This window comes from Phascolarctos cinereus, unplaced genomic scaffold, assembly GCF_003287225.1.
Source record: "Phascolarctos cinereus isolate Bilbo 61053 unplaced genomic scaffold, phaCin_HiC Scaffold_4;HRSCAF=312, whole genome shotgun sequence".
NCBI classification, from domain to species: domain Eukaryota; kingdom Metazoa; phylum Chordata; class Mammalia; order Diprotodontia; family Phascolarctidae; genus Phascolarctos; species Phascolarctos cinereus.
The window spans coordinates 160,732,678-160,876,161 of record NW_027555847.1 but is presented as its reverse complement, the minus strand read 5'-3'; the positions used below and the strand labels follow the sequence as shown (position 1 = coordinate 160,876,161).

Here is a 143,484-nt window from a genome sequence, read left to right as displayed (position 1 = left end):
ATGGAAAACCATTCCAGTATCTTTGCCAAGAAAACCCCAAACGGGATACTGAAGAGTCTGAAACAACTGAATGACAGACAAGCTAGAAAAGCCAGAGGGTCTCTACCCTTTTTTTGTCCCATTATTTGATATATAGAATGGTAGGGCTGGAAGGGCCTTAATCACTTAGTACAAATCCTTCATTTTACAGGTAAGGACGCTGCAGCGCAGAAAGTAAAAGTAAATTGCCCAGGATCATATAGCTAGTACACGATCATATAATAATTTGTGATAATGTTCCCCTGGCTACCTTACTGCACCTGGCCAATAAAGAATTTATTTTAGGTATTTGCTCATCCTAGTATCTCCTGGAAAAGAAATAATTGGCATCTGCATTTCCTCATAACCCCAGTAGACAGCCCACAAGGGAAAGCATAAGGCTGGGTTCTAGAAACCCACTGGTAAAAAAAGAAGCACAGTGAGAGGCTTTACAGGAACCCTAACAGGGACTGGGAAGATGTTCTGTAATTGCCCTCCAAATGAGCATGTAGATTGGGCTCCTAGGCACTTTTGTTTCTTTTCTTTTCTTTTTTTTTGTGAGGCAGTTGGGATTAAGTGACTTGCCCAGGGTCACACAGCTAGTAAGCGTTATGTGTCTGAGGCCAAATTTGAACTCAGGTCCTCCTGATTCCAAGACCGGTGCTCTATCCACTGTGCCACCTTGCTGCCCCTTCTAAGCACTTTTGGTCCTGCACTGTTCCACCTCCATGCAATCCCTGAAGGTGACACTTCATGATTGGAACCCCACCTCTCCTGACCTTTGTCTTCCTTCAAGGCAGAGTCCAACTGCCAGCTTCTCCACAAGTAACTGCACAAACTCCCCACCAGCTGAAAGTGATCTCTCACTCTGAATTTTCTTAAAATATTTTGTCTAGATCCCTTCTTTATTCTTATCACATTCTATGTTTTATCATATTTATGTCTATGTCTTTTTTTTCAGCCAAAAACAAGGTTTATTAAAGATCAGCCATACTGGCCAGACTCTTAAGGAATCTAAGCATTTGTGTCGCTAATGCAAGTGGGCCAGATCTTAAGAATCTGGGCACCTTAATGGAGACAAGATGAATTTTCATATATATATGTGTGTGTGTGTGTGTGTGTGTGTGTGTGTGTGTGTGTGTGTGTGTGTGTGTGTGTGTATTATATATAATGTGTGTGTATATATATATGTATATATGTCTTATCCTTCCTACTAGACTGTAAGTTCCTTGAGGACAGGACTATCTTTACATGACAGTCATTTCTCTAGGGAAAAAGCCTCACACTCACCCTCCAAATTGAACTCTCCCTTTTAACAACAACAACAAAAAAATACCCCACAAACATCCTATATGATGACCTCACTGAAAATGTGTACAACATTCTGCCTACTCTGTGTAGTGAGAAAAAAAGCATTTCTTCATTATGTGTTCTTCCCGGACCTACACTGATTTTTTTTTAATCACTCAGAGATGAGGAGTAGTTATGAATTTTTTAATGTGTAGTTATGGCTAAATCAAGCTAATTTTTTTTAATCAATTTCTTTTATTTTTGCTTGGCAATCAGGGTTAAGTGACTAGGGTCACACAGCTAGTAAGTGTTGTGTGTTATGTGTCTGAGACCAGATTTGAACTCAGATCCTCCTGACTCTAAGGCCAGAGTTCTATCCACTGCGCCACCTAGCTGCCCCAACATCAAGTTAATTTTAAGTTATGACAGTGCCTAACCATTTATCTCTGTAGTAAAAACTGGAGTTGACAATAGCTACTTCTTGTGGTCTGTTGTAGGAAACTCTTGTGACTCAGAGTTGGGCTTTAGGGAATGTATCTTTGTATCACCTGGCCTTTCAGATAGTAGGACTTGATAAATGTTTGTGGAATTGAATTAAATTTTGGAAATGGGCTCTAGCTGCAAATCTTTGGGCTCAGGAATAATTCAGAATTGAATGTTGAAATTCGGAGGGCAGAAGGGTTGTTATCAAGTTGTTTCACCATTACAGACTGTGAGCTCCTTGAGAGAAGGGACTACTTTTTGCCTTTCTTTGTATCCTCATCCTTTAGCAAAATGCCTGGCATACAGTAGGTAATTAATAAATATTTATTGACTGAATTAGAAAATCTTTAAGGTTTTTAATAATAATAATAATAAGGACTTGGGCAGCTAGGTGGCGCAGTGGATAGAGCACCGGCCTTGGATTCAGGAGGACCTGAGTTTAAATCCGGCCTGAGACACATAACACTTACTAGCTATGTGACCCTGGGAAAGTCACTTAACCCCATTGCCTTGCCAAAAATAATAATAATAATAATAATAATAATAATAAGGACTGAATGAATCTAGGAGATCATTTTTCCATCGTGAGATGGGGTCCAGTTCTTGATGAGCTTTGACCCCAGCAGAGGGCAATCTAAACCCACTCCAGATCTCCTCCCCACCTACCTCACCTCCCAGGGTAGAGAAATTCAGTAACAAATAACTCATCAGGAAGCTCTCCTGGTGTAATACCTACAACCCACTGATACAGGTCAGCTAACAAATAAGTCATGTAGGAAATGAGTTAGTAAACAAGGCAATGAACATCTTGCTAAAACCTTGGAAACACAATGGCTCCGAGGCAGGCAATTCTCACAATCATGGTGGCAGAGGAAAGGATGAATCCTAGAGATGAACAACAGTCCCCATGCCCTTTCAACCAAGAGACCCCTTGGTATCCATCTCTAGTAAACTCCGCTATAATGCCACAATAGGGCTTCTATTGCAAAGATATGGCACCTTGAGAATATGACCCCTACCCTTCTCTCTGACTCCCTACCCTTTGGTTATCATTCAGTTATTGTTGTTCAGTCATTTTTTTCAGTTGTGTCTGATTCTCTGTGTCCCCATATGGGTTTTCTTAGTAAAGATACTAGAGTGGTTTGCCATTTCCTTCTCCAGCTTGTTTGACAAATGAGGAAATGGAGGCAAACAGGGTTAAGTGACTTGCCCAGGGTCACTAGTAGGTGTCTGAGGCCAGATTTAACTTCATGATGAGCAGTCTTCCTGATTCCAAGCCTAGTGATCTATCCACTGTGCCACCTAGCTGTTCCTTTTGGGCATCAACTTTGGTTCAACACCTTATATCTCAAACCATCAGCTATTTTACTATAGTGTGAGAGACTCTGCAGGCACTAGCTACACAGAAAGAAAAGGGAGCTATACTATGGTCTTAGTTACTCAGTTCCTCTGGCCACAGATTTTTTGCTGTTGTAGCTGGTTAGTGTGGTGTTCGAAGTACAAGCCTTGAAGTTAAGAAGCCCTGAGTTTGAATTAGGCACTTGCTAGCTGTGGGACTCTGCAACATCATTTATCTCTCTCAGTCTCAGTTTCCTCATCTATTAACATAGAGTTAATACCTCACAGGACTATTGCGAGAATCAAATGAGGTGATGTGTAAAGGGCTTTGCAAATCTGAAAACACCATATAAATGCTAGTTATTATTTCTGTCACTACTAGGTTTTTATAGAGTAATAGAGTGGCCCATTAGTGGTTATTTCTGAGAAGACCAGCTGCCTGCCACTTGTTGACACCAGCCTGCCAACAGCTGACATCAGTGGCTCTGTGGGAGAGCAGCCAGCTGCAGTATAGGAGGAACAGAGGGGCTCTGGCCACACATGTTCTCCATGCATTTCTTACACATGTTCCTCGGACACTCATGCTTCTTACACATCTACCTTGGAGTGTGTGTGTGTGTGTGTGTGTGTGTGTGTGTGTGTGTGTGTGTGTGTGTTCCCTCTCCCACCAGTGATGTGAAATCTGTCCATAATCCCACCAAGCTATTATCTTATATCCCTCCTTTCTTTCATAGCCAAACTCTTGGAAAACATTCTGTCAAACCCTGGTGCTTCTGCTTCCTCTCTTCTCACTCCCCAAGCCCTTTCAGTCTGGCTTTTGACCTCCTCATCACTCAAATGAAACTTCTCTTTTTAAAGTAACCAGTGATCTCTTAATTGCCACACCCATGATCTTTTCTCAGTCCCCACCTTTCCTGACTCTCTGTAGCATCTGACACTGTTGACCACTCTCTCTCTCTTCCTTGATACTCCCCAAATCTCTGGATTTTCAGGTCACTGTTCTGTCTGGGTTCTCCTCCTGCCTTTTAGATTGTCCCTTCACAACCCCCTCAGCCAGATCATATCCACATCCTGCCCCTAAATGTGGGTGTAGCTCAAGGCTCTATCCTTAACCTTCTTCTTTCTCATTCTCTATACTGGTAGTGCAGTGGATAGAATGCTGGGCCTGGCGTCAGGAAGACCTTGGTTCAAATTTGGCCTTAGACACTTACTAGCTGCGTGACCCTGGCCAAGTCCCTTAACTTCAGTTTCCTCATCTGTAAAATGAGGCTAATAACAGTATCAGTCTCCCAGGGTTGTTGTGAGGATCAAATGAGATAATATTTGTAAAGTGCTTAGCACAATGCCTGGCACCTAGGAAGCACTATATAAATATTAGTTATCATTAATGTTATCATTGTTGATATTATAATATTAACATTACTATCTCTCTTGATGAGAGATCTGTTCACATGGGTTCAATTAGTATTCTAAGCAGATGATTCCCGGATTTATATGTCTAGTCCCAGTGTCTCTCCTGACCTCTAGTCCCTTGTCACCAACTGCCCAGTGAACATTTCAAACGTTGTCTTTTAGACATCTCAAACTCAACGTGTCCAAAACAGAACTCATCCCCCCATTTCCTCCTTTCCCTCTTTGTGTCAAGGGCACCACACTCTTCCATTTACCCAGGTTCCCAACCTCAGAATCATTCATACTCTCCCCCTACAAATCCATTCAGCTGCCCAGTCTTACTGATTCTGGGGCGGCTAGGTGGTACTGGAGCAGAAGACTCACCTTCCTGAGTTCAAATCCAGCCTCAGACACTTACTAGCACTTACTACCCTGTTTGCCTCAGTTTCCTCATATGTAAAATGATCTGGAGAAGGAAATGGCAAATCACTCCAGTATCTTTGCCAAGAAAACCCCCAAAACCCTTTGTGGGTCACAAAGAATTGGAAACAACTGAAAAACAGCAACTGATTCTACCTTTACAACAGCATCTTTCCATGTGTCCTCTCTATGCACCATTATCACCCTACGTCTGTCCCTTATCACCTATCACCCAGACAATTATAATAACCTAATTGGTCTTCCTCCTTCAAATCTTTTTCCTCTCCAATCCATCTTCCACATAGCTGCCAGTGATATTCCTAAACATGATCTTTATGCTGCTCTCCTCAAGAAGCTCCAGACATTCTCTACTGCCTCTAGGATCAAACACAAACACCTCCTTTCATTATTCAAAGACCTTCACAGCATGACTACAAGCTGTTTTCCAGGAGTGTTGTACATTACTCCTCTTCACACACTCCATGGTCTAGCTAGACTGGCCTCTTCGCTGTTCCTCACCTATGACATTCCATCTACCATCTCTGGACCTTTGTATAGGTCGCTCCTCAGGCCTGTAATGCACTCCCTTTTCACTCTGACATCCTAGAATCTTTAGCTTCCTTTGAAGGTCAGGCCAGGTGCCACTTCTTACAGGGAATCTTTACGGATCTCCCATGCTGCTACTGCCCCACCACAGAAGTTCCACTGTATTGACTTTAAATATACTTAATATACATGTACATACAAAAATATTTATAGCAGCTCTTTTTGTGGTGGCTAAGAATTGTAAATCGAAGGGATGTCCATCAATTGGGGAATGGCTAAACAAGCTGTGATATATGATTGTGATGAAATATTATTGTGCTAGAAGAAATGGCAAACAGGATGATTTCAGAAAAACCTGGAAACACTTACATGAACTGATACAAAGTGCAGTGAACAGAACCAGGAGAACGTTATACATAGTAACAGCAATATTGTATGACGAAGTACTGTGAATGGCTTAGCTATTCTCAGCAATAGGTTGATCCAAGACAATCCCAAAGGACTCATGATGAAGCATACTATCTACCTCCAGTGAAAGAACTGATATTGTTTGAATACAGATTGAAAGCATGTTATTTTCACTTTCTTTCTCTCATTCTTTTCGTTTTATTAGAGTCTTCCTATACAAAATGACTGATATAGAAATGTTTTATATGATTGCACATGCATAACTTATATCTGATTACTTACCATCTCAGGGAGATGGGGAGGAGAGAAAGAGAGGGAGGGAGGGATTGAATTTAGAATTCAAAACTTTAAACAAAAACAAATGTTAAAAATTGTTTTAACATGTAATAGGGGAAAACTGCTAAAATATATATTGTATACATGTGTGTACAATTTTCAACAACAGAATGTAAAATTCTTTCTTTTTGTCTTTGGACTTCCTCAGTAAAGAAACACCATTCAGGGGCTGCTAGAGAGGCAACCCCCTTTCCCATAGGACCTACACTATCTTAACAACTAACAGGGGAGAGCGGAAGAAATGAAGGAGATACTCACAGCAAGTGACTTATTACTGAATTTCCCCCCAGCCCCAATCAAGGAGATAAAAAAGAGAGAAGAAAAGGCAGAGGAGGGAAAGGAAAAAGAGTATTCTATATAGGCTGAGGGTTTTGAGGATGCTCCATGGGATGGGAATCTGTCTTCTACTTTAGGCCAACACACCATACTGACCCTTATTTTACTATTGCTGTCTTCACTTTTCTCAGAGCTTTGGCCCTCAAACAGGAGCTGTAGGGCCAGCCCTGGCCCTGCCCCGGGGGACCAAGAGCCAGGCCCTTAAAGAAGCTGCCAAAAAGGCAGGATGCCCCAAGGAGGGCCTATGACTGTACCTGTGCATTGGAAAGAGGGAAAAGGGAAATAAAGACGGAAAGGGGAGAAGAGTTAGGCAAAGGGCCATGGGAGAGTCTGTATTTGTACATCTGGACCCACAGGTACCTCTGTCTATGTATGTTGCATGTATAAGTTTACAAGTATGTTTGAGCATGTATGTGCATATATGTGAATTTATACATGGAAGTCATATACGTATGAATGAGGTGTGATGACAAAGTAATTTCACAAGCCACAAGCATCATATTCACACAGCATATGGCGATAGGAAGAAATGTTTATCGTGATCAGTAAAATAGAATATATACCTATATATCCAAAAGGGATCTGTATTTCCCTATCTGTCCTTGTTCCTTCACTCCCCAGGTGACCTACATAGAAGGTTATCAGCTCATTTACATGTTTGTTAATTCAAACCCCTAGGACATAAAATGAATCTGTGCTGGACTACTCTGTATAAGGTTCATTTCAAATCAGATGCTTTTCTGTGAGGTGGGAAGAGGTTCCATGATTCCATCTTTCCTTGTTTCTCATCACTCTCTCTCCCTAAAGCCTGTTTATAAGCAGAGGAGGAGTATAAAGAATGTTGAGGATGGGGGGCGGAGTTTTAGAGAGGTGTTCCAGTAAGGGGTATTTGTATAAGGGGAAGTCAGGTGTGTTGCAGGAAAGAAACTGGAGCTCTTGATCCAGATACTTTTTTGTGTGTAAATTAAATCCTTTAGCTCCACTCTACCCTTCCCCCCACCTTCACTAAAAGTAAACAAAAATCTAGGAAAGGTAGGAGAGGGCAACACCCAGTGGAAAAAACAACCAAGCCTTTGCCCAAGCAGATGCAGCAGTGGGGAATTAGAGAAGGCAACACTTTTATGGTTAGTAAATTCCTAAAATACACTTGAATGCAAATGAATGGCCTTCAAGCATAAGAAAGCTCAGAATCAGCTTGGAACACTGAAGATAACTTCCAACAATCAGACTTACTGTCTATCATGTCTCCTAAGCATCATCCTCTTCGAGTCTTTGGCCAAAAACCTGACTTGGGCCTAGGGGAATAAAACTCACTTGGCCATTTCACTAGAAAAACTTTGTGCTATCCAACCCTAGCTGGACCTTATGTCATTCATTTGCAAACTGAAATGACAAGACCCCCAACACAAAGGCCCAGGTCATGGACCTTACTTGGCCACAGAATTCAGACACCCCACAGATTTTGCACCTCTGTTCCTTCCACTCTTCCCCAACTGGGGAGTGCCCAAACCCGGGTCTTGCACCCTTTAGACACTTCAGCTTGTTCAAGGAGCTAGAGTCCATGACTATGCAGGGACATGTGACAGATGGTATGGTGGTACAGTGGATAGAGTACTGGTCCTGGGGTCAGACTGGAAGGCTAGAGTTCAAATCCAGCTTCAGATACTTACTATCAGTATGACCCTCAGCAACTCATTTAACCTCTGTTTGCCTCATTTCTCATCTATAAAATGGGGATAATAATAGGACTTCCCCCTCCAGAGTTGTGACGTTCAAATGAGTAATAAATTGTAAAGTGCTTAGCACAGTGTCTGACACATAGTAACAGCTCTATAAGTGTTAGTTATTATTACACCTGTGAGATAGGTGCTTGTGTCAAGGATTAGGCAAGGAAACCTACAGGCCCATTCTTTTTTTTTGACATTTAATTTTTATTTTTACATGTAAACAAACATTTTCAACATTCATTTAAAAATTTTTGATTTCTAAATTCTCTTTTTCTCCCCTCCCTCCTCCCTGAGAAGGCAAACAATTTTTTATGGATCATACATATACAGTCATGCAAAACATTTCCATATTAGCCATGTTGCAAAAGAAGATGTAAACCAAAAAAAACCAAACCAACCAACCAAGATTAATGAAGAAAAAAATGCTTCAATCTGCATTTGGTCTCCATCAATGCTTTCTCTGGAGGTAGATAGCATTTTTCATCATAAGTCCTTCAGAATTGTTTAGATCATTGTATTGCTGAGAATAAATAAGCTCTTCACAACTGATCATCATACAATATTGCATTATTACATACAATGTAATCCAGGTTCTGCTCACTTCACTTCACAATAGTTCATGTAAGTCTTCCTAGGTTTTTATGAAAACATCCTACTTGTCATTTCTTATAGTATAATAGTATTCCATCACAATCATATACCAGAACTTGTTTAGCTATTTCCCAATTAGTGGGCATCCCCTCAATTTCCAATTCTTTGCCACCACAAAAAGAGCTGCTATAAATATTTTTGTACATATAATTTATTTTCCTTTTTCTTTAATCTCTTTGGGATACAGACTTAGTAGTGGTATTGCTGGATCAAGGGGTATGCAGTTTTACAGCCTTCTGGGGATAGCACCAAATTGCTCTCCAGAATGATTGGATCAGTTCACACCTCCACCAACAGTACATTAGTGTCCCTATTTTTCCATGTCCTCTCCAATATTTGTCATTTTTCTTTTCTGTCATATTAGCCATCTGATAGGTATGAGGTGGTACCTCAGAGTTGTTTTAATTTGCATTTATCTAATCAGTGATTTAGAGCATTTCCCCCTCAAAAGCCCATTCTATTCCTTATTTAATGCTTAGCAACTGTAGGCACTGATCACTGTGGATTTTATAACTGAGCTCCCCACATCTCAACAATAATCATCTTTGTGGCTGGACATGCTTCCCAAAAATTATCCACATGGGCTAAGAATGGGAAATCAAAGGGATGCCCATCAACTGGGGAATGGCTAAACAGGCTGTGCTATATGATTGTGATGGAATATTATTGTACTATAAGAACTACAAGCAGGATGATTTCAGAAAAACCTGGAAAGACTTACGCGAACTGATGCAAAATGAAGTGAGCAGACCCAGGAGAACATTGTACATGGTAACAGCAATATTGTACAATGACCAACTGTGAATGACTCAGCAATTCTCAGCAATATAATGATCCAAGATAATCCCAAAGGACTAAAGATGAAGCATATGTACTATCTGCCTCCAGAGAAAGAATTGATATTGTCTGAATGCAAAGTGAAGTATGCTATTTTTCACTTTCATTCTTTTTTTTTATTCTGCCGGTAATGTATCATGTACTGCTACCATAATTGAACATCAGTCCTTTTCCACTGTCAGGTTGGTATATAACAGAGCTATCTATTTGCCTACAAGGCACACATTCCCCTTTCACAGGTCAAAGTCCAGAATCTTTAGTTTGATGCTTGAGGTTTCCCATAGTCTGGGCCCAACCTTTCTACCTTGTCTCTTAACCCACCCTGAGCCAGACTGATCTAATTGCTTCATATGTATATATGATGCTGCATTAGAAACAATATCTGCTAAGATCTGTGCCATGTAGGCAAGGCCATTTTTTCCCTAAAAAAAGCAATGAAACCATCCTTGAGATTTCAGCTAAAGTTTGAGCCACTGATGGAGCTTCCTGGTCATATATGAACAAAAGCCCAGTACATGAAGAGTCTTAGCATCCTTAAGCTTGATATAAGCTTCTGATCAGGCCTACCACTGTGGAAAGAAGGCAAAGAAACTGTGCCCAATGGGTCAATATGTATCTTTGCTGAGAATCCTTGCTAGAAGCTTAATAAACTTATTTATGTTAATATTAGCTGGTCTTTGAACATCTCATTTTGTTCGAATCCTGAGCCTAAAACACTAGACCTGCCCACGTCATTCCTGGTCCAGAATTCATGCTTATTCCATTGTCACATCTTTGCTCCTTCCCAATTCTCTTTCTCCCTCCCCCAATTCTCTTACTCTTCTCTCATCCAACTGTTAACCATTCTTCACCCCCTAATTCCAGTCCCACCTCCTCAATGAAAAAACCAGGAAATTAAGAGTCAGATGATCTGGATTCAAATTCTGGCTCTGTCACTTACCATCTGTGAGGTCTTAGTCAACTCACTTCTCCTTAGGCCTTATTTTCTTTATCTACAAAATGATGAAGTTGGATTAAATAACCTTTAATTCAGGCTATTCGTTGGAAGGGTCATATGCTGAAGCTTAAATACTTTGGCCCCATAATAAGAAGACAGAACTCACTGGAAAAGATCCTGATGTTGGAAAAGATTGAAGGCAAAAGGAAAAGGATAAGATGGATAGATAATGTCACAGAAACAACAACTCAACAACAAAACAAACATGAACTCGGACAGACTTGGAGAGATCATGGAGGACAGAAAGGCCTGGTGTGCTGCAGTCCGTGGGGTCACGAGCAACTGAACAGCAACAAGGTCTCTTCCAATTTTAGATCCATGATGCTATGATCTTACGCTTCCCATAATCCCTGACCTCCAAACCCTCCCTCTTCTAAATTCTTTCAGTCCATCTAATGTCAGTGTTAACTAATTTGGTACTTAGAAAATGTTGTTTGCCATTACTTTTTCATCTGTATATCCCTGTATCCCCTACTAGACTCATAAGTCCCTGGGAAGGAACCATGATTTTTACACAATCATACTCTATCCCTATTCCTATCCACTGACAAACAGCCTAAAACTATGTAAGTTTCTTTTTACTGATCGAGAGAACTGTTCTCCTAAGGAAAAGGGAGTGAGAACAAAGGAACCATAGAACTGAAAGAGGCGTCAAGTAGGATGAGGGGCATTTAGGAACCAAGCTGAGTTGTTGTTCCCCATGGGAAATCAACAAAATGTTCCCAGTCTATCCTCTGTTCCTGACTTTGTATACTCCCTAAGCAAATATTCACCCCACCTCCTCTGCAAACATCTACTGGCCCAGGCCCCTTGAGCCCCTGGAAGCCTGCCCAATAGGTTATGTTCACCAGATGTCAGTAGTCCAACATTTGATTATAGATTTCACTGGGTTGCCTGGTATGGAGGTGGGATGTGTTAGTCAATAATTTGTAAGGTCTTCTTTGGAACTCTTAGCATGAATCACCATCTCTTTAGGCAGATACCAGATCTGCTGACCATATGTAAGAAACTTTCAGCTTGTCCAATTTCACCCTTGAGTGCTTGCAGGCCTCTGGAGTGGGTGTCATCCAGCTTTGGGGATTTACCTATATCTGGTTTGCAGATTAGATATAGAGTTCTCTGTCCAGAGTCCCTTCTATTCTATTTGAATGACTACAACCAGAGCCCTATCTCCTAAGGAAGTCAAGAGAACTAAGTGTAGTTCAGGTTGGACTGGAGGAGAAAGACAAATGATAGTGTAGTACTCCTTTGTCCTTCCCCCAATCTTGGGAGACGCTTAGCTGGTATTCCAGCCAAGAGCATAGAAGGTTGGGCTAGGCCTGCTTCTGCCACCAGTGATGGATGAGCCCTTCCCCCACCATCACCTTCAGAGCATGCTCAGATATCTTCTTACTACTTCTTGTTGGCTATGTGACCCAAATTCTCACTGAATGGTGACAAAAAAAAGTTTCTTAATTGGCTACTGAGCCAGAATTCTGCTGATATATTAAAATGGAGATCCCTTCCCCTCAGGCCTTTCTCCTTCTTGGTGACTTTTGAGTGAGGAGGGCTGCTGTGAGCTGCCAGGTGAGGGAAGGGCAGCTGAGCTATCACTTTGTGTCCAAGAGCACTGATTTTTCTGTATTTATTCTTTCCTTATTTTATATGAATGAGTGTGCTGAGATGAGAGTACTCAGGCTAACAGAGGTTCATCAGTGTCATCAGAGCTTATATCATCAGTCAAAGCTGAACGATGGCTGAGGAGTCCACTGGAGAAGCAGTGACCATGACAGTGTTTTCAGCAGGAGAGGTGGCATCTAAGGACAAATGGCTAAGACCAAAAACCACAGGAAGAGATCCAATGGAGACACCTTGCCCTGAGAGGAGCATGCCCATTCAAGCAAGGGATGGACTTGTCCATCATCAGTGCCACACTCAGAAGCAAAATTGGTAGGAACTTTGCAAAATAGAGAAAAGAAACTCCAGAGCCAAGATCGGGAGGGACTCATTAGCCACATGCATTCTCTATACATGTGCTTCAGTTCTATCGTCTAATCCATCAGAATTAAACCTAGAACCCTCAGGGGAGATCTAATATTCTCCCCTCTGGAAACCCAACCTGCTAGGCCAGTGCAAATCAGGAGAGTGAGTTCAGAGGGGGTATTACAATAGTACAGTTGTTGTTCAGTTGTTTTTTCAGTCGTGTCCAACTCTTGATGACCCCATTTGGGGTTTTTTTTGGCAAAGATAACTGGTTTTCCATTTCCTTCTCCAGCTCATTTTACAGATGAGGAAACTGAGGCAGAGTTAAGTGACTTGCCCAGCACCTCACAGCTAGTATGTCTGAGGCCAGATTTGAACTCAGAAAGATGAGTCTTCCTGAGTCCAAGCCTGACACTCTATCCACTGTGCTACCTAGTAGCTCCTTATTACAACGGCATAATAAAATTTATGTTCATGATTGTTTTCAAAGTGCTTTCACATACATTTTCTGATTTGATCCTCACAAAATCCTGAGGTATTTATTATCATCCCCATTTTAAATGAGTCAGATGAAAAGGAGAGAGATATAACTTGCCCAAGGTAACAGAGTAGTGAGCTGGGATTAGAATCTCCATATTCTGACTCCAAAACCAGTCCTCTTTGTAGTACAATACCTATCCTTCCTCTAAGAAGAAAAACCAACCTTTACAGAGCCAAGAAGCGTAGAACCTGGGCTGGAAAACAGCTGCACTCAAGAGACTAGAAAGACCAGAGACTTTGGGAACCAAGGGGTCTTATATTGTAAGCTAGACATATTTGGACTCTCTGACTCCCTTTTCTTCTCTCATACTGCCCTGGACAGAGTCTTTGCACTTGCCTAAGGGCTTTATTTTTTGTGCTCTGAAAGTCTGGACTGAGAGATTATTGGACGTGTCAATGTTAAGGGAGCAGAACCACTGAAGGATCCCAAGTTCTTGAGCAGTGGCCAGTAGTTTTGCTAACGACCAAAATATCTGGTAATTTGGCCTGGGTTTCTTATGAAGACTGGAAAAAGTATTAGTTCTAATATCTTTGAATAGGAAGAAAGGAGCCACACCTTATTATGACGAAACCAGGAATTTGGGATTCCAGAAACTCAGATTTAAAAGAGAAGTAAACAGCAAATAATTCCAGGCTAAAAACTGCCTCCAGGTCTGTCCAGAGTAAACAGTACCAGGAAGGAGGTGAAGTTGCCTGGCATTTCCAACTCTCTCGTTCCAAGTTTCTTCCACCACCCTATCAAAAAAAGCTCTGAGAAAAAGTACTGCCATCACTCACTCACACCTTAATATGGATTTTAGTTAGTATGTTCCCTCTCAGGAGACCTTCATATTTTAAGGCTCTGTTTCTCTTTGTCTCCCTCAACACCTTCCCTTCAACCCAGGTCTTCCTTTGGGCTTCTCTATTTCTGTTAATGGTACCTTCTCAGGTTCAAAACAATTGTGACAGTTGCATGTACAGTGTATGACACTGTGTGTTGTGGTTTGTGTGTGAACTCTCCAGTCCAAATTGATTTCCATGATCCTTTCCTTAGGCTGATGAAAAAACAATGTGTCACTATATTAGTGGCTCTTACTGTTCACAGGAACATTCATATGTGGAATCCCAAGACTTGTATGTCCATGAACTAGTCACTTCTCTATCCTGTTTAGAAGCTTCCTGCCCACTGCAAGCAGGCACTCTTCCAGAAGAGAAAAGCTTAATTCCCCATTTTGGAGGGTAAAGGGAGAGGAAGGGTGATAAACTTCATTATCACTCACTATCTTTAGGTCATTATCATCACCAAAAGCCAGTGGGGGAAAATAATGTAGCCCCTATGCCAAAGCCCATTGGTAAGGGATTCTCTCCTAGCATGGTAGGGCATTTATTTCCACCAGTGAGGAGAGAGCCCCATAATAATGGGCTTTGGGACAGGGGCTATAAACATTTAAATTAAAAATATATGAGGGAATAAAGAACAAGCCCGGCCCCTGAGAAGAGATATAAGAAGACATCTTGTTTGCAGAGGTCAGTGACCATAGCTGTGGAAAATTGCATATAATGTCAGTTTTTTTAAATTATTGATCAGTTTTGCTGAATTTTTTTCTCTTCTTCCTTTTTAAAAAATTGTTGTTGTTAAAAGGAAATGGCTCTCTGGAAGGGAAAGGGATAAGAGGAAAATCTAGATGATGGCAAAACAAAAGATATCAATAAAATAGATAAGAAAAGATTCTTGGTTACAGGTTAGAGAATGATGGTATGAGTCATAGTTGACTCATACATTTCCTGTATCCAATCTGTCACCAAATTCTAGCAATTCCTCTTCTGAAATGATTTGCTGGATTCAGAGAAATAACAGAAGATTGATGGAATGAACTTATGAAAATCAAAGTAAATAGAACCAGGAAAACAAGCTACACACCAAAGATGCCAAGGTCATCCACTGCATCCCAGGTAACTGCCAATTGTCTTGACTTTTGTCCTGCCACTGGACTCCAATAACTCTGGAAGAGAGAGTGAGGCTGATGACTTTGTGCAGCTCTGCCTCACTTAAATCCAATTCACTCAAATGTCAGGACATCCCTGGTGATGTCACTGATTCTCCTTGAAAATGGACTGACAACAACAAAGTGTGGTGGGGACTACAGCTGTGGAATGTACGTCAGCCAAGGTCACTGAGTTTACTGATTTTACTTCAAGGTTCTGTGTTACAAGGAAGGGATGGGCTGGGATGAGAGGGTATGAGGGGAAGTAACTGGAATAGAAAAACAAAAACTTTTTTTTAATGAAATGCCTTTTGTAGTTTAAAGGGGGCCTTTGAACACTTCAAGTACTTCAGAAACAGAAATATCTGAGCATAGCACCTAGTTAAGGAAGACTAATGAGTTAGAACAGGAAACTGTCAGACACTGGCTTCTTCCTCCCCAAGGCAACATACCAGGACAGTCAGCCCATCTTCTACCCCACTATCTCAGGTGTCAAGCTCTTCAGCAGTTTCATCATAGTGTTCCAGTCTTTGTTGTCCTGCCCAACCTAAATGAGAGTGTGCTTTGTACCACTTGCCTAAAGGCAAAAAATTGCCAGTTACTCTTCTGCTTGGTACCCTACAAATCAGTCACTCTGTTTTGAATCTGTGTGCCTAGCTCTGTAACAGGCATATATGAGAAGATGATTTATTCCCTGCACTAGAAGAGATCGGTGTTTGTTTCACACAGACAAGTACATGGAAATATTGGAAAGCAATGCAAGATTAATAACAAAGAGAGAGTTTAAGTGCTATAGGAGTTCCTAGAAGGGAGAGATCAGTGAGGGCTGGGATGGTGGGAGGGAAGGAACAAGCATTTATTAAGCACTGACTGTATGTGCCTGGTGTGTGCTAAGTGCTTTACAAATATTATCTTATTTGATCAACAACTTTGTGAGACAGGTACTATTGTTATCCCCATTCTGCAGTTGGGGAAAATGAGGCAGAGGATAAATTATTTGCTCAAGGCTTCACGAGAGTCTCTGAAAATAGATGTAAACTCTGGTCTTCCTGAGTCCAGGTCCAGCAATTTATCCACTGCACCACCAGCTGTCTAGAGGTACTTGAAGAAGAGGCAGAATGGAAAAAGAAGAAAGTTATAACAACTAATGGACATGAACAGGTAAGAAGCAGCAGTAGCCAATTCAGAAATTCTGTTTAGGGGAGACACCCTGGGTAAATCACTTATCCTCTCAGTGTATCCCCAACCCCACTCCCCAACTCTCTAAAACTGTATGTGGAACAGTAGCTTATGATGAGACCAACTGGTTTTGAGTGAAAGGCTTCTATAGGGAGAGTGGTGGGACATAAATCATGAAAAGTAGATGGGGTCTAAGTTGTGTAGGCCTGCGGAGTCTGTACTCTGTCCTGTGAGTGATATCCAGGAAAGCTCCCTGAGCAAGTTAAACAGACCTGATCCCCCTGAAAAGCCACCAGCTGAAAGAGAATAACAGCTGTCGTGACCATGATCGAGGAAGTCAGAGGTTGAACTGAACAAAAAACAAAATTATGAGGTACTCAGAAAACCCCAGATGGTTAATGGCACCATAAAAAGGGGCAATGGGAAAGGAGCATCCTGTCAAAAACAGGAAAGCCTACCCAAAGGAGGAAAACAAGGAGGTCCACAAAGGATTTGGAAATAAGCAGAGAGACTGAATTGTGGTGAGACCTGACTCAGGTTTCAAAGCAGCATCTGCTAGAAGAAGCACCTGGAAAAGGTGCTCCCAACTGCCTGGCTTAGCGTGAGTGAAGCTCAGCTTGAGTGAGTAACTGATCCTACCCTGGAGGATTTCAAGAGTCTTCTCTTTCCTGATCAAACCTCTTTTAAATCCAGCAGGACTGGTTTCTCCCTTGTGTGACCACCTACAGTACCTATAGTCTGTGCCACATAATTTTTCCAATTTTTTATTGAGAGGCAATGTGGTAACAGTAGACAGCTGGCTTCAGAATCATAGAATCCAGGGTTCAAGTCCTGCCTCAGACACATCCTGGCTGGGTGATCCTAACCTCTCAAGTGCTCTAGAGACTCTAAGATTACAAACTGCAGAGAAGGGGCTGCCCTGCATTGGGTAAGAGAGTCTCCTCATCTGGAAGTTTCTTATGCTGATGAAATCACAGGCCCAGTTCCCTATCCATGGACATGTCTTCAAACAAACATTACACTTCTGAAGGGGAAGGCATCTGAGAGGTTTTGTGGTGCAATGGGAAAAAAGACTGGACTGGGAGTCAGAGGACCCTGGTTTAAATCCCACCTATGCTACTTACTATGTGTACCACCTGGAGCAAGAATAGGAACAGGCATGTATTATTAAGCACTTACTACATGTGCCAGGTACTGTGCTTTACAAATATTATCTTATCCCCACTTTACAGTTGGGGAAACTGAGGCAGAGGTTAAGTGATTTGCCAAGTGTCTGAGGGTGGATTTGAACTCTGGTCTTCCAGACTCCAGGCCCAGTGTTTTATCCATTGCATCACAAAAAAGGTACTTGAAAGATGGGTTAGGATCCGGATGAGGAGAGAAGAGTTATGGGTAATAGACAACAGGTGAACAAATCAGCTTCTCTGGCCTCAGTTTCCTCATATCTTAAAATGAAAGTCTCTGAGGTTCCTTCTAACTCAAACTCTATGACTATTCTCCATATGTATCATCCCCCAACAGCAAGTAGTACAGAGGTGGGCACATGTTGATTGTCTTCTTTGAGATCTGGTTCGGAGCAACCTCGGAGAGCCCCCTGGTGGTTATGGGCACACCAGAGGTGCGCAAGCCAGCTTGTCTATCTTGTTCCCAGAACGTTTTGTTCTAGAGCCAAGTAAGAAAGGAACACACCGACACCTGTGATTGCTGAGACCTGCCTGGTGCTTGGTGGTAGCTAAGAGCTGTTCAGAACATTCGAACCCCTTGGGCATATAGAGCAGGAGCTTCCAGCTTCAGACCAGTGTTACAGTGAGATTACAAAAAGAATGGTGGTGAGGGGATATAAGCAGTCTTGGAGACAATGTGTATCTGAAGGCAGAGCAGGAGAAGCAGCACACGAATGAACCAATCAATCGACAAGCATTTATTACGTGCCTACTCTGTACCAGGAGCTCCACTAAGCATTGGTGTTACAAAACTAACAATGAAACCGCTTCTGCCCTCAGAGAGTTTGGAGTATAACTATAGAACAAGAGCAGAGATAAAGATAAACAGGCACTCTCAGACGTCTTCACCAAAACTTCAGTCTCTTAAAAAACAAACAGGGCAAGCACTGTTAGTGTTTGGGGTTAGTTATTCCAGGAAAGACCTGGTAAGTTTGAGTTGGCCCAGTCAGCAAACCTTTTGCCCTGAGGGTGGAAGAGTTCTGATTCCAAGCCTAGGGGGTTGATTTGAACATGAGAACCTATGACAAATCCTAGACAACATCCAGACCAAGAAATGCTTCCAACATTAGTACAAGGGATCCAGCCCTCCAGTGAAGACATCTAAACTCTTCTTTCTGAAACCTGGAAAGACTTACATGAACTAATGCTGAGTGAAGCAAGCAGAACCAGGAGAACATTATACACAGTAACAACATCACTGTGCAATGATCAACAGCGATAGGCTTAGCTCTTCTCAGCAAACAATGATCTAAGATAATTCCAAAAGACTCATGATTGGAAAATTCTATCCACAACCAGAGAAAGAACTATGGAATCTGAATGCAGATTGAAGCACACTATTTTCTTTTTTTGCTTTTTCTTTCTTATTTTTCCCTCTGATTCCCTTTGATTCTTCTTTCACAACAGAAATGTTTCATATGATCATACACGTATAGCCTATAACAGAGTGCTTGCTGCCTTGGGGAGGGGGAATAGGAGGAAAGGAGAAAAAAATTGGAACTCAAAATCTTATAAAAGTGAATGTTGAAAACTAAAAAAATAAATTAAATAAATATTTTTTAAAACAAACTCTTCTTTCTGAAGCTCAGAAGACTCAGGCTCCCTACAGACTCAGGCATGTGCTAGGGCCAGCTCCTACTGGACAGCCATCATTAAATTTTCAGTGCAAGCATTTACACCTTGGAAATCAGCAAACACTACAAATTAGAGCTTGGTTTATTGTTCTGATGTCTAGACATAAGAAAGTGATGGAGAAAATGTAAATAATGTACATTAAACTTAAAAATATGTCCTGCATACATTTTTTTTTTCTGGAGAGCTGGTTGTAAACATTTACCAGTCCACCCCATCACAGACTAATACAGAAATAGTAACAGATGTCAGCCTAGCCTCTTGTGGATAAGGCAATGCAGATTTATCTTTCCACAATAACTAATTCAAACTTTTGACAGTCCAAATTAAGAATATTTGGAATATGACAAAGGCTGGGAATGCTGCTGAATCCTGAGAGGACTCTGGGAAGGTTTTCTTTAATGAAGACAGGCAGTGGACTAGTAACTAGATGTTTCCACAGTTATCCTCTCCATCCCCTGTCTTAGAGTGACATTATTAAAGGTAAATGTTGAAGTGAGGGAATTTAGTAAGTAAATACATATGGCATGGTACTGACTACTTCATGTCACTACCACTGTATTTGGTACATTGCATATATTTCTCTGGGGCATCTAGTCAGGGTTGTGATTTGTCCCATAGGCATAGTAAGTAGGGGCAGCTAGGTGGCGCAGTGGATAGAGTTCTGAGCCTGGAGTCAGGAAGACTCATCTTCCTGAATTCAAATCCAGCCTCAGACATTTATTAGTTGTGTGACCCTGGCAAGTCATTTAACCCTGTTGGTCTCAGTTTCCTCATCTGTACAATGAACTGAAGAAGGAAATAGCAAACCACTCCAGTATTTCTGCCAAGAAAACCCCAAAAGGTGTCACAAAGAGTTGGACATGACTGAAAACAATTAAACAACAAAAATATATTTGTTCTTTGGATTTCAGACTATTGTGAAATTTTTTTTTTAGGCAAATGGGGTTAAGTGACTTGCCCAAGGTCACACAGCTAGTGTCAAGTGTTTGGTCTGAGGCTGCATTTGAACTCGGGTCCTCCTGACTTCCAGGCCGGTGCTCCATCCACTGTGCCACCTAGCTGCCCCCATTGTGAAACATTTTTAACTCAAATTAGAACACGTAGAAAAGAAAATGAGTAAAAATAAAACTGAGTCTCATCAGTTGGAAGGAAAAATCAAAGTGCACCTATAGCTGAATATGCCATCTATTTTCACTGGCTGTCCCCCATGCTCTTCCTCCTTACCTCTGCCTCCTGACTTCCAAGTCTCAGATAAAATCTCATCTTTGTACAAGAAGGAAGCCTTTCCCAATACGCCTTAATGTTAATGCCTTCCTTCTCTTGATTATCTCTAATTAGTCCTCTATATATCTTGTTTGTCCATAGTTCTTTGCCTGTTGCCTTCCCCATTAGACTATGAGTTGTTTGAGGACAGGGAGTGGTTTTTGTTTGTTTCTTTGTAACCCAGCCCATAGTACAGTGCCTGGCACCTAGTTGGCAGTTAATAAATGTTTATTGCCTTGGCTGAATATTTGGAATTCCCAAGGAGCAGGAAGACTGACCAGGCCATGATCCTGAAGTACCATGAATTCAATTTGACCAAGAAATCCAGAGGGACGAAGAGAGGGAAGAAGAGAGGGAAAAGACTTGCAGTCATAGGGCATCATTGTATGTCATCAGTTCAAACAAGTCTTGAGGAGGAAGGCTCACGAGAGCCCTTGGCCTACCCTCAACTGTGGGTTTTTGGAGTATGGAGGAACCTTGTGGGAGTTTCTCTATTCCACAGCTGCCCTGGGAAAGGAATCTCTTTGAGTTGAACCTAGTCCTGAAAATCCAGAGAATCCTGGATCTGAGCACTTCAAAATTCTTAAATGACACCCAATTCAGTAAAGGCTGGCTGTATATCAAATGCAGATTTTGGGGAGGAAGAAAGAGCAAGAGAGATTTGATATTGCTTGGGTCATCACAGTGAACTATCTGGGGCAACTCTCCTTTCTAGCCATAAATTCCAACATTGATTTCTGAAAGGACATGCCTATATTTTCTGCAGCTCTTTTTCCCATCCCCAAATATATGTTACTATAATCTGATCTAATAACAGAAAGAAAAGAGGAGTAGAAGAAAGGAAATATGTATTTATTAAATGTCAACTAGGTACAAGATACCACTGCTAAACACTTTACAAATTTTATCACATTTAATTCTTTGAATGGGTGGATTCTGCATTGGACATCCTATTAATTATGCAATTCCTAAGGGACAAACTTTCTCTAGGAAATAAAATTATTTTTCTGTAAAAAAAGGAAAGCTAATAATACAATGCAGCAAAGTCTAAGTCCCAAGTGAGTATGAGGCAGCTTATGCTTGTGACAAACTGACCCGTTGCTATTTCCAATGCAAAACATTTCATCTCTTGTCTCAATGACTTTTCTTTCTTTTTCTTTTCTTTTTTTTTTTGGTAAATTTTTTTTATTTTAAACTTAATACAAAATAAGAAAAGGGAAAAAAATTGCCATGTTCACACCAGAACATGAGAGGATTCCAAATATAAAGCAAAAAACAAACAAACAGAACCAAAATGTAAAACAATAAGTTTCCATTTCAAGAAAGCCTATATAATAACTGCTATACATTGTGTTCAGAGCTATCTATCTTTACTTCCTTGTAGGTTTTATTTTGTTCTTTACTGTGCACTTTTTACTTTGTTCTTTTGTTCCCCCTTCCTTCCCCCACTGTCCACCCAAGAAAGTTACAATTAAGCATGGATGCACACAAACATGTATACATTCGTGTGTGTGTGTGTGTATATATATATATGTGTGTATATATATATATATATATACACACACACATACATACATACACATACATATACTTCGATATCTATAATCATACACATATATACTTGTTTATCCTCTGTTTCTCTGAAGGTGGATGACATCTTCCTTTATAAGTCCAAGTCTTTCCTTATTTTTCTAAATCCTCCAATTAACTCATCATTTCCTATACCACAGCAATATTCCAACCTTATGCAGTCTAGTTAAATAGTCTAAAACAATATTAATTAATATGGCTGACATATAGTATAGTTTCCCTATTTTTCTTTTGATTAAATCTATTTTAGCTTTGAGATCATGATTACTATCCCTGCTTTTTTTTTCCCTAATAAATTCTATGCCTGATCTTTATTTTATGTTTGTGTGTATCTCTTATTGCCTATCTCTCCTGACATCCTCTACTTCTACCTGATACCTTGCCCTCCTATTACTTAACTTACTGCCCCCTCCTCAGGATCCTCTCCTCCCTCCCACCCTTTTCCCTCGCCCTCTTGTTTCTATATAATTCAGAAGACTTTTATAACCTTCCAAATATATATGTTGTTCCCTTTTTATCCCATTCCTATTAATCTAGACACCCTTCTATGCCCCTCCCTTATCTTATTCCCTCACCCTCTTATTTCTTTATAAATTTAGAAGACTTGTTCCCTTCTAAATGTATATATTCTTCTCTCTTTAAACCAGATGTGATGTGAGTAGGGTTCCCTCCAAAAATTCCTCCTACCTCTCTATCCCCTTAGCTTTTTATTTCTTTCTGAATTTAGGAGACTGTTATACCCTTCTAGATCGATATGTATTGTTCTCTCTTTAACCCATTCCTGAGAAGAATAGGGTTCCAGAACTATCAGCCCTCCTCCCCCATCTAATTCCTCTGTGTCAGTTCTTCCTCTCACATCTCATTTGTGTAAGATAATTACTCTTTTTACCCTTTCCTAAATGGTTTTACTTTTTAGAATCACATCATACTCAGCTCTACCCCAATCTTTTTTTCAAACTACCCAAATACTAATAATAGACATACTACTTACATTTCCTCATATAAAAAGTCCTTAGTGAATCCCTTGTAATTAGCCTTTGATGTTTATCTTATATTTCTCTAGGGTCTTGTATTGTCAAATTTTCTACTAAGTTCAGGTCTTTTTACAATAAAATCCTGAAAGTCTGGCAATTCATTGAATATCCATTTTTTTTTCATTCAGAAGTATGCTTAACTTTGCTGGGTATGATATTTTTGGCTACAACCCCAGTTCTTTTGCTTTTCACTATACAGTGTTCCAGGACCTGCGGTCTTTTTTAGCCACAGGTAGGTCTTGTGTGATCTAACTGTGGCTCTGCCATACTTGAATTGTTTTTTTTTCTTGTTTCTCATAATATTTTCTCATTGGGACAGATAGGTGGCACAATGGATAGAGGTCCGGCCTTGGAGTCAGGAGGACCTGAGTTCAAATGTGACCTCAGATACTTGACACTTACTATCTGTGTGACCCTGGGCAAGTCACTAACCCCAAATGCCTCACCAAAAAGAAAAAAAAACAACAACCAAAAACCAACAAAATATTTTCTCCTTGACCTGGGGCTTTCAGAATTTAGCTATGATATTCTTGTAGGTTTTCTTTGTAGGATCTCTTTCAGGTGGTGATCAGTATATTTTTTCTATTTCTGCTTTCCCCTCTTGCTCTAACAATTCAGGACAATTTTCTTTAATTATTTCTTGTATTATGGTATTAAGATTCTTATTTTTTTTTATTGTAGCTTTCAGGGAGTCCAATTACTATGTTTTCTCTTCTTAATCTGTTCTCCAGATCAGTTGTTTTTCTTATGAGATATTTCACATTCTTTTCTATTTTTTCATTCTTTATATTTTGTTTTATTATTTCCATGACTTTTCACAAGTAGTCCCTCATGTTTGGAATGCATCCCCTCCTCACCTCTACCTCACAGAATCTCTAGCTTCTTCTAAAGTACAACCCAAGTACCACCTCCTATTAAAAAAATCCTGTATTTACTTCTCTGGGTATGTGTTGCATCTCACCGGTAAAATGTAAGTTCTTTGAGGGCAGGAGCTATTTTTTTTTTGGTATCCCCAGTGCCCAGCATAGTACCTAATACATAATAGACACTGAATAAATATTTGCTGAATTGATTTGAATTGAATGGTCAGACAATAAATGCTACAGGATTGAGAAAAATAAATAATTATGTACTGGGATGGTCAGAGGAAGGCTTTACGAGGCAAACAGGTTTTCAACAGGGCTTTAAAGGGAAATTAGGAACCTGACACTCAAAGCAGGAAGGAAGGGCATTCTATAGCCAGAGCTAATGTCAATCAATCAATAAACCTTTATTAGATGCTCATTATGTGTCAGGCACTGTGCTAAGTGCTGGGGATACTAAGGAAGCAAAAGACAGTTCTTGATGCTGAGTGAAGTGAGCAGAACCAGGAGAACGTTGTACAGAGTAACAGCCACATTGTTCAATGACTAATATTAATAGACTTAGCCCTTCTCAGCAATGCAAGGATCTAAGACATCTCCAAAAATCTCATGATGGAAAATGCTATCCACATCCAAAGAAAGAACTACGGAGTTTGAATGCAGATCGAAGCATACTATTTGCTCTTTTTTTTTTCTTCTGTTTTGCTTTGTCTCCTCTCTCCTGTGGTTCCTCCTATTGGTTCTAATCCTTCCTTACAACGTGAATAAAGTGAAAATATGTTTAATAGGAATGTATATGCATAGCCTATATCAGATTGCACACAGTCTTGGGGTGGGGAGGGAAGGGGAGAAAAATTTAAAACTCAAAAGCTTATGGAAGTGATTATTGATAAATCAAAATAAATTAATAAAAAAAATTAACATAAAAAAAGACAGTCCTTGCCCTTAAGGAGCTTATAATCTAATGGGGGAAATATCAGACAAGCAAATATATACAAAGTTAATCAGGAGGCTTTGAGTAAAATATAGGATTTTAGTTAGGACTTAAAGGAAGCCAGGGAGATCAACAGTTGAAGAGGAAGAGGGAACCCATTCCAGGCATAGGCTACAGCCAAAGAAAATGCAGACAGTGTCTTGTTGTGGAATAGCCTGGAGGCCAGTGCCACTGGATCAAAGAGAAGGGAGTAAGCTGTAAAAAGACAAGAAAGGTAGGAGGTAGCTAGGTTATGAAGGTCTTTGAAGGTCAAACAGAGTGTTTGTATTGGATTCTGCTGGTAACAGAGAGCTACTTGAGTTTATTGAGTAGGAGGCTGTTGTTATGGTTGTTTGTCCTTCATTTTTGAAGACCATTGTTGTCACCAGGTGATATCTTGGTTTATAGGTGAACTGGCTTTAAGTGAGGCACAGTAGCAAAAAGTCTCAGCCTCACTCTCTCTTCCAGAGTCATCAAAATCCAGTGACAAGACAAAAGACAAGAAGACTGGACTTGCAGTAGATGACCTTGGCACCTGCCATGTCTAACCAAACTCTAAGAGCTCCACAGTGCTTGCTTTGGCTGCCTTCAGACATCAGAACAAATTGTTCTCATCCTTGCATTCCACCTGGGGAAGTCTTCATTCCCCTAACTCACTGACAAACCTGCTGGTTACCCTCAACCTGTTTTAGCCAGTCTGCCAAGGTGGTTTTACCAGGGTATGGTCACTGTACATGCTAGAGCCACAAATGAGTCAGGACAGAACTGAACAGAAGAAAAAGCATGTAATAGATGCAGTTGGAATTACACAATTCTTTTAATGGCCCAAGGTTCTCTTAGAAACAAAGGTCCATTTTTAAACACTAATACTTTACTAGTTTTGTCATATGCCTGGGAATCATAGACTATTATAAACTTCAAAAAAAACTGTAAGTTGCCAGAAAAGCAATGGAGAGGCAATTGGTAGGGATGAGCACATCATAAGTAAGAAATTATACAAAAGAAATGTTGTAAAAGCACCATGCAAGAAATTAGCATCCCAAAAGATGTGTCAGTCATATGGCAAAACATAAGGAGAACTCCAGGGTTCCACTGGCATCTTTCTAATGTAGAGAGAGTAGAAGGAAGAGAGGCCCCCAGAATCACAGGCAGAGCCCCATGATGACTTAGAGAAGAATATAGACAAGAGTCACCCAGGACAGGCAGACATGGAAGATCCGCAATCCACATCATGAGCAAAGAATATCCACATGAATGAGCTCACTTTTGTACTGCTGTGTATTCCATTACGAAGATACCAGTAAAAAGAAAAAAAAATTACAAAATATTTACTCAGGATATTTCCTTAACGCTCACTTATACAAAAATTGGGTTCAATGTAAAAATGTGCCAAATGAAAAATGGAATTCAAGATGAAGTTATTGGTCTAATTATATTAGGTAGGTAGCCAACCTAAAATAGCACTTTTATGTCTTATGGACAGAAAGCTTTCTTGAAGTAAATATGGCGAAGTTTAAGAACAATGTAATCCTTCTGCATTCAATGTAGATATATCAAATACATTAAAGAAGAAAAAAATTCAAAATTCAAAATATGATTCAAAGATAACAGAAAACACCAAAGCAAGATCATCTGCTTTGGAGTTTTGACTGAATGTTTCTAGAGAAGAGCCATGAAATCAGTGGCCTAAATGCTTTGGGTAACATGGGCTACTATCTCGGAAAGCAGAAATGTTTATTAAATCGCTAGTATTTACTGAATGAGCATTAGCCAAACTTCTTATTTTTGAATCCCATTATGATGCTTAAATAGGTTTGGCCTTGCATTTAGATATAGTAGATACAGTGGAATCATATTTAAACCAAGGGTAGAGGCAGCTCTGTGGCACAGTGGATACAGCAACAGCCCTGGAGTCAGGAGGACCTGAGTTCAAATCTGGCCTCAGACACTTGCGACTTACCAGCTGTGTGACCCTGGGCAAGTCACAACTCCAACTGCCTTGCAAAAAAAACAACAACAAAAAACCCAAGGGTAGACTCAAAAAGCAGTGCAGAATATGTAACCAAAATTGCCCTTGGAAAATCCATAAATTGGCTAGAATAAAGCATAGGATGTATGGAAGGGAGTAATATGAAATAAGACTAGAAAGATAGGAAGTGACAAGATTAAGAAGAGCTTTAAATGACAACAGTTTGTATTCGATCCTAGAGGTAACAGGGAGCCATTGGAGTAGTTGTGTTACATGATCCAATCTAGTAATGTACTAAGAAAATCAACTGGGCAGCAGTATGGAAACTGGATTAGAGGAGGAACACACCTGAGTCAGGGAGTCCACATACAAGCTGACTCCAGACCTCTGGGTCATATAACCAACACAATGGAGGACTAGACATTTTCTCCAATCCTCACAACCCCTCTACCTTCTAAACCGAGATATTTAAAAGCGATAAAGCAATATTACCTGTCTCTGCCATCCAGGACACCAAGAACCGTAACAAGTTAACAATTCAACGAACTCACAAAAGAGAAGACAAATCCCTAACCCTCAATGATTATCACCTGCCCCTACCATGTTGCAGCAGCAGAACTTCCCAAACCTACCCACGGGCTTGCAATAGAATTAACTGCACCCTTCCACTTCTCCCAGTGTCATAGAAAACCATAAGACAGAAGCTCACTCTGTAACAGCCCCACAGTAGCATTCCATACTGTAACAGAGTTCCATCAGAGAACTGAGGAATAGAACTGGAATAGTACGTATCTGTGTATGGCTATATGGCACTCCACTAAACCTAAGGGAAAGAGACTAGCACATCCAGGTTGGGCCAGTTTTGTCCCTCCAGAAGTCACTTTCGGAAAAGACTAAGAACTAGGAGTAATCTGAGACAGCTTTGAAGGGAAATCACCATCAAAGAGTCAGAAAGTAAGCAATAAGGGAATATGAGAGAAAAAAAATGAAATTACCAAAGATCTCAGGAAGAAGGAAATTCTACTAAAGACCTTGAACATAAGCAGACAAACAAACAGGAAAGATATTAACAACAGAAGGGAACAGGGCCTCCAGATTCGCTAAACAAGCCCAGATATCTATGAACAAATAATACATGACAAAGGAAAATTGATCAACACCTGATGAGACAGGGGACCCTATGGATGCCAAAGAGATCACAGAACCACAACAGGATGTTCCTGAATGGTTTAAAAGAGAAATAAGAACTGTGAAAGAATTTATGGCCTGAAGAGAAAGCAAATCTCACCTAAGAAACAAAAGAGAGATTAACTGATGCAGAGCACAAATACAGAGAAATAAAGGTCAAGAAGATGAGAAGCAAAAAACCATAATGTTAAAAGAAAGCATGATTTCTATACAACTGAAACATCAATCTTTGAAGATAGGAGGCACAGAGAGAGATTATATATAGGTCTCCTAGAAAAGCACAAGTCAAAAAACCTGAATGACATAATATAAGAAATAATACCAGGAAAGGAGAATCAGAGCTCCCAGGGGCAAATGACACACAGAAGAGCTGGAGGCCATGGACCCAAGAAAGTGATTTCATGGAACATGGATGGAAAATGACCATGGAAAAAGTAAAAATTAATTATACACTACACAGGGGCATAGAAAAATTCACTCCATGGAGCAATATCCTTTCTCACCTCCAGGAACTTGTATTTCTAAGAGTAAGAAACAACAGAATAAAGTGGCCTGCAAGCAAGATCTACAAAGCAAAAACTGTTAAGAAGGAACCCAAAATATTAAGCTTTTATATTTAATTCCATGACAAATAAAGAGACTCAAGAATTACTTTTTCAGCTCTGTCTAATTGTGACCCCACTTGGGGTTTTCTTGGTAAAGATACTAGGAAATAGGCCATTTCCTTTTTCTTCATCCTTCATTTTACAGATGAGGAAACTGAGGTAAAAAAGGTTAAAGATTTTCCCTGGGTCACATAGCTAATAAGTGTCTGAGGTCAGATTTGAACACAGGAAGATGAGTTTTCCTGACTCCTGGCCTAGTACTCTATCTACTATACCACCTAAGTACCCCACCAAGAAGGTAGACTAAATTTAAAAAAAAAAAGGCCTAAGGGTAATCCACACATTAACAGTTATTAGCCTTTGAGTAATCAAGAATTTCCTTTACTTCTAATACTCAATCCTTAATGTCCATTGCATATCCTAGAATTTAAGCAAATGCATACTCCTTACTAAAATTAGTGATTAGTATGCAGAAAATGATTTTAACTTTCTTTCCTTCCTTCCTTTTTTTCCTTCCTTCCTCTTTCTCTCTTTCTCTTCTTAATCGTGACTTTACTCACTCCAAAAACTAGAATAATTTATTTATTTAGTGATTTATTAATACATTCTTCTTTGACTCAATGAACACTTCTCAAACACTACCCCTGCCACACACACTTTCCTGGAAAATGATTTTTTTATTGTTATTGTTTGTCCTTTGTTCTAGAAGAGGACCATGACATCATCAAGAAGGTGATGCCATGACTTGCAAGTGATTTGGATTTAAGCGAGGGAGGGCTGTGCAAAGTCACCAGCCTCACCTTCACCTCTGTAGCCATCTGGGACCAGTGGCCAGATATAGATCAGGATGACTGGAGATGGCCCCGGATGCAGTGGGAGACCTTGGACTTTTTAAAAACTAAAGTCTTTCCCAGGTCTCAGTTTGACTGAGGCAATGCCCATTGACTGATTAAGGCTAGGTAAGAAATGAGACAAAGAATGACTTCTTTTACCTATCAAAAAGCAAAAAACAAAAAAAATAAAATAAAATCAATCTGGGAGGGGAAGACCTCAGGATTTCTGGCCAAAACAGAAATAATTGCTATTTACACTCACTCTGAGCCATCAAAAATAACCTTCAGCTAAAGGTGATGAAGTGGAGTAAATGATCTGTGGCTATGTAAACTTAGATTCAAAGTACAATAAATTAAACTTTCTGTTCTCATCTTTCTTTTCCTTCTCCAGAGTGTCATTCTTTCCTCTTCACATTGGTGACTGTGTCTTTATTAAAAAGGACTGTGTGGTCACTGCAGCCCAAATCGGTTCCTATGTCCACACAGGCAAGAACTGTGTAATTGTAAGTGTTGTGATGTCAGCTTACCTAAGTAGTCTTCCTTCTCTAACCTCAACTTCCAACTTTCCAATCTCCCTTTTTTCCTTTGTTTCTTTCAAATCTCTGTGGCTCCAGTTACTTCACATTCAGGCTAGCTTTGGTACTGGGGATATAGCTGAAGGATCTATAGGAGCATATGTTCTCACTGGAATTCGATCACCCAAAGGTTTCACACATCAGGAGCTCCATTCAGACTGGGATTTGTAATCTTCCTAGAGGCAGATTAGAACTCCCTTAACACTTAGTGAGTAGGTTCTCCAGATTCTAAACTTGTCCCTTACTCTAAACCTAGGGTTTGTGAATGTTGAAGGGGTCCATGGGTATACTTCAATAAGCCATTAATTTGGATGGGGAAAAAATGACATCTTTATTTTTGCTGACCTCTAACTGAAATTTAGCATTTCCTTCCATTATTTAAAAATATAATTTTGAGAAAGGGTGTCTGAGAAAGGGTGGCAGTCACGAGACTGCCAAAGAAGTTTGTGGCAAAAAGAAGTTAAAGAACCCCTGCTCTGGAGTGATGAAAACTCAAGACCCTGAAAGTGCCCCCTCCAGGGCCACCCATGTAAATTCAAAACACAGTTCAGTCTGTTGGCTTTATTTGTATGGCTTTTTGTGCCACCATTTGAATAAATAAATCCATGAGGCATTAATTGCTAATCATTGCCAGTTATCACTTGCTAAGCACTTCAAAATTCTCAGGTGACCTCAGCAGTAAGATTTTCTTTCTCAAACACTACCCCTGCCCCCCCCCACACACACTCTCTCTCCTGGAAAATGAGTTTATCAGTTGTTAATAGAAAGGAAGGATATGCCCTTTAACTTTGACAATATAGTATTTACATAACATTGACCTTGGTAATATTCCTGTTTTTGTTGTCTGCCAGTGCTGCCTTGTTGTGATTGTGCATATTGTTCTTTCGTATCTGCTTTTAGAAGAGGATTTTTAAAATAATCTTTCTATAGATCATCTTTATCATTACTGCAAAAAAACCTCTTTTTACTCAGATTCTCAGCTGAATTTTTCAAGTAATTTAAGCTTTTTCCTGCAAGTGTCCAAACTTAAAAAAAAAACTAAGCATTTGGGACATAAATCTTAAAGTATACTACAGACATCATACTCACAATAGATTAACTATAATCACAATTGGATCCTGAGAAGAGCTGAGAAAATGCACCATTCTTCTTTCTTTGAAGAGGTGGGAGACTTAGATATAGGATATTGCCTGTATGATCAGAGAAAGTCAGGCGGGTTTTGAATTGCTCTTTTATTCTTTTTAAATCTTTGTTACCAGGCAGATGAAGGAAGAGATATATTCATAAATGAATACTACATAAAAACAAAAGGAATAAATTAAAACAAAGTAGAATATATTACAAACTCCACTGACTTTTTTTAAAACTCAGAAGTTCTTCATTGGTATAGGTGGAGACCCAGGATAAAACAAAACATGAAGAAAAAAGGAGACAGGTGGTCAATAGTATTAAATGCAATGGAGAGGTCAGAGAGGATGAGGACTGAGAAGAGGCCATTAGATTTAGAGATTTGTTGGGTTATTCTTCATCAATGATTTAAAGGGAGAAATTTTGGTAGAAGATGGTGGGGAAGCTGAGATAGTATTAGCTACTCTTTCTAAAAGTTTCTCAGCAAAAGGGAAGAGAGAGAATGATAACTTGAGGTGACAAGTGTAGGTATGTCTTCCAACATATTTGGTAATGAAAGAGACAGTCCTAAGCATGTTTGTAGGCAAAGGAGAAGGTAAAAAGTACAGTTATCCCTTCTACATTGAGGGGATTAGGGGCATGGCAGTGATCTGGAAAATCCACATAAAATTTTTTGGCTCTCCCTTTCTACTAAAGAAATCCAAATTTTTTTCTTTTTCTTTTGTGAGATATTTATATACTTCACTGTAAAATTGGGTTAAGTATTTGGTTTACAGGCTTTGTGTTATCTGCTGGCCTTTACATGTTGTCTGAGGCTTCCACAAAACCACCCAAAATTCCCATCTAATTTCTTATGAATATATTCAAACCGTGATGGGGAAAGTTTTGATGTAGAAGGGGTAACTGCAGAGAGGATGAGGAGCCTGGAATCTCAAGAAATAAAAAGTATGATCAATGGTATCATTTCTTACATTATGCTGTTCAGGTTTTTTGATTTGTGTTGTTCTTTTTTTAAAAATATTTTCTTTTTTCCCAATTACATGTAAAAACAATTTTAAATTCTTTCTTTTTTCTAATTTCGAGTTCCAAATTCTCTTCCTCCCTGCACTCCCCTCATTGAGAAAGCAAGCAATTTGACATAGACTATACGAAACACATTTCCACGTATTAACTTGTTTTCTTCTAGGAGACCTATATATAATCCTTATGTTCTCGCTATGCATCCTGTCATCAAAGATTAATGTGTTTAGATCATATGGAAATCATGTTTTCTTTTAACATTATTGTCCTAATGGGGATGAAAGAGAATAGGATTAAGGACTCATACAGCCTTAACAAGATGAAGTGCTACATCCTTTAAGGCAGGAAAAAAAAGAGAGTAAGATGGATGAGAAGACAGAGAGACAGAGAAAGAGACAGAGAGAGAGAGAGAGAGAGAGAGAGACAGAGAGAGAGAGAGAGAGAGAGACAGAGAGAGAGACAGAGAGAGAGAGGCCAAGCAGTTCCTGCCTTAGCTGATCCTATTAATAGTACATTTTTAAAAAGGCCTATAATAGTGATTCCTAAGTCTTTTGTGTATTAAGACATTCCTCTTTTAACCTCAAAAAATTTCACATAACACCTTCATAATAGGCATTTTACTACTATCATGTTGTTTGAGTTTTTGTGGATTGAGAAAGTACATGTTGTTTAGATTTTAGTGAATGTTCTGTCCCTTTTGCCATAACATAATGACTCACTTAATCCGGTTAAAATATATATCACTTCAGGAAGGATGCTGTGAAATCTGAAAGTAAATAATTCAGACAGAACACTTTGGGAGGGGCATCTTGGCAGAAGAAAAGGTTATATTTTATTTCAGAATGCCAAGTGGAAAAGATCCCCATTAGGCAAAAATGAAGTATGGGTAATATAAAACCCAGGGACACAAACCCTATTATTCACACAGCAAATCTTACAGGGCCTGAAGAAAGATCAAACTGACAATGCTTGATGGCATTTATAGACACCTTGTAATAACCTGAGTCTTCCACTCCCTCCCATCAGGGGCTCACAGCTGACAGGTTGGAAACTTCTAGCCCACAAACTGCTTTTAAGCCTTTGAACTTTACTCACCCAGGAGCCAGAAGTAAGGAATGGAAGAAGCACAGCTCAGCCCAGACCAAGAAGCTTTAACTGGCTGCTTATCACCTCTAGGGTAAAATATACAAACTCCTTTGTTTAGCATTTAAAGTTTTCACAATATGGCCTCAGCCCACTTTTCTGGGCTTATTACACATTAACGCCCTTCAGAAAAATAGGTTTGAATCCATCTGGCCTCCTTGTTATTCCTTCCTGAAAAACCTTCCCTCTCCACCTCTGTTTCTTATAATAATAATAGCAGCCAGAATTTTTATATCACTTTGAGGTTTGCAAAGTGCTTTACAAATATCTCATTTGATCCTCACAAAACCCTGGGAAGTGGGCTATTATCATCTTCATTTTACAGATAAGGAAACTGAGGCAGGAAAAGGTTAAGCGTTTTGCCCAGGGTCACCCAGCTAGTTAGTTTCTGAGGCAGGATTCAAACTCAAGCCTTCCTGACTCTAGGTCGAGTGTTCTATCCACTTTACCGCCTCCATATTTCCTCAAGTGCCACCTGGGCAGGTTACTTAACCTCTTTTCACCTTCAGTTTCTGAATCTGTAAAATGAGAATTATAATACCCCCTACCTCCCAAGGTTGTGATGAGGATCAAATGATTTAATATTTGTAAAGTGCTTTGCAAACCTTAAAGTGATATATAAATGCTAGCTACTACTATCAGTAGGGCATGTAGGATAAAGGCTGAGTTATTTGGAATAAAATCAACCATGATAAGCCGTATGAAAACGTGCTTAGTAGTAGAAAGGGCTTCCTGGGGAAAGAACCATCCTACCTTGCTTACATAGAAAGAGATTAATGTTTCTTATGCCTAGGACTGCCCTTAGGCAGGAAACCAAAAAAGGCAAGAAACTCTGTGGCCCTTCCCTCTCTACCTCCAACATCTGGTACCATTAACAGGATCCCAGGCCAAATAATTTTTTTGGTCCCAAGCAATAATTTTTATCATTGTGGGGAATTCTCATTGTGAAAAGTCTCTCCACTGGTGCAGATCAGCAGTTTAATCTCTAATTTATAATCTTGGAAACTTCTAGATCACATGAGCAACAATATGGCAAACTGAACATTTTCTCTGATGCCCCCAATCTCTCAAATTTCTCAAAAACAAATTAGGCGCCAAAGATAAAGCAACTTCAGCTGTCTCCATGGTCTAAGACATCTAAAATCCAAAAGAAGGTTAAAAAATCAACAACTACGAACGGATTCTTACTGATTCCGAGCTCTTTCAGCACTATTCCCCCATCTCATACACTGCCAGCATCTAGGCTTCACTGGCAGATACAAGGACATGACATAGGCTTACTTAGAAGTCCACCCCCTACATCCCAGTTTCCCCTCTCTCTTTCTAGTACTGTGGAGACTCTGGCTCCAGGCTTTGGAAGTTTGCTTGGGCCTTGACAAGACCTCCAGGGGCTGCAATCCAGAAGCACCAGCTCTGAAAAGCTCTGAACTACCAGTGCTCGCCAGAGAAGCAGAGGGAGTGAGACAGGTCACCAGGATGGGACACCATTCATGTTGGGGGCTATGCAGCGCTCTACCAAGGCTCAGGAAAAGAGCACAGGACCCTGCTGGAGCCAGTTCTGACCAGTTGGGGCAAAGACCTAGGCTGGTGGTAAACTAGGAATTCAGTATGAGAGGAGGCTGAGACACTTTGAGATCCAGCCAAGGAAACCACAATCAGAAGGAAGGGAGTCAAAAAGTAACAGGGAAAACAAGGAGTAGAGAAAACAAGGGGGAAGGGGACACTGAAAGTACCAAAGATCTCACAAAGAACCAAACTCAAAGACCTTAAACGTAATGAGCTAAATCAACAGGAAAAACCGAAGGAAATATGGCCTCTAGATCTAGTAAACAAGAACAGGCATCTATAAATACTGCAAAACAAAGGAACATGATGAGACTTCATGAGACAGAAGACTCCATGGAATCTGAGAATATGGAACCACAACACAGTTCTTGACTGGTTTAAAAGAGAAATGAGAATTATGTGAGCAAGAAGTTATGTCCTGCACGGCAAAAATAACGAGCAGGACAAAAAAACGTCAATCTGCAATGGTAAGCCTTACCAAGAGAGCACACTATATTGGGAATGCAAATATGCAGAAGTAAAGGACAACCTAGAAGAAGAGAAGCAAACAACAAGAACATCAAAAGAAAATACGCTCGCTAGGCAAGCAAAACATATAGACCCCAAAGACAGGATGCATAGAGACAACCTAAAGATTACAGGTTTCCCAGGAGAACATGACAGGACAAAAACCTGAATACTATAATGAAGAAAAAAATGAATAGAACTGCCCAGAACTTTCGAACATATAAAATTAAATTCCGATTGAAAGAAGTCACAGATTGCCTCTAGGGGAAAAAAAAACCAAGGCTGCAAACTCCAAGACACTTAGGGATTCAATTTAACAATTCAATTTAGAAACAAGTTCTACAAACCATCAGGAGAAACACCTTCATACAAGTCTATTCTGCACCCACCAGAAAAAGGAGGAAGGAATGGAATGTGTTACAAAGAGCAATGGAGCTCAGGATGCAGCCCAAGGTGTCTTATCCTGCAAATCTGCTTAATCATATTGGACAAAAGATGGATGTTCAATAATAGAGCAGAGTTTGAAACACTTTTAGAAAGAAAACCTGAACTAAAGAGATTTTTTTGCTTCTTGAACACCCCAAACAACAGAAATATCAGAGGAATGAATAAATGCAGACAGCAATAGCAACAGAATGACAACAGAAAAATTACTAATAGACTCCTTTTTAAATGTACAAGGAGACAGGGATGAAGGTGGAAATCTAATAGAGGTAACAGTGAAAGGTGGACAAGGGGCATTAAAGACAAAACCTGGCAACACTGTGCTTACAGGTGAATGCTTCTTTTGTGGGACTACATTATAATATCATAACTGCTACCTTGGGACAATGTCTTCTCTGACACCTGCAATAACTGGTGTTATTCTGGGCACAATGGAAAAGGGAAGTACATGGGATAAGTCCTACAAGGCAGTGGTAGAAAGTGCTTACAGGGCAGAGCCTAGAATGGATACCTTGGAATTGATTATATGAAGATTGATTATATGAAAAATACAAAGAAAAGAAACAGCTTACATTATGAATCAGAGAATGAGAGTCTAGAGTAAGCAGGAAAAGATGATGGATAGTGAAGAGCAGAAGAAATCCCTTTTGGAAAGGGATACAGAAGACAAAATTAAGAAACTAATAAACAGGACTAGCTGAAGGGGAGGAGAGGAAGGGAAAATCTACTTGACTGAGAGAAAAAAAGAGGGAGGGAATATATATATATGTGTATATATATGCATATACACATACATATATATATATATATGTATATGGAACAGGGCCACCTTACAAAAAACATTAAAGTAGCTGAAGGAACATAATACTATGTTTACAGCAAAAGGTAGAGGGGAAAGCATAACTTGGGGGAAAAAACCAATTCTAGAGACAGATAGAGGAAAATATATACCTAACTCATAACTTTAAATATGAATGGATTAAACAATCCAATAAAATGAAAAAGAGTGACAGATTGGATAAGAACATAAAACCCTACAACCTGTTGCTTATAAGAAATATATTTAAAAAAACAAAAACATATACAAAATAAAACTGAGGGGAGAGAAAAAAATTTACTATGTGTCAAATGAATCTAAAAAAGCAGGAGTTGCCTTCCTGCTATCAGACAAAGCAAAAACAAACATTCAAGAAATAAAAAAGGATAAAGAAGAAAACTATATTATGCTGAAAGGAACCATAGACAACAAACCAATATCAGTAATAAACTTAAATGCTCCAAATGCCTTAGTATTCAAATGCATAAAGGAAACATATGAGGGTCAAGAAGACACAGTAACACAATAGTGACAGGAGACTTCAACATCTCTCTATTAGGTTTGGATGAGTCTAACAGCATGATAAACAAAGGGAAAATGGGAACTGAACAAATTTCTGGAGAAACTAGGGTTAAAAGACCTATGGCATCTTCTAAATAGGACAGCAAAAGAAAACACGTATTTCTTTGTACCATATGGAACTTTTACAAAAACTGACCCGGTGTTAGGACACTGAAATATTGCAAACAAATGTAAAAAGGCAAAAATAGTTATTACATCCTTTACAGACCATAATGCCATAAAATTAGAAATTGGTTCAAGGACCGCAAACAAAAGATACAGATCCAAATGAAGACTTAAATGAAATCTTAAATAATGAGTGGGTCAAAGAACAAATTATATAAATAACAACTATGTAAAAGAAAATGATAATGATGAAACAACATACCAAAATTTCTGGGATGCAATTTATACTCTTTTATATTCTTTGTGGGGAATGTTATTAGAATAAGGAAAAATTGGAACCTTTAGAAATGTTCACTGTAGTTTCCAATATTCTTTGTTCCATAAACCCCTTTGAACAAAAACAAAAAAAGGTTTGTGAATCCCAAAAGTAATTTAATACAATACTCATAATATTCTTTTACATTTATTCATTAAGTACTTATGATAACTACAATGATAACTTTTGGCCCCAAGAGGTCCACATTAAAATTTATATTACAGAACTATAACTATAAATCATAAAATTTTATTCTACCTGTAACTATCAAAATTCAAATTTTATAGAAGACTAACTATAAAATAATTATGAATATTTTATGTAAGACATACAATAAGAACTAAAAGAAATAATCCAGCAATACCTCATATGCTTACTATTATCTACAACACTTTATATAAAATTTCTTTATCTTACAAATTTTGTTAACTAAGTAACATTTTAATGAAATAAGTTACAAGGTGGAAGGTATTTAACACAGTATGATAGCCATGTGTAAATTTTATTTGATATTAGACTTTTTAATTTGAATAAAAGTTTACAGTATTTGGCTCAACACGACACCAGGGGTGGGGAGCCTGCAGCTTCAAGGCCACATGTGGCCCTCTAGGACCTCAAGTGTGGCTCTTTGAATAAATCCAAACTTCACAGAACAAATTGCCTTAATAAAAGGATACGTTCTATAAAACTTGGACTCAGTCAAAAGGCCACATCCAAGGACCTAGAAGGCCACATGTGGCCTCAAGGTTGCAGGTTCCTTATTCCTGTACTGGTTTTTTTTTTCCTTTATTGAGAGATAGAAATTCTTTTTTATTTTTGGCCATCTAACCAATCTGTAAAAATGAATAACTAGTTACAACAGCAAATATTTACTTTTCTAATGTACTAAATAATAATCTTACTTAAAGTTCAACTGCATATATTGCTTCATTTAAAAAATCATGTCTATATAAACTAACCTTTGTAGGGGAAAAAAAAAATCTTCAGACATGACTTTCTTCTTTTCCACCACTGGCACAATAGTTACACTGTCACAGAAACACTTCTTAATGACTGACCAGTGTTGCCAACCAGTTCATTTGAAAATCTGCCAGACAGAATAACATAAATGGAGGATAAGTTTAAATTAGAAAGTAATCTTAGGGGCAGCTAGGTGGTACAGTGGATAGAGCTCTGGCCTTGGAGTCAGGAGGATCTGAGTTCAAATCCAGCCTCAAACACATAATACTTACTAGCTGATTGACCCTGGGCAAGTCACTTAACCTCATTGCTAACCAAAAATAAAAAATAGTAATCTTAATGTGGCAATGAGAAGTAATATAAAGTTTTTTTTCTGTAGAACATTTGGGATGATACATGATGATTTCAAGATGGCTTCTAATGCACATGGCCAGTGATGCCAGTTTCCTAAACAGCCTGACATTTGAGCTGCAAAAATGCAAAAAATTTGTAACATTTTGATCATCTGATTACATAGCTGATAAGGTACTATTAACAGGATAAAAGAGAGAGCTACTCTGGCGTAATGTATAAAACACAAATAAGGATATGTACAAGCATCTGACCGTATACTGGGAATCGGTTTATACTCTGAAGTCAAACTCTTGCGGTGGTTTGAAAATAAAGTGATAACAGGTTGAGAAACATCATGTTTACTCAGCAGCAGAGTTAGATATAATCACTGCACAAACACCAAAATCGCGTGGTTTCATGACAGTTTCAAATAGCTGCAGAAAAAAACCTGCAGCGCTTCACACATGCACATACCTATTGTCGCAGAAGAAAAATACATTTGTAACACAATCTGACGATTATTTATTGCTTTAGGAACTGTGAAAGAATTTTTAGCACAAAACTCTTGAACTATCATCATGAATGCTTGAAGGGTTCATGAACCACTAAATGGTAACATCTGTTTGATGGCATCATTCAATGCAACAGCATACCTGATGGCTTATTCTAATGTTGATAGTTCTGCTGAAGGGGAACAAAAAAAAATGGAAACTAGAGATATACTCCATAAAGAGACAGAGAAATCAGAATTGCAACTAAGAGTTGAGTGGGTTGACCAGGTAACTAGAGCTTCCATCCAGGGATACTGGCTCAAGTAAGGCACAGGATCAACTGGGATTCAGTATGAGGATAAGTAGGATTACCAGAACAAATGCCTTTCACAGGGGTACTCAGACATCCTCAAGCAACAATCACAGGATCAAAATTCAGAACCAGAAGGGATCACTGGATTATAGAACTACAGCTGGAAAGGCCCTCAGAGGTCATCTAGTCCAACCTCCACATTTTACAGATGGAGAAACTAGAGAGGTTAAGTGATTGTCCATCATCACTCAGGTAGTTACCACCTTTTCCCCCTGCACCTTGTTGCCTCTCTCATTTATTGCCAGAATTTAGAGCAAAACTGCCAATTAAAAGCAATTTTGATTTGGTGAGGAAACCTTAGTAATTCCCATGCCAGCTGAACAAATGCAAGCTGTGAGGGATGAACTTTGAACCCCACCCCAGAGGGGAATGTTTACACTTAAGATAGACAGTTACAGAGAAATCACCAGGAAAGGATGAGGAAAACAAAGCAACTATCATGACAACCACTACCCAAAACCTGCCAGATGAGATAAAACCTCCTTACAACACCTTCTGGGTATTTGATATTATAAAATACTTTTTAAAAAATTAATAACAACAAATAATAAAATAAATAATGTTTTATAAAATACTGTTCAATGTTTCACTGAAAGGTGGGGAAGAGAAAATAGGCTGACTTTACACAAAAGTGATCATTATAGCTTAGTAAAACTGTTCTTCCAGCCAGCTGAAAACCAGAATGGCAGTGGGAACTACCACAGAGAACAGTTATCAGAAGAATGGGGGGGGGTGCCAGCTAGGTGGCTCAGTGGATACAGCACCTGCCCTGAAGTCAGAAAAACCTGAGTTCAAATCCGGCCTCAGACCAAACATTTGCTAAGTGCTAGCTGTGTGACCCTGGGCAAATCACTTAACTGCAACTGCCTTGAAAAAGAAAAAGAGAAGAATGGGCCTTTGCCTTGCTAAGGAACCTCACACCATCTATAGATCATCAGAATAAAACTACTGTCCTCGAGAGTTGAAGGCAGAGACCAGTGACCATTAATCAGGCTTTAGAGAAAGGGGCTGCCTTTCATTTTGTGTTTTTTTGCACGTAGTAAGTGCTTAACAAATGTTTTTTCATTCATTCAGAAAAAAATAGAGTTATATTAGAATTTTCTCTGAGGTTCCTTTCATCTCTAGATCCATGGTCGTGTAACAGATATGGCAAATTGGTTACTTGTGAAGGAGCACAAAATCAGGAAGACTCCAAATCTGTAAAGTGCTAGCTAAAAATGTGGTGGGTGATTTTTAAGTGTACATTGTACATAAATAAAGGAATAACTTGTTGGGTGGACAGGAAGGACATATTTTAAAATTAAGGTGATGTTAAAAAAAGATACCATCAACAACAAAAAAACTAATTGTAAACTATGACAGTTCAATTCAACAAATATTGTTTCAAACTATAAACTCTGGGCCTGAGTGCTTTATACATTCCGGGAGAAAATACTTTCCAGATAATAAAATTTTCCTAATAACATTGAGTTTAAGTTCACAACTGTGGTGAAGGAAAAGGAAGCCAAAGCTGAAGTTAGGCTTACAACCAGTAAACCAGTAAAGAATAAACTTATTTGGATTTTTTTTTATTCTAGCTAGGTTGTTACAAGGACTAGATGAAACATCTGTGCAGGTGCTCTGTAAATCTTGTTACTGCTTCTCTAGTATTGCCGTTAGTGCCAAGCACAGCTCAGAACACACAACTTTTATTGTTCACTTGAGCGGCCATAAACGCAGTTTACAGGAGAGGAAATTAGCGGACTTTTCCTATAGCAGGGGCAGTGTTGTTAACACACACACACACACACACACACACACGTCCTCAGCGTTCCCAGACTTAACCTGAGACAGTTCTCTCCAAAAAGTGGCGTACTCGACTTCACCTGAGCCTCTCCGTCCTCATCTCAGCCTGCCAAGTGACCTAAGGCTGAAGAACCCTGTGGGTGGGGCACAGCCCTTCGCGTCCAGGGATCAGTAAAGCTCGAAACAGTCGGTGACCAGAACAGAAGAAAGGAAGGAAAGGAGTAAAGAGGGAGGAAGTAAATAGGAGGGGCGAGGAGCAGGTAAATGGGAGGGGCGAGGAGGACGTAAATGGGAGGAGGGAGGCTTTTTAAATTATGTATTTTCTTTTAACCAATAGTAGCCCTCGGTCTGGGTCCCCTCCCCGGGCCATTATTGGCCAATTCATAATATAAAAACAGGCTAGCCGGGTCGGACGCTCTAAAGAGGGGAATTGGGTCAAAAAAGGATGTTTTTATGTGATACCCCTAACTTCGAGATTCACTGAGGTGTCTCCACAATCCGTGCAGGTCTATCCTTCGTAGGTCCCCTTAATCTCCAACACCATGGCCCTGAACCCAGCCAAGCCCAAGTCCAGCGTGCGCCTGGTTTTCTTTGGCGCGGCTGGCGTGGGCAAGACTGCGCTGATCCAGCGTTTTCTGGCGGACACGTTTGAGGCTCAGCACAAGCGCACGGTGGAGGAACTGCATTGCCTGGAGTATGAGCTGGACGCGCAGCAGGTGCGCGTGGAGATCATGGACACGAGCGGCAGCTATTCGTTCCCGGCCATGAGGCAGCTAGGGATCCGTCGTGGGGACGCCTTCGCCCTGGTCTATTCGCTGCAGGAACCTGAGTCCTTCCAGGAGGTGCGGCGGCTGCGCGCCGAGATCCTGGAGACCAAGGGCGAGGCGCCCAGCCCGCCGCCCATCGTGGTAGTGGGCAACAAAAGCGACCTGGCGCCCAGCGGGAGCTTCCCCGACGCTGTGATCGCTGCCGTGGAGCTCGAGTGGGGCGGCATCTACCTCGAGGCGTCCGCCAAGCTCGGAGACAACGTACTGAGCCTCTTCCAGGAGCTCCTGCAGCTCGTGCACCTGCCCAGCCGCCTCAGCCGCCTCAGCCCATTGCTGCGCCGTCGCCGCCAGACTTTCCCTGGGGGAGCACCAGATGGGGCAGTGGGGACGGTCCCAACGTCCCGGGCAGTGATGCGCAAGCGCCACAGTTGCGCAGTGTCGTAGCGCTCGCGATTCCATTTTCTCCGAGAGTCCCAAACCCAACGAAAGAACGCGCAGCCCCGACTTAGTGCCCTTCCCTTTCTCGGTTCTCTGCACCACTTTGGTTCAGACTCTTAAACCACCCCCCGGCTGAAGCTGCTACGGGTATCCTGCCGCTACTAACTCGCCTCTCCCCGTAAGCGCAGCTGAGCTGTCTGGAGGGGGATGATATGTGTCCCGGTGGGACTGGGTCGCGGAATTGGCTGATGCCCGTGTTTAGGGTGGTGTGGGCATATACGTCCAGCGTGCCAACGTTCCTGCTTTAGGATGGGCGGGCGGAGAAACCAGGTGCCAAGTGTGAATAACTCGGAAGTCCTGCAGCTGCTGATCTGTATTGAATTGTGTGCTGAACTCTGGGAGTGGTTGCTGTTGGACTATTACAGTGGCCGCTGGTCCCATAGAAGGCTACTGGGTAGGGTAGCAGGAAAAACTCAAACGTCTTCCATGCAGTTAAATTGGGGACACTTTGACGGAGTTTGGACTAGAAGATTCTTTCCAGCTCCAAATCTTATCACACTATGAATATGAGAAGCTCTTTACTTGGCTATACAGTGGAAAGTGCCTGATGTTCCAGGCCTCTGAAAAATAGCATCCGTGGTAAGCTGTCAAGGCCAAATTTAAAAGCTCCGCTTGCAAAGTCTGCCCAGACCTTTAAGCAGTTCTTCGGAAGGGGACATGTTAGCTTCAAGGGACCTCATTAACAGTTGTTTTCTTCTACCCCACATCCCCTCAATGCCACAGTTTACCCTCGCAGCTGCAGAGCTTCCTAAGCATTCTCATTGTTTTAGCTTCCTGACTAGGTTGTAAACCCTTCAGGGGCAAGGATGGCAATGGCGTAGTACATATATACATATGCGTATATATTTGGTATACAAATGTGGTTCTTCCGATTCAGGACTGTGTTGCTGAGGTTGGGTGTAAATATTTGTAAATAAATTTATATTAACTACGGTAAAGGAATTCTGTCCTTTTGTTAAAGTCTGATTATATAGCTAAAGTTTACTGTGATCTTCACAACACTGTGAGCTAAGTGCTATCACCCTCATTTAACAATTGAGAAAGCAGGGGCAGCTAGGTGGCGCAGTGGATAGAGCACCGGCCTTGGATTCCGGAGGACCTGAGTTCAGATGTGCCCTTGGACACGTAACACTTTCTAGCTGTGTGACCCTGGGCAAGTCACGTAATCCCATTGCCTAGCAAAAAAAAAAAAATTGAGGAAACAGGCCCATGCCCAGGATCATACAGCTTGTTAGTTTCTGAGGTGGATGGAATTTGACACAAGAAAAATAGGCTTGTAAGGAAATGTTAAGAATATTAATTGTATGCTTAAGAGTTTTGCAAATTAAAGTGAAGTAGGACTCAATTAAGAAATAATTTTTAAATTGGTATATATATGAAATTGGAGATTTCGCTGTAAATTATATGAGATTCCTACTCATTTTTAATAACAGATTCAGATTTATCATTTCATAGCTAAGAAGAAAGATTATTCCAGGGGTGAGGAACCGGGGGCCTCAAGGCCATATAAGGCTCCCTAGTTTCTGAAGTGTGGCTCTTTGATTGAATCCAAACTTCACAGAACAAATCCCCTTAATAAAAGGGTTTGTTCTATAAAATTTGGTCTCAGTCAAAAGGCTGCACCACAAGTCCTAGAAGGCTGCATGCAGCCTCAAGGCAGGTATAAACCAGTATAAACGTTATTAAATCTTTATCTCATAGGCTAATACTGGGGCACATCTGAGCTACTATAATAACATGCATATAATGATGAATAACTATAATAAGATGCAAAATGAGAGCTATTTAGCACAGAATTTTAGTTTTTTCTATATTCCAAACAACTGTCAATGAGCATTTGATGTTGTCATCTTCTTGTTACTACCTATAGATATTTGTGCATAAAATAATGTCCTTAAATGTTTCAAAACAATGTAAGAATAATTGGATATTGACGCAATAGTTTATGGGACCAAGCTGTTATTCTATTAATTATTAGGACTAAATAAAAAAATTAAAATTAAAAAAAAACTAAATCAGAAACATCTTTGGTTTTGTTTTGAAGGAAAGAATTTGAGTTCTATGAGTTTCCTTAGAGAAGAGTAATTTATGGAATATCTTGTGTTACCTAGATGGGAAACGTCAATTTTATTTGAATTTGTTATTTAATTTGGAATTATTACCTGAGTATTGAGTGTGTCTTGAAGTGCAAACATGTTTTATTGTAAACAACTTATTTGATTTGTATTGTTTTGAAATTGATTACTCAATGTGTTTATACATCCCATCACAGGACCTTTTGGTATAGCTGAAGCTAATTTGGCAATTTTTAAATGAATTCAGTTATGATCATCTTCTTATAAAAAAAAATTCAGTTCCTTAGCAGAATCTCATTCTCCTGAGGGGGGAGTGAGCAGGTAAAAGTAAATCATTAGAGTAAATAAAAAATTAATAATAATAAGAGGAGATAATTATAAATGTCAAATATAAAAAATCAGGCTCAAAAATTTTCAGCCTGTATTTGAATTTCCCAAATATAGCAAAATGACAGTTATCTAACATATATCACAAGGCCATTATAGGCATTAAACTGAAGTCTCTTTCTTTTCTGAAACTTAAATAAACACTAGCAGTTATCAAAGGGCTCATTCTACAAGTTAAATCCTCATAGATTCTTTTAGATCCTTCCTTCAGCCTGACTGTGTCCGAATTATCTGGTTTAGATAAGGATAGAGGCAGCAAGGAGTACAGGAAAAATGTGAATTCTCTGGTCTAAAAGTTTCTAATTAGGTTTGAGCTAGCTCCCACTACCTGACCTGGTTATCAATAAAGCAAACTTGAATCGTATTAAGATCTATATTGTAAGAGATTTTAATGGAGAAAGGGATCCCCTGAAAGTGACCTGAACTTGAGAAGCTGCTCTAAAGCCCCATCCATTCCAGAATGCCTAAGAGGAAAGATTTCCAGAGGAATAGAGGACTGTATTATGAGATGTTTTCAGAAACCAGACAACTTTATGAGATGTCTAAGACCTAAGATATGATGAACTAAATAAAAGGACAATGAGAATAGATTACCATCCCCCCAACTGATGGACTTACCTTCAATTTACAATTTTTTGTTGCAACGGAAAGAACAGCTATAAATGTTTTTGTACATGTAGGTCCTTTTTCCTTTTTTATGATCTCTTTGGGATACAGATCTAGTAGTAGTATTGCTGGATCAAAGGGTATGCACAATTTGATTACCCTTTGGGCATAGTTCCCAATTGCTCTCCAGAATGGTTGGATCGGTTTACAACTCCACCAACAATGCATTAGTGTCCCAATTTTCCCACATTCATGAAGAGAATTATTGTGTGGTGAGATGGCAACAGAAGAGTTCCAGGGTGAAAAACCCTCAGGCACTGAAAGAAGTTCCAGGATGAGTAGAGACATGATTTTGAAGTTCAGAAGATCACAGTTCTGGAAAGGGGAAAAAAAATTTTTAAAAGTAGAAAAAAAAAGTACTCTGACCCAAGGCAAGTCACTTGACCCTTTTTGCCTCAGTTTCCTCATCTGTAAAATGAGCTAGGGATGGGAATGGCAAACCACTCCAGTATCTTTGCCAAGAAAACCCCCAAAAGGGATCACAAAAAGTCAGACACAACTGAAAATGACTAAACAACCTTGCTTTGGAAACTTCCCTAACCAGCAAGAGTTTACCACCTTCAGACCAAGAACCAAAAAGCTTTTCTTGAAACAATTCAGAGAGGCAGGTCAGTGTGGGCTTGGGTGCTTGTTGACCCATTTACATCTTACTGGCTATGAGTGATTGTCTCAGATAAAGTAGAAATTTTGTAATCTTAAATTGCCAAGACTTCCCCTTGGGCATGCCCTGTATTCAGATCAAGGGAATGATGTGCTTCGGGAAGGGAGCTTCAGCCTCAGTAACCTACAACTCCAAAGAACTGGAATACTAAACAGAATTATAGGGCAGATTATTGTCACAATCTTCACAGTACCAGTTAAATAGTGCAGTGGGGATAGTTGTTGCAATAAATTAGCTAACAAATAGAATTTATCACACAAAAGATTTTTACTTAACATTCCCTTCTATTAGTATTTGTCTTTCTCAAAAATAGCTTAAAATTTGTCCTGATATAAAAAGATAATCATTAGACTTCCATGAAGTAATATAGCTGGAAACCTCTAAACTGACAGATATCTGTCTAATCTTTAATGTTAAGACTATGTTGGTTAAAATGTAATTTAAATATAGACCATCCTGATATAACTTCATAATTCACAATAATCTTATGCTATAAATTCCTAATTACTATAAATAAATTCCTAATTACCACCCCCTCTCATCAAAAAATGTTTTCAGCGGGGAAGGAGATTCAATTTTCTAGGTGAAACAATGCCAAAAATATACCCAATTAGATTGGCCTTATTATAATAGCCCCTAATAACCAATAATCTTAAATTTTTCCAAAGTGTAGCCAAATGATTTTAGATGAAACTTCCTCTTTACTATAGGCAAGGACTTCAGAATATTAATAGTTTGCAAACATTTTCCTTTTTTTAAAGTTAAGCTCATAATGTAGCAACATCCAGATTAGAAAAAAACTGTTCCTAAAAGCATATCTGCACAGTATCATAAACAATATTATAAATTTGAAACATAAAACAAAACCCATTTCTAGTCGTTATCTCAATTCAGTTGAATGAATCTCTAAATTACTTTACAGAGAAAATCATTCTGAGAAAATTTAAATGGAACCTACATGAACTGATTTCTAAATTTCCTCATTCTGATTAGGTGTGGTAGGTATTTTCACTTTTATAGCTCTTAGGTTTAAGCATTATAGAATTCATAACATGTCATCAGAAGAGTGGAAACAAAACTTGTAACCATATCAAACATCTTATCAGATAAAAAAAAACAAAAAATGTTTTTCATTATCATAATCTGTATAAAATAAGGGAGTTCCTTTAGACACATTCTTTTTGCTATGGCTGGCTCCCATTACAGAAAAAAAAAATCCTTAGGGATGTCCTTTCTTTTCTTTTGCCTGATTATATATTACTTTTAATCTTAAGTACTTTGATATATATATATATATATATTATTTTAATTTAATATTTGTTTTCCCCAATTACATGTAAAAACAATTTTTAACATTCATTTAAAATTTTTTTTAGTTCCAAATTCTCTCCCTTTCCTCCACCTTCCATTGAGAAGGCAAGCAATTTGATATAGATTATATATGTGTAGTCATGCAAAACATATTTCTATGTCAGTCACGTTGTGAAAGAAAACAGACAAAAAACCCCAAGAAGAATAAAGTAAAGAAAAAGTATGTTTCAATCTGAATTTAGACTCCATCAGTTCTTTCTCTGGAGATGGATGGCATTTTTTATAATGTCCTTCAGAATTCTTGGATCATTCTGTTGCTGAGAATAGCTAAATCATTCATAGTTGATCATCATACAGTATTGCTGTTACTACATACAATGGTCTGGTTCTGCTCATTTCACTTTGCTTCAGGTCATGTTTTTCTGAGAGCATCCTGCTTATCATGTCTTATAGCACAATAGTATTCCATCACAACCATATACAATAACTTCTTCAGCCATTTCCCAATGGGTTGACAAGGGATGTCCTTTCTTAGTGTTTCAAGAATCTCTCCTGTGGGCCAAGTAGATTAAGTGGCTATCAATTAATCTCAATTGAGATGGGTGATCTGCTTTAGAGCCTAAGATTAGGGGATGCTATGGATATACTTTGTATGTTTTGTTAAAATCTGGGTAAAATATTTAATGCTTTAATGAAATATTATATTCATTTACCAACTTGTTGAATGGATAAAACGATTCTCTGAGCAAAGGATTGCCTACAAGACCCCTGGCCTCAGAGAAGAGAACCATCCTTGAGACAATTCCTGTCTCTAGACTTTGAGACAACCACTATCTCTGGTATCTCTTGATATCCTTTTCTCTTCTCATGGAGTCCTTATTTAATGCTACTCTTTTCAGGCCCACCCCCATCCATCTCTCCCATCTCTTTCCCCTCACTTAATAGCATTTTATTTTTTTTACAATTACATGTAAAGACAGTTTTCAACGTTTGTTTTTTATGAGATTTTGAATTCCAAATTTTTTTCTCCCTCCCCCTTTCTTTTCCCCTCCCCAAGATGGCAAGCAGTCTGATATAAGTTATATGCATACAATCATGTTAAACGATTTCCTCTCCCATATCTTTAAGAATCCCAGGACAGATAAAGCTGAGTCTTGAACAGTCAGACTACTTTCAAGGGGCCACCTGCTATGGAGACAATTTTCTGATTGCCAGTAACAGATGACTTTGTCCCTCTCAATTATATCAAAGAAAACTTGTTCTTCCTTAGTAAAGGGATTACTAGGAGTGGTCTAATCTTTAATGCTATTTCACATGTCATTATTGGCTCCTTTCTTTTTAAAAAAAAACTTTATATTTTCCAATTACATATAAAGATAATTTTTGACATTCATTTTTATAAAATTTTGAGTTCCAAATTTTCTCCCTGCCTCCCTCCTCTGCCCCCTCTTTAAGGATAGTTAGCAATTTGATACAGGTTATATATGTGCAATCATGTAAAACATTTCTATATTAGTCATATTGATGAGCAGCACATTGAGTTGTGGCAGAATGTCTCTAAAGAATTCAAAGACTCAGGCCGACTCCAAACCAGTGAAAAACATTCATTATGGTTTTGAGGTTTCATGCTCTGGTGAGTGGCTGAGTTTCTTAGAGGAATTAGTAACTTCAGTAAGGCAAGAGAGACAATTTGTGTGATGCTGATTACACAATAAAAATTCACATAGAATAGAGGAATATGATGAATATTAAAAAGGCAGGAGGGGTTTGTTAAGAGATTAGGTAATAGGGGAGGGGTCCCAACTCAGTGGAACTGCACGTGCACTTACCTACAGTACATACAGAAAAACCCAAATTGGGGGGGGAGCATGAATGTATGACAATGATATTATAATAAACCTCCCTACATCATAAGTTCACTCGAAGTCAGTTCTTTACTATTACTTCGAAGGTACTATTTGAGTGTGGCCCCCTTCTACGGTCAAACATCTTGTTCTGCATCCTGTTAGTGCTGCTTTCTGATTGGCTAGCTATTGTGGTCCTGTCTGGTTAAGATGGATAATGGGGTTGAGGTTGAATGCATGGTCACACTTGTTTCTGTGGGAATTATGTGAATTAGATCTGGGGACAGAGGCTAGCCAGAGGATCGAATCTGGGGGCAATGGCTAGCTAGGGACAGTAGCTAGCTAGAAGCACTGGCTATTTTTAATCTGGGGGCAGTGGCTAACTAGGGGCAGTGGGTCTGCCTATGATTGAGTTTGGGGGCTTGTGATGTGGTTAAGGCCAGATTGGGTGGTCAGATCAGAACAGGCCTGCTGTTCAGTGGGGCCCATAAGGATGTTAGAATGTTGGGGCTGGGGGCAGCTCTATTAGGATTCCATCAATACTGTGAAAGAAGAAACAGAAGAAAAGGAAAAAACCATGAAAAATGCTTCAATTTGTATTCAGACTACATCAGTTCTTCCTCTGGATGTGGATAGAATTTTCCATCAGTAGTCTTCTGGAATTGTCTTGGATCATTGTATTGCTGAGAAGAGCTAAGGCATTCATAGTTGATCATCACACAGTGTTGCTGTTAGTGTGCACAATGTTTTCCTGGTTCTGCTCACTTCACTTTGCGTCAGTTCATGTAAGTCCATCCATGTTTTTCTCAAATCCACCTGCTCCTCATTTCTTATAACACAATAGTATTCCATTACATTCATATACCACATCTTGTTCAGCCATTCCCCAGTTGATGGCCATTCCCTTGATTTCCAATTTTTTTTTCTTTTGCCACCACAAAAAGAGCTGGTATAAGTATTTTTGTATATGTAGGTCCTTTTCCCTTTTCTTTGATCTCCTTGGGATATAGATCTAGTAGTGGATAGCTGAATCAAAGGGAATGCACAGTCTGATTGCCTTTTGGGCATAGTTCCACATTGCTCTCCAGAATAGTTGGATCAGTTCCCATCTCCACCAACAGTGCAATAGTGTCCCAATTTTCCCACATCCTCTCCAACATATATGATTTCCTTTTCTGTCATATTAGCCAATTTGATAGATGTGAGGTGGTACCTCAGAGTTATTTTAATTTTCATTTCTCTAATCAGTAGTAATTTAGAGCATTTCTTCATATGGCTATAGATAACTTTGATTTCTTCATCTGAAAACTGTCTCTTCATATCCTTTGACCATTTATTAATTGCAGAATGCCTTGTATCCTTAAAAATTTGACTAGTCTTCTATATGTTTGAGAAATGATGGTTCCTTACTTTCTGTGATTAGATCCTAGGGTTGGTCTCCAACTCTACTACAGTCAACAAAAATTTATTAAGTGCCTTACCATGTGTCAGCATTGTGCTAAGTGCCAGACAGTATATTGAGAGGATACAAGATGTATACAAGTAAACAAGGCAAATACAAAGTATATCTATAGAAAACAATGTAAAGTAATTATTTGGGTGGAAGTCAAAAGAAAAAAATGATAAACATCCTCTGCTTTCAAAAAATTTATATCCTAATATAAATTAGACTCAGGGGTGAGCTGGTAAATGTTTAACAACCAGTTCTCTGGAAAACTGTGAGCTTGACACAGTTTTCTTTATTTTTTTTTCATTCAAATAATATTTTATTTTCCCCCATTACATGTAAAAACAATTTTTAGCATTTTATATTTTTTAAGTTTTGAATTCCAAATTCTATCTTTCCCTCCCTCCCTTCTCTCCTCCCTGAGATGGGAAGCAATCTGATATAGGTTATACACGTGCAACATGTAAAACTTATTTCCATATTAGTCATTTTGTGGAAAAAATCTCGAACCACAAAAAGAAATGAAAGAAGGAAAGAAAGTTAAAAAATAGTATGCTTCAGTCTTTATCAGATGCCATCAGTTCTTTTTCTCAGAGTTCTTTGGGATTCCACGACACATTTTCCAGTCTAATTTGTATTAATGTTTTCTTCATCACTTTTTCAAAGTCTAGAAATCACAAAACAATAATGCTCTGATTCGTTGCAATTGCAGATTTCCTAGGTGTAAATGCTCACACAGAAAATTTGAAGTGGTTCTCTCTCTAGCAGATACGAGCTTGCTCCAGTACCTCACTGTTGAAATTATAAGTATATACTTGAAAATTTAAGGGGGGAGAAATCAGTAACAACCAGGGGGAATCAGAAAAGGTAGGAAGCAGCATCTGAACAGAGCCAAATTAAGGATTATAAAAGTCAGAGCTGAAGAGGCAGTGCAATCCAGGTATGCGGGATGAATTTATTTAATTGCCCATACAAAGGCACTGAGGACTGGAAATGGGACCCCAAGTCTGGGAAACAGTACATAGACCAACTGTACTGGACTCTAAAGTGCAGTAAGTTTGCAACATGGTGGTTATGAGGGATTTTTCTATATTCCATACCCAATCTTAGTTATTAGGGAGCCCCTGAAGGTTCTTAAACAAAGAGGCAACATTTTAAGAAGGACTTATGCAGGGGAGGGTTCAAAAGGTGTCAGGGGTTAGTGAAAGGACTGGAGTCCTGTCATACAAAGCTGAAATCAAGGAACTGGGGGATACTTAGAATAGCAAAGAAAAGGCTGGGGCAGGATGGGGGAGAAAAGCGAGTGGAAGGGAGAGGACAGGAAAGACTGTTGCCTACACGTATTTGAAGGACTGTGGTATCAAAAAGGATTTAACTTGTTCTGCTTGGCCCCAAAGGGCAGAACTAGGCCAGCCAGTGGAAGCTATGGAGAGGCAGATTTACTGCCCATCTTAGGAAAAACTTCCCAGCAAATAGAGCTATGCAAAAGTAGAACTTTTTTGCCTCTGGAGGTGGAGATAAATATATATGTATCTATATGTATGTATTTTGTTGTTCAGTCGTGTCTGACTCTTTGTGACCCCATTTGCGGTTTTCTTGGTAAAGATCCTGGAGTAGTTTGCCATTTCCTTTCTTGAGCTCATTTTATAGATGAGGAAACCGAGGCAAACAGGGTTAAGTGACTTGCTCGGGGTCACACAGATAAGTATCTGAGGGTAGATTACATGCATATATACACATACATACATACATATACATACACACATATACACACGCAAATATACTCGTATACATAGTCTTTAAGCAAAGACTGGGTGACCACTTGGTAACACTAAAAAGGAGACTCTTGCTCGGCTATGGATTGGACTGAACGATATACAGCTCCTAGACTGTTCCTGGCCGATCGTCGATTTCTTCCTAGGACAGTCACTGGGATCGATAGCTTCCCGTCTCGTTTCTCCATCCCTCCCCCCCCCCCCCCCCCCCGTGGCTGGCTCAGCCTCCAGGCTCCCCAGGACAACCAAACTTGTCAGCGCCCACCCGTTCGCTGCCAATAAAGTTTGTTGAACGCTGGGCTTGCCTTCGGAGGTGGGGCAGAGGCTAGGGGGTGGCGGAGGCGAGGGCTCTCCCATAGTGCCCCGCGGTGGGCGGGTTTGGATTTTAAATCGCTGCAGCCAATCGGCGGCGCGGACCGCTCGGTAACGTTCCCGGCGCTGGGTTTGAATTCTGGGCTATTTGCACTGACCCTGCAGCCGCGCCGCTTGGTGCTGGGCAGAGCGGAGCCGAGCCGAGCCCGAGCCAGAACCGAGCCGAGCCGGAGCCGCTGTACCGCACCCGGGCAGGTCCAGCCGGGAGAGAAGCAGCAGGAGGAGAACGGAGCGGCAGCCGGCAGAGCAGGGAGAGGCGCCGGGTCCGGTGGGGACGGGGCGGCGGCACCATGAGCGCGGCGCCCGCGAAGCTGCCCCTGCGGCAGCCCGGCGTGGGCTCCTCGGAGCCCCGGGGCAAGCCCGCCGTCGGCGGCGGGGCCGGAGCCGGCGGCGGCACCGCGACCGCCCCTCCTGCGGCCGCCCCGGAGATCCCCGAGGTGCTGGTGGACCCGCGCAGCCGGCGGCGCTATCTGCGGGGCCGTTTCCTGGGCAAGGGCGGCTTCGCCAAGTGCTTCGAGCTCTCGGACCTGGAGAGCAAGGAGGTGTTTGCGGGCAAGATAGTGCCCAAGTCTCTGCTGCTGAAGCCGCACCAGAAGGAGAAGATGTCCATGGAGATCAACATCCACAAGAGCCTGGTCCACCAGCACGTCGTCGGTTTCCACGGCTTCTTCGAGGACAGCGACTTCGTCTTCGTGGTGCTGGAGCTGTGCCGGAGGCGGGTGAGCACCCCCGGAGCTGGGGGGGCGGGGGGAGACGTTGGTGCCCCGGGTTGCTATCAGAGTGGTGGAGGGCCCCAGCTTCCCTAGAGGGCCTGCAGGAAGGAGATGGGGTGGGGGTGGGGCATGCTTTCTTTCCGATCTCCCCACCAAGCGGTCACCATAGAACCAGCGTGGGCACTTAGTGAGAGCCCAGGGGATTGGGGCCCGGCCGAGGGAAACCCAGAAACTGACCCAGGATTCCATCGTGTCCTCGAGTTCTCAAGTTCAAGGCCTCAATGGATGTCTGAATCTTCCAAGAGCCTTCAAGGCCTCGAGGCGAGGGGCGAGTGGGCCACCTGGGGAGTTCTTTCCTAAGCAGGATTTGGGTGGAGTGGCTCCCTGCCTGCTTCCCCCCAACCTCAAGGTTTGAATAGGGCCTGCACCCGCACGACCTCCTACCCCCCTAAGAAAGCCTGAGACCCTGTGACTTAGTGCCTGTCTCTTCTCCCTGCCTCCCACAGTCCCTGCTGGAGCTACATAAAAGAAGGAAAGCAGTGACTGAGCCTGAGGCCAGGTATTACCTTCGCCAGATTGTCCTAGGCTGTCAATATCTCCACGAAAATAAAGTTATTCACAGAGACCTCAAGTTGGGTAACCTCTTCCTCAATGATGACATGGAGGTGAAGATAGGTAAGACTGAGAAACCTCTAACCAGGCTGGGATTTTGTACAGCAAGAACAAGAACTTCATAAGTGGACTCAATTGCAGGATGAATATACTGTGTGGCTGTCCAGAACCCTCGAGCAAAAGTACCTGGGATTGAACCACCATCTTTCTGGGGGATTAGACTGAAATCTTTGGGACTGAAGCCTTTTCCACAAGCTAAAAGGCCTAGGACAGTTTTATAGGTTTCTGTTTAGCTTTGCAGTTAAGTAACTCCTTTTGGCTAAAGTTAAGTAGCTATGTTTAAATGCATCACCTCGTGGAAGTGAGCTGTGGATTGGGGAAGATTTAGTCCTAAAATGCTTGCAAAACGATGTTTGCCCAGAGTCATATTTCCCTTGCACAACTCCATGATTTTAAGAAGAGGAGGATAGGGGTGGCAGTTGGGAGGTGAGGGCAGCTGCAGGTTGGTAGCTGAAAGGATACTAGAAACAATCAACAAACCATGCTTTTCTTTGTTTCTCCTGTACAACAGAACTGGGGAACCAGGGGAAAAAAGACGTAGTCCTGGGTTTACTGTGGAACCAAAAGGAAATCTGGATCTTATTTCAAAAAAATTTGGAGACAGGCACCTATTATTCAAGAGAGGATATAACTCCCCCCACACACACACACACAGTGGGAATGAGGCAGCGGAGGTAATTCTCACAGGCTTTAGATTGCCCTAGTCTGGGGAGATGGGATAGAAGAAATTACATTTTATATTGTAGGCCACAGAGGGGCCAACTTTGTTGAAAGGGCCCCAGGCGGTTAGTTGCTAGAAGTGGACATCAGTAACAGCCTAAATGGGACTATGAGTCACCAATCTGGAATGATTTGCTTCCTAACTCTTATTACAGGGGACTTTGGATTAGCAACCAGAGTAGAATATGATGGCGAGCGGAAGAGGACCCTCTGCGGAACACCCAACTACATAGCCCCTGAGGTGCTAAGTAAGAAGGGCCACAGCTTTGAGGTGGATGTCTGGTCCATTGGGTGTATCATGTGAGTAGTGGCTTAACTCGGGTCTTTATCAGGAGCCCAAGAGACTTAGAATGACCAACAAAATCCTCCCTTTAAGAATAGGCAAGGACTGGCCTTCCTTTTTTATCTCTCTATTATCCTAAGGACTATTTTGTCTCATGGAAGAGAAGAATAGAAAGAAAGATGATTGAGGGAAGACGGGATTCCAGTGACAGTGAGACATTCAAGAACCCTGGGCTTTGGGGACAATGAGGAGGTGGGCAGGACAGATGGTAGGGTTGACTGTTGCTTTTAGGTGATTGTGGTAATCTCGAAAAAGATCCTTAGAGAGCAGGAGAAATGAAAGCTTGTTTCTCTTGATAATGGCATCCCACTGAGGGCCTCTCCCAACCAGTACCTAGTTCCCTCCCCTTTGCTGTTGGCTTGGCCTCGGAACCTGAAAGATATTTTTCTGGATCATTCACCCATCACACTTGCTTGCAAAAAATTGGCTTCACAAGTACAAAATGATGGCGGCATGGTTCCAAAGTTTGTTCGAAAAACCTCTCTCAGTATCTTAGTGGGGTGTAAGCTCAATATTAGTCACCAGTATAATATGCAGCCAAAATTAATGTGATCTTGGGCTGCATTTAGAGATAACAATTCCAGTCAATCAGTAAGGAAGAAGAAGGAAATCTTGCAATACTCAGAGTCCATCTGGAGTATTGTGTTTAGTTCTGGACAAAACCATTTAGAAATGACATTATTAATAAGCTAGAGGCTATCCAGGGGAAGGCAACCTGGACTGTGAAATGAAAGACCTTGAGTCCATGTAACATGAGGATCATTTGAAAGAATGGGGTGTGTTTAGCCTGGAGAAGAGAAGGGGAGCATGAGAGCTGACTTTTGAATTGTAAGGGGTGACATATGGAAAAGAATTGCTCCTCTTGTTTGACTTCAAAGGGAAGAATCAGGAACAATGCGTAGAAGTCTCAAAGAGGCAAATTTGTGCTTGATGTTAGAAAAATGTTTCCTTGAGTTGCCCAAAAGTAGAATGGATAGCTTTAGTAGGGAGTTAGTTACTCCTCACTAGAGATCATAGGACCGTAGGTTTAGAGCTGTTAGGAAAGGTTAAATAATTTGCCCAACTAATAAGTATCTGAGGTGGTGTTTGCACTCAAGTCCTCCTGACTTCAGGACCAGTGATCTCCCCAATTCTGGGTTTGTGTTTTATTATTGGTTGCTTGGGATTAATTTGCATTTGAATGGATCTGACTGCGAAGTCAAGCTCTCTTCCTTAGACACCACTTCCCTTCCTTATATTGCAGGTATACCTTATTGGTAGGCAAACCACCCTTTGAAACATCCTGCTTAAAGGAGACCTACATCAGGATCAAGAAAAATGAATACAGCATTCCTAAGGTAGGCTGAGCTTCCACAGTGAACATTCCATTGATTGCAGGTTCTTCTGAGAGAGCCACTGGGGCAAGAGCTCATGTGTCTAACATCTATCTCACAGAAATGTGAAGGCTACATACATCTTTCATGTATGAATGATCCCTTCCCGGTGGTAACCTTACCTCAGAGTTTTATCACTCCTTGCTTGTATGAGTGCACTAGCTTCTTTTTCTTTTTCTTTGTTTTGGCTAGACAGTGGGGTTAAGTGACTTGCCCAAAGTCACACAGCTAGTGAGTGTTATGTGTCTGAGGCTGTATTTGAACTCAGGTCCTCCTGAATCCAGGGCCAGTGCTGTATCCACTGCACCACCTAGCTGCCCCAGCACTAGCTTCTTAATAGGTTTCCCTGTGCCTGGTCTCTTTTCTGTCTAATCCGTTGTCTACACAGCTGCCAAATTGATATTTGGCATAGACTTAGCCATTTCACTTCCCTGTACAATAAGCTTTAGTAACTTCAAATTTCTTCTAGGATAAAATAGTAAGTCCATTGTTTGGAATTTTAAAGCCCTTCACAAGATAACCTTATTGCACATTACACTCCAAACTGACCTGTCTGCTGTTCCTATTTACAACAATGTTCCATTTCTTGTTGTGTCCATGTCTTTGCACAGGCTGTCTGTATCTGTCCCCCATACATTCTCTCCTCACCTCCACCACCTAGAATCCCTAGCTCAAGTGCTGCTTCCTATATGAAGTCAACCTTGATCTGCCCGGTGCTTGTGCTTTTCACTCTGGAAATTAACTAATTTTTATTTACATATATGTGTGTGTGTGTGTTTAAATTTACCTAGCTATGTTGTGGTTTTTCCTCTCAGTAGATTGTAAGCTCCTGTAGGGCAGAGACTAACAATGCCTGGCACATAGTAGGTGTTAAATAAATGGCTGTAAAATGAGTGAGTGGATGCTGTTATCTCTGTATGTGTGTGTGTGTGTGTGTGTGTATGTGTGTGTGTGTATACACATGTGTGTAGGTGCAAAAACATTTTGGGATTGAAGGAGGGCAGTTGGATAAGGGTATAGCTTTCAGAGTTCAGGTAGAAGTCTGGACCAGTTGCATAGATTTGGTTTTTAGTTCATTTATGTCTAAAAACCCATTTCTCAATTCTGTATTAATGTTTGTAATTATTTACAATTTATGATTGTTTACAACTATTTACAATTATTAGAAAAGGTTTTGAGGTTTCTCTCTCCCTCTGGACCCTGTTGTAAAATATAGTTGCATTAGTAGGGCAAACAATCTATATGTTCTTTAAATGATGACTCAGGAATGCTAGTATTCAGTTATGGGGAACTATAGGAAACACTCACTTTAAGCCTGAAGTGTAAGATTTCCTCTCTAAACCCTGAGGAGTCTGGAATTTTGAGGTCTTTTCAAGGCTTTGGGGGCACTAATTTGAAATGCTACTTAGAAGTAGCTACAAATAACTATCAACTAGGAATCCATATTTATTTTTTTTGGCTAGTAAATGTCAAGTGTCTGAGGCCAGATTTGAACTCAGGTCCTCCTGACTCCAGGGCTGGTGCTCTATCCACTGCACTACCTAGCTGCCCTGGAATCCATACTTCTAAAAACTTTTCTTAACTATGTACATCCAAAGTGTGAAATCAGATTTGCCCAAACCCTGGTGTAATTCAAAAATTTATTCTTTCCCCAACCCTACCCCCCTAAAAAACCATAAACATTTACTGAGATGAAAGCACCAAGTCACGTCTATAGATGTGAAAATAAGAGTTTTCTGGGGAAGTGGCATGTGCATATGGTAGTGATTTATGAGCAAACATTGGATAAACCTAACCAATACATTCATGTACCATTTCTCAGTGCAAGTCATCACTGTTTTTTAAAATTAATTAATTTTTAGTTTTCAGCATTTACTTTTATAAGATTTTGAGTTCTAAATTTTCCCCCCTCTTTTCCTCCCCCCTCCCCAAGACGGCATGCAATCTGATATAGGCTATACATGTACAATCAGATTAACATATTTCCACATTAGTCACCTTGTGAAAGAAGAATCAGAACAAAAAGGAAAAACCACAAGAAAGAAAAAAAATACAAAGAGCCAATGGTCTGCTTCAATCTGCATTCAGACTCCATAGTTCTTTCTCTGGTTGTGGATAGCACTTTCCATCATGATCTTTTGGAATTGGCAGGTCATTGCTGTTAATGTTGCTTATTCTCACCACGTATTTTTCACATCTCTGACATCCTGGCAGTCCATGATTTGTTAGCTGTATAGCATTAGCAAGTAGTACATTGGATGAGAGGGCTGAGCTTGGAGTCAGGTAGTGTAGACTTGGGTTCAAATCCTGATTTAGTCACCTTGGGCAAATCACTTAACTTTCTCAACCCAGTCTCTTCATCTGTTAAATGAGGAGGTTGAATTTGATGGCCTCTAAGGCCCCTTCAAGATCTAAATCTATGATCTTGGGAATTTTGATGTTGGAGACGATTTATCCCACCACTCACCCCCTCCATAGTGAGTAGTTGAGGATTATTGAAAGTAATCATATGGAAAATGCTATCCACATCCGGAGAAAGAACTGATAGAAGCTGAATGCAGATCAAAGCATACTATTTTCCCTTAATCTTTTTGGTAGTTTTTTCCTTTTGTTCTATTTCTTCTTATACAACATGACTAATATGGAAGTAAGTTTTACATGGTTGCACACATATACCCTGTATCAGATTGCTTACCTTCTTAGGGAGGTAGGGGGAGGGAGGGAGAATATTTAAAACACAAAATTTTATTTCAAAATGAATGTTAAGGAGGCAGCTAGGTGGCGCAGTGGATAGAGCACTGGTCCTGGAGTCAGGAGAGTCTGAGTTCGAATGTGGCCTCAGACACATAATACTCACTAGCTGTGTGACTCTGGGCAAGTCACTTAACCCCCAATTGCCTCACCAAAACAAACAAACAAAAAAATGAATGTTAAAAATTGTCTTCACATGCAATTGGAAAAAATAAAATACTATTTAAAAGAAATTTTTTTAAAAAATAAATGAAAGTAATCATGATTTCCTAAAGGCATTCTCTTTCTTTTGCTCAGTTGTGACCCATCTTTAGTACTTGTTCAAGAGATACATTGATATGTAATATATAACATTTCATAGGGTTTCTCAAAAGTCTTAATATGGTTTTGAGCTTTAATAGTTTGAAACTGCACTAAGACTTTAGGAGCACCCTGTGCATGTATGTATGTGTATATACATATACATACACACACACACACACACACACACACACACACACCACACACACACACGTTAATTTGTTAGTCATCAGTGGCAAACCCTAGAGTCTGGCCAGTATAGGTTTTCTATCTACTTTGTTTTTCCATTGTTGATGACCAGGAAAGCCTCTTTCATATTTATATATTTGCTTTGTATAAGGCATTGCATGAAGCATTAAGAGACACAAGGATGCCACACATACAAAAATATTTATAGCAGCTCTTTTTGTGGTGGCAAAGAATTGGAAATTGAGGGGATGCCCATTAATTGGGGAATGGCTGAACAAGTTGTGGTATATGAATGTAATGGAATACTGTTGTGCTATAAGAAATGATGAGTAGTCAAACTTCAGAAAAACCTGGAAAGACTTGTACGAATTGATGCTGAGTGAAGTGAGTAGAACCAGGAGAATTTTGTACACAGTAACAGCCATGTTATGCGATGACTAACATTGATAGACTTAACCCTTCTCAGCAATATGAGGATCTAAGACATCTCCAAAAGCCTCATGATGGAAAATGCTATCCACATCCAAAGAAAGAACTGTGGAGTTTGAATGCAGATCAAAGCATACTATTTGCTATTTTTTTTTCTTCTGTTGTGTTTTGTTTCCTCTTTCTGGTGGTTCCTCCTTTTTGGTTCTAATTCTTACTTACAACATGACTAATGTGAAAATATGTTTAATAGGAATGTATATCTATAGCTTATATGCGATTGCGTGCCATCTTGGGGAGGGATGAGGAGAAAAATTTAAAACTCAAAAGTTTATGGAAGTGATTGTTGACAAATAAAAATAAATTAATAAAAAAAAAAGAGACACAAGGATGAAAACACATTTGTGTGTCCTGAAATTTTAAAAAGGAATTCAGTGACAAAAATCTAAAGTCAAGTAAAGTATTTTTGTAACTACCCAAGAGCATTAGAAGAATAAACAGCTAGTTTGGAAGACTTGAGGTGTTCTGTGCTCAACTGCTTTTCAGTCTTCCCAGAGAACACACTGAAGTATTATTCTAGTGTGGGAGGGAATCTTATTCCCCGATTAGAGAGAAGTAGCCTAGGCTCTGTGTATTAGGAGCAGTGTTGTACTGGTGACCTAGACGGAATTGGTCCAGTTGTAGGTTGCCTACTACTGCTAACCCTCTAGGCATCGAGGTCTACGTGGAGTCAGCAAGACCTGAGTTCAAATCCTTCCGCAGACCCTCACTAGCTGTGTGACTTTTGGCAAGTCATTAACTTTTCTGGGCTTCAGTTTCTTCATCTGTAAAGAGGATTATAAGAGCATTTAATCCACAGGATTGTTGGGGGAATCAAGGGATCCGGACTAGACCTGTGATTTTGTATAGGGATCCCTATGTGAGGAGACTCTCCTTATCAATGCAGGTCAGCAGCTTCTCTGCAGCTTACGTCCTTGAGAGAGTGGCTTAGAGCAGTGGAGGTTAAGTGACTTACACATAGCCAGGTGTGTTGGGGCAGGACTCATGTCACGTTTTCTGGCTCCAGGGCCAGCTTTCTATCTACCATGCCAACACTGCCTCTGTGAGCTTCAAGTGAAATAATATATGTAAAGTTCTCTGAAAACTTTAAAGTGCTATGCAAATGTTAGCTGTTAATAGTTTTCACCTCTGATTCATAGTTGTCTTCTCCCTTGGGTTTTAGCACATCAACCCTGTGGCTGCCTCCCTCATCCAGAAGATGCTTCGATCTGACCCTGCCTCCCGCCCCACCATTAATGAGCTTCTCAATGACGAGTTCTTTTCTTCGGGCTACATCCCCTCCCGGCTTCCCACTACTTGTCTCACAATCCCACCAAGGTTCTCCATTGCACCCAACAGTGTGGAATCTGGAGGCCGGAAGCCTCTCACAGCTCTCAATAAAGGTACAGCTAAGTGGATAGGCGGACCTTGGGCCCTGGTGCCTTCTGGTCACCCAGTCCCTAGGGTGTTTGCTGCCTCTCAAAGAAGGTACTAGATGAATGAAGCCTTGAAAATGAACAGAACTGCTCAGCCCCACAGACCTTTTTTGTTTTTATGAACCCAGGCCCACCCTGACCCTCAAGGTGAGGTGTTTGAACAGGGCAGAGGTGGGGAACAGCTAATGTTGGCCAAATTATCCCTCTGCCCTTTCCAAGAAGAGGAGACTGGCCTGAGGTCAACCTTGAGGTGCAAGGCTGGCAGTTAGGTGGAAGATGGTACCTAGCTCAGCTGGCAGGGTTGCTATTGTACTACGGCATCTAAATTGGATTATTTATAATTAATTCCAGGTCCTATGGGGGATGTTTGCCTTCAGAATCACCTAGCCTGGAAGAGTCACTTTCCACTGACTCTAAGCCTGGGTAATTCAAACTGTCACTCACTGTTCAGGGGTAACAGCACAGTTAACCTGGAGAACTATAAAAATAAGAGTAAGTCACTGTTTTGAAGTGTAGCTAGTATGAAAGTGATGAAACTCCCCTTTCAAATTAAATTCTCTTGACAGTGTCATTAAGAAAAGATTATACATAACCACTTGTTGGGGAGTCATTAGAAAGGATTTCTATAAAGCAAGAGTTCCTAATGTTTTTGTATCATGGACCCCTTTGACAATCTAGTGAAGCCTATGGGCTCCATCTCAGAATAATATTTTTCAATGCATAAAGTAAAATACATGGGATTACAAAACAAATCAGTTATTTTGAAACACAGTCATCAAGATATTTTCTTGAAAAAAGTGCCACAGAGGGGAAGCTAGGTGGTGCAGTGGATAGAGCACCAGCCCTGAAGTCAGAAGGACCTGAGTTCAAATCCAGCCTCAGACCATCCACTTGACACTTAGTAGCTGTGTGACCCTGGGCAAGTCACTTAACCCCAATTGCCTAAAAAGAAAGAAAAAGAAAAAGAAAAAAATGTCACAGAGCCCAGGTTAGAAAAATATAGTTTGGACTAATTTGACCCCTAAGGGTTGTTCCAGCTACAGGTTGGTGAAAATCCTGTTTGGTTCAATAAGATACCTAGAATATTCTGTTACTAGGAATTATTAAGTGAAATGATTAAAGCAAAAATTAATTTCAGGTATGTAACATTCTTTACACCTTGAGAGTAGGGGAAGTACATACTACATTTTAACACAGTGATTTGACAGTTTTTTTGACCATCTTCTGGAGTGGCTATATCTGAACACTAAAACAGTTAGAGAGGGGGAGAGAATTTCTATCAGCTTGTACTATGATAGCAACTAATAGCAGAGTGACTTTATTTTAAAAGCTTCTTTAACTCACTTACATATAATATACAGGGTTAACAAGCTACATATCTGGTAGAATAGCTATTCAGGTCTAAGTTTCAGAGAAAGGAAGTGATTTTAAGGAAATCATCTTTTTCTGTGGCTGGAATTGGAGACCCTACCCCTTATTTTTTCCTTTAAATATTTCCCAATTACATGCAAAAAAAACATTTTAACACTCATTTTAAAAATTTTGAGTTTCAAATTATCTCCCTCCCTACCATCTCTCCCTTGTCCTTCAGAAGGCAAGCAATATAGATTATACATGTGAAGTTATGCAAAGCATGTTTCCATATCAGCCACGTTGCAAAAGAAAACACACAAAACAAATATATAGTAAGAAAAAGGTATGCTTCAGTCTGCATTCAGAGTTCATCATTGTCTTGATTAGAGTAGCTAAGCCTTTCTTTTTTATATATAATTATTTTTAGTTTTCAACATTTGCTTCCATAAGATTTTGAGTTAAATTTTTCTCTCCCTTCCTCTCCTCCCCCTTCCCCAAGATGGCATGTAATCTGATATAGGCCCTACTGGCTGCTTGTAATATTTTTTCTCCTTGACCTGGGAACTCTGGAATTTGGCTACAATATTCCTAGGAGTTTTCCTTTGGGGATCTCTTTCAGGAGGTGATCAGTGGATTCTTTCAATTTCTGTTTTGCCCTCTGGTTCTAAAATATCAGGGTAGTTTTCCTTGATAATTTCTTGAAAGATGACTTCTAGTCTCTTTTTTTGATCATGGCTTTCAGATAGTCCAATAATTTTTAAATTCTCTCTCCTGGATCTATTTTCCAGGTCAGTTGTTTTTCCAATAAGATATTTCACACTGTTTTCTATTTTTTCATTCTTTTGGTTTTGTTTTACAATGTCTTGATTTCTCATGAAGTCATTAGCTTCCAATTGCTCCATTCTAATTTTTAAGGAATTATTTTCTTCAGTGAGCTTTTGGACTTCTTTTTCCATTTGGCCAGTTCTGCTTTTTAAGGCATTCTTCTCCTCGTTGGCTTTTTGAACCTCTCTTGCCATTTGGGTTAATCTATTTTTTAAGGTGTTATTTTCTTCAGTATTTTTTTAGGTCTCCTTTAGCAAGCTGTTGACTTGTTTTTTCATGATTTTCTTGCATCACTCTCATTTTTCTTCCCAGTTTTTCCTCTACTTCTCTTAACTTGCTTCTCAAAAATCCTTTTTGAGCTCTTCCATGGCCTGGAACCAATTCATATTTTTCTTGGAGGCTCTGGATGTAGGAGCTTTGACTTTGTTGTCTTCTTCTGGTTGTATGTTTCGATCTTCTTTGTCACCAAAGAAAGATTCTATGGTCTGACTTTTTTTGCACAGTTTCCTCATGATCCCAGCTAATTACCTGAGTTATGAACTCTTTGTTAAGGTAGGGGTCTGCTCCCAGTGTGGAGAATGTACTGTCCCAGGCTTTGGGGGTTTTGTGCAGCTGATGTCAGAGATACTTCTAGGGACCTGTAAATTTTCAGTTCTTCCAAGGTGGTACAATCAGGGGCGAAGTGTTCCTGGCCTGTGCTTTGGTCTATGAGTGACCACAAGCACTCTTTTCTGCCTTGGAACCGTGAGGAGGATATTCTCTTCACCACCACTACAAGCTTCACCACACCAGCGCTCCTCCTTGCCCCAGGATTGCAATATAGGCCCTACTTATATATTCACATTAAGCATGTTTTCACATTAGTCATAATGTAAAGAAGAATTAGAACTAATGGGTGGAACTACGAGAAAGAAGAAACAAAACAAAAGGAGAGCAAATAGTATGCTTCCATCTGCATTTAGAATGCATAGTTCTTTCTCTGAATATGGATAGCAATTTCCATCGTGAGTCTTTTGGAGTTGTCTTAAGATTCTTGCATTTCTGTGAAGAGCCAAGTCTATCAGAGTCAGTCATCGCACAATGTGGGTATTATTGTGTACACTGTTCTTCTGGGTCTACTTATTTCACTCAGCATAAGTCCATTTAAGTCTTTCCAGGTTTTTCTGAAGTCAGTCTGTTCATCATTTCTTATAGCACAATAGTATTCCATTACATTCATATACCACAACTTGCTCAGCCATTCCCCAATTGATGGGCATCCTCTCAATTTCCAGTTCTTTGCCACCACAAAAAGAGCTGCTATAAATATTTTTGTACATGTGGGTCCTTTTCCCATTTTTATGATCTCTTTGGGATATAGTTCTAGAAGTGGTATTCCTGGGTCAAAGGGTATGCACAATTTTATAGCCCTTTGGGCATAGTTCCAAATTGCTCTCCAGAATGGTTGGATCAGTTCACAACTCCACCAACAATGCATTAGTGTTCCAATTTTCCCACATCTTGTCCAACATTTATTATTTTCCTGTTTTGTCATATTAGCTAATCTGATTGGTGTGAGGTGATACATCAGAGTTGTTTTGATTTGCATTTCTCTAATCAATAGTGATTTAGAACATTTTTTCATATGACTATAAATAGCTTTAATTTCTTCCTCTGAAAACTTCCTGTTCATGTCCTTTGACCATGTATCAATTGGGGAATGACTTGTATTCTTATGAATTTGACTCAGTTTTCTGTATATTTTAGAAGTGAGGCCTTTATTAGAGACACTGGCTGTAAAAATTGTTTCCCAGCTTTCTGCTTCCCTTCTAATCTTAGTTGCATTGGCTTTGTGTAAAAACTTTTCAATTTAGTGTAATCAAAGTCATCCATAATGTCCTCTGTCTTTTGTTTGGTCAGTAGCTAAGCCTTTCACAGTTGATCATCCTTACAATATTGCTGTCAGTGTGCACAACATTCTTCTGGGTCTACTCACTTCACTTTGCATCAGTTCACATAAGTCTTCCCAGGGTTTTTTTGGAATTATCCTGCTCGTCATTCCTACTAGCACAATAGTGTTTCATCACGATCATATACCATAGCTTGTTTAGCCATCACCCAATTGATGGGTATCCTATCACTTCTTAATTCTTTGCCATAAGAACATGATCTGCCATAAGTATTTATGTATAAATAGATCTTTTTCCCTTTTCTTTGCTCTCTTTGGGATGCAGATCTAGTAGTGGTATTGCTGGGTTAAAGGGTATGCACAATTTTAGAGCCCTTTGGGCATAGTTCCAAATTGTTCTCTAGAATTGTTGGGCTAGTTCATAATTCCACCAACAGTATATGAGTGTCCTGTTTTTTCCACAGCCCCTCCAATCATCTGTCATTTTCCTTTTCTATCATGTTAGTCAATCGGATAGGTGTGAGGTGGTATCTCAGAGTTGTTATAATTTACATTTCTCTAATCAGTGATTTAGAGCATTTTTTCGTGTGACTGTTGATCGCTCTGAAAACTGCCTTTGATTGTTTATCAACTAGGAAATGATCTTATTTTTATAAATTTGGCTCTGTCACCTATATATTGAAAAAAATAGGCCTTTATCAGAGAAATTTGCTATAAAAAATTTCCCTCAGTTTTCTTTTCTTTCTAATGTTTGCTGCATTAGTTTTATTTATGAAGACTTTTAAATTTAATGTAATCAAAATCATCCATTTTACATTGTGTGATACTTTTTCTCTTGTTTGGTCATAAATTCTTCCCTTATCCATAGATCTGAGGAGTACATTTTTCTTTGCTTCCCTAATTTACTTGTGCTATTACCCTTTATATTTAAATAATTTATCCATTTTGACCTGATTTTGTTATATGGTATGAAATGCTGGTCCATGCTTAGTTTCTGCCTAACTACTTCCCAGTTTTTCCTGTAATTTCTGTCAAATGGTGAGTTCTTACTCCAAAAGCTTGGATCTTTAGGTTTATCAAACATTGGATTACTACTGTGTATTGTGTACCTAATTGATTCCACTGATCCACCACTCTATTTCTTAGCCAGTACCAGATTGTTTTGATGATTACTGTTTTGTAATATAGTTTAAAATCTGGAACTGCTAGGCCACTTTTCCTTTACATTTTTTTCCGCTCATTCTCTTGATCTTCTTCTTCTTCTTCTTCTTCTTTTTTTTTGTTGAGCAATGGGGGTTAAATGACTTGCCCAGGGTCACACAGCTAGTAAGTGTTAAGTGTCTGAGGCCAGATTTGAACTCAGCTCTTCCTGAATCCAGGGCTGGTGCTCTATCCACTGTGCCACCTAGCTACCCCAATTCTCTTGATATTCTTGAACTTTTCTTCTTCCAGAATAATTTTGTTACTATTTTTTCTAGCTGTACAAAATAATTCTTTGTCTGTTTGCTTGGTTATGGCACTGAATAACTAAATTAATTAATGTAGTATTGTCAATTTTGTTATATTGGCTTGGCCTACCCATGAGCAATTAATATTTCTCCAGTTGTTTAGATCTGTTTTTATTTCTGTGAAAAGTGTTTTGTAACTGTGTTCAAATAATCCCTGGGTTTGTCTTGGCAGTTAAGACTCCAAAGTATTTTATGTTGTATATCATTATTTTAAATGGAATTTCTCTTTCTGTCTCTTGCTGTTGGGTTTTGTTGGTAGTGTATAGAAATACTGATGATTGATGTGGGTTTATTTTATATTCTGCAGCTTTGCTGAAGTTGGTCGTTTCAACAGTTGTTGATTAGTTGGTCTCTAGAGTTATTTAAGTATGCCATATGCCATCTATAGAGTGACAGTTTTGTTTTTTCATTGCCTATTGTTATTCCTTCAGTTTATTTTTCTTGTTTTATTGCTATAGCTAGCAGTTCTAGTATAATATTGAATATTAGTGGTGATAATGGACATCCTTGCTTCACTCCTGATCTCGATGAGAAAGCTTCAAGTTTATCTCCATGACAGAAAAAGCTTGTTCTTGCTTTTAAATAGGTACTACTTATCATTTTAAGAAAGGTTCCATTAATACCTATGCTGTCTAATATTTTTAACTGGAATGAGTGTTATACTTTGTCAAATGCTTTTTCTGCATTTATTGAAATAATCAATATGATTTTTGTTGTATTTACTATGGATATGGCCAGTTATACTAATAGTTTTCCTAATATTGAAGCAGCCCTGCATTCCTGGTATAAATCCCAAATGGTCATAGTATACGATTTTTGTTATATATTGCTGTAATCTCCTTATTTAAAATTTTCATACTGATATTCATTAAGGAAATTTGTCTATAATTTTCTTTCTCTGTTTTTCATCTCCGTGGTTTAGGTATCAAAACCACATTTGTGTCATAAAAGGAATTTGATAGGACTTCTCCTTATTTTTTAAATAGTTTATATATTGGGATTAACTATTTCTTAAGTGTTTGGTAGAATTCATTTGTAAATCCATCTGGTCCTGGGAATTTTTTCTTAGGCAGCTCATTGATGGTTTATTCAATTTCTTTTTCTAAGATAGCATTATTTAAATATTCAGTTTCTTCTGTTAATCTGGGCAGTTCATATTTTTGTAAATATTCCTATATTATCACTTAGATTGCCAATAAAACTGGCATATAATTGGGCAAAATAACTTGTAATAATTACTTTAATTTCATCTTTATTGTAGTGCATTGCTGGGTTTTGGTGTTTTTTTTTCCCATGAAATCAGCTCCTAGTTTTATTTTTTAGTTCGATGGTTTTCTTTCTTTCAATTTTATTAATTTCTCCTATAATTTTTCAAGATTTCCATTTTGGTGTTCAACTAGGGATTTTAAATTTGTTCTTTTTCTAGTTGTTTTAGTTGCATGCCCAGTTCATTAATCTTTTTCTATTTTACTGATGTAAGAGTTTAGAGATATAAATTTCTCCCTAGGAACAAATTTTTGAATGTCTTATTGTTATTCTCTTTGATGAAATTATTGTTTCTATGACTTGTTTGACCCACTCATTCTTTAGGAGTTGATTATTTAGTTTCCAATCAACTTTTAATTTCTGCTTCCATGGCCTTTTATTAAATGTAATTTTTATTGCATTATGGTCTGAAAAATTAATATTTTTGCTTTTCATTTTGATTGTGAGATTTTCAACATGGTTAATTTTTGTGAAGGTGGCATGTACGCCTGTGAAAAAGGTATATTCCTTACTATTACCATGCAGTTTTCTGTAAAGGTCTGTCATATCCAACTTTCCTAAGATTCTATCCATCTCCTTGACTTCTTTCTTACCTATTTTGTGGTTAGATTTATTTAGCTCTGAGAAGGGAAAGTTGAGGTCCACTACTAGTATAGTTTTATTGTCTATTTACTCCTGTGATTGATTTTTCCTTTCAGAATTTAGGTGCTATGCCATTTGGTGCATATATATTTAGTACTGATATTATCTCACTAAGATGTAGTTTCCCTGCTTATCCCCTTTAATTAATCTCTTTTTCCTTTTGCTTTGTCTGAGATCATGATCCACTACCCTTTTTTACTTCAGCTGATGCTTAATAGATCTTGCCCTAGCCTCTTATTTTAACTCTGTGTATTTCTCTTTCTTCCTTTTTTTAAGTAATGTTTTATTTTCCCCCAGTTACATGTAAAGACAGTTTTTAACATTCATTTAAAAAATTTTTTGAGTTCCAAATTTTCTTTCTCTCTCCCTCACCTCTCCCCTCTCTGAGACAGTAAGCAATTTGATATAGGTTATACGTGTTCAATCATGCAAAACATATTACCATATTAGTCATGTGGTGAAAGAAGACACAGACCCAATGGGGGGGAAAAACCCACAAAAAAAATACAGAACAGTGAAAAATAGTGTGCTTTGATTGGCATTCAGTTTCCATCAGTTCTTTCTCTGGAAGTGGATAGCATTTTTCATCATGTGTCTCTGTTTCAAGTGTATTTCTTGTAAATAACATATTGTTGGATTCTGGTTTCTAATCTGTTCTGCTATCCACTTCCATTTTATGGCTAAATTCATTCCATTCACATTCACAGTTATGATTATTAACTGTGTACTTTGTCTTATCCTTGTTATCCTTGTTTATCCTTTTTTCTCGTTTTATCATGTCTCTTTTCTCAAGTCTGATTTGATTCTGACCACTGCCTTCCTTTTCTGCCCTCCCTTTAATTGCCTCTTGTCCTCTTCCCCTCCTCCTTCTCTGTTGATTAAGATAGATTTTTCTTACCAATAAAGCATGTATATATCTCCCCTCTTTGAAACAATTTAGATGTGAGTGAGCTTCGAGTGTTGCGCCCCCCCCTTTCTCCTTTCACTCCAATGTAAGATCTATTCCTTGTGTACCTCTTTTATGTGAGATAATTTCCCCCAACTCATTTCTATACCCTCTTTCTATGTAGAATACCTCTAACTGCCCTAATAATGGTAAATTTCTTAGAAGGTACGTATTTCATCTTCCCATAGAGAAAGGTAAACAGTTTAACCTTATTGATTCCCTTATTTCTCTTTCATGTTTACCTTTTTACGCTTCTCTTGAGTCTTACACTTCAAAATCAGTTTTTCTGTTTGCTCCAGCCTTATCACTAGGAATGCTTGAAAATTTTCTATTTTATTAAATGCCTATTTTTTCCCTTGATGGATTGTACTCAGTTTTGCTGGACAGGTTATTTTTGGTTGTAATTCCAGCTTTTTTGCCTTCCATAATATCACATTCCAAGCCCTCTGCTCCTTTAATGTGGGAGCTGCTAAGTCTTGTATAATCCTGACTCTGGCTCCATGGCTGTTTGAAATATTTTTTCTTTGACCTGGGAGCTTTGGAATTTGGCTACATTATTACCAGGAATTTTCATTTTGGGCTATCTTTTAGGAAGTGATTGGTGGATTCTGTTTCATTTTCTGTTTTACCCTGTGGTTTGAGGATGTCAGTTGGGGCAGTTTTCCTTGACAATTTCTTGAAACTATGTTGTCTAGGCTCTTTATTTGATTATAACTTTCAGGTAATCCAATAATTTTTTTTTCCTTTTTGATGAGGCAGTCGGGGTTAAGTGACTTGCCCAGGGTCACAGAGCTAGTGTCATGTGTCTGAGGCCGGATTTGAACTCAGGTCCTCCTGACTCCAAGGCTGGAGCTTATCCACTGTGCCACTAGTTGCCCCTAATCCAATAACTCTTAAATTACCTCTTTGATTTATTTTCCAGGCCAATTATTTTTTCAGTGAGATATTTCACATTTTCTATTTTTTCATTCTTTGGACTTTGATTGTTTCTTGATGTCTCATGGAGTATTAGTTTCCACTTGCTCAATTTGATCTTTAAGGAATTATTTTCTTCAGTGAGCTTTTCTAGCTCTTTTTCTATTTGATCAGTTCTATGTTTTAAGAAGCTATTTTCATCAGTAAGCTTTCATATCCCTTTTTTCACTTGACCAATTTTGTTTTTTAAGATGTTATTTTAATACTTCTGTATTTTTTGGTGCCTCTTTTACCAAGCTGTTGTCTTTTCATAATTTTCTTCCTTTGCTTTCATTTTTTTACCTAATTTTTTCCTCTACCACTCATATTTGATTTTGAAAATAATTTTTTGGCTTTCCCCAGGAATTCTTTTTGGGCTTATGTCCAGTTCACATTTTTCTTTGTGGCTTTGCATGTAGCTCTTTTGGCTTCATTGTCTTCTGAACTCTTGTCTTAATCTTTCCTGTCCCTATAGTAGATTTTGGTGGTCAGGTTTTTTATTGTTGTTGCTTGCTTATTTTTCCACCCTATTTCTTGATTTGGAACTTAATGTTAGGCTTTATTCTGTGTGGGAGGAGGGGCACTGTCTCAAGCTTTAAGCTTTTTCAAACTGCTGTTTTCAGAGCTAGTTCTGAAGGTTTGGAAGTTTTCATTGTTTCCAAGGTGGTGTGATTATTTCTGGCTTGAAAATTCCTGAAGTTGCTGCTGCTTCTGTCACCACCATGTAGTCCCACCACTGGTGTTTCTTCCATGTGGGGTCTAGGTCAGCCTTATGTTACAGATCTTTCTTTTCAACCTCTTATGTTGTCTTGGGCTAGAAGAATGTCTCACTCTGATCTTTTGTTGACTCTGCCACTCCAGAGTTTGATTTGAGGCATTATTTTAAAGTTATTTGGAGGGGAATGTTAGGAGAACTCAGTTGAGCCTTCCGCCTTGGCCCCCCATTTTGTGAAAGAAGGAGGTCAAATGGATGCCTCCTGTTGGCATGCTGGGGGAGGTAAGGCTGAGAGGAACTTGGCCTTCTTTGCCTCCTGCTGTAGCCAGGAGTAGAGGGCAAAGATTGAGTGAAGCAGCAGCTTGTCCATATTGCCAGGCCTCATCTGAATCCTTTGGGTATTCTGAGAATGCCCAACTGTCTATTGAGCCTATTGCTAGTCTGGTAAACTCTTCTGTCCCCATTCTATTCTTCCCCCTAGGAATGGATAACCCTGCCCCTGAGCAGCCCCCTGAAAAAGAAGAAGCAATAGTTCAGGAACCAAATGGGCCTGCTGACTGCTACCTCTCTGATATGCTACAGCAGCTGCTCAGTGTCAATGCAGCAAAGCCTTCTGATCGGCGATTGGTGAGGCAAGGTGGGTCTTATCTGAAGGCACGATTTGGGTGCTGTAGTTTGGGAGAAAGGGAAGATTCCTTCCAGCTGCACCCCAACTTGCAGGGCTTTTTATTGTGTTTCCAAATTGGGAGGGAAAGGGAATTGATCTCCATTTGAAGGATTATAAGGTAGATGAAATATTGGACCTTCTTTTCTTTGGGTGCTTAGGATTGCATGGATGAAATTTAGGAGGCAGACTTTGCCTTTGTTATAAAGAGAACTTGGAATCTTTAAGCTGTCCGGTAATGAAAAGGGCTGCTGTAGGAGGTAGTGAGCTACTGCAAGTGGAATTATTCCAGCAGAGGCTGGGAAGCCACTTAGAAGGATGTTTTTAAAGGTATTCTTGTGTTGTCGGGGAAGGATTTAGACCAGAAGGTTTATAAATTCCCATTCACCTTTTTCTTGGGGGGATGTGTTTAATTGTTTTATTTTTTTTCCCATTCACCTTTTAAGATTCTGTGACTTAATAATTTAATATTCTGCTTTCCTTCCAGAGGAGGCAGAGGACCCTGCCTGCATTCCCATTTTCTGGGTCAGCAAATGGGTGGACTATTCAGACAAGTATGGCCTTGGTAGGTTCCAATCATATACTTCTTTTGGCTCACTCAGTCAGGGGTGGAAAGAAAGATCCTCATGTGTAAAAAACAGGGTTAGACTGGATGAATGTGAGGACTAGCTCCCTCAGAGTAGAATTTCCTGACTTGGCCTCACCTCCTCTCAGGCACTGCCATGCATTCTGGCCCAAAAGCTATTTCACTGAGTTGGGATGGGTTGATCCTGCATCCCAAATGGATGCTAGCTTTGACTGGGAGTGTCCCTCAGAGAGGGTCTTCCTCATATTCTACCACTGGGCTCATGCAGACTTGGGTGCCCCTGGATGGTCAGGTGGGCATTGTGTAAAAGCTTCCATAATGTCACATGGCACAGAGAGATGCCTGTAGAGTTCCATTGCTTAGTTATCAACCTAATCCGTATCTGCATCTGACCTACCACCTTTCCCACCTAGGATACCAGCTCTGTGATAACAGTGTGGGTGTGTTGTTCAATGACTCCACTCGGCTCATTCTGTATAATGATGGGGATAGTTTGCAATACATCGAGCAAAATGGCTCAGAATCCTACCTCACTGTGCGTTCCTATCCTTCCTCGCTGACCAAAAAGGTGAGGCCAAAAAATAGGCCGGCAGCTTCCCCAAAAGCTGCTGTGGCCTGAAACCACAGGGTTTGGCTGGGTTAAGAACTAGGAGGAGCGGTGAATAGTCTCGGGGAGATAGATGGCATTTTGTTTGGACTTTCTCATCGTTCCGCTATCTTCAAGGGAATTGTCCCCTCTAGCCCAGAAAGAACCTGGCGCTCCAGAGACTAGATTGTGGGATTTAAGCATCACTCCTTTCCTTCCTCCACTAGATTACTCTCCTCAAGTATTTCCGCAATTACATGAGTGAGCACTTGCTGAAGGCTGGTGCTAATATCACCCCAAGAGAAGGTGATGAGCTGGCTCGACTTCCCTACTTGCGTACCTGGTTCCGCACACGCAGTGCCATTATCCTACACCTCAGCAACGGCACTGTACAAATCAACTTTTTCCAGGTGAGCTCTCAAGTGTTGGGGTGGGTCGGGAGGTCCAGAAGAGGGGTGGTGTGCCACTACGAAGGCCCAGAGTGCGTGGAGGCACTATGGGTCTAGAGGCAAAGGATGTTAGTTTAAATCTTGGGCTCGTTTTCTCTACTCCTATGGCTATGATCAAATTGCTTAACTTCTCCAGGCCTCATTTTTCTCATCTATAAAGCAAGGTTTTTGGATTAGACATCTGGGGTCCTTTGCCAGCTCAAGAGTCATTGATCCTCCAAGCTCACATTTGGCTCTTGCCCTGTCTGCCTACCTTTCTAGGACCATACGAAGCTGATACTCTGCCCATTGATGGCGGCTGTGACGTACATTGATGAGAAGCGGGACTTCCGAACATACAAGCTCAGCCTTCTGGAAGAACATGGCTGCTGTAAGGAGCTGGCCAGCCGCCTGCGCTATGCACGTACCATGGTGGACAAATTGCTTAGTTCCAGGTCAGCCTCAGCCCGCCTTAAGTCTTCCACGTAGGCTGCCTGAGACTTTGTTTGCTTCTTAGCCTGGCCCCTTTTCTCCCCACAGGTGCTTGGGCCCTGAGCTCTGTGGATGACTCCCCCTGCCTCTGGCCTTATTTCTTAATGTGTCCTTGCCTGGCCTGGATGGATCTGTCCCCATCCCACCCCACCAAAAAAAGGAGAAACAAGAAAAAACTTGGAATAGTAACCTTGACTCCCTCCCTTCCCTGTCTTTGTGCTATTGGGGAGGGAAAGTTCATGTGTAACTTATTTGTACATGGTGGTGTGTCTTAGGACTCCTTGTTCTCCTCCTTGAACTGTACAGAAATTTTTTTAAAGGAACTCTGGCCCCTTTGGCTTTGTAAACATTAAACATTAATTTGCAAGTACTCAAGTTTTGTATGTAATGTGCTCCTGGGGTGTTAGGGCTGTCCCTGAGGATGTGTGTGTGTGTTGGGCAGGGTGGGGATAAAGGGGTGAGACTAGGGAGTTCTCACTGTGGACAGCCTCAGGTAAGCGAGTCCAGTGGGTTCATCCATGCGGGCCTGTCCCTGTCCCGCTGCTTCCCAGGTAGTCACTCCACACCACGGCCCAGCCTATGGGGTAGGGTTTTATTTGTAGCTGGATACCAGTCACTAATGATTATACTCCAGAAGTGGAGAGAAGGGAACCTGGACTAAGGATACCCATAACAGACCAGCTCCCAATACCTCAGTCCTCCCTGCCTGTGGGAGAAGAGGCTCTTGAGAGGCAACATGGCATATTAGGTGGAGTGTAAGAGAGTCAGGAAGATCCAAATTCCTTAAGTCCCATCTCTGACATGAACTGTACCTTTTTGAGCCTTAGCTTCTAATTTATAAAATGGGGATGCTAGTTCTGGTGTGTAGCCCTTACCTCACAATGGTGTTATAAGGTTCAAATGAGAAGTCATTTAGTTATTAAGGGGCTATCTCGCAGCATGCTGGAGCTGAGAGGAAGCCAGGGGGGAGATACACCTCAGGTAGGAAGAGGCAAATGAGGACTCCCTCAAGCCAAGCTGAAAGAAGTGAGCTCTTGGTATGGACAGGCCCTGGTCCATGCATTTTAGATCTGGGAGAAACCCCCAGAACTAGAGTGATTTAGTGCCTTGGGGTGGCGGTTATTGGGCCACACACTGATGTGCTCCTCTCACCCCATCTCCTTCTTTGGCAGATAAGTCTTTCATAGGGCTGATCTCATCAGGGCCTTACTTGGCTGCTTCCTCTACAGTCTGGGGCCTTTTCTTTTCCATCCCCCATGCCCTCTGTCCTATAGTAGGGCTGGAAAAGACTCTCGGACGCACAGCTGCCCATGGCCTTGTGTGTGTGCAGCAGCAGGTGGGGAAAGCGAGATGTGAAGTACTGGACGAACTCCTCAGGCACCTGGCCAAGTGCCTGCCTCACCTCCATGGGCAGCTCCTGGTAGTGGTGTCTCTGTGGGGGAAGAAAAGGGAGACCCAGGCTCAGTCAGACCCTTAAACTGAAGACAGGCCCTGTAACTGGTGACTCTAGCCTCCTCCCACCCCAGGCCCCTTCCTAGGGATCCAGTGAAAACCCATACCTTGTTTCTCATGGCCCGCAAAAGATCACGAACAGATGTCCCTTTGTATGATCGGAACTTTCTCAGGTCTGAGAGAGGGGGAAAGGAGACATGAGAGTTAATATGGGGTTCAAATATAAAGAAAAGTGGAGGGTAGGGAGGAGGAGAAACAGCAAGAGAGGTATTAAGGTCTGTGTCAGCCTTTGCAGGGGGAGTGGGAAGATGTGTATAGAGGGGAGAGCCTCCAGGACAGGGCCTGGTCTAAGGGAACCAGCCTCAGTCTTCAATTCTCTGGATAAGAGAGGCCCGGCCTTTCCTTTCCAGTCCTTCCTTATCCACCTCCTCCCCACCTGATTGCAGTGGTCCGGAGATGTGACACTGCCAGTTTTGTCTGACCACGATCTTGCCTCCAGCTTCCAGAGCTGTCACCAAAGGCCCCTCCGCAGCCTCCTTCTCCACTCGGTCACTGACATCCTAGAGCCAGCCAACAAAGAGTCATTGAGCCCCCAGCCCTGGACATACATAGAGTCTGGTTGTCTTGCCTTTAAGGCATTTGCAGTCTAGTTGAGGAGACAAGAATGTATGGGCCAATCTAAGACCAATCCATAACTATGTAATGTTCTGCATGGGACTTGGTGGTATCGAAGTTAAGGGAAGAGAGAAAGCAATGAGGCTTATAGATCTCAGGAGCTGAAACCTGGTAGAATTTGGATAGGTGTAGGAAGTAGAAACTGGCATCCCGTTATGTGAAAAGTCATTCTGACCAGCAATTATACTACTGGACATAACACCCAAGAAGATCAATCCAGAAAGATCTTATGTGCAATAGAGTATTCACAGCAGTATTAGGCTTAGCAGCAAAAAACTGAAAGGGAGAAATGGGCACCCGTCAACTGGGCTGAGCATTCGCTCATATCCATGTATGGGATGATAAGCTGAACACTTTGGAGAACTATGGGAAGATTTGTATGAAATGGTGCAGAGCGAAGAAGGACCCAAGAGTTAAGCTGTTGTATGCATAACTACAATAATATAAATGATAACGATAAAAAGTGGTTGTAATGAACCCTTTCTTGGAGAGCTTCTAGGGAACAACACCTTCCTCTCAGTGGAGAGACGGGTACTGTGGAAGTGGAAGGTGGTATACACTACTAGATAGATCAGCTGTGTCAGCGTTGCTTATATGCTTTACTTTGTTGTAAGGACAGTGAGTGTTTCATGGGTGAGGGTGAAAAGGAACTGATTGGTCTGAGGACAAAGGATGACCAAAAAAAGTTTAAAAAGGTCGTTCTCATCAGAGAAGCACAGGATTAAAGGTTGAGATATGAAACTGAACCTTGTATTCTGGCCACAGTTCAGAAGTTGGCCTGAAGAGAGGTAAGGATTTAGGTAGCGGAGTAGTGGGGTTTTACTCTGGCTAAAGTGGGGACAAATTGTGGAAGACCTTGTCATTTAATGGCCGGGAAAAGCTTCAGGGTTTGCAGCCAGCCTCATTCTCCTGGCTTTTCTTCCTCTCTATCCAAACCAAGGCTCTTTTTCTTCTCTTCTTTCTGTCTCTTTCTTTTCTTTTTTTTGAAGGCAATTGGGGTTAAGTGACTTGCCCAGGATCACACAGCTAGTAATGTCTGAGGCTGAATTCAAACTCTGGTCCTGATTCCAGGGCTGGTATGCCACCTCCCCATTGTCCTTCCCCATTAATTTCAATGGAGAATGTTTAGCCACAGAGATTAGTTTTTCTTTGCTCCAACATTATGTCACCCCACTTCCCTTTTTTGAGATTTTAGGTTTTCCCTCTCTCACTTGTGGCTGGTGGGAAACAAATACTGTTCTATAAGATCCCCTCCAGCTCAAATCTTGTTCGCCTACATTGATACGTATGTGTTTTGGTTTGTTCTTTTCTTTTCCTAACCAGTGAGAAAACATAGGACATTCACTGTGTCAGATGATTAGAGTTTGGCATAGACCTATGTCATGTTCAACATGGCTTTTGAGGCTGCTCACTTGTATGGGAGGATAGCAACGAGGCAATTAACAACTGTACAGGGATGAGCTCAGGAGAGGCATCATGGCATAGTGGATAGAGAGCCCTGGACTTGAAATCAAGAAGACCTGGGTTCCAGTCTCACCTCAGACATTTACTAGCTTTGTGACCCCATTCCCTTCACTTAACCTTTTCTCCTCTTGGAAAATGGGGATAACAACTGTGGGGTCTTTGTGAAGATCAAATAACATGAGGGATGTAAGATGCATTGCAAATCTTAAAGTCCTAATAGAAATGTCAGCTGTCACTGTGCCTCTGACTCACCTTCCCCACAGCCATCAACTTTTAAGGTCCTGGGCCAATGGGCCGGAAGCCACGTGGCCTGTGAAAGCTGGGTTTCCAGTGATTGACCTTTTGTGACTAATGGGAGAGGAGAGGGCTACACTCTGGATGGTGGGGAATGAGATCTCACTTGCCCCCTTCTTTAACCACTAAAGGCAAAAGACTACCCAGGGCAGCCTTGAGGGGCAAGAAGAGTCACAAAAGAACATTGGTTGGGGGACAAGTCAGAGAAGCTGTCCTAACCTTACCCAAGTTGGCTTTCATTGGCTATGTATCAGCCTCAGAGCTTTTTAGCCCTGACTCAAAGGGATCCTCATTGAAGTTTCTGGTATGCTTTCTGGGGTATCTTTCCCCCAAATCCTGGCCTCAGTCTATACCCATCTAGGAGTGGATTTGAAAGTAGGAGGATGTCACCCACTGCTGGTGACAGGATCTGTGACAGACCAGAGGCTCTTGGGGAACCAGGTCTAGGAAAATCCCATATCTCTAGGACCAAAACCATCTTAAGATCTCCTTCCCCAAGGATTTTTCTCTTTTGGTGTGGCTGCCTCTTTTACCTGGAAGAACTGAAGCTCCTTGGCTCTGCTCCAAAAGAAGGGATGAGCTAGCACAGATTGTGCCAAAGGCCGAAGCTGGGGCTGAGGGCTCAGCATGGCCTCCACCAGCTCTTTGGCGATTACCTTTTCTGTAGAAGGAATGGCTGTCAGTCAGGCATGTTGGTCTTCCATTGCTCTCCTTCCCAAGTCATCCTCCATCTGAGGCTCTCTGTGCCCAGATAACAAGACGGCAAAAGGAAGGAGGAAAGGGGTCCCAGGGCTCTGGATGCAGTCTCCTCCCCTCCTAATGTTTCCTTACCATGTGTCACCTCCTCAAAGTGGTCCATGTGAGCAGCCCCTGCAAGGATGTTGGCCTGTTGGTGCAGGCTGTCCCCAAATGGGTGCCCCCCGCCTGACAGGACATAGTAGAACACCAACCCTGCTGAGAAGATGTCCACGGCACAGGTCTGAAGACAAAAAGCAAGGATGGGAGAAGACAGGCTCCAGAAGACCTTTCCAAGCTAATTCCACAACTGATCCAGATTTTCCCCTGAACCCACACATACAACTCCATTTTTTTCTTGCTTCAAGGCTCTCCATAGCCCTGAACTTTCCCCAAATAGATCTCTCATTTCCATAATTCTGGATCAAATACAGTATGTGGAATAGACTGGATATATTTTTCTGTTATCTTATAGGGAGGAAAAATGGGAATGTAGGAAAGATTGGAAAGACACTGTGAGAAAAGGAGTGGGAGAGATCCAGAAACCAGAGAGGAAAGATGATGTTAGAGGGGACTACTTTATCAAGTGTGACTGAAAAGACCTCAATCCAAATTTCCATTCATGGTCAGGTTTCTGCCCTAGGGATCATTGGATCCTAGATTTAAAGCAGGAAATATATTAGAGGGCATTCTACAGTGAGGAAACCGAGGCTTTGAGAAGATTTGTCAGTGGTGAGGAAGGACAGAAAAGTCTGAGGCTTAAAGCATTTACACTAGGTGTTCCCTACACCTGGGATTTTTTCCCTCCTCATCTCTGCCTCCTGGCTTCCTTTCAAGTCCCAGCTAAAATATCACCTTCAACAAAAAGTCTTTCCCTAAGCCCCCTTAATCCTAATACCTTCCTTCTTGTTTATCTCTAGTTTATCCTATATATATCTTATTTGTACATGGTGGTGTGCATGTTGTCTCCCCATCAGACTGTGAGCTTTCTGAGAGCAAGAACTGTCTTAGAGAGTTTAGTATAGTGCCTGGCACATAGTAGGTACTTTACAAATGCTTTTGACAAACTGACTGGCCTGGAACCCTGGGAAAGGAAGACCTCATGACCCTGAGACCAAAGGGGACTGGCTGAGCCCAGAACTAAGGTGTCCAGCAGTACAGCTCTTGATGTGGAGTTTCTGCCCTCCCTCTTGACTGTAGGCAGGGTCAAGTCCACTCACAGGACTTTCTGGGGGTTCATCCTGTAGGAGCTCTGGGGCAATCCAGCCCTCAGTTCCTGGGATGCCAGAGCAGAGACTGAAGGTGTGACGTCCAGCGGGCAGCTTCTTGCAGAGGCCAAAGTCAGAGAGGACAGCTCGGCTCCGGCCCCGGCTGTCAGGCCCCGTGATGAGGATGTTACAGGGCTTCAAGTCTCGGTGGACTGAGGAACACAGAAAAGGTAGGCTAGGACGGAGGGGAACTGGTGAGGGTTGGTAGTGTTGAACTGGGGTGAAAAGAGCAAAGTTTTGTTGGGGCTTAGAGGAGGGCAGAGAATATTGGTTCAGGTGGGGAGTGAGCACTGGGGCATTAACCCTGCACCCCCACCCCATACCTATGTTCAGAGAGTGTAGGTGGACCAAGCCGGAGGTCAGCTGGTATAACAGGTCCACTGGCTCGAGGCCCAAGCGATCTAGGGCAGGATTTTCAACATACTGAGGAGAGAGGCACCAAGGTGTTAAAACTATTATCACCTTCCAATTTTTATCCCCTTTTAAAAGAAATTTCATTGTTTATTTCCCCTTACATCTTCCTCCCATGGGAACAAACCCTCTGGAACAAAGGAAAACATTGAAGCAAAATCAGGAGAGATAACAAGCAAACAAATATATTCAAAGCAAGCTGTGTGCAGGATAAATAAAAAATAATTAAAAGAGAGAAAATGTGGTACCCTTTCAACAGTGTTAGCTTCTTGAGGGTAGAGCCAGTCCTTATTTTTGTGTCTTCAGTGTCCAGAACAGTACTTGACACATATCAAGCCATATCCACACCATACCATCTCCACTCAAACCATCATGTCCACCTCCACCCCAGTAGAACTCTGGACTCCCCTCCTGGAATCATCCTGGGCTCTGATAGGTCTATAGCTTTCACCTAATCTTGCTCAGATCCAGACCTCCAGTTCATATCATGGCCATCTCTACTCTGGGTGATGTATAATCCCTTTCCCTTTCCCAAGGCTTCCCTTCTCCAAGGCTTCCCTTCCTGTGTTGTTTTCCATTGGTAGACTATAAACTCCTTAAAGGCTTGCTAGCTTGTATGCATGTCCCTAGCACTTAGCCCAGTGCCTCACACAGGGTTAAATGCTTGCACAATGTGGAATTTGCATTTGTATCAACTTATCTTTTCTTTCTTCAAAATGGATCTTTTGAATTTCTTCCTTTCTCTTCCAGTCTTGGAACTCAATTTTCCATTCCTGAATTACTATAACAGCCTCTCAATTTTTTTTCTTCTAATATCTCCTCCTTCAATCCTTCCTGCTGCTGGGAAATGATTTTTCTGTCCTCGTTAGAGGCAAGAAAGAGACTGCTGGGGTGAAGCAGTTTAGTAGTCTGGGAAGAAACTGAAGAAAAAAATCAGAAGGATGGGGTTCTAATCTTGACCCCTTTCACCTTATAGCCAGCTGACCAGAGGCAAGTCAGTTAACCTATCTGTGCCTCAGTTTTTCCAGCTGTACACTAAAAGAAAATCATGTCTTCTCCACCTTGCAAGGTTGTTGTAAAGGGTCAAATGAAATGTATGAAGGTACTTTATAAACACAAAGCACTACATAAATGTCAGCTGATAGGGAAGCCAATCTTTCTATCCTAAATCTAACCTTACCTAAGCTACTGGGGAGCTGTCTTGTCACCTGGAAAGGAGGAAAGGGTAGAGGCCCTACTGGTGTCAGGCTCACCTCCTTCAGGGTGGCTGTGCAGAGCTCCAAAGCAATGTAATGAAACTGGGGTCCCCGCTCAGTGCAGAAGTAACGTAACACACTGGGGTGTGAGTCTGACTCCTGCAGCAGCTGCACCTCCCGGTGCACCAGGCTGAAACACTCCCGAAGCAGTCGCTTTACAGCTACTGCTCGTCCTTCGAACTGGCCCCTGGGTGGAAAGAGAGAAAGAACCCTAGGATAGACGAGGGGACTGAATGATCTCAAAACTGATGGCTGGCCAGTGCTCCTGCATACTCCAAGGACTGCACTTATCACTTCCTGAAGTAGGCTGGCCTCATTCTGTGCCCCAGATGAGAGTGCAGGCTGATGGGTAGGAATTCCAGGATTGGCCACCTGGACCTTGCTCACCTGAACACAAAGGTGCCACCTGTGCCACGGCCCAGAACATGTTTAGGGTTGAAGGAGATCTTTCCCACCACAGTGAGCTCTTCATCTGAGGCTAGAAGAGAGGGAGCAGGTCTTTAGGAAACTCACCTTTCTGTAGGTACCTACATTCCTAGGAGCATGATCCTGGTTTCCCCTTTGCCCTTCTTCCTTTCTTGCTGTAATCATCACATTCCCTCATCACTCTCCCTCCTCTCTTTTTGTTCTCTTCACTCAACTGGGACCCTCTTCCTTTCCTTTCTTTCTTACTTTTCTACTCCTATATGTTCTTTGCATCTTCCTCTTCTCTCTCTAACAATCAGAGGTAAAATGACTTGCCCACGGTCACACAGCCAGTAAGTGTCTGAGGTCCTCCTGACTCAGGTCCTCCTGACTCTAGGTCCAGTGCTCTATCTACATCTTTTTACCAACCCAAATCTCTGGAATGTTTTCCTGCTTTTCCTTTCCCCTATGGCTTGTTCCATCACTTTCCTTTCTCTGTTCCCTTCCAATATCCCATGCAAAAAGAAACAAGTTTATTTATTACCTTGTAAAGTAAAGCAGAGCAAATATATTATTTCCATTTTACAAATGAAGAAACTGAGGCTGAGAAAAATATGTGATCTGCCCTACGTCACATAGCTAGTAGAATTACAATTTAACTCAGGTCCTCTCTTTCTGAGCCCCAGTACTCTTTCTATTCTAGCACATGAGATGGAAAGGAATCTGGAGTAGAAGGAAGGGAAAGGAGTCCAGAGAACGAAGGACCTCTTCCAGTCCAAGAAGAATGGATGATTCCTCAAGCAAATAGTTCTCAAGTTAAACGGAAAGTTGACAGATTCTGTGGGCTAACAGGGCATTCAATATGTCAGAGTCTTCAAGAAGAGATCACTGTAACCAAAAAAGCATTTCTGTGGGTTTGTGATTTCTAAGAGCTAGGGAGCAAACCACAAGGGGAAGGAAAGAAGTTGTGTTGAACTGGCTAGGTCCCAAGGCCTCCCAGATATGGAGAACATAAATCTGAAGTGGCTACCATTTTTATGTCTTAAAAATAGCTAAGTGGCAAGAGTGAATACAATACTCCAAATTTTTATTTTTTTATTTTTTGCTTACCTGAAATCAGAGGAAGATAAGGCTTACATAGCATACAAATTGGGTATCCTAGAGGGATAATGAGCAAGACAGCTTAAAGGCTTCCTTTCTTGAAGAAAGGAGAAGCTGAAAGAAGAGTCCTTTGCTCAGTTAATTGGGACAATGATGGAGAAGCAAATAGAAGGAACAACTCCCTATCCCAAGAGGAAAAAAACCCAATCAGGATGGCAAACTCTTAGCACCCACAGGACCTGAATGTGAATGGTAAAGTGACAATGCATGCTCCCATTGACGGAACACTTCAGTTTAAAAAGAAAAAATGGAGGAGGCAGCTAGGTGGCACAGTGGATACAGCACCAGCCCTGAAGTCAGGAGGACCTGAATTCAAATCCCGCCTCAGACCAAACACTTGACACTTACTAGCTGTGTGACCCTGAGCAAGTCACTTAACACCAATGGCCTTAAAAAAAAAAAAAAGAAAGAAAAAAATGGAGGCAGAGCCAAGATGGAGTAAAAGCAGTGACTTGCTTGAGCTTTCTCCCCCAAACCCCTCCAAATACCTGTAAAAAAATGACTCTAAACAAATTCTAGAGCACCAGAACTCACAAAGACAGAATGAAACAAATTTCCAGCCCAAGACAACCTGGATGTTGATAGGAAAGGTCTCTTGTGCTAGGTTGGGAGAGGAGTGCAGTTCAGCATGGGTTGCAGAGGCAGATAGGGTCCCAGCAAACCCAAAGCAGGCCTTAGGAGACTGAATCACAGGCAGCTATGGCAGTTTCCAGACTTCTCAACCCACAACCACCAAAGACAACTTAGAAAGTCAGTAGGAAAGGTCTGTAGGACCTGAGTGAGAGAGGAGTGGGTCCAGCCCCATGCCTGGCACAGCCCTGGGGCGACAGCACTGTTGGCTGCTTCTGGAGCTCTGGGCCCACAGATGGTGAGGGTATTGAGTGGCTGATTAGAAGGGGATTGCAAGGATCTCTTTGCTGGTGCTGAGGCAGGATCCTCTTGCTTTGCCCATGTTTGGATCTGGGTCAGTTCCGGGTGGCAGTCCTGGGGCAAGGAGGCACGCTGGCATGGTGGAGCTTGTAGCAGAGGTGAAGAAGGAATCCTCCTCACAGTTCCAAGGCAGAAAAGTGTGCTTGTGGTCACTCATAGACCAGAGCACAGGCCAGGAAAGGAATAAATACCTCGCCTTTGATTGTACCACCTTGGAAGAACTGAAAATTTACAGTTCCCTAAAAGTACCTCTGAAAACAGCTGCACAAACCCCCCTAAAGCTTGGGACAGTACATCCTCCACACTGGAAGCAGAGCCCTACCTTAACAAAGAGTTAAAAAGTCAAGTGATTGGCTGGGAACGTGGGCAAACAGAGGAAAAAAACTATAGAATCATACTTTGGTGACAAAGAAGATCAAAACATACAACGAGAAGAAGACAACAAAGTCAAAGCTCCTACATCCAAAGCCTCCAATAAAAATATGAATTGGTCTCAGGCCATGGAACAGCTCAAAAAAGATTTTGAAAATCAAGAGAAGTAGAGGAAAAATTGGGATGAGAAATGACAGTGATGCAAGAAAATCATGAAAAACTAATCAACAGTTTGCTAAAGGAGACCAAAAAAAATACTGAAGAAAATAACACCTTAAAAAAATAGACTAACCCAAATGGCAAAAGAGGTCCAAAAAGCCAATGAGGAAAAGAATGCCTTAAAAAGCATAATTGCCCAAATGGAAAAGGGAGTCCAAAAGCTCACTGAAGAAAATAATTCCTTAAAAATTAGAATGGAGTAAATGGAAGTTAATGACTCTATAAGAAATCAAGAAATTATAAAACAAAACAAAAAGAATGAAAAAATAGAAAACAATATGAAAAATCTCATTGGAAAAACAACTGACCTGGAAAATAGATCCAAGAGAGATAATTTTAAAATTATTGGACTACCTGAAAGTCATGATAAAAAAAAAAAGAGCCTAGACATCATCTTTCAAGAAATTATCAAGGAAAACTGTCCTGATCGTCTAGAACCAGAGGATAAAATAGAAATTGAAAGAATCCACCAATCACCTCCTGAAAGAGATCCCAAAAGGAAAACTCCTGGTAATATTATAGCCAAATTCCAGAGTTTCCAGGTCAAGGAAAAAATATTTCAAGCAGTCAGAAAGAAACAATTCTAGTATTATGGAAACACAATCAGGTTAACACAAGATTTAGCACCTTCTACATTAAGGGATCAGAAGGCTTGGAATATGATATTCCAAAAGTCAAAGGAGCCTAGGATAAATACCAAGAATCACCTACCCAGCAAAACTGAGTATAATCCTTCAGGGGAAAAAATAGACATTCAATGAAATAGAGGACTTTCAAGCATTCTTGACAAAAAGACCAGAGCTGAATAGAATATTTGACTTTCAAATACAATACTCAAGAGAAACATGAAAAGGTAAACAGGAAAGAGAAATCATAAGAGATGTATTAAAGTTGAACTGTTTACGTTCCCACATGGAAAGATGATATTTATAACTCACGAAACCTTTCTCAGTATTGGGTAGTTGGAGCAAACGTGTGTGTGTGTGTGTGTGTGTGTGTGGTGTGTGTATAGACAGAGGGCACAGGGTGAGTTGAATATAAAGGGATGATATCTAAAAAATAAAATTAAGGGGTGAGAGAAGATCATACTGGGAGGAGGAGAAAAGGAGAAGTAGAATGAGATAAATTATCTCATGTAAAAGAGGCAAGAAAAGATTTTACAGTGGAGGAGAAGAGGGGGGGAGGTGAGAGGGAATGAGTGAATCTTATTCTCATCAGATTTAGCTTATGGAAGGAATAACATGCACACTCAATTAGATATGGAAATCTATCTTACCCTACAGGAAAATAGCAGGGGAAGGGGATAAAAGAAGGGAGAATGACAGAAGAAGGGCAGATTGGGGGAGGGGTAATCAGAAGCAAACACTTTTGAGGAGGGACAGGGTAAAGGAGAGAACAGAATAAATGGGGGGTGGGATAGGATGAAGGGAAATATAGTTAGTCTTTTACAACATGACTATTATGGAAGTGTTTTGCATGACTGTACATATATAATCTATATCAAATTGCTTGCCTTCTCAGTGAGGGTGGGTGGGAAGGGAGGAAGAGAGAGAATTTGGAACTCAAAGTTTTAAAAACAAATGTCAAAAATTATTTTTACATGCAACTGGGAAATAAGATATACAGGCAATGGGGTATAGAAATTGATCCTGCCTTACAGGAAAATAGAAGGGGAAGGGATAAGAGAAGGGGTGGTGGTGATAGAAGGGATGGCAGATTGGGGGAAGGGATATTTAGAATGCACTGCTATCTGGGGGTGGGGAGGGGAGAAATGGGGAGAAAAATTGGAACTGAAAATCTTGTGGGAGTGAATGTTGAAAACTAAAAATAAATAAATACATTTTTAAAAAGAAAAAAAAAGATCTAGAAAACTGTGGCAACATTTTGCCTCACTCTGGGAATCTTTGTAAGGTTTTGTTTTTTTTTTCAAGGCAGGGACCAATCTGCAAGTGTGGCTATAGTAAATCTCCCTATAGAGAAAAGTGAAGGGTAAGAAAGAGAGAGGCAATGGGTGGGTTTAAATGTATGAGAAATTCAGTAATGCTAAGCATATAACAACGACTTTTTATCAATCAACAAATGTTTTTAAGCACCTACTATGTGTGAGACGCTTCATTAGGTACTGGAGATGCAATATAATGAATGAACATTCCCTACCTATAAGGAATTTACTATCGTTCTGACATCCATCATGCAAGTGCTTAGTGGAAAGATTTCATCTTACGCTGAAGGGAATGGTTAGAGTATCTTTAGCTAACCAAGATATGATTGATTTGATAATTATCACATTTGACAAACTCCTGGGCCAGTGTAGATCTTAGGGATAGGACTATGAGTAAGAATTGAAAAAAATCAAGGCAAAGGCTAGGAATAAAACATGCTAATATGTTAAGAAGATGGTATGGACCCAGAGGAACAAAACCGCAGGTCAATTTTAAGCAAATAATCAAGAGACAATATGGTGGAGACAAGGCCTGCCTCAGACAGGAAGCCTTTTATACCCTTCCATTAGAACCATGGTATTTAATTTTGTTATATATGTCCATTGTCTTGTATGGTGGTTCAATTAGAAGGATGCTTAGTGGACCTTTACCCAATGCCACACTGGCACATTTCTGCTAGCTGGGGATAATAAATACAAAGTACTCCAATAAAAAGGCCCAAACTTTGGAGAATCAAGTGGATCCAGACAGTCAACTCCCTGGTACTCAAAGCATGTTGGCTTCCTAATTTAATTCTGATTTCCTAATTACATACTGAGTCTTTCAGCTGTGAATCTCTCTACCTGGCCAAAAATTTTGAATCTAGCCTTTCCTCTCATTTCAGCCCTGGATCTCTGGGCTCCACAGACATCTTATTATGAGCACAGTTTGGCTTTTCAATTTGGGCTTGCTCTTTTTTTCACTTGGCCCTGCATCCTTAGCCCTAGGTAAGGATTCTTCCTCCTCCCAGCTTCCCCATGCAACCTGATGGTCTGCCTAATCACTGGAACATCATGTTTCTGCCCATAACAGGCGGTACATTAATGGCAGAAGATTATCTAATGCCAACAGGTGGCTGTCCAGGCAAGCTCAAACTTGATGGCTGGGTTTAAGCCCAGCAGAATTGGAACCACTGCGCTGTTTCTGTCGCCCACCAGACAGGGGCGCTTGGCAGCGTACAGATGCATAGGTCACCTGCCCAAACACAGCACACTAACCATCTCTGCCACATAAGTCTGGATCAAATCCTCTAAACAGTAATCACAGCCCACAGATCAAAGTCCCTGGCATCTCCACAGTGACACTGGTCTTCTTGCTATTCCTTGAGCAAAATACTCCATGTCCTGACTTTGGGCATTTTCACTGGCTGGGTCCTCCATGCCTAGAATGCTCTCCCTTCTCATCTCTGCTTCCTCACTTCCCTGACTTCTTTCAAATTCCAACTAAACTACTGTTATCCCCTACACATTGCAGGGATTAGGGGCTCAGCACCCCCAAGATCTGGAAAATCTGTGTAAAATTTTTTGGGCCTCCCTTTGTACCAGAGAAGAAGTCTGAAATTTTAATTTTTCTTTTACGGGATGTTTACAGTACCTTATTGTAAAATTTAGGTTGTCATCTGCTGGCCTTTGTGTGTTGTCTGCGGCTTTTCAAAAACTCCCGAAAATTCCCATTTAATATCTTATGCCAACTCACAATATGTTGAAACCATGATGGGGAAAGTCGACTGTAATTGTTTGCATGTTCTTGTCTCCTTCTCTATACTGTGAGTTCCTTGAGAGCAAGGAGTAGGATTTTTTTTACCTTTCTTTGTTTCCCTGCATTTAGCAGCACAGCCCTGACTTATAGTAGATGCTTAATAAATGCATGTCCACCTGACTTCCCAGTGTGGCCAGTTCTAGATGGCCATTAGATAGAACTCTACTTATCAGCAGGTACAAAGACGACTGTGTTCTGAAGGGAAGGTTCTGAAGGGACACAATTGGCCCAGTAGTCCACACTGATTTTATAGTCGATTTAAGATTGTCATCAAGGTGTTCAAACTTGGGAACCACCAAAAGATCTAGCAGGGGGGGATATAGCAGCAACAGAGAAACTGGTATCAGCTAAGGCCCTTGTCTGATCAGTCTATGATCATACACGTACCTGCATGTCAGCCTATAGGTAAACCTGCTGAGCTAGGAATGCACCCCATGATACATCTGAAGATAAGATCCACATTATCTTTCAAACCAGACCTGATATAATTACTCAGTATCCTGTCACATCAAGCCAGGAGTGTGTAAAGAATGGATTGCAAAGAATGGACAGCCAACTAGAAGTGGGTAAGCCCAGGCAGAGTTTAGAATTTCAAATTTCTGGATATGTTGAGAAGATTCTATGACTTTCCAAGATGATGTAGATTCAGGAAACACTCCAAAGCCAAAGGTCAGAATGGCATTGTAAGCCAAAGGCAGGCCAGCTGGGTAACATAATGGATTGAGTGCCGGATCTGGAGTCAGGAAGACCTGAATTAAGTCTGGCTTTAGACTTTGACTAGCTGTGTGACCCTGGGCAAGTCCCTTAACCTTTTTATACCTCAGTTTCCTTAACTGTAAAATGGAGATAATACTAGCATCCACCTCCCAGGGCTGTTGTGAGGATCAAATGATATAATATTTGTAAAGCACTTAGCACAATGTTTGACACATAGTAGGCACTTAAAAAATACATGTTTCCTTCCTTCTTCCAGCAAGAGCAGGTGAGGTAGAGTAGGAAAACACATGAGCTGACTTCATATGTATAATGGATATCATGTTTCTTGCCTTCTCAGTTTGGTAGAGGAGGGGGTGGAAGGAGAGAGAAAATTTGGAGCTGAAAATAAAAATTTTTTAATTAAAAAAATATAAGCCTGCCATCCTAATCCTGGCAGAGGTAGGGGTGGGGGCAGGAACCTGAGCTTGGGAGTCAAGAAATCTTGGATCTATTAACAACTTTGCCACTAACTAGCTCCATCTTAAGCAAGTCACTTTAAACTCTTTGGGTCTCATCTGTAAAATCTGTATTCCTCATCATCTGTAAAAATGAATGAATGAATGAATGAATGAGACTAAATGATCTCTCAAGTCCCTACCAGATCTTACACTCTATGGCTGAATGACTTTGGATATGTAGATGTTAGAAATCAAAATTGAGTGTCGGGCTGGAAGCAAGTAAGTAGCCAGGCAAGTAGTTAGAAAAGAAACAGATACGGCAAACCAGAGACCCCTCCCAAAATGAGGGTTCTGCAGAAATGAATTCTTGAATATTTGTCCTTCTTTAGTAAGAACCAATAACTGACTTCTCAGACAGGTATGACCAGGAGGTTTAGGCTTCTGGAGCAGAGCAACTTGCCACTCTGGCAAGATTCTGTTGTCAATTAATTAATTAATTAAATGATTGGTTAATTATTCTGCTCTCACCATTCAAGCATTTCTATAAGGAAGGAAAGTGAGAGCTCCCTGGAGTTTAATTAAAGAGTCCAAGGAAGGGGAATTAATAGGAGTGTAAAACATTAATAGTAGATACTATATTAAGTCTTAGAGAGATAATTGAGTGTTATAAGAAATCATGGCAGAGGTTCAAGAAACCAGAAGTTCTTATAATAGAAACAGCAATTTTAGGCTTTTCAAAGCTATAACTAACAATTTTAGTGCCTGGGGCAAGCGGTATAAATTGGGCCCCTGCCTCAATTTTGGTAATTCATGATATAAAATACAAGAAATAATTAAGACCAATTAGATGAGTAGGAAGTGTAATTAGTTATTAAAGTGACTCACAGATAGGTGTTATTAACAATGTCCTTGTAGCTATGGTAACAATGTCCTATTTTTTAACTAATTATTCTTGCTAACTACATCTAAATTCAGTTGTTTCCAGCTGCTTAAGAAATTAATGTGTTAAATTTTTGCTCCTGTCTAATTTGGGGGCCCTGGACAAAGTCCCAATTGGCCTGCCCCAGTTAGAGCTCAGAGTATATCTGAGAGTATAGCACCAGAGATTTAGAGCTTGAGAGAAGCTTAGAGATCATCTGGTCCAACCCCTTTGTTTTATAGATGAAGAAACTGAGGCCCATAAATAATATGACTTGCCCATTGTCACAGAGTGGCAGAGGTAGCATTTGAATCCAGGTCCTTGGACTCCAAATCCTGTGCTTTTCTTTCCACTGTACCACAGATAGGTGATAAAGTAATGGTATTTCTAACCCTATGGAACGATAGATTGAAGACTGCTTGGGAAGAATCCCATAATTTAATTGTGGACAGACTAGATGAAATCTATGCAATTTTCGTGAAATCTTCAAGAAAATTGAAGTTGTCTGAGAATAAATCCTTAACACAAGAAAGAAATTAGTTCTGGGTGCCAGAATAGGAAAAGAAGAATTTGAGGAGATAAAAGTAATAGACATGTTGGCTCTCTGCTTAGAGGAAGACATCGTGGAGAAATTAAAGTATATAGAAACAAGTCTTAGTCAGAAACAGGGAATTATATCTGGGATTAGTATGTTTACATATTTATACTTCAAAATGATAATAATAACCTGCTTTCAAGATGGTACTTTTAGTTTACAAAGCACTTTGAAAATAATATTTCATTTTATCCTCACCTCAACCCTGAGAGGTAGATGCTATTATTATCCCCATTTTATAGGTGAGAAAACTGAGGCAGGCACAGGTAAAGTGATTTGCCCTGGGTCACACATCTAGTAAATGTCTGAGGCAGGATTCAAACTCAGGTCTTCCTGACTCCAAATGGAGTGCTCTATCCTTTGCACCAATTAGGTAGTATACCTTTGGCAGAACATGCTACAAATACTAGATAACTACCATCCAATTAGAGAGACAGAATCATGGAAATCATGGAAACATCCCAGGATTTGGAGGTAGGAGAACTGGGTTCGAATTCTACTTCTGACACTAGCTGCTGACCTTGGACAAGCTATCATACCCCCACTGAACTTCAGTTTCATAGGTTTGGAGCCAGAAGGGATCTTGTTATTATTGTTCAGTCATGATGCCATTTTGGGGTTTTCTTGGCAAAGATACTGGAGTGATTTGTCATTTCCTTCTCCAGTTCATTTGACAGATGAGGAAACTGAGGCAAAAAGGGTTAAGTGACTTGTCCAGGGTCACACAGCTGGTAAGTGTCTGAGGCTGGATTTAAACCCAGATCTTCCTGACTCCAGGCCTGGTGCTCTATCCACTGTACCACCTAACTGCCAGAAGGTCTTTTAGTTCAACTGCATTTTACAAATAAGGAAACTGAGACTTTGAGAGGATAAGTGACTTCACCAAGGTTGCACTGGCAATAAGTGGCCGGGCCAGAAGCCAACCTCAAGCCCTCTGATTTCAAGGTCAGCACTTTCTCCACTGGACCTTACCATCTATAAGGTGAGATGATGACGCCTGATAGGATGATATATGTAGAGCTGGAAAGGACCTTGGAGGTCTTCTAGTCCCTTTCCTTAGTTTATGGATGAGGAACTGGTCCGAGAGAGGTGAAGCATTTTGTGATATTTTTTGTGATGCTCACATAGGTAGTGAGCAATAGAACCTTTATTTGATCTCAGATTCCCTGACTCCAAAACCAGTGAGTTTTCCACTGTAGGACCAGAACACCCCCAAATGCTCCTGTCAGAGGATGGGAAAATGCTTTATAAACCTGAAAGCATGACCCACACTTAGCACAGTGCCTATCACATGGTAGGTGTGCCTGTCACATTTTAAGTGCTTAATAAATGTTTATAGATTGCTGGCCTGTGTGTTATTATTAGATTACCAATAGAGAAATATTAGGTGGTCCCAGGAAAAAGACGCAGAGATGCTAAAACTTAGGAATGTCAGGCCTTCAGAGAGCTGCTAGGCTTCCCCATTAATCTTTATCCCAAGGCCAGATAGTACTATTAGATTTTGTGTGGATTATTGAAAGTTAACATTTAAAACCAAACCTGATGCATCTCCTGTACCCAGCATTGTCATATTATTATGCATATTCAAACAATGTTTGCCTAAGATATATTTAGGCAAAGTATGTTTTCCTGAAAGACTATTGTATGGAGAACTCACACAAGGTAAGTGCTGACATGGAGGTCAGAAGAAGCAATACAAGGAAACTCTCAAGGTCTCTCTGAAGAATTTTGGAATTGATTGTGAGACATGGGAGATGCTGTCTGTCACAGAACCAGATCCAGCATGGCATGCCTACATCAAAGAAGGTGCTATGCTCTATGAGCAAAACAGAATCGCAGTAGCTCAAAAGAAATCTGAGATGTGCAAATTTAGAGACATCTCCATTCCAAATTCTCATGTGGACTATTTGTGCTCGACCTGAGATAGCGCTTTCAGAGCCTGTATTGATCTGATCAGCCACAGTACCTTGACTCGAACACAATGATGTCATTTTGGTCCTCTTCGAGAACAAAGGACAACAGCCATTATTATAGGTATCGAATACAGCCAAAAATCATTTGGATGATAGAATTAGGTGAAAGAAAGTGGCATTGAATAGTCATGAATAGTCTTTTTAAAATCAGATAGTCTAGATGTGTGACCCAGGTCTGAGGAATTCAATTGCCTCTTTCCAAGGGTTGGTCAATGACTGATTTAAGCGAGTTGGACGCAGGGGTACGCTGGAACCATCAGGCTCAAGATCCCATTGTTAAATTTTTAGTGTGAACATTGACATATTGGAAGTCAACAAAAGCTTGAGTTATTGTTTTGATATTATTGTTTTGATCTCCTAGACTTTAAAAAGTAAGTAGAGAAAATGTTAACAATGCAGATTAAATTTAAAAGTGGGTCATAATCTTAGGAGAGCTGCTGTTAAATATTTACCAGCATACTTCTGGTTGAAAGCATCTGTCACAATGTACATAGATGACTTTGCTCTTTTCATTCAGAGCATAGATGAGTCTCTGTAACTTCTCTGGAGGTGACTGAGCACAATTTGTAAAGCTGGCTGGATGGGGAAACTTATCTGGACTTTCAGAGGTCAAACGTTTGGGACACAAGTTAAGAAATGATCCTTCTTCTGGGAGCAGGGTCTCATGTTTATGGCCAGAGGCAGCTGGTGGCACAGTGAATAGGGTGCTAGATTTGAAGTCAGGGAGACCTGAGTTCAAATCTGGTTTCAGATACTTCCTAGCTGTGTGACCCTGAGCAAATCACTTAACTTCTGTTTGCCTCAGTTTCCTCATCTATAAAATGGGGATAATAATAGAACTTACCTTGAAAAGTCATTGTGATGCTCCAATGAGATAATTGTAAAGCACTTAGGACAGTGTTTGACACATAATAAGTGCTATTAAATGTTAGCTGTTATTATTGGATACAATTAAGACCATAAAAAAGCAGAGGCGGCATGGTAGTGTGTAGAAGCAGTGTTGTTCGGATCAGAAAACTGTTGTATTTAGAGTCAAAGAATTTGGATTCAAATGCTGAACCCAGTGCCACTTACTATCATTGTAAATGGGCAAGTCACAACATCTCTGGGCCTCAACTTCCTTACTTGTAAGATGAATAGTTAGCCTAAGTAATCCATCTAAGTGTAAATCTATGAACCCATTACTAAACTCCTATAATTAATACACAATGCCTGTCCTTTTGGGGGATTAGCAGGGTGCTCTGGAAATTCAGCCTTTCATGTTGGAATAATATCAGCACACAAAAGTAAATGCAATAAACTTATCTGAACTTCAGAATGCAAAGAAAGTTTTGAAATGTTAAATCTGCTTCTAATTTCTTTACCAGACTTTCCAAAACACAAGACCATGAAAATGCAAAATATCGTGTCATAGAACTTATTAGAACATTACTGTTAAGAGAGAAAAAGAGTGCAATGTAGTGGATAGAGTACCTGGACTGAAGTCAGGAAGACTCATCTTTCTGAGTTCAAATCTGGCCTCAGACACTGACTGGCTGAGTGACACTGGGCAAGTCACCTAAACCTGTTTTCGTCTCAGTTTCCCCATTTATAAAATGCATTGCATAAGGAAATGACAAACTAGTATCCTTGCAAAGAAAACTCCAAATGGAGTCACAAAGAGTCAGACATAGCTGAAAAAAAACTCAACAACAATTCCCCTAAGCTGGACAAAGAGAGGAAAACAAATCTACAAGGACGTAAATCTCAGAAATGCATGCACATCCTAAGAAGACTTGTTAATGTTAAGAAATAAATGTACATTATAAAGGAACATTCTAATTAAGGTCCATGTATAAGTTTAGGCTTAAAAGGGTAAGAGAAAACCTAGAGGTAAGGGAAAAAATATCAAATAGTCCTTGGGGATAGTGGTGTTTTTTAAAGCCACTTAAAAGTCTTAAATGAGTTTGAGTTATATTTTAAAATAATAATACCATGACATATATAAGGAGTGAAAAACTCGTGTTTAAATGATGCTTATACAGAAAGCCATTATCGTGTATCAGACCAAAATACCGGTTTTCCAATTTTGGACCATGTAGATATGGTACACTACTGCCCCCTCGTGGCATTGTGCAGAATTGCCTGCTCAAGCTTTTCTGAGATAGGAATAAACATTTTTTGAAAGCTAAAACTGCAAAATTTGTGTTGAAGAGAAAACAAATATCATAACAGTTCCCTCTCTACCTCTCCTTTTTCTTCCCCTTCCTTTGTACCTGTCACTCTGTTCTGCCTTCCTCCTAGAGAGAGCTGGGTGGCACAGTGGATAAGAGTGCTGGGGCTGGAGTAAATTTGACCTCAGACACTTACTGGCACTGTGACCCTGGGCAAGTCCCTTCACCACCTCTGTCTGCCTCAGTTTATTCATTAGTAAAATGAGGATAATAATAGCACCTACCTCCCAGGGTTGTTGTGAGGATTCTGGGCAAGTTACTTAACCTCTGTTTGCCTTGGTTTCCCCATCTGTAAAATGGGGATAACAATAGCACCTCCCTCCCAAGGTTGTTGTGAGGATGAAATGAGATGCAAGAGCACTTAGCACAGTACCTTGTATATAGTAGGCACTTAATAAAGGCTTATCTTTTTTCTCTGCTTGTCTCACTGTTCCTTTCTTTCTTCCTTCCATTACCCAGGCACTCCAGTTCTCAGCCCTCCCACTCAGAGGGCACCATTGCTTACAGAGCAAATGAGGGCTCAGAACTCACCTTCAGTGTCTGCAGGTTCTGGAGCACTCTGGATGGAATGGACCCTGCTGGTGGGGTCTGGGGGAGCAGGGGAGGATGGAGAGATGGCAGTAGATCTCCAAGGGGTTCCTTGGTTGTTCAAGGCTGCCCCCCGGGGTAGAGGGAGCGGGTCCTGGGAAGGGCAGGGGTTTGCAATCCCCAATGGACCATGACGTTTCTCTTGTACGCGCTGTTTAGATAGTAAATAAGGGCTCAGCAACAGGGGCTTGTCTCTGGGCCCTACTATGTACCACTACTCTGACTGAGGGCCAGGTGCACAAAACCAAGCCAGGCTTGCCAACTCTTCCTCCCCTTTCCCTCTTGGAAAGAACTGGGAAGTTCTGGGTTTAGGGTAGATTCAGAAGGAAGGGAAAGAAGGTGAGAAAGAACTAAGAGAGCCTCAGGACAAGGACAAAGGGGCAGAGCTGAAGAAGCAGAGCTGGACATCCTGGAGGGGAAAGGGTGAGGGGGCAGACTTTGGGGTCCTGAGAGAAGGGGAGGGTATAGAGCTAGGGTTACTGGGGGGGAGGATGAGGGGCTACATTTAGGGATCCTAGGGATTAGGGCATGGGGTCAGAGCTAAGAGTCTTGGGGACAAGGATTAGGAGGTAGATCTGGGCCTCTTAAGGAAAAGGTATGGGAAAGGTATGGGAGTAGAGTGGGGAATCCTGTGTTGGGGGAGGATCAAAAGATCAATGCTAAAGATCTTAGGTGTAGACAGAACTGGGGATCCTGAGAGTAGGTCTGGGTTGAAGGAGTAGAGCTAGGGATCCTGGGAGAAGGGATGTAGGGGCAGAGCTGCAGGTTCTGAATCCTCTGTGGAGGAGTCTGAGCAGAACTTAGGACTCCCAGTCCTGGGGGAGGGCACATGAGCTTACCTGACGAAGAAGAAAGATGATCCAGCCACCAAGCAGGAGGGTGGTGAGACCAGCTACCAGAATGTCTTGAGACCCAGGCCCTGGGTACAGATCTTGGGGTCCCTCCTCAGGCTGGGGCCCTGGCAGCCTTTCTAGACCCCAGGCCACCTCCTGGCTCAGGCTAAGAAGCTGGAGGGGTAGAGAGGCTCTTATCTTATGGGTCCTATCTTCCCTCCACCCAGGGCCCAATGTTGCTTTCAGTCTGTTTACTGACCAGCCAGTGTAGGGGAATGGCTCTACGACCCTCTGAGCCTTCTCCTCCCCTGCTCTCCCTCCCCTTCCCTCTTCCCTCTCTTCCCTTCTGAAAACTGACCTCCTGGAAGAGTGTACGGGATGAGGTACTCTCTGAAGGGGTGATCTTAGCCATAGTCCTGGACCCAGAAGTGGGGAAGACCCTGAGCATGGTGGTATGCAGAATAGGGGGAAGCTCATGATGACCTGGAGTAGGGGGGGCAACAGAGGTCAGAGAGGTTACCTAGGGTCAGGAAAGTCTTTAATAAAGTCAGATTAACCTCTGGGTCTGGAAGGCACTAAAACCTGAGGTGGGGTGGGGGTGGGGATTAAGGGACTTGAAGCTCAGTGTGACTCAATAGTGTAACATGACAGCCAAAAAAGCTAGTGGATCTTTCAAGTTAAGCTAGTAAAAACAGTATAGAACAAAGGAGTTGTTAGTCATATAATAGTGATGAGGATGAGGATGATAGCATTCATATAGTACTTCAAGATTTGCAAAACACTTTAGCTATGTTATCTCATTTGATACAATAACCCTGTGAGCTAGGTACTAGTATAATATTATATCATATAATCATTAATGTAATATTATATATCATACTAGATAAGGGTAAGATTGAGAGAGGGCAAGTGACTTGCCCAGGGTCACATAGCTAAAAAATGTCTGAGGCAAGATTTGAACTCTAGGTCCAGTGCTCTATCCACTGCCCCATTTTGCTGCCTCATAGGATCACAAATTCAGACCTGGAAGGGATATTACAGGTCATCTAGTCCAAGCCCCTCATTTTACAGATGGGGAAACTGAGGTCCAGAGAAGTTAAGGAATTTCCCCAAAATCACATAGGTAGTAAGTGGCAGAGCTGTGATTTGAATCTAGTATGACTCCAGATTTCCCTGGACCTGGTACGTCTGGGTCAGTGGGCTCAACTCTATGTGCCACATCTTAGGAAAGACATGAATAAATGAGAACATCATGGACCAGGTAACCAGAATATGAAAAGAGACCATGCCGTGTATGGATAGATGACCTAGAAAGAGCTCTGGATATAGAACCAGGAAAGTCACGGATTCAAACTCTGCCTCTGGCATATAACTGTGTTAAGCCTCAGTTTCCTCATCTGTTAAACTAGGAAATTAAATACCTCTGGCCATCTCATCATCATGTTGCATTCACTCCTACAATTATCTCCTTCATTCTCTACCACCAGCTTTGGACTCCTAGTCTCTGAAGGAGGAGGTTTTGCTTTATCCTGTCTGAGTCGAGCCCAACTGACCATCTCTACATCAGGCCACCTCCCCCCACTCTTTCCTGAATTGTCACCCCTGATTAGACCGTAAGCTCCCTGAAGGCAGGCACTTGCTTGCTTGCTTGCATCTGTATCTCTAACACTTAGCACAGTTGCCTGGAACATAGTAAAACCTTAATAAATCCTTTATCTCTCTTACCTACCTCACCAGGCTGTCATGAGGATCAAATGTGGATGTATATAAAGTGTTTGGCAAATTTGGAAGTGCTCCACAAATACCAATTATCATCATTACTGTAAGAGGCTGGAGGGACTGGGGATGTTAGGCTGCGGAAGACAAGACAGAGCTAGCTGTCTTCCTTTATTTGAATGGTATGTTTCACATGGAAGCAAGATTTGTTTCTCTTGGTTTCAAGGGGGAGAACTAGAAATGACAGGGAGACAGCTGTTGGCTCAATATGAAGATCAGAGAGATTCCACAGATTTAGATCCAGAAGGGATGTTAGAGGTCTAGCCCAACCAAGGACACAGAGGCCCAACATTGCAAAGGTGATTAGTGGCAGAATTGGAATTCGAACCTAGGTCTTCAGGCACTAAAGCCAGTGTTCTCCTTTAGTTGGTCAGTCAATGAGCATTTTTTTTTGCCAAACACTATGCTAAGTGCTAAGGATACAAATACAAGTAGAAAGACAGTGCCTGCCCTCAAGGAGCTTACATTCTAGCTAGGGAAGACACAGAAAAGGAAGTCGTGTTCCCCAACCCCCATCCCACGGAGGAGTGGAAGGAGCAACGGGGGATTTAAGGATGCAGAAAACTTGAATATGTATATAATGTTGGAGTGGTTCTTCTCATCCCTGGCGTGCCCCCTCACCAATGAGCAGCCATGAGCTGTGGAGGGCAGTTATACTGCCAGGAGGGTATCTGACGTCTGTGCTCGGCGTGACCTCCCGCTCTCCTGAGTCCCTCAGAGTCACTCCCTCTGTGGTAGGTCCTTTCACCGGGGCCAGGATGACTCCCCGGGGCTACAGGAAGAGGAAGAAGGCCATGAAGGGAGCCCCTATTTAGTCATCTGCCCATTCCTCCCACTCATGTGAGGATTCCCTTCTCACCACCAGTGCCACACCCGAGTGGACCAGCGCACTGGAGGCATAGAAACTGGCCGCATGCTTCCCCACGTACAGCGTCAGCCTAGGGGAGGACAAGAGGGAAAAAGGGAAGAGGAGGAAATGGGAAAATGGTCGTCCTCGGTTTAGGGTGAGGGGGACATGGGAGGCTACCTCACTTGGCCCTGGGCAGGGGAAAGTTCATGATGGAAGGGGCAAGGGGATCAGATTAGGGCAGGAGAACAGATGGGAAAGAAAGGGATGGCAAATTCTACTAGAGGGAGAGATTGATGACTGATTTGTTCAGTTTTCTTCCCAGCACCTACTGGAGTGGAATTCTCCAGATGGCATGATGTGGGCTGTGGGGGCAGCTAGCATGTCGCTAGGGTTCTTTCTGTTTTCGCCCTCCCTCCTTCAGGTGGTGGTTCCCTCTGAGCCCAGGCCCAGGTGTGCTGATTCCCCTGGGGACCAGTGGGCACCTACAGCAACTGAGTCTCAGAAGTAGAGAAGTCTCTGCTTGCTGTTCCGGAGGGGTGGGCCCAGCGCCTCAGGCGGATGTGGTTGGAGCGAAGGGTGAGGAAACGCAGGGTGTCCAGGGCCATAGTGAGGTGGGGTAGTCGGTGTAGACTGTCTTGGTGCCAGGCATAAATACCCGCTACAGGTGAGCCATAGTCATGTGTCCACAGGACTGCTCCATTCTCCTTGTCCACGGTAACCACCAGGCCCTCCCCACTGGATGCAAAATGGCCCACCGCTGTAGAAACAGATACGGAGCTGCATGCCCCATTCTGGGCACATCTCTTGACTACCTAGGCTCCTTTCTCCCCTTTTCTCCCGGGAGCTGGTCCTGGATGTTTTGGGTAAAACTGCTGGATGATGCCCAAAGGGCTAACAATACTTGAGGGAAAATAAGGTCCCTCCCCCCTCTCCCACTCAAGCAATACCCCAGGGGAGCTTCAGTCACTGCAGGGGCCAGGACCTGTTGCTAATAGTCATGGAAAATATCATTCGTCATCGTCCTGAGTCAGGCTTTACTTACGGTAGCCAGGCAAGTGGTCAAGAAGGGGTGCAGAGTAGCCTCTGAAGGTCGTGTTCCACTGAAGGGCCTGAGACCTGGGGTCATACATAGTGACCGTGTACTCTAGAAAGTGGTGAGTAGAGTCATGCCCTTTCTCATGGCCTCCAGAAATGTTTTCTCTCCATGTATTTCTCCCTCCCACCCTCACCTCCCAACTCCCTCCTGAAGAAACCCATGGATCACAGATCTAGAATTGTAAAGGCATTCAGAGGTCATCTGGTCCAACCCCCTCATTGTACAGATAAGGAAACTGAGACCCTGAGAGGCTAAGTCTCTTGTCCAAGGTCACACAGAAATTAAATGCCAGGGTTGGGATCTGAACCCAGGTCTTTCCATTGTTCTGAAGCAGCTGCTCTTTTTTTTTTTTCCTGGCTCTTTATCCACTAATGGCAAGTGTCCCTCAAGACTCTAACATCAATAACTGCCTTTTGGATATCTCAAATTCAACACTTCCAAAACAGAACTTATTATCTGTCTTTCCCTCCCCCCCAATCCTCCTCTCCTCCTAGCTTCCCTGTTTCTGTCCAGGGCACTGCCCTCCTCTCAGGCCCACAATCTCAGTGTCACCCTGGGCTCCTCAGATCAAGCTCAGCCCTCATCTCCAGTTTGCTGCCAAGTCGATTGTTTTCTATCTTCCCAACACCTCTCATCCATGGTGGCCTCAGAACATGAGGGCAGTTTTAAGCTCTTGAGTACTAAGACTTTTGGGACACCTTGTAAATAAATCCCCTTTTCTCAACTCCCAGAGCCATGACCCTGGTTTATGCCCTCATCACTTTGGTCTTGGACCATTACAATAGCCTTCTAATTAATTGGCCTCTCCATCTCCAATTCATCCTCTGTTAAGCTACCAAAGTGATTCTTCTGAAGTTTGGCTATTTCACTTCTTGGTTTGATAAGCTTCAGGGGCTCCCTATTACCTGCAGGATCAACTAAAAACTCCTTTATTTGGCATTTGAAACTCTTAAATAACCTGACTCCTTCCTCCCCATCCTACTCCTTCCTCCCCTCCATCCCTTCTACAATCCAGCCACCTCATGCCTGCATACTCTGCCTTCTCACCTTCGGCTCTTTGTTCTCCTGGCTGCTTCTGTCAGGACTTAGCTCCAAAGCTTCTGCAGAAAGCCTTTCCCAGTCCCCTAGTTGTTAGTGCCTTCCCCTCCCCTATTACTTTCCATCTATTCTGCATATAACCTGTGTGTTCCTAGTTATTTACATGTTGTCTCCCCCATTAGAATGTAAGCTCCTTGAGGGTAAGGAATGCTTTTTTTAAACTTTCTTTGTATCCTCAGCACTTAGCACAGTGCCTGCATATAGTAAGTGCTTAATAAATGCGCATTGACTTAACTGTTGACTAACTGGATGTATACCCATATTTAGGTAGGAAGTATATGCCAGTAAATTAACCTTTCCCAGGAGCACCCATAACTAGGTCCCTTCTTCAAGTGGGCTGGTGATATTATTCTGGACAACGGGTACCTCGGTCTGCTCTGTGGGTAGAAGATTAACATTCTCACTCACGTGTTCGGCCAATGTAGAGAAGAGGGGCTGAGGGGTAGAGCCCATCCCACGCCTCTGTGGACAGCATGGTCTGTTTCTTGCCAGACTTGGGGTCCACCATGAACCATGCATCCTGCTTCCTTCCTGAATGAGGGAAGAACAGCACCCTCCCTTGAAATATCCCATCCTCTACATTTAAAAAAAACCTCTTTGTTGCCAGGTACAGTGTCCCTTTTCATCCTCACGAATAGAACTCGTTCCCCTCAGATAAGTTTCTCCACTCTCAGTCCCAAAGCCAGCAGGAGTAGCCTGACATGGTCAGAACTGTGGACGTGTGTGTGTGTGTGTGTGTGTGTGTGTGTGTGTGTAATATGTATATGTGTATATATGTATAATATGTATGTGTACACATGTGTGATATGTATGTGTATATGTGTAATATGCATGTGTGATGCGTGTATATATTTGTAATATGTATGTGTACATGTGTGATATGTATGTGTAATGTGTATGTATGTGGTGTGTGTGTGTGTGTGTGAGGTGGCTAGAAGTGGGGGTTGGAATGTGAGCGTTCTGAATTGAACTGAAGGATTCTCCCTACCTGTGTAGAAGACACCATCTGAGCTGCGGCAAGGGGAGGCATGTACCAGCTCTGGGATGGTGAATGGGAGTTTCTGTGAGAGAATGGGAAGATATGAGAGATAGCTTAGCCTAGGCTGACCAGGAAGGATCCTAATACATTCTGACTCTATCCACTCTGCCTCCCCTTGATGTTCCATAGGGGAGGTCCAGGTGCTTCCTGTGTGGCAGAATCTGATACTTCCCCTCTCTTCTGGATTCAAATCCAGGTGAATGCCTGTCACACCCATTCCCTGCAATCTCTCCCCAAATGCTGCCTTAGCTGAGGGCTCCATCCCCACGGAAGGGCACCTACCATGAGGCCCTGTTTGCTCTCCTCTCCTAAGATGTACAAGCTGCCGTCACTAGGGTCAGGGAGGAAGGCTGGTCTGGGGAAGAAGGAGGAGGGGATATTAGAAGTTGGCAGGAGAGAGGGGAAGGCAGACTCTGCGGATCTCCACCAACCAGACTCTTGATGCCTGACCCAGAGGCCTGCCCATCCACCTTGCCTGGGGAAGACTGTCTCTGGGAGATGATGCTTGTAGAGGTGGGAAGATTAATTGATCAAAATCTTCTTCTCCTTCCATTTCCCCTCCAAAATATCAGTTACTCTCATTTGGTTTCTCAGGTAAGTCTGCTCTTTCCTCTCCTCTTCTCTTCCTTGCCTTAGAATTTTGTTCCTATCTCCTCAACACCTGCACCCCCAAACCTTACTTCCCTTTCCTCTCCTTTACTGTCCAGAACCCTGGATTCTCTTCTCCTACATTCACATCTCCAAATCCTAAAAATCATATGCTCTTCTATCCCGGAACTTTGTTCATCCTCTTCCTCATCACCCCTTGCTCATTACTCCTTGTCTCAGGCCCCAGTCATGAGCAGAGGATACTTACTCTGTGGCATACACAGGACCCTGAATGATGGGATCTGCAGAAACAAGGACAGTAAGTGATAAAGTACTAAGAGCTACTCCCCTGCCCTCCCTGCCTCCCAAGAATTCACACCCATACACTCTACTCCAGCCCCAAATTTTGGAAGGTGTAAGCCGACATTGGGAATGGGGCCTCCTAGCCTGTTGTTACTCAAGTCTAGACCTGGCAACTCTTAGAAAGTAGGTAGATACCATTATTGCCACCATTCTGGCAACATTTAGGGGACTTAATGGGCACCTTTCCCCCCCAGGGCCTGGCTCACCATCTTTCAGGGTCCACTGGATGTCACCAGTCTTCTTGCTGACAGCATGCAGACTCCCATCCAGAGTGGATATGAAAAGCAAGGCCTCGGGGGTGCTCCCTGTCCTTCCCTACAGGCCCTCAGCATGAAGAACAAAAGTTCAGGGAAGGGTACCATGTGACCTATGTCCCCCACCTAACCTCCAGTGGTTTGGGGCCCTCCCTAGGACAGTCTTCCAGGACCTTATTTTCTTGGATTGTTATGACACCTGGTTGGTTGGAATTGAGTCTTGCTATGGAGACTGGTTTTGTCCTGGTAGGCCCCGCTTATGTTCTAATGAGGGAAACAACTTGTAAATGAATTGGTGCCAAGGTACATACAGACAGGAAGAAGAGAATCTTCCTCCCTGCTTCACCATGGAATCCAATGAGAACCTACACAACTGAAGGGGACAAGAAAGGATGAGGAAAAGATAACAGAGATGGAAGCCCTGAGATGTCTCTAAACTGATGGTGATTCAACAGGGATGCCTCTTTCTTCCCAATTCCTTCTGACTTTTCTCCTAGCCAGAGGCTGAAGACTTCTCTCCCTCTAGATGACATCTCTTCCTCCCTCTTCAAACTGGCCAGGCTGGTTTTGGTGCGTGGGAGCTATGTGGCCACAAAACTGAGATGTATGGAGCTTGGGAGGGGTAAGCCCCCTGCAGAGGCTCCCATTACATCCGGCTAACCTGCTGGGCTTGCTCACCTGCTGCTGCCGCTGCCAGCACTACCACTCCCTGGGCAAACAGGGCAAGGCTGAGCAAACAGCACGAGGAAGCACACAACCCTTCAGGATTAGCACCCTCAGTCTCCTACCTGGGGGGGAACTCTATCTTCTGGCCATCTTCTTCCTCCCTAAGGCTATAACTGTTTTCTACTTTCGCAGACTATTTTCCTACCCCATAAAAGTCCTGCTCTGTTTTAGAGGTAGTAGCATCCTATCTCAGTCAAGAAACCACATCCTTCCCCTTAGTACAGGTTTCTCTCCTTCCTCTTCGGTTTCATCCCTTGGACAGCCAGGATGGAAAAATATTTGGAGCTAGGACCCTGGGCAAGATGGAAGCAGAGACAAGAATGGGAATTTAAAGGGTAAGATGGGCAGTTGACATTCAGCACCATGAGTCTTGTGAGTCGAATCATTCCTCATTAGAGTCAGGGCTGCTGGGGTTGGTATGGGGGTGGGGCAGGGATAGTTTGGGGGAGTGCTTCTTGGATTTTCCCCGACATTCTGCCTTGGTTTCCCCTTAGCATTTCCTTGACTTCAAACCCATTTTTTTTTCTTGTCCTCCCTCCATAAGAGCAAGAAGAGAGAGCCCTTGCTAAATCTATCTCCCCTTGCCCATATCTCCCTCGCTATTTGGAGCTCCTCTGCTACTGGCCATAGTCAGCTTTTTTTGCAGTAATATAGTGACCAATGCTGTCACCCCAGGGATACTCATATGCTAGCGATGGGGCTGGCTTCAACTCACTGAAATATAAGTAACAGGGGTAGGGAAACCACGGCCTGGAGCCTCCTGCCCACCCCCGCATTCCCACTTGTTTCCAGTCCCAGGCTAGCTCTTGGGGAGCTCTGAAGAGATAAGAGGAGCACGTCCAGAAACTAAAGTGCCCAAAGGGAGAGTAATAGTCATACTTCTAGAGCAGGAAGGGCCCTCAGGGAATCACCTGGGGCCAGGCTAGAAGTTTAGTTCCGGAGCTTGGATCTCTCTGCTGCCCTCACTTCTCAGTGGGACTGGGATTTGGCCGTACCTCCCATCTTTTATGCACGCAGCCAGCTGTATTCTGGGGATATTGATACCCTTCACCACCTCCGATAACCAGCACCCGGATTCCTTCGCGGGACTGGGGGCGGTTTGCGCCACTTTCGTGGAGGAAAGGAGTTGGAGCCGCTTCCCCCTCCCTCAACCCCATCATAGTTCAGCTCGAGAACAAAGGCATTGCCCCCAGCGTGGAGCCTTCCCCAGGCAGGCGGAGTGCCCAGGGGCCTCGGTTCCATCTCACCTGCGGCAGGCACGGGCAGAGCAGTGCCAGGAGGCAGAGCGGGAAGCCTGCCCTCTCCATCGCGTTGGGCAAAGCGGGTGGCGTTGGCGGCGGCTGCCTGCGTGCCCGGCTGGCATGCTGCCCACCACCAAGAGGTGTGTTGGCAGGACCGGACTCGAGTGCTTTGGGCTCCCAGTGCTAGACCCAATGGCCGGTGGGGCGGAGAGCCACCTCCAGCGGGGCGGATCTTGCCTTTAGCACCCGCCCTTCATTCCCAGACCGGGATCTGAGGCCCCTGGCCCTTCCCTAAAGTGGTGGGAAAGCGAGGAGTGGAAAGATAGGAAGGTGTATGTCAGTCCTGGGGACTGGAAAGCAAAGCACTAGGCTGCCTAGGCTGGGAGGCAGCTTGTAAGGCTAATAGCTGAGCAGCAAGGTTTAAGGAATAGAAAGCTGGACCTGAGTCGGTTTGACTGGTTCAAATCCCGCTTCTGAGTCGTTGGTTCTTTGACTGTGCAGGAAGTCATTTAACTTCGTAGCCGCAGTTTTTCGGGCGTAACGTGGGAAGAGGGACAGACTGTGGTTTATCATGCTGCTGCTGCGTGTGCGACGTTTCCCCCTCAGGGCTGCGCCGAGCACGATTACATGTTGAGCCATCACCTTATAACCTTGCCTTCCAGACACCTCTCATTGGCAAATTAGGGGTAGGGGTGGGGGTGGGGTCTGGAAAAGGTCAGTACAATGCTTTCAGTCAGGGTGGTAGTAATGCTTGATGCTACGTGAACGTGATGAGCAGCAATTCTACCCAGAACCGGAATTTGAAATCCCATCATTAGGGTCAGGCGTCACAAACGTGTTACTTGTAAAAATGCTAATGAGAGGAGGTAAAGCCAAGTAAGTCACTTGATACGCTGGGGAGAGGGAGAAGACGGAGATTGCTTAGGGTAGGTGCAGAAAAGTAAGGGACCCAGGGTCAAATCAATAAACACTATATTAAGCACCTCAGTGAAAATTACAAAAACGTCCCTACCCTCAAAGAATTTACATTCTGTGTACATCTCAGGAGATAAATATGAGAGGTCAGGAGAAAATAAGAGAACTAGGGAATGAACCAGAGGATCAGGAAGGGCTTCCAGAGGGAGTGACACATCTGAATTAAGCCTGGAAGGAAAAGCTTCTAAGAGGCAGAGGCCAGGGAGCATATTCCAGGCAGGTGGCACAGGCAGCGTCAAGGTAGATGCAGGAGATAGAACAGAGTTTGGGAAACGGCAAGTAAGCCAGGTGGCTGGGAGGGTGAGAAAGGGAGTAATGGGAATTAATTCTGGGAAGGTGGGCTGAGCCAAACTGTAAATGGCTTTAAATGTCAAGAAGAGTTTATATTGTATCCTACAGAGGCAAAAGGGAACCACTGAAGTCTTGAGCAGGGAAATGGTGTGGCTGCATTTCTATCTTAGAAAAATCTTTAAAGGCTTTCAGAAGATACTTTGGGAAAGGTAGAAAGACGGGTGCCCAATTAAAAGGCTATTGCAATAATGGCAGTTGCTGAAGACCTAAACTAGGGAGGTGGGCCTGCCGGCTTACAGAAAGGCACAATTGTAAGTCATTGTGGAAGCTGAATTAACAAAACTTGGTGAGCTATTGGATATGGGGAGTGAGGGAGAGTGAAAATTTAAAGAAAGAGAACAGATTGTAAATCTGGATGGTGTCTTCAACAGAAAGAACGCTGGAGGAAGGGCAGTGGAGATAACATTGTCCATGCTAACAAAGTACTTGAGTGACCTCCAATGAGTCACTGGTGATGAAGGTCTAAAGCTCAGGAGACTACACATGTTATAGACATGGGAGTTATCTGCACAGGGAATTGTGTAAAAGGCTGTGCAGAGCATGAGCAACATGTTGGGGGTAGGGCAGGATGTGGGTATGTCAGGCTCAAAGTGCTCGTACAAGTAGGTGAACCAAGAGACAGTAAAGCTGCAAAGGGCATCTGTTTAGAAGTCAGTGCCAAAAGCTGCAGAGAGGGCAAGAAAGGTAAGGGCAAGAGCAAAGGGCCGATGCAGCAATTAAGAGATAGATAATTGGTAATTTCGGAAAGAGCTATTTTGAGTGATCGGTGGGGCAGGAAGGCCGAAGTGAGTGAAAGGTGAGCTAATGGAAAGCAAACGGTTTACGTTTGCTAGATATCTGGCTGTGGGAAAGAGAGGACTAGAGTTTAAGGACACAGAAAGGTCAAGTAACAGTTTCAAGATGGGGAAAAACCCTAAGCACATTTATAGGCTGCAAGGAAGGAACCTGTAGACAAGGAGAGATGAAAAATAGGAAGCAATCAACAAAGCAGGCTCCAGCAGATGGGATCAAAGGACACAGAGTAGAGGGGGCTGGCCGTGGCAAGGTAAGAGCCACTTGCTGATAAAGTACTGAACTAAAGAATGAGGTAAACGGTTCTGGGGTGCAGCAGACAGGGCAATAATAAGATAGCTTCTTTTTTTTTTTCCAGTGAAGTACGTGGTAATCTCTTCAGCTGAGGAAGACAGGGTGGTTTAGACTCTTGAGGCAAGGAGGGGAAGCTTATGGGGAATTTGATGGAAGTTAGGCATTGTCTGGCATAAACCAGACAGGTCAGGTCCTACCAAGAATCAACCAGAATCGTACCAGATCCAGTTTTGCCCACAGGTTATAGTCTACCAGCAGGAAACCACCTTAGTGAGAACTGGGCTCAGAATCAAGGGATATAGTATGGTTCAGGGTCTGTATCACCCTTCAATCCAACTTGGCCAACAATGGTCACAGAACAAGAAGGTAGCAAGCAGAAGGAACTGGGCATTGTAAAGGATGAAGGACAAAGCCCTGGACCTTAGTTATGTAGCTATTTTCCCAGGCACCAGCATCCACATAAAAGGCCAAGAGAAGGGGAAACTTTGGCTTTGGTCCCCAGGGGTTTCTTTCACCATTGTCTAAGTGCGTCCTGATCACTAACCCCACCTATAGGTACCAGGTCTCCTCACCCATGAGCCTCTTTGGTTCTTTAGTGCAGATGCCCCATCTGAATCCCGATTACATGCCCCACTTTTTGATACTGCTATGTGACCAAATCCTTCCCTTACTTCCTTTTCCTTTCTACTCTCACCATACATTCCAGACCACGAGAAGGTGTTTTCTAGCGTTTATTTATAAGGGAAAAGAATACAGACTCAAAGATAATTATCAGTACATAAAAATGAAAATTTCACAGATCATGCAGCATGTAAACGTTTCTAACCTAATCTTTAAAGTTCTGTAGGATGAGAATCCTCTTTAAGAGGATGCTAGTACACTGACTGGCTATATTTATGGCCCCTAATTGTTCAATTTGCTCACCTTTGGTCTTTGTAACATGTTAATTGGTCTACTTTTTTTTTCCCCCCTCACAAATCCAGGCTCAATAGGGAAACTCCTGATAGCATGGCTGGCTTGTCCTGTCCCATTTCTCCATACTCTTTCCCCCTCTCCACTCCCCCCCAATCAATTATTAAATCTGCTCTCCCTTTTACCCAGGGAAGACCAAGCAAATATAGTATTCACCCCAAAACCCCCTAAGTTCATAAACGAGCTTTCTTTACAGGCAGACAAAAGATTCAGTCTCTAGTAAGAGACAGAATTAGAGATGGCTTCTTGTCTTCCCTGACATTAATCTCCAAAGTTTAGAAGGTCCTCCCAACATCTCTAGCTTTAATAACCCCCTCATAAATCTGCCCTTATGATAATCAAACCTTCTTGAACCTACTGACATTTTTCACTTGACCCACCTCTTTGGGAATTAAGCTGTAGAATTGTTTTCCACTTACCCAACTCAAGCCCTAGGTTGGGCCCTCATTCTAGTGTCTAGGATTCAGATATCGGTTTCTCCTTCCTAGCCCCTTCAGGATGATATTAGACTCTCATCCTGTCCCTTCAACACCCTATGTTTATGCAAACTGAAGAGGTCTCATCCCTTGAGTCTGTCCTCGTCCAGTATCCACCTCCCATCCCTTTCCCTGCTAGTCACATTCGGAGACTGCTTCTGGTAATAAAGTGCTGCTAGTCGGCTGGAAGGGGTCATGCTGACAGCTCTGACTGACCTGGAAGGGGGGAAGGAAAGTGATTTCATTACAATCTGCAGCTCAAACTGAGAACCTTTCTTAACCTTGCATAGAAGCAGGCTGGAATAGGAGAGAAGTGGAGTGGTGAGATCTTTAAACTGAAAACTAGGCCCTTTTAAGTCAAATGTTGTGTGTTTTTATGAAACCAAAGGTACCAAACTTCAATGCGTTCTTATATTCAGATTACCATGGCAAAAAGAATATGGTAACAGAATGTTTAACCTGTAGTTATTAGCAGGCACCACTTGTGATTTCATTTACTCTACTGGTCCAAAGTTTTAAGGGTTCCTCAAGGAAGTAAGGCAGCTAGAGGAAAGGATGTTGCATTTCCCTCCTATATATGTATGTGTGTGTATATATGTGTATATATATGTGCGTATACACGCACACACCCCCCTCTTATTTCAAGAAGGTATGGGAATCTTGGCCCATCCCCCACCTTTTCCAGTAGTTATAAAAATATATACGGGCAGGGTAAGTTGAAAAAACAAGAATGTATCTTTCTTGGAAGAGTGTGTGTGGCGTGGCAGGAAGGAAAATGAAGAGGAACCAGCAAAGAATTATGGTGAGAAAAGGTCAGACAATAAAGAGATGGCTTTTCCATTTTAGCCAACCATAGATTGATTAGTAAACAGAAGAAATTGGAAAGGCTGAAGACTAGTTGATGAAAGCCTTTGATATTGGTGAAGTGGATAAAGGGGTGGGCCTGGAGTCAGAGACCTCGAGTTCGAATCTGGCCTCAGACACTTTACTAGCTGTGTGACCCTGGGCAAGTCACTTAGCCTGTATTTGCCTCAGTTTTCTTATCTGTAACAGGGGGAATAACAATAGCGCCTAAGTCCCAGGGCTGTTGTAAGGATCAAAGAAGATAATATTTGTAAAGCACTTAGCATAATGCCAGGCACACAGTAAGTGCTATATAAATGTAGCTAACTATTATTATTAATTTGAGGAGGTTATATTTAGAAGGATTGGAGGAATAGAGTATGGCTAACAAAGTGTAAGGTTAAAATATCACCGATATCCTAGAGAAATTTACCTGCCTCTTTTCAATATGCAACCCCTTTTATCTTCTGCTAATATATGGTGTTTGGCCACCTCTTCCCAATTAAAAAAAAGTCTCATTGATGCCTTTTTTTTAAAAAATCAGCCATTCCTTGACCTACACCTCTACCTTCCTGCAATGAGCCTTGCAACAAAGAAAAAAAAAGTTAAGTAAAACCATCAACACATCATCCATGTCTGGTAGCATATGCAACATTCCATACCAGTACTCCCTTACCTCTACACTAAAACCTAGCAATCTTCTCACAAGACAGATTTTCAGAGCTAGTAAGGAGAACTAGGGCCAAAGAGAGAATCCCAGGATATTCTTTAGGTTTAACATAGTGCTTGAAACTCACCTGACCAAGGAAAATGTTCTAATCCCACAATGGTCTCTTCTTTATTTTGCATTTCCAGTTCTCTTGTAAGCAGTATTGCACCACAAACTATGAGGGAAGGAGGGACTGTCACCTGAATTCTGTATTTTCTTTCCCTCCCCAATAATAATTTGGTACACATTAATGCTTCATAATGGTTGAATTATATGTTACCTTGTAGTTGTTTCACACACATATATATATACATTAAACACATTTTGGTGACCTATGATCTTAATTTTTATGTTCACCAAAGGGTTATGCACACAGGAGATTCTCAAACACTTGTGGAAAGAATGAAATCACAGGTCAAAAGCCCATCTCTTCAGGAAAAGCTTCAAAGATTAACTCAACCACCTCCCTTCTCCAATTCACTCTTGCAATTACTAGGAATGGGCTAGCCAACTTCAGAAGACCATTAAAAGCTATTCAAGGCCAAATGATGGAATGTCACACTTGGAAATAAAGACCTTTGGAAAGAACAAGGGGAAAAAAAAAGTACAATTACCAGACATGTGTTAAGTATACACTACGGAATAAAAGTAAATGACATCTACTTGAAAGTAGTAGTAAGGTATTTTGAAAACTTGACTGACAAAATTGAGGAGGCAGACTATATCTAGGCAGGGAGTTATTTTTCCATCTTACCTGAAAGTAAGAGTCAATAAACCAAATGGCCTTGAAAGGCCCTAAATATTTCCCCAAACTAGACTGGGTTCAAGGTGAAGCCAGTCTGAAGATAGGCTAGATTCTATGAGGGCCCCAAACATTTGGTTGATCTTATCTCTCTCCTCCTAGCACCTAGTCAGATTATAAGAACAGTATCAATTAACTAGGTATCCCATGTATCTAGCAGACATACATTAAGTACAATAAATTATATGGTACCTACCACATGGATATAGCTATCCTACAGTCTAAATAATGATCATGCTCCCATATTTTTATATATATATATCTATCTATACATATATAGATAGATATATATATAGAGAGAGATATATATATAGATATAGATATATAGATATAGATATAGATATAGTGTATTTCTCTTACTAGAACATGGTTAGTCAAAGCTGGCAAAAAGATGGCTCTCGCCCCATTTGTCTCCCTTGATGACCTGAATTGGACTCACTCAGTTGCTGGGAGAGTTTGATTACCAACAGAAGTACATCCAGTTTATTCCTCATTGTGGAAGATAAACAAACAAATCAAAGACACAGAATTAATTATCAAACTTTAATTGGTAAGACTAATCTTACAGAATAAACAATGAGATAACCAGTAGAGATTACACTTAAAAAAATCCAGCAGTGCAAATCTAATAGACTAAATATTTTTCATTTACCCCCAAACAGGCATTTGATTATTTAAAAATAAAATAAAAAATACCATCCAAATGGTACTTATGTCTATTTCATTTTCAAATAATTCTGCAGCGGAAGTTCTTTTTGAGAAATAAAAAATAAGTTGCTTAGAAAGTAAGAAAGCAGTCAGAAATCACAATCACTGAAGCCACACCTAGCCTAGAAGGGAAAGCCATCAAGTGCCGCATCACCACAGCTCTCCTGACCCCTTAACTTCAGAGGAACCAAACCTATCAGGAGATGAATTTCTGTAAGCCCCATGACACCAAGAAAAAAAACATTTTTTCTCTAAAACAAGATGGATGAGTAAGACAGTGATGGGGGAAAAAAAAAAAGGAATTGTGGATGATGACTGCCCAAAGAAAGCCCACCCAGCACTGTTTAATTGGCACACCAAACACAGGGGAGGGGAGTTAGGACACTGTACTAGGGTTTGCTTCAATAGACACGGAAGAAAAGAGTTCTTGTTGAACTATGGCAACTTTTTACAGTGTGGCAATGTGGGAAAGTTCATCTCTTTGGCCCTTTTAATGCAAAGCAGCAACTCCCTAAGAAGTCTATTTAATAATAGCGTCATATTCATTACAGACAGAAGGCTTGGCTTTCTGCTAACCCACCTCGATAAGACTATGCCCAAGCATTCCAACAAAGTGCATCCTTAGCTTAGTCCAATTTCATTTAAAGTATGCTACCGCTATCAGGAAAAGTTTCATTTGAGTAAGAGATTTTGCTTCACACCAAAGAGCTCAAAATTCTACAGATTCTTATTGTTTCTAGGCTGACCAAGCAGGTCAAATGAGACAGAATAAAAAGTAGCCAGCCCTCATCAGTGATCTTGTCCTTTTATAGAATGCCCTCAAACAAGGTTCTATGCCTGTAAGTAACATATACAAGCAGAGTGTCAGACATCAATATTCTGGAAAAAACAGAAAGTCCAGGAAGCATGTAAGAATCTTTGAAATGAATGGGACATCAAGCTGAGGGCATCTGGCCTCTCAAATTATAAATGTGCTTCCTTCCATTTCCAAGGAAAGCTGCTTATATTGCATAGCTTTCACTATCTTCCCCACAAATTAGAGGTGGGGGAGGGAAAGATAAGCGGGGAAGAAAAATAAAATTTCAAGACAGGATAGATTAAACCATTTTCCTTTCCTTGAGCTATTATATGCACCTCATCACACCGAGGGAAATCAATCAAACTCAGAAAAAAACATTTCTTTTCTCATATAGATTTCAGAGCCAAGAGTGGGGGTGGGAGGGAGAAAAGATAGAGAAATAATCCTAAGAAAGGAACTATTCTCTTACCCCTAAGAGGGGCTGTGGTTCCACATATACAAATTTGATTAAAAAAAAAATCCACTAGATTGAATAAACCTGTTGTGGCCAGTCACAGGTCTGACTTTACGGTAACACTTACACATGCCGAAAAGGGCACAGATTTATTAAATCAACACCTTTTTCATGGCTTCCTTTAAGTTCTATTTCTATTCTCCCTGAGACAGATCTTTCCCCAGAGCTACATACAAATCCTCATCCATATAGTTGGACAATCCTACAACATTCTCTAACAAATACAGGAAGCTTTGCAATAGGCATCCTAAAACCTCTGGCTCTTATGAATGCTCTATGTGAAAAAGGTGTAACTTACATTATTGTAAGATAATATGTAATAATTACTTCTGGAGGAAAAAGCACCATTTCACTTAAAAAAAAAAGACACACACAACTAAACAAAACCACTCACTCAAGCTTAAATCCTACTTTAGTGTACTGACCATAGGAAGATAAGCAGTTTGGTTTTCAGGAACAGGGTACAATATGGAGAATAACTTGAATAACAATTTTAATACTATGGCTCAGCTGGATGGAGGCAATGCACCAGAGCATGGGCCATCCACAGTATAAAGGGAAACAACAAAAGTGATGCCACTGGGGCTCTGAAAACATTATTTTAGACAAGCAGGGTGGAGAAAAGGAATTTTTTTCCCCCAGAAGAGGCAAGTGGGGTGGGTTTAAAAGAAAATTCAGAGTACTAGACTGTAAGACCCGTGAGGACAAGGACCGTGTTTTATCTAAACTCCCTATCTTACTCAGTGCTTAGCACAGTGCTCTACACATAGCATGGTTTTAATAAATGCCTGTTCAAATGACATCACTAGATGAAGAAATGAATACAATGGATGGAGAAAGTTAAAACCAAGACCATGCTAATGCCAGAATGCTAGCTGTTATGTTACCACTCGGTCTGCAGAGCTGTACAATGCAGCACTGATGGGCGGCTGAGAAGTAAGACATACAGACTTTCCTTCATATACCATAACTGTCTCCCTGCTAGGGAAACTGAACATTGATATACAATTTGATATATAAATGCTGCAGTTACTGCTACTTTCAAAGGATGGAAACAAAGTTTCTAAGAAACTTCCAACACATATACAATATTTATGCCCTTACTGACAATAAAATGATTTTCTTATACATTAAATAACTTAGGAACAACTGCAATATAATAAGCAGCAGATTATTCTCCCTGTGTGAGCTGGACTCCCAAACTACACATTAGACATGAAGGGTACAGAATAGCTCTCACAACTGGCTTACACTGCATAGTCATTCTCAGTCAAAAACACACACTAAAATATATTCTACACATTGAGAAGGGAGCCACCTAAAACCTGCAGGTCAGGTGTGCCGCTGCTGACAGGTTAAGCTTGGAGACCTAGCCCAGAGGCCTGCATCTGATAGGAGGGGATTTCAAAGACAACAGCAAAAGGAAGAAGCACAGGAGTTTTCCCTCTAGCTTCAGAAGTTATCAATCCATCAAAAAAAAAGGTGACCAGGAGCAAAGTATACCAGGAGCTCAAGGGACATAAGTGAGAAGGGCAATTCTTGTGATGCTGGTCCAATGGAGTCAGTCTTGTCTTTTAAATATCATCAACTCATGGCAAGCACCTTTCCAGGATAGAAAAGGTCAGTGTGACTGAACCTGAGATAAAGGACACTTGAACTTAATGGCTGGTGAGCAGAATGACAAAAAAGAAAGAGGAAGCATGACTAAAAGACTTCCTAAGATTTTTTTTTTTAATGATGTCCAAAGAAAAATAGGAATGTACCTGAGTTCACTGCCACCTGACAGGGAGTTTTATATGAACCAAGCCTGGTTCTTATTTACTCCAGTGGCCAAATGAACCAGCACAGTGGAGTGATAGGCCATGTCAGAGAAAAACCTCCAACTGTTCAGGACTCTGGGTGCCCATTTCTGCTATGAACTGTCATGACAATGGACTGGTCACACCCAAGATAGTCCAGGAAACTTTAGGACTGCTGCTCAATTCTGCCAGCCATTAAAAGGTGGCAGCTGACCTACACGGGAATCTGGAACCTCAGGGCAAGATGTTTTGCCAAGAGCAGTTGGTTTTCAAAAAGAAAGAATGAGGAAAGGGAGCAATTTTGGGGTCACTATGCCCTGAAACGAGCATCTCTAGAGTATGATGCTTAAAACCCAATGGTGTGTCCCCTCCCAACCCCCCACTGTGTGATCAGTCAGCATCATAATACAAAGAACCAAAATGATCACAGAAGTGAAAAGTGATGGGGTAGTGAAATACAGAGAAGAGGAAAAAAAGTCATCTTTGGATTTACAAATAAAAATGAAAAGCCCAATTTTGCTTGGGGTGGGGGAGGAGGGAGAAGGTTGAGAGGGAGAGGAGGGTTCAGGTCAAACCCGAATCAAAGGCCAGAAAAATATGGCTTACTAACCCCCCCCAACTTTGCATACCATTTACAATTTATATGTAGGAAAATTTAAAAAAATGTGCCTCAAAACAACAAATCAGCCCAAATTAATCATTTGCAACCAAAGATTTATGAAAATACTTTTAGTTCAAATCACATTAAAAAACCCAAATATATATTTTGATCATTTTGTTTTAAACGAAATTGGCAGATCTACTCTCAGAACACTTAAGAGTATTCCACACAACACGTTCTGAATTAAGATTTATTGATTTCCACCGTATTCACTTTAAATATGGTTTGAAGCTGACTGAAGGGAAGGGATTTTGCAATTTTAAGTTAAAAGTAAACTAATGGTGAAAGTACATCACCTCTGGCTTCAGTCAATATCTCCTCAGATTTGAATTAATAAAAGTTCCAGGACTATGAAATCCGGGCATGTTGCAGGCCTCTCCCAGCAATGTCCTTCACTTTGGGTCAGTCTCCTGTGCCAGAGGTGAAAGTGCTTTCAAAAATACTGCCATTTTCCCAGCACAGTGTCTTTGATTGCATCCACATATTGAGTTGGAACCCAATACACCCAGTAGTAAGAGGCTTCGGTGGGACCCAACTGAAATGCCTGAAAGGGAAAAGGAAACCAAGCAGTACTTCAGAGCCAGGGACACCAAGGAAGCAGGATCCTAACACTTTGTAGGAAAAAATTTCTCACTATACACTAACAATGAATCACTCCTCTTCCAGCAAAATTCAAAGAGGGCAAATTCTTTTAGACCTGTGATTCAATTAAGAAAGGTAGAATTCTTGGGTCAAATATAATGTTCAAAACAGCAAGAAAAGAAATGAAACTCAGACTTAGGGTTTCTCCGTGGCAACATACTGGATTTTTAGGCAGGGATGACCTATTGGTATCATTTAAGTTAAAAGCTTGTAAGACTTCAAGCCTTCTTTGAAATGCTTCTGAATGCTAAAATAGCTCATTTGAAAAAAACACTTTCACTACAAGACTTTAAAAGCTACAAAGGGCAGTAGTTCTAAATCAATTCCTTGATAAGGTGACAAAGCTAATTTGTAGCTCTAGCAAATCACTTGGTACCAAGTAATTGGTCAAAGGTCAGGAGAGGGGTGGATACCAAATGTACAGTCTCTGAAGCTCAATCCAAGCCCTACTCTTCTTCCAGTGTTATGGTGGCAGTGGAAGCTGGAGGAAGATAGGATGACAGCAGAAAGCACTCATGCTATGGCTACCTTACTGCAGGGTGGAAATACTTTTCCCCCTTATCCTTAGAGTGAGAATGCAGCCAGGCTGCTCTCTCTATTCCTTCTCCACAATCCTACAACAGGTAGATCAGCCATGAATGTGAAGGCATAAAAAGTATTTCTTACTGAGTCAAGTGTATTTTTTTCCTTATCCCTTCAGAGGGACAGGGGCTAATGTTACTATATTTATGATGTGACAGCTGAAAAATCCTAAACAATCTTCACAATTAAATCATGTGAAAATTTGTAGAAAAAAAAACCAACTCTCCCACTTATTTTTGGTCATATCCAATGACAAATGCCCAAGAAATTTAGAGAAAACATTATTTAAAGTCAGCCTTTCCTCTCCCCACCCCTGCCCAGACCTCCAACCTCTGAAGAATGTTAACATGGTTCTGTAGCCACTATTCCAATGGCCTTCCCTCAGACCATTTCTGTAAAAGAGCAGGATTTGCCTAAATTAGTCATACAATTACTTCATGCTTCCCTTCAGTCAATGTAGTCTTAGCTATGATTTCTTCAAAGAAGCCCATTTGGATTCAAGGAAGGATTTTGAATTAGTATCTGGGTACAAAAAATATGGATCTACAGGTTTGTTTAATCCCCCCCCTTCTCCCCCCCACCCCCCCAAAAAATGACATTAAAGCACACTGCTATATGAATTTTTACTTCATATAGCAAGATCACCGTTGTCTGAAGATTGCAAAAAATAGACATACCTTAGCAGCATTGCAAACAGTTGACTGCCTGGAGTACTTCCTTATACCAAACTAGTATTTTATTTTTGGCTCAAACCTGAAAGTGAAAATTCCCAAGCCATTGCTACTCTTCATGTCTACTTATTTGGTCTTAAAGCAAAGCTGTGCAAATACAAGGGTTAGTAAGCACATATCCTAGGAGACAACAGGAAAAATCTGCCTATTCTGTAACAACAGGACTCAATGCCACGTAGGAGAGAAAACAGAAATGAGCCACCCTGGGACAAGTTTGTGAAGCTGGATTATGTGAAACTTAAGGGCACCATAACAGTGCACTCTGAGGACTGGGTTTTCTTTGCAGACAAAATTCTAAGTGTCAGTTCTGTGGAATTAAAGGCTGAATATATTCTGTTACTAAGCCAGCAGCTTACTTACCATCATGTGGTAATCTTCATGTCCTTCAATAGGTTCACTGACCACATTTTTAATGGAGCCCATAGGTAATTTTTCAGTTCGTTCTAAGTTGAAAGAATTATACTGATTATTAAATGGCACTCAATTTCAGTAAATCTGACATATGATTCTCTAACACTGGTTCTAATACTTTCCCCTCCCTGATTTAGGGAGGCCGACTATTCTCCACCCACAAAAGCTTGTCCTTATGGCCATTCTCTTTTCTAAGAAGGGTCAAACAGAACCTTTTCATCAAATGTACCAAGTATGCCTTATTTAGAGGAACCATTTAGAAACAGAAAACTGCTCACTTAGCTTATCTAAATACCACATAATGAACAGGTTTACCAATACATATTTAGTCCATCATAATAAGAACGACAATTTTCTCTGTTGGAATTAAAGTTTGTAGTTCAATAACTGAAATGCTGTATTTGCGTGCTTATTGCATAAATCCAATTATGTGCGATGTGCTTTTACAGCCTGGGGCAGGCTCAGTCAGGGAGGGGAGGCAGAACAGGTGTTTTATTAAATAGTGAAGACTGCCACAGACCAAAACTTCCTAAGTTAAGTTTCACTTAGGCACATCTCCCAATCATTTCTCCTCCTCCCACCCTTAAATCCTATAGTATTCCATTCACAAATATACCCCAGGCAAAGGCCTCCCATTCTTCCCCTGCTTCCTCCCTACCCCTGACATGCACACACACATTAAAAATTACCTTAAAAAATCTTTCAGAGTTCATGTAGCACACCTGTCAGATACCATGCATCACACATGGGCCAAAGAATAAAGCTGATAATTAATAGTAGCTGACATCTAAATAGTGCTTTAGTGTTTACAAAGTACTTCTTACATAACCTCATTTGACTCTTCTAACAAAAGTAGGCATAACCCTCATTTTACAGATGAGGAAACTAAGGCTCAGGGATTTTAAGGACTCCTCCATGGTTACACAAGCTAAGAGCTGGAAGCAGGATTCAAAGCCAATTCTCACCTGAATCCAAGTTCAGAGGGCTTCCGTTATATAGCACAGCTGTCTCTCTCACTCACCTAGTAGGCAATTTAATAGCCCTTCTAAAAAGGGAATCCTTAAATCGGGAGGCACTAACATAAGATTGAAAAGATAATAAAAAAGGGGTACAACTGAACTTAAATATGTAAAGGTGTAAATAAAACAATGAGCAATATCTAGAGTATGGTAAACAGAGGTTAGTTTAGAACAAGGGTCAGATATGCAACAGAAACAAATTGATTCTGAAGAAAGAAATAGGAGGTTATGTCAATAGCAGATTACCTTTAGTGCCAATCCACAACTGGTCTTGTTCTAATTTAAAGGTAAGTCTCACTTTTCCTCCCGTCTTATTGTACATGCCTGATAAAGGTACTGTTGGCAGTCGTTCCTGGAAACATAAGAAAACTGGTGTGGCAGCAAAGACTGTCATATAGATAAAAGGAACAACAAAGAAGGGATCAAACTACAGAATATTGGCAATAAAGACGGTTCTTCCCCGAGGGGAAGAAGAATTGGAAGGAATATCAGAAAACCAAACATAGTGGAATGGTCACAAGACTTCAGAATGACCACAATGGGTCAAGGGGCTTTGCTTACCTGGGCACCCTTAACAGAAGGCATCACATCTTCAGGTTTCCCTTTATCTAACACTTTTCTGTGTTGCTAGAACATAAATCAGAAATTACAATGCAGAGAAACACGCCTGAAGTGAGGTATTTACTTCTTCATGGCCCTTACTATCCCCAAAATGTAAAACTATATCACTCTGAAATCTTTAGATGAGTAAAATGGAAAAAAAAATTCCTATCCTAATATTTTGCTTTAAAAGGACTCCAGATAACTGAATACTTGAAAGTAAATTTTTTGTTTTTGTTTTTTAATTTTAGTATCCCTTAAGGCTAATTCATGCTAACTTGGCTTCTCTGATTCTCAGTCCGTCCCCATCTTCCCTGTCATAGTTCCCATCCTGTCCTGTCCCCTCCCTCAAATTAAAAAAAAGAGTGTGTGTGTGTGTGTGTGTGTGTGTGTGTGTGTATGTGTATGAAAGTTGAATATCAGGCAAAACAAGCATACAAAATGTCTGGCAGAAACAAAAACAGAACCATAGTATGGCAATTCTAAACTCTCAGAACACTAAAAATAACATTCACTTGATTAAACCCCTAAAAGTATGGAGAAAGTCTCCTTATGAGCTAGACTCACTTGTCCATGGTTGGATGTTTTTTTCTTGAAAAGTAGTTTGCACTTTTTTTGGGGGGGGATACTAATATTATCACAGACTTTGGAGGCAGATATAATGGCTTTAATTTGAATTAAGAAATACTAATCTATAGCCTGGATGTCAGAGAAAGCCTTACCCACCCACCAATACTTTAAAGTTGTTCACATAATGCTTATTAAATGAGTCAGAAGATACAATGCCTCACAATTCCCCCCAAATCATCTTTCTTCCATCTAGTACTTATTGAAGTTCTTGTCAAGTAGGACAGATATTCAGAATATGGAAGACAATAAAGAATCTAACCCTATGAGCAGCTAGAATGCCAGAATAACCATTTTCTATTCCTTCCCAGTTTTTCTGAGTTTGACATCAACATATTCTTAAAGAGGGTGAAAAAAAGTCCAAGGGTTGGGTTCCTCTCATTAGGCAGTGTTATGCCTCATAACCTGCATCAGGAGAGTAAGTCAGTATATTAACAGCATAATTGAATCATGCTTTATGGGTCCCTTTTGAAGGTTATACTATGGGGAAAAGCTTTAGGCTTATTAAGTCTGCGTCAGAAACACAACCTTGTATTTAAGGGCATGCTGTGCCCACAAAAAATTTGACATGTTAAACATAAACAGTATTAGAGTATTAATTATTAGGAGAGTATACACTCATGGATTTACACATTTGCATGACAAGAAAAGATGCAGAGAAGACCCAGGACAATAAAATAAAATAACAGAGCTAGGAGAGTTTGCAGGAGAATTCAGGACAGACAAAATGCACCTAAAATGCAGTTTAAAATTGCCTTTTCCTGTCAGTCTAACAATTGTAAAGGACAAAGAGCTTTTGGTTTACCTTGGTCAGGTAAACACAACAGTATATGCACATTTTTAATACACGAAGAGGCAAATGTGCCTCTTTAAATACATCTGGAGCTTCACATTTTATGTGAATGTCTTACAGATATGAAAGCTATTATTTCTGGTTGCAAGAACTCTTTAAGTATTTTACCTAACAAAGCAAACCTGGGCACACTTACTGCCGTAGGTCACCAACTCCTTCTGTAAGGGTCATGTCGTGGTATATTAGAAGACATTGTTTACTACCCCCAACTCAGAGCTCCACAACATGGAAAATGAAGTCTCCTTATTTTATATGGTTAGTCTTTGGATATGCTAATTATAAGTGATGAAAAAATGATGCCAAACCATCAGTTTTAACTTCCCTTAAGATCTACCTGGCCAGAACGCTGTTGCAGATATTTCTATCATGGACTATAGCCAAGATATAGCTTATTCAAGGAAGAATGGAACCAACAGGCTGGGCTCTAAGAAATGACACAAACCCCAAAGTCTTAGCACCAGTACTAATTAATAAGTCACGAACCTTTTGCCTACAAAGTGGCTCCTTCTTACTCTCTTCAGCTTTTGCTTCTTGCTGTGCTGCATCTTTGGGTGTGTTTACTGCTAAGACATCATTGATTGTAGATCCAACCACCATAATCTTGGCACCACTGGTTACTCTGATTTCCCGTAATGTTTTCTCCTCAGGTAGAAGTCCCTTAAACATAACTTTCTGCATGGCAGGTGGTAGGCCTTAAGTATGGCAGAGAGGAATAAAATCAAGGGTGAATTTATTTGGATCTATTCAATTTAATTAGAATTTTTTGGGGGGTGGTGATAGTAGTGGTGGTGGAGGGGAGCACAACCTGGTGATTCCATTTCTTCATGGAATTCCCTTCACCCATAAGACTGGCAAGTGGGGGACACTGGATAAAGTGTTGGACTCAAAATTCAGTAAAACCTAGATCTGAATCCTGCCTTACATACTGATGAACTGTGTAATGCTGGGTCAGTCACTTACTGTCTGTCTCTAAGCCTCAGTTTCCTCCTCTGCAAAATGAGGATAAAAACAACCTATTTCACGGTGTTTTGGGGGGAAAGAGTGTTAAATGAAGCAACCTTTGTAAAGTATTTTGCAAAACTTAAAGCTAACTTAAAAAAGTGAACTATAATCATTGTTAGCAAAGGTTACTTGTTTAAAAGCAGGGATTCATAACCTTTCGGGGGGGATGTCCTTGACTCTTCTGACTGATAGGTGAAGCCTATGGACCTCTTCTCAGGAAAGAATTCTCAGAATGTTTTTAAATGCATAAAATAAATACCTAAGATTACTGAGGAAACCAATTATATTGAAATATATGGACACACAAACATATATGTGTCCAACGCATATGCTCTCATGCATAGATATACACACACATTCACCACACAAATTTTACCATCCTAAAATCTATGCCCAGACCCCAGGTTTAAGAAGCTGGATTGCCCACAGTGGCCCAGGCCCCATCAGCACATGAAATTTTTCTCCCTGAAGGCAGCTAGGGGGCACAGTGCGTCCGGAGGCAGGCAGATCTGAATTCAAATTTGACCTCAGACTTCCTACCTTGTGTGAGCCTGGGCAAGTTACTTAACCTCTCCCAGCCTCCGTTTTTCCATCTGTAAAATGGGGAACATAATAACAACTCCCTCCCTGGGTTGTCGTGGGGATGGAACGTAAAGTTCTTTGCACGCTTTAAAGCTGATACATAAATGCGGTGGCTATAGCTCCCGATAAGCTCCAAGGCCAGCTCCAACGTCAGGGCTGGCCAGAGGCGGCCACCCACCTGTAATGGAGTGGATCTTACGCTTCAGCTCGGCCCCCGTGCTGTCCAGGGGCACCCGCACGTCGTATTTGTTCTTGTTCCAGATGATCTTCAGGTCCACCAGCTCCTTCTCGGCGTCGGCGTCGTCGCCGTTGCTGACCGCGGCCTGGGCACTGGCTATGGCCCCCTGCGTCTGGTCTGCCTGCAGGCTGCCCTTGGCCGTCGCGGCCGCGGCCGAGGACGCGGAGGAGCAGGAGGAGGTCTCAGCCTCGGCGTCCACGCAGTTGAGCTGCAGCTTTTGGGCATCCGTGTCCATGCCGGGCTCCTCGACTTCTAAACACGAAACAAAATCCACAGGAGTGCGAAGCACGGGCGGCGGCGGCGCTGGTGCCCCGGCCTCCTGCTGCTCCCCGGGGGGGCGGTCCAAAGGGGCCGAGGCTGGAGGAGGCGGCGGCGGCATCTGGGGCCCGGCGCGCGGCGCGGCGCTGAGGGCGGCATGCTGGGGGAGGGGCGGGGCCGACCCCCTGCCTCACCTTCTCTCAGCTCCACGCAGCCCGCGGATGCCCGCCCGGTTCCGGGCTCGGGCTCGGGCTCGGGCTCCAGGACAGGGCCCTCGAGGGGAGCTCGCAGCACCGGCTCCGCTCCTTTCCTCGCGGGCGGGCGGCCGGCCTGCCCTCTCCGTTCCGCTCGCCCTCCCTTCCCGCCGAGGCTCCGCCGCTCCCTTCCGCCCCTTCCTCCACAGCCCCGGCTCCGGGCCGCCAGCCCTCCAGTCCTCTCTTCCCCGAACTTGCCCCCCATACTCACCATCCGGGGCTCCGGCCGCCGCCATGATGATTGTGTACAACACCCACCGCAGCGAGGAGGCCGCCGGGAAACGCCGAGCAGACGAGATTGGCCCCGGTCTCGGCCCGTACTCTCCCCCTCCCCACACACATACGTACACACGCGCTCACACACACACACACACACACACACACACACACACACACACACCACACGCCCACCGGAAACAGGTGGAGGTTCCTATGGAGACTCACCAGTTCTCTCCGCCTCTCCTTTCGCTATTCCCTAGGAGGTTGATGGCAGCTGTCCTGTCTTTTGGGCCAAAGGTGTGGGAACTAACTGTCCGGCGACGATCAGTATTCCTTTCCCACCGAAACAGAGCAGATTCCCTAGGACTGGGCGAAAAGGGACTCTGTCCTTTTAAAGGGAGGCTCCGCCTCCTCCAGAAGGGAGGAGCGGATTGGCTAGCGCCCCTCCCGGAAGTGAACCTGTTTAGCCACGTGTGCATTCAGTCGCACATGGCGGTCCTGCTGCTGGGGCTGCTCCAGCTGCGCTTGGCCCGAGCGCCCTGGAGGGCGGGGCGATGGCGCGGTTACTGCGGGGGCCCGGGACCGCAGAGCCCCGCTGTGAGAGTCAGGTTCGCCCCGAGCCCCACAGGTAACTAAGTATCCATCAGCAAGGTTTCTAGGCTTAGCGGCTGCGCCGGTCGGGGGTGGGGAGTGGGGGAAGAGGGAAGAGAAGAAACTTACTAGGAACGGGGACGGGGAGGGACTGCGAGAAAGGGAAGAGATCACCCCCGGGTAAATTTATCCAAGCAGTACAGTACACAGCATTTTCACCAAGTAGCTTTACATACCTGCAAATGAGCTTGTAAAGTATTAAGCTAGTGGAAGCCAAAAATCATCTCTGCTTCTAGTTGGTGCTTGTTGAATGAACACTACATTCTCGTTTGAACCAGTTGCAAGCAACTGCCCTGAGGTGGTTAATGCAGTTGCTGATATGTCTCATGTAAGGATCTCAATTATTTTAAAGAAGGGGTTTTATTGGTCTTTTTTTTATTAATCTTACTTCCGAAGAGAACCCCCACCTCTCAGGAAAAGCACCTGCTTGTAACAAATTAGGACAATTAAGCAAACAAGTCAATACATTGACCGTGACTGAAAATGTATATCGTTCCTCACTTATGGTCCACCTCTGGAATCATGCTCCTGTGATGAGATCCTTGGAAGTCACCGTTGGTCATTGTGTTGATGCGTGCTCTGAAGTATTTCTAATGGTTTTTGTAAGTGATGCCATTTATCTGTAACCTCAAAACTTTAGTACCAAAGTATGTGAAAACTGCTGTAATGGTAATTGCCCTTTTAATATTATAACAATATTAAATTATAATATTAAATATGTGAAATTAACTTTTACATTATGTTGCCTAGGTTGTGTTTTTGTGGATTCATTTAAGGAGGTTGTGTAGGGTGTTTCTGTTCCCAAGAAACCGAGGCAGGGTTGATACAGATTAAAATGTAAGTTTTATCTTATAATTGCCACTTAACTAACTGTGCCCTTGAACAGTCAGTTATTCCTTCGAGCATTTAAGTCCAAGCTCTGTGCCAAGCTATGCTAGACACTGAAGATATTAAAGACAAAACTCTCAGAAAGAGTCCCTGCCCTGACCAGAGGAGGGGGAACAAGGAGTACATATATAGACATTCACAAAATAGATACAAGATAAATTTTGGGCGTGGGAAGAACAACAGTGCTGGAGAGATCGGGAAAAGCTTCATGTGGAAGGTAGCATTTGACTTAAAAGAAACTAGGGATTTTATCTAAGAAGATAGAGCATGAGGTACAGCCAATACAAGAGAATGGAAACAAGAGATAGAGTCTCGTGTATGAGAACACAATAAGAAGGCCAGTTTGGCTGGACCATGGACATAAAGGGGAATAATTTGTAATAAGGCTAGAAAGATTGTGAAAAGTTTTAAATGCCAGAGTTTGTATTTGATTCTAGAGGTAATAGGGATCAGTTCACTTTGTCGAGGAGGGAATGACATGGTCAGACCTGTGGTTTAGGAAAATCACTTTGGTGTCTGGAGAATAGAATGGGGTAGTGAAATATTTGAGCCAGGGACACCAAGTAGGATGTTATTAAAATAGCCCTGGTGAGAGGAAATGTGACCTTGAACTAGGGTTGTGTGTGAGTATAAAGTAGGGGACAGAAGGGAGTGGTGTTATGGAAGTAGAAACCCCAATATTTGGCAGGTTACCCTCTCTGGGCTCATTTTCCTCATCTATAAAATGTGGGAGTTAGGCTGTGTGACATCTATGATCCTTTTCAGCTCTAAGTCAATGATTCTATGAACTGAGGCCCAGTACATTTAAGTAATTTGTTCGAGGCTTCCCAGTTACGTAGGCCGAAAGCCCTTTTCCGATTGCTTCCTGGTCAGCCTTCCAGATAGACATCTTTTGTTGTTTAGTTATTTCTGTTGTGTCTGACTCTTTGTGACCACATTTGGGGTTTTCTTGGGAAAGATATTTGAGTGATTTGCCCTTTCCTTCTTCAGCTCATTTTATAGATGAGGAAACTGAGGTGACCAGGGTTAAGTGACTTGCCCAAGGTCTTACAACTAGTAAGTGTCTGAGGCTGGATTTGAACTCAGGAAGATGAGTCTTTCCTGACTTCTGGCCCACTACTCTATCCACTTCTGGCCCACTACTCTATCCACTGCTCTCCACTTAGCTGCCCTAACCAGGCATCGACCTAAGCAATTTTCTTTTGAAAAGACTAACCTTTATGGCTCAGAAGTGCCACAGTTTTAGAGTATGAACAAATATCCTTAATTTCATTTCCCTGTTTACTTACACAAATAAATTTAGTACCTGTATACACATAATTTTTTATGGCTTTTTGGGGATTTTATGGAGTCTTTCCACCCACTTGAAGCCTTACGGGGGAAGTCGTGGATATGCCAGAAGTTGTTGGTGTGAGGCTGATGCAGCAGATCCTACTTTGTTTTCATAGAGAGAAAATCTGGCATTACCCAGAAAACTTGCATTTATATTTTTAAGTCATCTCTGAAGGCAGAGTGAAAAAATACAATCTCAAGGGAATGAGGCACTTAGCCAGTACCTCAGTCAAGAGAAATGTAATCCTGATTTAATTGCATTGGATGAAAATCTGACTTTGCAAAAAATTTCACTCATTTCATGGCATTTCAAGTTTATAGAAAGAAATGCTTGTCTTCCTGAGCTTTGCCAAATGTAAGTGATTTGACACAGGTTGGCTAAATGAGATGTGTGAAGCTACTGATATAAGGAATAGAATTTAAAAACTTGATATTCCAACAAGCTAGGGACATTTTTATTCCTAGTGAGAGGGACCCTGAGTCTCTCTCTTTTATACTTGAAGATATAGGCCTCTCTTTCTCTCTGTAGTCAGCTGCCTTGGTCCCTTCAGAAGTGAGCTACTATGCTTTCTATGTATGGCAGTATAGGGTAGAGCAGGAGTGGCCACATATAGCCTAGGTTATTGGGTGCGGCCTTTTAACTGAGTCCAAGTTTTACAGAACAAATCCTTTTATTAAGAGGATTTGTTCTATGAAGTTTGGATTCAATCAAAGGGCTGCACTTGAGAACCTAGAGGGCCACATGTGGCTTTGAGGCCACAGGTTCCCTACCCCTGGGGTAGAGTATAGAATGCCAGATGTAGAATTAGGAATACCTGTATTCTCATACTCCCTAAGTCACTTATTAGTTATTTGACCCTGGGCTAGTCACTTAAATTGTCTTAGCCTCAGTTTCTTTGACTTTAAAATGGGGAATATAAACCTCTTGTTATTACATATGCTCTCTCTACATAGCTGACTTGTTGGATTCTGGTCCTATGAAGCATGCCAGACAATCAGCAAGCCAAATTTATGCAACACTGAGTACTGGGCTCAGTGCTGGGGATACAAATATGAAGAATGAAACCATCCCGACTCTCACAGAGCTTACATTCTAATTGGGGGGGAGATGATAAATACATATATGGTTGAGTACAGAGTTGATATGAAGGGGATAAATACAGATTAAAACAAAATAGTTAAGAATAAGGTAGCTTGGTAGGGGGAGAGTACTGGGTCATTCAGGTGATCAGGAAAAGCTTTATGTGGAAGCTTGAGTTGAGTCTTGAAGGAAGAGGAGGATTCCCTCTAAGAAGGGGAGATGGGGAGGGGATGGCAGTATGAAGTTATAAAGATAAGAGATGGAATGTCCTGTGTAATGAACAGAATAAGTCCAGCTTGACTGGATGGCATAGTGTAGGGGGTGAGTAATATCAAATCGACCTGAAAAGATTGGTTGGTGCCAGATTGTGATGAGCTTTAAAAGCTGTTTAGTAGAGTTCCTACTTTAAACTAGAGCCAGTAGGGAGCCACTAGAGTTCAATTGAGTAGGACAGTGGCCCGGTCAGACCTGTACTGAAGGAAAATGGCTGTGGTGTAGCAGAGTTGGATGACCTGGAGTGGTGAGACGCTTGAGGCAGGGAGACCAATTAGGAGGTTGTTGCAGTAACCTAGGGGAAAAGTGATGCAGGCCTGAATTAAAGTGGTAGCTATGTGAGTGAAAAGAGGGTTTGTGGGAGATGTTATGGAGGTCAAAATGGCAAAATGTGGCAGCTGATTGGATAGATGGGATGAAGAAGAGTGAGAATTTGAAAAGAATGCTGAGATGGTGAACCTGGGAGATTCATGGTACCTTTTTTTTAAATTTTTTAAAATTTATTTTGATTTATCAACAATCACTTCCATATGCTTTTGAGTTGAAAATTTTTCTCCCCCTTCTTCCCCACCATCCTCCCCAGGATGGCACACAATCTGATATGGGCTATACATTTACATTCCTATTAAACATATTTTCACATTAGTGATGTTGTAAGTAAAAATTAAAACCAACAGGAGGAACCATCAGAAAGAGGAAACAAAACTCAACCGAAGAGGAAAAAAAATAGCAATTCAACTTCTATACTTCTTTCTTTGGATGTGGATAGTATTTTCCATCATGAGGCCTCTGGAAGTGTCTTAGATTCTTGTATTGCTCAGAAGGGTTAAGTTTATCAATATTAGTCATTGCACAACGTGGCTGTTAACTGTGTACAACGTTCTCTTGGTTCTGCTCACTTCACTCAGCATCAGACCATGTGGGTCTTTCCAGGTTTTTCTGAAGTCAACCTGCTCATCATTTCTTACAGCACAATAGTATTCAATTACATTCATATACCACAACTTGCTCAGCCATTCCCCAATTGATGGGCATCCTCTCAATTTCTAATTCTTTGGCACCACAAAAAGAGCTGCTATGAATATTTTTGTACATGTGGGTCCTTTTCCCATTTGTATGATCTCTTTGGAATACAGCTCATGGTACCTTTTAATGGAAATAGGGAAGTCTGGAAAATAGGAAGGTTTGGGAGAAAGATAAGAAGTTGTTTGGGCATGTTGATTTTGAGAGGTATCTGGGACATCCAGTTTAAAATGTCCAGTAAGTGACAGGTTATGAAGAGGAGACTCTGGGATTGGATATGTTGATCTGGGAGTCATCTGCATGGAGATGCTAGTTACGTAGAAGATAATGACATTATCAAGAGAGACACTCTAGAGGAATAAAAGAAGAGGGCCTTGGGGCAGAACCTTGGGGAATACTCACAGTCCACAATTAGGATATGGGATATGGGTAATGAGCCAGCAAAAGAGACTGGGAAGGAGTGGTCAGATAAATAAGAGAACTAGGAAAGAATAGCATAGAGTAGGAAAACTCCTAGAGGAGAGACTATCCAGAAGGATAAAGTAGTGAATGGTATCAAATGCAAGAGATGACTGAGAAAGACCATCAGATTTGGCAAGTATGAGACCATGGAGAAACTAGTGTCTGTTGAGTGCTGAGGTTATAAGCCAAATGGCAAAAGATTGAGGAGTGAGTGAGAGGAAAGAAAGTGAAAGAATCAAGTGTAAACTTTTTTCGAGGAGTTTGAGGAGGTGGGGAGGATGATTGAAGTTTCAGTCTGTTGGAGAAGTTGGGAAGGGATGGGATCAAGTACATCTCAATAGGGGGCCTAGACTTGGCAAGGAGAAGGGGTAAAGGAGAGTGAGGGAAGAAGGAGCTCACATTAAATGGCCTCATATTTCTCAAGAAAGTAAGAGGCAGGGTCCTTAGCTTCTTGAGATGGAATGGAAGAGGTATGTGACACTTGAAGAGGGAGGCTGGGGAGTGACTTATTAATGAGGGGTGAATACAAAGCCCTGCCTTGCTTCATTGAGGGCCCTTCTTTGTACCCAGTCAACATGGGTGTGTGACTTAACTCCAGCTCCGTTTAGCTCCAGGGGAGTAGGAATGTGGGGGGAGTAAGCCAGAGCTCAGATTTGGAAAGAGAAGTAGCAAAAAGACAAGGGGAATTTGAGAGCAGAGGACAGTGTAGAATTTAATGTGGGGAATGATAGGGTACAGATTGTACAGGGAGGAACATAAAGTCAGAGCAAGGCAAATGTCTTGAGAAATACAGATACAGAGATTGGAGGTCTCAGTGAGGGCCAAGAATAGGTTTAGGAGGGATGAGGTATAGGGGCAGTTGGAATGATAGGAGGTTATGATCGAATAGAAATACATAGGAGTGTTGGGGGATTTGAAGGCTTGGGCCCTACACTTAATGTTCTCTGAGGTTGGTTAGTAGATCCTCACAGTTTCCATTGGATGCCTAGCTCTCTGCCAGTGACTTTGCTGTTAGCTTTTCAAGTCTTGTTCACATTTCCTTTGAAAAAACAAACCTGGGCAGCTAGGTGGTGCAGTGGATAGGGCACCAGTCCTGAAGTCAGGAGAACCTGAGCTCAAATCTGGTCTCAGACCAGACATTTGACACTTACTAGCTGTGTGACCCTGGGCAAGTCACTTAACCCCAATTGTCTTAAAAAAAACTAAAAATAAAAAACAAACCAATTTTTTGTTTTTATATCCCTATCATCTTGAAACAGATATGACTGGATGGGCTTTTAAGATTACTTCTAGCCCTCGTTCTGTGATGCTAAAATATACCTCTCCCCTTTCCTTCCTAGAAACCCATCTCTGATGGCAATGAATGAAAAAGAAAAAAAGAGAAAACAAAGGCAGTTCTACAAAACTAACATGTCAGTTGAATCTTACAGCATATACACTGTTTTGCATTCACAGGTCCTCACGATGGCAAAGAAGGGAGCAGGGAAGGGAACATTTTCTCTTCTCTTCTTTCAGGCCAAGCTTGGTTATTGTGATTGCATGGTGTTCCGTTGGGATTTGGGGTTCTTTCTGTTTGTAGTCTTTTTGTAGTCATTGTGTATGTTGTTTTCCTGGTTTTGCTTACTTCACTCTTCATCCCTTCTTATAAGTCTTCCTGTGTTTCTCTGTAATCATCATATTCATCACTTTTGAGGTTGAAGCAATACTCTTCCCTTCACTGTCATAGTTTGTTTTGTGCTTTTCCATTGGATGGGTGTCTACTTTGTCTCCAGTTATTTGCTACTACAAAAAAAGTGCTGCTATAAGTATTTTGGCATATGAAGGGTCTTTCTGTCTTTGACCCCTTTGGCATATATGCCTAGGAGGATGGCCTCTTTGAGTCAAAATGTTTAGATATTTTAGTCACTTGCTAAGCATAATTGAAAGGTTTTTTTCTTTCTTTTAACTAGGCTTCATGCATTTGGGAGGCCTACGCACTGCCTTGTACAACTACATCTTTGCCAAGAAATACAAAGGGAGTTTCATCTTAAGGTTGGAAGACACAGATCAAACCCGCTTGGTGCCTGGGGCTGCTGAGAACATCGAGGACATGTTGGAGTGGGCAGGTATGCCCTGGGGTAGCATAGACAACTTCCTGTAGGGTCCAGTAATAAAAGGTTTTTTTTTTCCAGACTTCTACCCATACCATTTAGAGAAGTAAAAGAGGCCACAGGAGGTCTTCTTGAGTACTATGATTTAAAGACAAATAATTTCACAGTCACTGTGAGGAAGATGCTAGCTGTGTTGGGGTGCTGGGGAAGGTCCTCAGGTTAGCAGATACCTCTCTTTAGAAAGGGTATGAAGGAAAGGTCTGAAAGGTTTCCTCAGTATTCAACTCTGGAGAGACCTCTGGCTCTGCTGTTCATTTCCTGAGATCCAGAGAAGTTTCCAAAGCTATTCCTTTTTTCTCCCAAGTATTCTGCTGATGGGGAAAGAGAGGGACAGAGATTGAGCAGTTGAAGGGAAGGGCCTTTCAGAAGAGCTGCCCCAGTGGATTGACTCTGATGCTCTTGGCTGTGGGAAATGCCTTCAGTTCCTGATCATGGAAATGACAGTGCAGTGAGAGGATTATAATAGGGAGGAATCAGAGAGATCAATGTTGTGAAACAGAGTAGATTTGACCATATATGAATTTCCATTTCATTTGCTGCTTATTTGGGACTCCATGTGTTTTGCCTTTTCTTTTCTTTCTTTCTTTCTTTCTTTTTTTTTTTTAAGGCAGTTGGGGTTAAGTGACTTGCCCAGGGTCACACAGTTATTGCCTTTTCTTTTCAGGCATGTTCTGTCTCTCAGCTGCATGGTCAACCCTGTGAAGGCAGGAAGTTTTCTTATATTTCTTTATATTCCCAGCATCCTACAATATTGGGGAATGTTTGTTGATGTCGGTATGAATTTGTTCTCTGGGTTGAAAGAGAGGCAGGCTGTAGTTGGGGAGGTGTGTTTTGCTCTCGATTTCCCAGCTCTTTGGGTGGCTTCCTGCAGGACTGAACTTTTGTAGCCCAATGCTAACTTCCTGATGCCCCTGTGCCCCAGGCATTCCTCCTGATGAAAGCCCTCGGCGGGGAGGTCCTGTCGGGCCCTACCAGCAGTCTCAGCGCCTCAACCTATACGCCCAAGCCGCTGAAGCACTGTTGCGGACTGGAGCTGCCTACTATTGCTTCTGTACCCCACAGCGCCTGGAGCTGCTGAAAAAAGAGGCCTTCAGGAACCACCAGACACCCCGGTACACCATGTGCGCTTGAGAGCTGACCCAGAAGTATCTGATACTTTGTTATTCGGCTCTCATAGTGCGACATTTTTATTGCTGTGTTTCTTTTTGAAATAAATTTTATTGTGTTGGTATCTTGTTTTTACATCACCTTCTCCATTCTTTCCCGTCCCATAAAACTATTATTTATAACAAAGAATTTTTTTTTAAAGAGGAAGAAAAGAAAAAATTTTTTTAGCAAAACCAGTCAACCCAACAACAACAATCTGATGGTACATGCCTTTGTAAACGTACCTTTACAAAGGAGGAGTGGGGATGGAGGATGTGGGGCAGTGGCAGGGTGGCTTTCCATCTCTCCTGTTTGGGACCAAGCATGCCCTTTATAATTTTGCAGCATTCTGTTTTGACTGTTTCCTGGTTCTTTCCTTCTCTGTGATTGTCATCATTGTGTAGTATGTTTCCAGATCCCATTTCTGTGTTTTCTTTTGACATATAACCTAGCCTCTAGCTGATGTTGATCAGCTCAAGCTCTGCTAAGGTATCCTGGGTTTGTGGATTCCTGGACTGAGAACATTTTCTGTGAAATTTCAATAGGTATGACAATCGCTGCCGGCTCTTGAGTCCTGAGCACGTGGCCAGGAAATTGGCAGAGGGTGCCGAGCCAATTGTCCGCTTCCGTCTGGAGGAGGGAGCTGAGACTTTCCAGGACCTGGTATATGGCTGGAACCGGCACGAAGTGGCCAGTGTTGAGGGTGACCCTGTGATCCTGAAGAATGATGGTTTCCCCACCTATCACCTGGCCTGTGTGGTGGATGACCATCATATGGGCATCAGCCATGTTCTTCGAGGCAGTGAGTGGCTTGTCTCTACTGCCAAACATCTCCTTTTATACAAGGCTCTGGGTTGGGAGCCACCCCGCTTTGCCCATTTGCCTCTCCTTCTCAATAAGGATGGCAGCAAGTTGTCCAAGCGGCAAGGGGACATCTTTCTGGAACACTTTGCTTCAGCTGGCTTTCTCCCACAGACTTTGTTAGACATCATCACCAATTATGGCTCAGGGTTTGCAGGTACTGTGGTGATGGGAGGCAGGGGAGGCAGGGGAGGCAGGGCCTTTCTAAGAGTCTGAGAGGCCCCTGGCACTGCTCCTCAGAGAGCCTTAATTACTAAGAGCCTGGCCTGAATTCTTGGCTGGGGCTGTGAATGGAATCAGTAGGAAAAGCTGGATGAATCTCATCCTTGTGTTCTGAGAAGCAGCCTAGTCTGTCTTGGGAATCAACCTACAGTGTAGAAGGGGAAAGGAGCCTGACTGCTCAGGAGCAGTGTGCCACCCTGACAGGCCTGACTGATTTGCAGGGAACCAGATGGGGAGAACGCTGCCAGAGTTGATAGAACAGTTTGACTTAAGTGGGATCAGCACCCATTCAGCCCTGCTGGATCTGGAGAAGCTTCCTGAATTTAACAGGTAGGTGGTATAGATTAGATCTGTTTTGAGGGCCGTACTGGAGGACGGCTCTTCCTCAAAGAAGAGCTCCTTTATTCCCCAGGTCAGTTTTGTTACTCCAGTTGCTAGCTGGCTTTGTGTTTGGGCCAGACCTCAGGATGATGAGATTTATTTATTTTAAAATATATTTTCAATGAACAAGCACTTATTTTCTATTCTTCCCACTTAGCCCATTGGGTAGGGGAGAACCCTTGTAATAAATATATGTATCCAAGCAAAATATATTCATGCATTGACTACATTGAAAACTGCATCTCATTTGATCAGATTTACTTAAGGATCCAAGAATCTCACTTCGGTGGTGGTGGTTAGTTTTTTCCCAGCTAGTTCATGAGCACTATAATTTACCTATTTTGAATTTTGTTTATTAAATCTTTCAAATAGTACCTTTCAAATGCAGGCCTGAGTACAAGCATGATATAGATCTTTATTAAATCATTTAGATCAATTGCCAGTAACAGTGAAAGTATCAGCAGGATGCAGTGTATTCTTTTTTTCTTTTTTGGTGAGGCAGTTGGGGTGACTTGCTTGGAGTGACACAGCTAGTAAGTTATGTGCTAGAGGCCGATTTGAACTCAGGTTCTCCTGACTCCAGGGCTGGTGCTCTATCCACTGCGCCACCTAGCTGTGCCCTGTGTATTATTTATTGCATGACTATTAGAACAGGCTGCTTTCAGAAGTGCAGATAGTCCCTAAACATTAAGAAATGAGACTCTGGGCTTGCCTTCTCTTCCTGGGACTTTCTTGCCTTTTCTTGTTATTGCTGCTAAATCATAAGAAGGCTGGGTCTAGTTTAGCCTGGGTACTAGGGGAAGGTGAAGCATGATGAGCTGGAGTTGTGGGGTTCTGAAGCTATTCTGGGAGGAGGGAAAATAATTCTTGGGAGGAAACAAGGATGATATTTGACAAAGCCTTTATATGCTTGCCAATGAGACTCAGGGCTCCCAGCTCCCAGTTGCATGTTGTAATGTTTCTCATTCATAAAGAGGCCTCCATCTCCAGGACACTTCTGTCATTGTGAGTCACAAAAATCCTTGTAAGGGGTAAGGATCAAGGATTCAACATATTCTAGGAGACAAAAAACCAGAAACCCTAAGTTCTAGTTATACTTATATGAAAATGTTACTTTATTATATACAGTCATATATATATATATATATATATATATATATATATGATTTTCCATCTGTAAAAAGAAAAGAAACTCCTTTCTCCTCCCTTGAACAGGGAGGGATAATTTGGTACCCCAGATTAATTTTTTTTTTTGCATTCTTTAGTCTTTTCCATTCCTACTAGGGGAGCATGGACACTTCCTGTATGCTAGTGGGCTTCTTCTCTTCTCCCCATCTTCTCTTGTCTCTAGTTCCTTCCCCCTACCCGTACATCCCCTTTCTCTTGCTGGAGCAGATACATAATTTCAAACTCTCCTGTAGGCTGCATTTGATGCGATTGTTGAATGACAAGGCTCAGAGGCTCCAGCTTGTGAAGAAGCTTCGGGCCATGGTGGAGGAGGTGTATGGAAAGCATCTGGAGGACAGGGATGTCCTCAGTGAGGACTACATAGAGAGGATCCTTTTGCTGGGACAGGTACGTACAGGAGTACATTTATAGGGACTCAGATTAGGTAGGGTGTCACCATGGATGATATTGTCCTTCCCCTTCCTCTTCATTGTGCCCCAAGGCAATACAAAGAAGTACAGGGCCATTCTTTTTTGAGCACCCCTTCCTGCCCACCCTGCCTAGATTTCCCTGGAGAACCCTTTCTGAGGTTTGTCTCTGACAGCCTCTTTCCAATCCCTTTCTTAACAGGGGCGCATCAGTCGTTTGCAGGACTTGGTCTCACCAGCATATTCCTATGTATGGACTCGTCCTGCTGTGGCCCGAGCACAGCTGCAGACCATCTCAGGAGAAGTGGATGTGATTGCTAAGCTTGTCCTGGAGTGAGTGCCCACCTTAGCCTCCATGAATTTATTCTTCTCCTTTGTCCCTAGTTGTGGAAGTTAGAAGCTCAGAGGGACAGGTTAATAAAGTGGCTTTATTTGTCGTGAGGAACCTAGGGCACAGGCTGGACTACACTTATCCAGGATATCTCTGAATATCTTTGGGACACATGGTAAATAGAATAATTCTTGTGTCCCAGTTGGAAGCATTAAGTTCAATGTTAGGGGCTTGTTCAAGGTTGGTGAAAGGGGTATTCACTAGAGACCAGGCCTACTGACTCCTAAACCAGTGCTGATCACTGATCTCTATCAAGTGGTTATATTTCAGAGGCTTTCTGTGACTTCTGCTCAGGCCAGACTTTGTGAACACACAATTGTCCAAAACCAGGAAGCTCTCTAGAAGTTTCTTTTGACCCCTTTCTATTTTCTAGCCTCATCTAGCATGTCCCAAACTCTATTTGTGACTGGCTGGTGGTCAAATGTCTCCTAGAGAAGTGGCAAGATGATTCAATTTTTCTCTTTGGAGAGAAGTGGGTTGGGTGGGGGAAGGAAGGAGAGAGAGACAGAGATTGATTGATTAGGCCTGAAGTTGCTTAAGTGATACTTCTTGAATTGAATTAAAGACTTAGGGCAGGGGTGGGCACACTGTTGCCTTCTAGATCCTTGGGTCTTTTGAATGAGTCTCAAGTTTTACCACGCAGATCCTTTTATCTAGGGGATTTGTTCATTCTAGTTTGGAAGCCCTACCTTGCCCTAGGGAGAATCATTTAATGGCTGGCTCATAGACTCCAAGATTAATTTAAGAGGTAGAAGGAATTTAGAGGTCACCCCGTCTGCCCCCTTGTCCTATATATAAGAAAACTGAGGCCCAGAAAATTGAAGTGATTTGCCTGTGGTCATCCAGCTAGTTAGCTAATGAATTAAGAGTGGGAATTAGGGTTAAGTCTCTTAATTTGTAGTCAGGTGTTCAAATCAGGTCAACAAGCATTTATTGAGTACTTACTCTGTGCCAGGAATTGTGCTAAGCATTAGGCACAAGAAAATTCAGTAAACAAACTATTAAATGCAAACAAGAAGTATATATGTGGTGAATTGGAGGTAATCTCAGGAGGGAGGCACTAGCATTGAGAGAGCCTGGACAAGGCTCCTTGCCAAAGGTAGGATCTTAACTGAGACTTGAAGGAAGTCAGGAGGCAGGGATGATGAGGAGCAGCCAGCGAAGATACATTGATTCAGGAGATGGAGTGTTTGTGCAAGGAATGAAGAGGAGGCCAGTGTCACCAGATCACAGGAGAGTAAAGTGCAGAAAGAGGGATTTTTAAAGGCAAAGACAGAATTTTATATTTCATTCTGGAGGTAATAGCAGGTCACAGGAGTTTATTGAATAGGAAAGTGACATGGTTATGTGTGTGGTTTGTCCTTCGTTCTTTTTGTTTTGTTTTGTTTGTTTTTGTTTTCAGGCAATTGGGGTTAAGTGACTTGCCCAGGGTCACACAGCTAGTACGTGTCAAGTGTTTGGTCTGAGGCCAGATTTGAACTCAGGTCCTCCTGACTTCAGGGCTGGTGCTCTATCCACTGTGCCACCTAGCTGCCCCAAAATTTTTGCCTCTTTTTTTTTTCTTTTTGGTTAGGCAGTGGGGTTAAGTGACTTGCCCAGGGTCACACAGCTAGTGTTATATATCTGAGGCTAGATTTGAACTCAGGTCCTACTGAATCCAGGGCTGGTGCTCTATCCACTGTGCCACCTAGCTGCCCTGTCCTTTGTTCTTGAAGAGGACTATGACATCTGGAAGATCATGCCATGACTTGCAGTTGACTTGGATTTAAGTGAGGGAGGGCTGTGCAAAGTCACCAGCCTCCCTTTCTCCTCTGGAGCCATTTGGGTCCAGTGGCCAGATATAGATCAGGACAACTGGAGAAGGCCCCTACATGGTTATATCCATGCTTCAGGAAAATCCATTTGATAGCTGAATGGACAGTGGGCTGGAGTGGGGAGAAGCTTGAGGTAGAGGAGAAGGCTATTGAAATAGCTCAGGAGTGAGGGGATGGGGTCCTGCACCAAGGTGGTAGCAATGTCTAGAGAGAAGGGGGGAGATATGAGAAGTGGTAATTTTCTTGGCAAGTGACTGGATATAAGGGTGGTCAGAGACAGTGAGGAGTCAAGGGATGGCACCTAGGGTGTGAGCCAGGGAGGGTGGTGGTACTTTCAACAGTAATAAGGAGTTTAGGAAGAGGGGAGGGGTTTGGGAGGAAAGATAATGAGTTCAGTTTTGAATTTATTGGTTTAGTTAAGGTATCTATGGGATATGCAGTTTAAGATGACCAGTGGGCAGTTGGAGATGTGAGACTTACAGATCAGAAGAGAAGTTACAGCAGGTCTTAGAATGGTCTGTGTAGAAATGATAGTTGGATCCATGGAAGCCAATTAGATCACTGAGCAAAATGGCATAGAGATAGAAGAGAAGAGGACCCAGGACAGAGGCTTAGGGCACACTTATGGTTAGTGGTTGTGATTTGGATGAAAGTTCCAACAAAGGAGATTGAGAAGGAGCCAGAAAGGTAGGAAGAGAACCAGGAGAGAGTGAAAACCTAGGCAGAAGAGGGTGATCAGCAGTATTAAAAGCTACAGAGAGATAGAAAAGGCCATTAGATTAGTCAACTAAGAGATCACAGATAACCGTGGAGAGATCTGTTTCAGTTGAATCATGAGGTTGGAAGCCAGATTGCAGAGAGTTAAGAAGAGAGTGAGAGGAAAGGAAGTAAAGGCATTGACTGTCAATGGCCTGCTCAAGTTGTTTAGCTACTAAAGGGAGGAGGGTTATGGGAAGATAGCTATTACCAGAGGAGAGATCTTTTGATGAATTACCATTGCCATCTTTGCTGACTTTTGTTTAGTCTCTGCTTCAAGTAATTCGCCAGAAGTCCTAATCCTTTTGTCATCTAATTGACTCACTCACTCTCTTGCTCTGAAGGCCTTGCAATTTTCTGACTTTCTGGTGGTGTTCCTTTTTATTTCCACTTGCCTGCATAAAAATGGATTCTTTTTCTTCTCTTTGGTCACCCTGTAGTCTACTGTTTCCTACCTTTGGAAGACTAAACATTCACAGGAGATTGTGTTTTCCTGGGTCATTTTTCTAGAAAACTTTCATACTTAACCAGATTGGATTAAACATAGTATGTTTCTTCTCAAAGTTAACTTTAAAACTTGACAGTTACCATATTCTACACTGTTGCTGAGTGAGAGCCTTCTGGGAAATTCTTTCCCACTTTGCATTCCTTCCCTTGGGCCCCTCTCTGAGGAGAATCCCTCAGAAATCTATGGGAGATCTAATGAATCAGTTGGGCTTCTTCTAGGTTGTTGGAAACACCTGGCATACCTCTCACTCAGGAGGTGCTGAACCAAGAGCTGAAAAGACTGTCAGAGAAAACAGAAGGTGTCGAGTATGTCAGAATGATGAAACTTCTGCGCATGGCACTCAGTGGACAGCAGGTCAGTTTGGCTGGCTTCTCCTCAGAATCCTTCCCCTAGGCTCCCCCTCATCTTTTAAGCTTTTAAGTCCTGAGAAAGACTTAACCAAACCACAGAGTGGTCTATCTCTAACTGTAATGGCAGGTGGAAGATGTCTCCTGAACATTTAGGGATCTGATCCCAAGATTTCTTCTTATTTTCAGCGAGGCCCAGCTGTTGCAGAGATGATGGTGTCCTTGGGACCAAAGGAAGTTCGGGAACGAATGCAGAGGGTGCTTTCAAGCTAGGGAGAAGATTCTCAGGGTGGATGGACAAGGACACCTTGTGACCCACTTTCCTGCAAACTGCTACTGGGACATCAGGGCTGAAACTGGTGTTCAACAGGAAGTCTGTGGTATTAATGTGAGACGAACATTTCTGATAGCCCATGGGTGGGCATGGCGATAGCTGCTGTGTATTGATGGTTCCTTCACAGGCTTACCCCTCTGACCATTTACTGGTCTAGGAAGATCCCACCCTACCTTCTTGTTCCTTTCTTGGCTTTAAAAAGGGTCTGCCTCTGGAACCCATCTTTCCATTTCCTTGTGTACTGTATTATGTACCAGGGGTTTAGGATTGGTTCTTGGTTCCTGGAACTAGTTCCCATCTGAGCTCTGACACTATCTGGTCTTGTGGCCCTGCCCTGAGCTTTGGTTTGGATTTTTAACCATAAAGGATGAATAAGGCTAGTAAGTCCCCAGAATGAGTAAAGTGGCCTAGGCTTTACTAGGTGAGATCTTGAAGGATTTCCCACCAGGGCTAGGGAAAACAAGACTAAAAAGACCCTGGGATCTATTGGGACAGTGTTTAATGCTTTATTGCCTGAGCACTCTGTGAGTCTAGCATCAGGGAGTATTTTCCAGACATAGATGGAATGCTTTCCAAACCTTGGAGTAGAATGATTCCTTCTGAAGTCCTTTATCTACCCAAAGACTGCCATTATCACTTGTCATTCTTGTCTTCTAATTTGGGGGGGAGAAGGAGAATATAATGGGGAGGTTAAAAAAATTATTGTTTTTATCACTACTTTTGTTTTCACTTCACATTTATTTCTGAATATATCCCTCCCTTTACTCTTACCACGAACCATCTCTTTAAACAAGATCTTTTTTTAAAAGAGAAAAAAATAGTTCAATAAAATCATATTTGACAATATATGTAATATTTTACATCCATAGTTCTGCTTCTTTACTCCCTCCAAGAAGAGAAGGAGGTATATTTTCTCAATTTTTTTCCAGACCAAGCTTAGTTATAATTATGCAATGTTAGGAAAGAGATATTTTGTACTTTGTTCCTCCATGACAACTAACAATAAAAATCTTTGGAAAGTCCCAGAAGGGGTGTTGTGCATACTTCAGAGACAGGAGATCTAGGGAAAAGAAGTTGCATGTCAGAAGCAATAGGTAACTGTGGCACTGGGGACACATAGCGGCGGGGAAGCCACTTCATGGAGCCAGCAGAAAGAAAGAAAGAAAGGGTGAGTTGGGACTGAGATACTGCAAGGTATGATACCAAGAGGAAGTCCCATACCCTGAGCATCCTGTCCCTCACAATATCCCATCTTCCCCCTCTAGCTGCTTTCCTATGTCTTACCCTAGAGCAAGGGTTCTTAACCTGGGGTCTGTGAACTTGTTTCTCCTCCCCTCCCCCCCCTCTGTTTTTTAAAAAATTAATTTATTTTGAATTATCAACAATCACTTCTATAAGCATTTGAGTTTTAAATTTTTCTCCCCCTCCCTCCTTATCTCTCTCTCCAAGACAGCATGCAGTCTGATATAGGCTATACATATACATTCCTAGTAAACATATTTTGT

The 143,484-nt window shown here is 41.7% G+C and overlaps 5 protein-coding genes across 6 annotated transcripts; 3 read left to right on the top strand and 2 right to left on the bottom strand.

Moving 5' to 3' along the window:
- Nucleotides 1-42,146: 42,146 nt before the first annotated feature.
- LOC110202449 (GTP-binding protein Di-Ras2-like) lies at nt 42,147-43,143 on the top strand. The gene has a single exon (XM_020978623.2). It carries the CDS (start codon nt 42,288-42,290, stop codon nt 42,954-42,956), a length of 669 nt encoding a protein of 222 aa, XP_020834282.1. The 5' UTR covers nt 42,147-42,287; the 3' UTR covers nt 42,957-43,143.
- Nucleotides 43,144-53,581: 10,438 nt separating this feature from the next.
- On the top strand, nt 53,582-75,733 carry PLK1 (polo like kinase 1). The gene is made up of 10 exons (XM_020978638.2): nt 53,582-54,267; nt 54,768-54,936; nt 55,809-55,953; nt 57,240-57,333; nt 62,258-62,477; nt 73,089-73,244; nt 73,759-73,836; nt 74,271-74,425; nt 74,671-74,853; nt 75,154-75,733. Exons 1-10 carry the CDS (start codon nt 53,839-53,841, stop codon nt 75,358-75,360), a joined length of 1,836 nt encoding a protein of 611 aa, XP_020834297.1. The 5' UTR covers nt 53,582-53,838; the 3' UTR covers nt 75,361-75,733.
- Nucleotides 75,734-75,941: 208 nt separating this feature from the next.
- ERN2 (endoplasmic reticulum to nucleus signaling 2) lies at nt 75,942-107,589 on the bottom strand. Its single transcript, XM_020978637.2, has 22 exons — nt 107,058-107,589; nt 105,037-105,145; nt 104,736-104,769; nt 104,162-104,234; nt 103,829-103,901; nt 103,249-103,371; nt 101,689-101,790; nt 101,133-101,403; nt 100,656-100,734; nt 100,418-100,568; nt 98,379-98,503; nt 98,027-98,194; nt 97,131-97,338; nt 83,306-83,396; nt 82,916-83,105; nt 81,575-81,674; nt 81,204-81,403; nt 80,080-80,227; nt 79,782-79,909; nt 77,252-77,375; nt 76,923-76,990; nt 75,942-76,795 (listed from the first exon to the last, which is right to left on the bottom strand). The coding sequence occupies exons 1-22, from the start codon at nt 107,115-107,117 to the stop codon at nt 76,562-76,564; spliced, it is 2,859 nt and encodes a 952-aa protein (XP_020834296.1). The 5' UTR covers nt 107,118-107,589; the 3' UTR covers nt 75,942-76,561.
- Nucleotides 107,590-113,794: 6,205 nt separating this feature from the next.
- On the bottom strand, nt 113,795-126,081 carry UBFD1 (ubiquitin family domain containing 1). Of its 2 annotated transcripts, none has more exons than XM_020978592.2 (7): nt 125,990-126,081; nt 124,974-125,285; nt 123,695-123,903; nt 121,693-121,758; nt 121,378-121,483; nt 120,062-120,144; nt 113,795-118,290 (listed from the first exon to the last, which is right to left on the bottom strand). In XM_020978592.2, exons 2-7 carry the CDS (start codon nt 125,266-125,268, stop codon nt 118,180-118,182), a joined length of 870 nt encoding a protein of 289 aa, XP_020834251.1. In that variant the 5' UTR covers nt 125,269-125,285; nt 125,990-126,081; the 3' UTR covers nt 113,795-118,179. The 2 variants fall into 2 exon arrangements, with proteins under 2 accessions (XP_020834251.1, XP_020834250.1); XM_020978591.2 differs by lacking the exon at nt 125,990-126,081 and adding an exon at nt 125,757-125,912.
- EARS2 (glutamyl-tRNA synthetase 2, mitochondrial) lies at nt 125,978-143,001 on the top strand. The gene is made up of 9 exons (XM_020978590.2): nt 125,978-126,392; nt 133,424-133,579; nt 134,547-134,736; nt 135,316-135,788; nt 136,075-136,183; nt 137,656-137,809; nt 138,032-138,162; nt 141,517-141,652; nt 141,835-143,001. The coding sequence occupies exons 1-9, from the start codon at nt 125,978-125,980 to the stop codon at nt 141,916-141,918; spliced, it is 1,848 nt and encodes a 615-aa protein (XP_020834249.2). The 3' UTR covers nt 141,919-143,001.
- Nucleotides 143,002-143,484: the final 483 nt, after the last annotated feature.

What these genes read in the sequence shown, in the direction of transcription:
- PLK1 (XM_020978638.2), top strand. Translation starts at nt 53,839, where the DNA reads ATGAGCGCGGCGCCCGCGAAGCTGCCCCTGCGGCAGCCCGGCGTGGGC. An exon ending in TTCAGACAAGTATGGCCTTG is followed by an intron (nt 73,837 to 74,270) that starts GTAGGTTCCAAT and finishes TTTCCCACCTAG; the next exon opens with GATACCAGCTCTGTGATAAC. An exon ending in CTTCCTCGCTGACCAAAAAG is followed by an intron (nt 74,426 to 74,670) that starts GTGAGGCCAAAA and finishes TTCCTCCACTAG; the next exon opens with ATTACTCTCCTCAAGTATTT.
- ERN2 (XM_020978637.2), bottom strand. Translation starts at nt 107,117, where the DNA reads ATGGAGAGGGCAGGCTTCCCGCTCTGCCTCCTGGCACTGCTCTGCCCG. An exon ending in TCTCTACATTGGCCGAACAC is followed by an intron (nt 101,791 to 103,248) that starts GTGAGTGAGAAT and finishes ACCACTTTCTAG; the next exon opens with AGTACACGGTCACTATGTAT. An exon ending in CCTACACTCTCTGAACATAG is followed by an intron (nt 81,404 to 81,574) that starts GTATGGGGTGGG and finishes TGTGTTCCTCAG; the next exon opens with TCCACCGAGACTTGAAGCCC.
- EARS2 (XM_020978590.2), top strand. Translation starts at nt 125,978, where the DNA reads ATGGAGACTCACCAGTTCTCTCCGCCTCTCCTTTCGCTATTCCCTAGG. An exon ending in GGACATGTTGGAGTGGGCAG is followed by an intron (nt 133,580 to 134,546) that starts GTATGCCCTGGG and finishes CCTGTGCCCCAG; the next exon opens with GCATTCCTCCTGATGAAAGC. An exon ending in ATTGCTAAGCTTGTCCTGGA is followed by an intron (nt 138,163 to 141,516) that starts GTGAGTGCCCAC and finishes GGCTTCTTCTAG; the next exon opens with GTTGTTGGAAACACCTGGCA.
- UBFD1 (XM_020978591.2), bottom strand. Translation starts at nt 125,781, where the DNA reads ATGGCGGCGGCCGGAGCCCCGGATG. An exon ending in CTTCTGTTAAGGGTGCCCAG is followed by an intron (nt 121,484 to 121,692) that starts GTAAGCAAAGCC and finishes TTATGTTTCCAG; the next exon opens with GAACGACTGCCAACAGTACC. An exon ending in ATGAAGATTACCACATGATG is followed by an intron (nt 118,291 to 120,061) that starts GTAAGTAAGCTG and finishes TTTCCCTTTCAG; the next exon opens with GCATTTCAGTTGGGTCCCAC.
- LOC110202449 (XM_020978623.2), top strand. Translation starts at nt 42,288, where the DNA reads ATGGCCCTGAACCCAGCCAAGCCCAAGTCCAGCGTGCGCCTGGTTTTC.